The 144,179-nt window shown below is 35.8% G+C and overlaps 1 non-coding gene across 1 annotated transcript; it reads left to right on the top strand.

Moving 5' to 3' along the window:
* The first annotated feature begins 47,886 nt into the window (after positions 1-47,886).
* Positions 47,887-47,993, top strand: LOC120871675. The gene has a single exon (XR_005723098.1). It is a non-coding gene; the product is annotated as a U6 spliceosomal RNA (small nuclear RNA).
* The last annotated feature ends 96,186 nt before the right edge of the window (positions 47,994-144,179 follow it).

Below are 144,179 nucleotides of genomic sequence, written 5' to 3'. Positions count from 1 at the left end.
TTTCCTTGAGGTTGGAAACAGATTTTTAAATTTATGTAAATAAGTACAGTCAAAATACTCTTGAAGAAGAAAAGAAAGTGAAAGTCACTCAGTCGTGTCCAACTCTTTGAGACCCCCATGGACTATACAGTCCATGGAATTCTCCAGGCCAGAATACTGGAGTAGGTAGCCTTCCCCTTTCCAGGGGATCTTCCCAATTCAGGGATGAACCCAGGTCCATTTGCACTGCAGGTGGATTCTTTACCAGCTGAGCCACAAGGGGAGCCAGGTATAAACACATGCTGTACCAGATATTAATACAAACTAGAAAACTATTATAAATAAGAAAGCGCATTGATGTTGCAGAGATAGACAAGTAGAATAATGAACATGACTAGCACAGAGCTATGAAAAATTAATACGTGACAGTCAACTTTAGTGGAAAAAGAACTTAAAATTGTATATATGGTACTGAGACCAGTATTTATCCATATTCAGAAGCAATGGGAATCAGTTCCTGCTTCACAAAAATCATCCATATCCAGATATATGAATTCCTAACTGTGAAATAAATTTTAAGAAATTTTATTTACAAATATTTTTAAGACTTAAGATAATCTTTTGGCTGCAAAACACATGTGCCAACCACTAGAGAAAATATAAATACATCTTATCAAGGTAAAATAAATATTAGTTTTCTCTGTTAATTAAATACTTCAGACTAAAAGTCAAACCACAAAAATAAAGAATATAATAATATCTGAAAAAAGAAAAAAAGGATTGTAACCTAGAATATTTAGAAGCACATAAAAATCAGTAAGAATAAGACCAGAAAGGGGGAAGAGGAGCATTAAACTGTGTATAGAGGCATTTCTCAGGAATACTTTTAACTTGAGTAGTAACCAAAAAAATGAAATTAATATCATAGCAAGATAGTACTACATAATATCAGAGTCACACACAAAAAAAATGAAGCAGAGACACTGTTTGTTGTAGATGTGAAGAAATAAGCAAGCTTATTTTAACTATGAGAGTATAAACTTTTACATCATTTTTAAAAACTATTAGGAAATATAAAGTTTAACAGAAGCAAAATCTGCAATCAATAATCCCCTTCCTCTACATATCCTAGAGAAACATACATACATACATATATATATATATGTATATACACACACGTGTATATACATATATATGAATAAACATACAAATACTTTTAGATGCATTATTCCTTGTAAAAATTAATGAAAGGAATGCACACTCATGGCAAAATAGATAATAAATTACAGGATTGTCCAAATGAAACATTATTCATCAGTGAAATGAAATACACACAGAAATACAAATTAGCATGAATTAGTCTGCATTAATTTTCTATTTTTACATAAAAATCATCACAACTTTGTGGTTTAAACAACACCCATTTATTATTTCATGGTTTCTCTTGGTCAGAAGCCTAGGAGATGTAATGGGGTACTCAGGTCCAACTGATTCAAACTCAAGTTGAGGCTAGGGCTGCAGTTCTTATCTAGGGTTTGGGATCCTCTTCCAAGATGACTGGTTTTTGACAGAATTCTCTTCCTTCTCATGCTTTCCACAAAACTCCTTATAACTTCAAAATTGCTGTGGTGCATTCACTCCTTCTCATGCTTGGCATTTCTCAATTCTCTGTCCCCATCTCTCTTATTTCAGCCAGAGAAAGTTCTCAGCATTTAAGGGCTCACAGAATTCATTTGGGCCCACTAATAATCCTGATGATCTCTCTACTTTAAGGTCCATAAACTCTGTTACATCTGTAGAGTCCCTTTTACCATGAAACATAACATACTCACCAGTTCCAGAGATCTAGGCTATAGACCTCTTTGGGGTGCCATTCTTCTTGTCACACAATCAAAGCTAATCTTGTGCATTATAATTGGCTTCACAAAAACTGCAATTCCATTTATGTGCTTGTGTGCTTAGTCGCTCAGTTGTGTCCAACTGTTCATGACCCCTTGGATTGTAGCCTACCAGGTTCCTCTGTCCAAGGGATTTCTATGCCCCAAAACGGGGAAAGCTAAACAACTGTTATTTTAAATGATGACATATATATGTGCTAATACTGCAAAACAAAATAAGGCTATATATCTGTCTAAATTTATAAAAAAATTTACTTTTTTAAGAACATGTGATTAAGAAGGACAGAAAGGTACCTCCAAAGATTTTGGAAATGATAGTCCATTTCTTTAACTGGGTAATGGGATCATGCTGCTTATTTTCTTCTTCTTTTTTTTTTTTTTTAAAAAAAAAGATGTATTTATTTATTTTTGACTGTGCTGTATCCTTGTTGATACAAGGGCTTTTCTCTCATTGCAGAGAGAAAGGGCTACTCTCTAGTTGCCATGTTTGTACTTCTCATTGCAGTAGCTTCTCTTGTTGTGGAGCACAGGTTCTAGGATACTCAGGCTTCAGTGCTTGCTGCACCTGGGCTCAGTAGTGGAGGCTCCCACGCTAAAGAGCACAGGCTCAACAGTTGTGGCACATGAGCTTAGCTGTTCCATGGCATGTGGGATTCTCCCCCATCAGGGATTGAACCTATATCTCCTTCATTGGCAGGCAAATTCTGTACCACCGAGTCACCAGGAAAACACTATTATTTTTCTTTAGATGATTATTTGTTGATTTCTTTCATGCATTTATGATGGCTCAGAGGTTAAAGCGTCTGCCTGGAATGTAGGAGACCCGGTTCGATCCCTGCGTCGGGAAGATCCCCTGGAGAAGGAAATGGCAAACTCCAGTACTCTTGCCTGGAGAATCCCATGGAGGGAGGAGCCTGGTAGGCTACAGTCCACGGGGTCGCAAAGAGTCGGACACGACTGAGCGACTTTACTTACTTACTTACTTACTTATAATTGTTTGAAGTATTTTAATTCAATACTTATGAAAAACTATATATATATATATATATAATGGATAATTTCCTTTAAAAAGTCCTTTTGAGATGGAAAATAGACTAATAAAATTAATAATAATCTAAATTCTAAAATAATCATTAGAAACAAATCAATAAGTAAAATCCACAAGTAAAACAGGACTAAAGAGCAATTCCATTAGTCTATTACATATATAAGAGTATATGAATAATTCCAATATCTGTCAAGCATTTGAAGAGAATATAAAAGGAGGAAACACTTCCAATCCTTTTATGAGGCATATGTAAACTTGCTACCAAACCTGACTAGGACAATCTCAGTCAGAGGCATGGATAAAAAGTTCTAAACAAAATTATTCAATCTTGAAATCATTTTTATTTAAATTTTAAAAAGAAATAGCATATTTCTCAAGTTGTATTTGTTCAAGGAGTGTGATGAACAATGAAAATCTTATTACAGTAAATATTTTTATTAAAGTAATCCTGTGAGTGTGAATGTTTTACCACAAAAATAAAGATCCTAGTACTTAAAATTTTCAATGTTATTGCATGGTGGATCTCTGATTTATTCTAGGATCCAAGATCAATGCATTCTATATATTTTTTATGTAATTTCTTTTATTTTTCAAAGATTCTTTGATATGGACCATTTTAAAGACCTTTATTGAATGTGTTATAATATTGTTTCTGTTTCATGTTTTGATTTTTTGGGCACCAGGCATGTGACATCTTACCTCCCTGACCAGGGACTGAACCTAGACTCCCTGCATTGGAACATGAAGGTTGAACCACTGAACCACCAGGGAAGTCCCCTTAATGCACTCTTAATTCTTTCTGGTACCATTTTTCCTCACACACAATTTATTGATGAAGAAACACACTGGACTCAGCCAAAGTTTTGTTTCACCTGACAAAAATTAAAATTATATTAAATATAAAGTGATGTTTGCCTGAAACAATAACAATCCAAAGAGATTCTAACACCCATAGGTGAAAATATTGAAGAATACAGAAAATGAAACCTAATACCATGGGAGATGATAGTTTGAAAAGCATATCTTGAGAGAAAAGTTTAAGGAAGCCACTCCAGTAATGTTCTATCTGTCCTCAACATAGTCTCAGTGGCCAAAAATATTTTTGGACTTAGTAGTTGAAAAAGTAAGTTTTTGCTATTCCAGACTTAATTCCAAATTCGCTCACATTTGTTTATGAAAAAAATTAAATCTTTGTCCCTGAAACTTGAGCCATCTGTGTCTCAGAGAGATGGAGAATAGAAGTAAAGATAACAAAGAAAGAGGTTTGGCTGCAAGTAGAAGCTGAGCATATAAATAATGTCACTTTTTAAGCTTATTCTTTAGGAGAAAAATCACATAAATGTGCTGTGAAATTTTCTATTAATATAACTGCTGCATATAATATATATATATATATAAAACAAAACTGATAAAATACATGCATAGTTTGAATACAAAAAAATAAAGGTAAAATAAGTTTTAAGACAATCTTAGTGGAATCTTAGACTGTTTGGGTTGTGGTTATTAAAGCATTTTTGCTGTGAGTATCTGACTACAATGATGTAGCCAAGACTGCCATAAGGCCTTTCTTTTCTTAAACATGTACATCATTTCTCCGTCAAGAAACAGCATCTATTCCTCTCTTTCTCTTTAGTCAGAGCTTAGGTAGGGATTTGCTTGGCCAGCTGAATGAGGTAGGTAAGATAATAGTGCTTCAGAACTTAGGGCATCAGAATCTTGCAGTTTCTCTCTGCCCTTCTTGGAAAGCTCACTCTTATATTCCTGACAGGCTGTTTCAGAGGCATGAGTACCATGGAGAGAATGCACCTAGAAGCCCCAAGATCACACTAAGAGGGACAGAGTTCCTACTGAGCCTAACTGTCCAGTCATTCCCATCAAGACACTGGGCAGACTATGTTGAGGACAGATAGAACATTACTGGAGTGGCTTCCTTAAACTCTTCTCTCAAGATATGCTTTTCAAACTATCATCTCCCATGGTATCACATTTCATTTTCTGTATTCTTCAATATTTTCACCTATGGGTGTTAGAATCTCTTTGACCTTTTAGACCACACCAGGCACTGGCTTAATACTACAAAGTGAAGTCAGCTTTTATTGTTGGGAGCAGAATTGTCCAGCTGAGCTCTGCTCAATTTCCTGACCCATAAAATTATGAAATATAGTAAAGTGACTGTTATTTTAATTCAAAGTTTGTGGATAGTCTGCCATGTAGCAATTAATAACCAAAACAATTACAAAGCAAAACTCATTTGATTTCATAGATATTACAATACCACATCCAAATGATAAAATTAATGGAACAATATAATGAATTGCATTAGACTCTCAAACCTGCAACTCCAGCTAATTTGTGGAAGTACTGGGCTGGCCAAAAAGTTGGTTCAGGTTTTTCCATAGCATCTTACAGAAAAACTCAACTTTTTAGCCAACTCAATAGTTTAACACAATGCTGCTGCTAAGTCGCCTCAGTCATGTCTGACTCTATGCGACCCTACGGACAGCAGCCCACCAAGCTCCTCTGTCCACAGGATTCTCCAGGAAAGAATACTGGAGTGGGGTGCCATTTCCTTCTCCAGTTTAACACAATATCTGAGTGATGTCTTTATTTTTAATTTTAATGTGCAACCATAGTCTGATATAAAATAGTTTCTAGTTCATCAATATTAATTATATATATAAATACCTGACATGCCAGAGATAAAAGCATTAATGTGTCACAATAATTTTATGTTACAATTTAATTAGAAAAAAATGGGTTTCCAGTTAATGCACAAAATTTTTCATTTCTATATTCATTTATTTATTCATAACACAGTCATTTATTCTCTGTTGGGACCCTGACTCTTCAGAATTTCATAAAATTTGAGACATTCAGTATATAGAACTGTCAATTGCTTCAAGTAGTGTTATAAATGAGAGTGTATATTTCAGATGAAACTATTTTTGACCTTTGTTTGCTGGCTGAAGTCATGAAGCCCTGAAACCTTCCTGGGGAAGGACCAGATCAATGTGATCATCATTAACAAGAGTAAGTCATCTTTGTTTGTTGCTCAGTCCCTGAGTCATGTCTAACTCTTTTCCAACCCCATGGACTACAGCCCACCAGGCTGCTCTGTCCATGTGACTTATCAGGCAAGAATACTGGAGTGGGGAACTATTTCCTTTTCCAGGATCTTCCCGACTCACGGATCAAAACTGTGTCTCCTGCATTGGCAGGCGGATTCCTTACCACTGAGCCACTAGGGAAATCCATAGTCACCTTACAGGTTCAAAATAAAGTCACATCAGAATTAAGGGGAAAATAACAATGAAATAAGGTAGATTATGAATTTGCCCTGTAAGAAATGTGTCAGAAGTGGGATTTCACATATCCATTTTACTATGGGGAGGTCCACTAAGCTTACTACTTCTGAATCTTTCACCTAAAGAGCTTTTGCTCTCACTAACTGAGGTTATTATGTGACTAAAATATCAAAAGTACAGTAACTCTGGTTTCCCATCTCAGCCCTGCCTCTTACTATCCAAGAGAAAATGGGCAGGTTATCCAATCACTTAGGGTCAAGTTTGCTCATCTGTGAAAGGGAGATGATAAAAGCCTCATAAGTAGTGTTGTGGATGACTCAAGACTATCCATTTAAAGCAATTAGAACAGTGCTGCAGCCATAAGATACACTCAATAAATTTTAGGTAGGATAACAGACATTGCTTTTACTCTGTTGTCAGTTTTTTGGTTTTGCTTTTTTTTTTTTTAATTTTGCTTTTGTATGATTAAAGGCAGAAGTAAGACATGATCTAAAACAATCAGCAGACCTATAAATAAAGGGGACAGATAGGGAAGATGTTAAGGAAATAGAAACAATAAATCAACAAGGATTAGTAAGTGATTGGAGTGTAGCTATTAAAGAAGTGATTTTATAATTAATTTTTATAGTGAGTGTCTTACTCGAGTAACCAATCCAATGGTGTTTTTATCAACCCAAATGGATAATATAAAATGAGGAAAACGTTTGGGTAAATTTGAGGATATTATATATATATATATTCCATATAACCTTAATTAAGTATGTGTTCAGTATCAAAGCAAGATTCTACCTGTATTCATTTATGAGTTGTGTGATAGGGCTTCGTAGAAACTTTGCTTTTTTAAGTGAACTCACATGGATGAAATAAAAACAATTAAAATGAGTAAAAACAAAAAATGGGAGACAAAAATATTAAAATATACCATATAAAGTTTGAGTAAAGGAAGAAATATAAAACCCTAAAAAGGAGGATTTGAGGAGGAGGGTGAAGTAGGAAACAATGCTGTCAGAGAAGATCAAGCAATAGGGGATTCAGAGCATTGCTTGTTATGTTTTTGGAAAGTAATCAATATCAATAGTAAGACAACTTAGGTTATTTAGTTTCACTATTTTCAGAAAACAGAATGTTAAAACCAAAAAGAAACCAATGTTAATCTGCCAGCTCACTTCAGTTTACATTACTCTCTTATTAGGAAGTGGAAACCTCATAGTTTACTCATATATTTAAATAATTTTAAATTGACATCCAAAAAAAGTAGGCATCCAAATTTTCAAAATGCAAGTCTGCTTAATGTAAGAAATTACAAACAAAGGTATTTTCCAAATATTACATCATGATAAATGTAGCAGTTATAAGTATATATTATACATTTATTTTAAAAATGTGATTTTTTAATTTACAGATGTTCTCTCTGTTGTTATTTTTAAGACATAAAAAAGGATAATCTAAAGCTGGAAATAACTGCTACCTTTATCCTATTTAAAGTTAATTTAAAGTTAAAGTTAAGTTCACTTTCTTTTGCAAAGAAAATGATCACCTTCTCCAAGTATAGATATTAGATAATTACATACTGTTATTTTGGGATCTGTGGGATATTAAAAAGCAAGACACAGTTTTGAAACCAACTATTTAAACCTAACTGGAGGAGACATTCCATTTTTGATGCAAAAATTTGGTTTATCGATATATACCTCTAAATACAAAAAGAATTCTTTTCTCAATACACATAATAGTCATGGCTATATTTTAATATGACTATATATAGTTCTTTCCCTTCTAAAATCACCTAAATTAATATCTGTAGTTTTATTTCCATTGGTATAACTGAATTATATTTTACTTTAGCTATAAAAAGATATTAAGCTAGATTTTAATAATACAATTGTAGATATTATACAAAATTTATGCAAAGCAATTTTGGTACTACATTAATCAGGAGCTAAAATCTGCATATAAACTATGATTTATTGAGGAAAATGCTACTTTACATCTGGTGTGTGGTGTAAGATTTAATCCTATATGCAACACATTAAGAAACTCATACTGCTGCTAAGTCACTTCAGTCGTGTTCAACTCTGTGCGACCCCACAGACGGCAACCCACCAGGCTCCCCCATCCCTGGGATTCTCCAGGCAAGAACACTGGAGTGGGCTGACATTTCCTTCTCCAATGCATGGAAGTGAAAAGTGAAAGTGAAGTTGCTCAGTCGTGTCTGACTCTTAGCGACCTCATGGACTGCAGCCTACCAGGCTCCTCTTTCCATGGGATTTTCCAGGCAATAGTACTGGAGTGGGTTGCCATTTCCTTCTCCGAAACTCATACTAATCATGGATTAAAATTAAAATTAAACTAAATAATGAAGCATGTACTTAAAAATGATCTTATTTGTGATATCACTGGAAAATATCATATCTAAACTGTGGTATAAACAGCTTTCACAAATATAAATCACTATCAAACTTTATGAAAAAATCCTTAACTTTTTATGAGTCTGAAATAATTTAGTAATACATTTCATTTTAAGTATTATCCATATATCTTAAGAGCTGCTATCATGAAAAAATGGCAATAATTCTATATACAAGGTATTGAAACAAGAAATATTATAGGGCATCTGAAATTTCTGTTTTCCATTTAATTTCACTTTCTTTAAAAATAAATACTTCAAATGATGCCTGCTTGGAGCATATTAATGGATTCATTGGGGTTAATGGGTTTTTTATTTTTTCTTAGAAACAATGACATGTTCCTTTGTTTTACTGTCAACAAATTTTAATGAATACAAGATTGCAAAACACCATGATAAAATAAGATCATCCATTCCATAGTAAAATGTCTCTCTCTCTCTCTTTTTTTTTTTTTGTACTAATCTATTATGAAAGAAAGTAAACTAAAGTCCATTTTCCTTTAAGTTATGGCACAGACTATGTATTTGAAACAGTACACTTTGTATACTTCTAGCATTAATATCAAACAATTACTTAATAAATGTGGTATCTAATTTAGAATGAAGGCCATTACATTTCTGAAATTGCAAAAGAAATTTAAGTGAAGCATCTTTTATTTACTTGAATGAAAATGTACACAGTCTCATTCATTAATTTTCAAAAGTACTTCTATGTTGCATTTAAATTAACAGCAACCTTTTGAAAAGGATAAAAGGCAAAGAATCAGTTACCACTATTTATCTTAATTTTTTCTTTTCAAATATATGAGAGTATTTCTTATGTTTAAATATGCTCAGCCTTCAGAAGTTTTAGAATATAAATTACTTTCAGAACACATATCTATACTGTTTGTATATATTTCATAATATACTTGGAGAAGGAAATGGCACCTCACTCCAGTATTCTTGCCTGGAGAATCCCAGGGACAGGGGAGCCCTGAAGGCTGCCATTTTTGGGGTCGCGCAGAGTTGGACACGACTGAAGCGACTTAGCAGCAGCAGCATAAAACACCAATTGATTATTTACAGTTTAGAAACACAACTATTAATTAATTGTTTAATGAATTTTCCCTTAAAACCAATGTTAGCAATTTACATGTCTCATAAATAAGAAGAGTTCAACCTAAAGCACAAGGGGTACAATGGAAGAGGAGTGCATTATGAGTTATGAAAATATAAATATAAAGAAATTTCAGAAGGGAAAGAGATTTACTATCCAATATAAAGCTATGCTAAATTACTGAGTATGTTGAATATCTTAAAACAGATGATTAAACACTTTCATTTTGATAAGCTGAAACTTTTTTACATGTGCACTGCATAACACTTATATTTTGAAAATATCTTTCTATATTCTGTTACTGCATGAGACAAGTATATGCACAACAAAAACAGTCCTTTGGGCTAAGTAAGTTTCCTTAGGTGATTTTTATCATCTTAGTTATACACTGAGTCACACCATAAATAAGGTCCAGATAAAGAAAGTTACCTAAATAACATCCATTGACTCTCCATTTTAATGATCTAAAATTAATATATTTTTTTCCTTTGTATGACATCTTTACATAGTCTTAAAAATGTTATTTACTTTTTTATATTAATATTTTGAAAAAGTATGTACTTAAGAAACACAAGTCAATTACAAAGCTAAAAGGTGTCAAACAATAGTAGTAATGAAATATGCTCTTTCCTATTGCTCATTTTTTTCTATCCTCTGAATAGTAATTATACCAAAAAAAAAGTGTTTTTTATCACTGATTAAAGTAAAACAGATTGTAAGAGATTTATCTGGCTTGAAAATAATTTTAGTGAAAAATTAAAATTAATTTAAACTATAGATTAATAGAGTGGAACAATGTGGAAGAGGAGTAGGTGGACATAGAGTACATCTCTCTCCATGGATACATCAAGAATACACTTTCAGACACAGAAGCTCTTGCATAACACCAGCTGAGACTGGGCAAGAGTATCTGAACACCAGAAAAGAATACACAGAACCACACAAAACCCGTGCTGTTTACAATGGTCAAGACATGGAAGCAATATAAATGTCCATCGACAGATGAATGGATGAAGAAGATGTAGTACATACATACAACAGCATATTACTCAACTATTAAAGAGAATTAAACAATGCCATTTGCAGCAACATGGATGAACCTAGAGATGATCATACTAAGTCAGCTAGACAGAGAAAGACAAATATCGTATGATATTGCTTATATGTAGCATCTGAAAAAAAAAGATGGAAATGAATTTGTGTATAAAGTGGAAATAGACTCACAGACTTAGAGAAAAAAACTTGTGGTTATCAGTGTGAGAAGGGTGAGTTGGGGAGGGATAGATTGTGAGCTTGGGATCGACATAAAGACTGCTATATTTAAAAGGGATAACCAGCAAGGACCTACTGTATAGCACAGGGAATACTGCTCAATATTATGCAACAATCTAAATGTGAAAGAATTTGAAAAATAGATACCTATATCCGTAAAACTGAATCACTCTGTTTTACATCTAAAACTAATGCAACATTGTTAATCAACTATACTGAAATATAAAATTTAAATAATATCTACAAAAAATATATAGATTAATACAATGACAGCAGTATATCATATGAGTGTTTGTGTTAGCAGCAGCAGCAGCAGCATATCCAACTCTTTGTGACCCCATGCAGTGTAACCTCTGTTATACGCTACATGGACAGGCTCCTCTGTCCATGGGGTTTTCCAAGAACACTGGAGTGGGTTGCCATTTCCTTCTCTAGGGCATCTTCCCAACCCAGGGACTGAACCTGGGTCTTCTACATTGTAGGCAGATTCTTTACCATCTGAACCACCAGGGAAGCCCAGTGTATCATACATATGAACACAAAATACTTGACTTGTTTTTATTTACTATCACAGTTCATTAACTACATGTATTTGTTTTAATAATATATTTACTTTGAAATTCCATGATAAAGCTAATTTGAAATGCTCTGGAACTACAGTTAACATTTCAAATATACCTTATTGAATGACCAATAAATTACTTGATTAAACCATATAACCAAATAATAACTATAATGTCTTAATGAAAGACATTTTCTAATTTCATCATTTTTCCACATGAAATAAACTTTCAGTCATCACTTTCTATCTAAAGAGAGCACCTATGGTTTGAAATCTGAAATGATACATCAGCCTTCAATTGCTATTTTAATTTATTGTTTCTTCTTTTCAAAGCATGAAATACAAAGCATCAATACAGCATTCATACTGAGCTCAGATCCAATCATTCCAGGCTCAAGTAAGGGTCTCATCATGTTATCACAAGATTGCAAACAGCTTATTATGCACTAGAGCAGTATGGACGCTTTTTTTTTAAAAAAAAAAAAAGCTTTTAAATGGTAACCATGCTGAGCTCAAACGAGACACTTATGGATTTAAGCAGATCTTAGTAGGAATAAGAAAATTATGAATATGGCAAACAGTGAAACCAAAAAGCCTTTCCAAGGAGTGAATATGAAAAGTGTGTATTTTACTGCTAATACATTTATATACTTTAGTCTTTCTTTTATTAGATTTAGAAATTATTTGATAGGTCATTTCTCAAATATGGATAAACAAATGCATAATGATATTTTAAAGAGAATGTGAGAAAACATGTATTGTTGACTTACTGCTTGTTCTTCTTGGAATTTTAGTATTTTGCATTTAATGATAAAGTTTATATATCTGTGATCTTACATGTATGAATGGATTTTTCATTACTTACTTTACTAGCATGGTGAAAATATTCAAGCCTCTCAATAGAAAGCTAGAGTTTGGGTTTCTCAACAGAGGAAAAAGAGTTCCTTTGATTCTCATGAATTTTCCAGTTTTCCACTGTTTGGTCATGTTGCATAGAATTTTATTGCTGTTTTCTGAAACATGAACTTCACAATGCTACACATTTTTAAAGTATGTTTTCTAATAAAGTTGACCCATTAGATATTCATTTCTTTTTAACTTAAAATGACTGGACAAGAATGGACTTATTCTGATTTTTCTTACTAGAGTAACTTACATAAAAATTAGTTACTCTATCAGAGGAAATATAATTCAACTTCGGGCTCTTCTTCCTAACTTTTATTTATTTCCTGTCTCTATTAAGTGTGTATCACAAGAAACTGTGGAAAATACTTAAAGAGAGTGAAATACCAGAACACCTGACCTGCCTCCTGAGAAATCTGTATGTAGGTCAGGAAGCAACAGTTAGAACTGGACATAGAACAACAGACTGGTTCCAAATAGGAAAAGGAGTACATCAAGACTGTATATTGTCACCCTGCTTATTTAACTTGTATGTGGAGTACATCATGAGAAATGCTGGGCTGGATGAAGCACAAGCTGGAATCAAGATTGCTGGGAGAAATATCGATTACCTCAGAAATGCAGATGACACCACCCTTATGGCAGAAAGTGAAGAGGAGCTAAAAAGCCTCTTGATGAAAGTGAAAGAGGAGAGTGAAAAGTTGGCTTAAAACTCAACATTCAGAAAATGAAGATCATGACATCTTAGTTTTCATCTTAGTGATCGTCCCATCACTTCATGGCAGATAGATGGGGAAACAATGGAAACAGTAAGAGACTTTCTTCTGGGCTCCAAAATCACTGCAGATGGTGACTGCAGCCATAAAATTAAAAGATGCTTGCTCCTTAGAAGAAAAGCTATGACGAACCTAGACAGCATATTAAAAAGTAGAGACATTACTTTGCCAGCAAAGGTCCATCTAGTCAAAGCTGTGGTTTTTCTAGTAGTTATGAATGGATGTGAGAGTTGGACTGTAAAGAAAGCTGAACGTTGAAGAATTGATGCTTGTGAACTGTGGTGTTGGAGAAGAGTCTTGAGAGTCCCTTGGACTGCAAGGAGATCCAACCAGTCCATTCTAAAGGAAATCCTGAATATTCATTTGAAGGACTGATGCTGAAGCTGAAACTCCAATACTCTGGCCATCTGATGCAAAGAACTGACTCATTGGAAAAGATCCTGATGCTGGGAAAGATTGAAGGTGGGAGGAGAAGGGGATGGCAGAGGATGAGATGGTTGGATATCATCACTGACTCAATGGACATGAGTTGGTGATGGACAGGGAGGTCTGGCATGCTGCAGTCCATGGGGTCACAAAGAGTTGGACACCATTGAGTGCCTGAACTGAACTGAATTAAGTGCTTCCCTGGTGGCTCAGACAGTAAAGAATCTGTCTACCATTCGGAGAAGTGAGTTCAATCCCTGGGTCAAGAAAATCCCCTAGGGAAGGGAATGGAGATTTTCATGGACTGAGGCACCTGGTGAGTGACAGTCCATGGGCCACAAAGTCTTGGACATGACTGACTGACTAACACTAAATGCATGTGAAATGTCAGCGTTTCATAAAAGTCGCTGGGGAAATTCATTACTTACAAGCATATAAAATGCACTGGGGGAGATTTGGGAAAGGGGAAAAAAAATATGACTCTGAGGTGTTTCTTAGTAAAAGAGAAGAGGAGATTCTGGAAAGGCTGAGGAGTTGTTGGCCCACTCCTGTCTTGGATCACTAGTAGATTTATGGGCAGATGGGTTTCAGGAAGCTATAGTATAGTTAACATGACCAGACAGAAAAGCAGTCTAATTTGTTTGTTTTGTTCTGCTTCAGGTCCTGTGTACACCAGATTGTACATGGTGAGCCAATAGACCCCCTCTCCAGTGAACAAAACAAGCAGAGCAAGAGCCTAAGCTAAATGTAAAAGGAGAAGGATATGCTATCTATAAGTGTTGCAAGCACCACTGGCTCTCTGAGCATCAAATGAAATGCTAACTTCTGAAACAGAGGTTGTAGTGTGTATGAAATTGTAATGATGCCTCTTAATTTCTTAACTAAAACTTATAGTCATAGAGAATGACCCTGGAAGCCCCAATGTGCTGAATAGTCATTGCATTAATTAGTTAAGCAAGGAAAAATGTTGATTATGCTAGGAGTAGAACTGCCTAAGAATGACCCCGGGTGGTCTAGACAACACAACATTTCCCAGCTATGGCTTATTTATACAGGGATGCTAAAATGGATGGGCTGAGACATTCCCTGGCCAACTCAGATCTAGTTTTTCAGATGTACTATAGCTGGTGTTCCCAGGCAACTCCTGTAAATAGCGAGAAATCCACACTAAATGGCACCAAGAGGCCACATAGGCCATTTTTATTTTTTATTTTTTTCCAAACTCTAAAAATTAGACTCACAGAGTGACATGGGGTTTTTCCATGGCCAGCTGTAGCTGGGAATGTGGCCTTGGCACACGGCTTCCTTCTTTGTCTTGCTGATTCTGTACTTGTGATTTTCTCCTATTTCAAAAAGTTCTACTCCTTAACCTATGTTTTCTGACTTTGAAGAAGTCTTTCTGACACCTGGTCCTAGCAGCAGCTCTTAAGGGACATGCTGAGAACAACACATTTTAAATCCCAACTAATAAAAAAGTTTCTCTAAGTAGATGAATTACTGTTTCAGTCACTGAATTTTACAAAAAATCTATTTGAAGAACATTTTTTTGCAACTTTGCATCTGTTAGGGCTTATTAAAAGGCAGAAGGCTTTTAGAAAAGAGAAGAACTAGAAGAGAAGAATGTTTTAAAATTAGTTAATTCTACAGTTCATTCTATTCATTGTGTAGCAGTGTTTTCTAAGGAAAATATCCGAAGAGGTAACTACTGACTAGTGGAAAGGCATATGTCAAAATGAACTTCACATTTATAAACAATGTCCACCCAACTTTTCCCCTCTTTTTGAGTATAACTTTTCTCCATATGCATTTGTTTGAATTTACAGGTCTGGACTTAACAGCAACATATCTTTTAGCAGCTGTTTTTATAAGAAATAAGACATATTTTAGCTAGGGGGAAAAAAAAAACACATTATGTCCACATATTAAACTCAGTTTTGAACTACATACCTCTAACCATTATTATATCAGTTAGAAAGTTTAGGTCTGTAAATTACAAGGAGTAATGGAAAAAGCCTGAGGAATTAAAGTTTTATTCAGGATATTTTAAGTCTTTTAAGTTAGGCACATTTCTCTATTCCAGAAATGGCCTGAGCTTTTAGTCAAAGATGTGGTGTATTTAGATTTTTCTGATGGGAGTCAAAATAGAATAACATTATTTATGGTGTTCTCATGAGAACTACTCATCAGTATCTTATTTCAGTCCTTCTGGTATCTAATAATATTTTTTTAGGATCACATAAAACATCTACAGAGCTCATATCATAAACATAAAGATAATATCTATGTAAGTAACCATTACTAAAATATATAATCTGACTTGTTTAGGGAAAAACTGATGGTGAAAATATGTGATGGAGAACTCTTTCTTTATAGATTATTTTTGAAACATCAAAAATAAAACAAGGTAAAATAGGGTGAGTCTTAAAAATAATGTTAAATTGCTTTATTTCAATAACCCAATTTAAATTGCATTTCATGACTAATTTTTAAAATTTAATTATTTTCAAGTCATACTATTAGATTTCCCACTTTAATGTGTGTAAGATTAAAAACCATGATTATGAAAAGGAAAATAACTTTTTGACTATGACATTTAGAAAATAGGTAGTATTGTACAGTGACACAGAAAAAGTATTTTTCAATAAACAACACAATGTTTTTAGAAACAAAATAAAGCATAGAGTTGGTGCAAAAGTAATTGCAGTTCTTGCATTGTTGGAATTTGCCATTTGGTATTGAATACAGTCTAAATAAATGCTATGTTATACATCATTCTAATGCATATTTCTTGCTCTATGTTGTTTTGACAATGACATTATTTGCTGTATATTTTTTAGACTTATGGAAATGGTGTTAGACAAAAAGCAAATCTGAGCTATTTTTTTGAGTTCAAAATAGGTTGTAAAGTAGAGGAGACAACTTGCAACATCAACAATCCATTTGGACCAGGAACTGCTAATAAACAGTACAGTACAGTGATGGTTCAAGAAGTTTTGCGAAGATGAGAGCCCTGAAGATGAGGAGCGCATCTGGAAGTTGACAACAATTAAGAGCCATCATCAAAGCTGATCCTCTTACAACTACCCTGAGAAGCTGACAAAAAAACACCATCAACTATTCTATGATCATTTGGCATTTGAAGCAAATTGGGAAGGCTCAGTAACTGGGTGCTTCATGAGTTGACTGGAAATCAAAAATCCTGTCATTTTGAAGTAACATCTTCTCTTATTCTATGCAACAACAATGAACCATTTCTCTATATGACTGTGATGTGCAATGGAAAGTAGGTTTTATACAACTGGTGACAACCAACTCAATGGTTGGACCCAGAAGAAGCTCCAAAGCACTTCCCAAAGCCAAACTTGCACCAAAAAATGGTCACTGTCTGGTGGTATGCTGCCCATCTATCCACTAAGCTTTCTGAATCCCAGTGAAACCATCACATCTGAGAAGTATGCTTAGGAAATCAATGAGATACACTGAAGACTGCAATGCCGACAGCCAGCATTGGTCAACAGAAGGGGCCCAAATATTTTCCAGGACAATGACCACACATTGCATACCAACACTTCAAAAGTTGAACAAATTGAGCTATGAAGTTTTGCCTCAGCCATCATATTCACCTGACCTCTCGCCAAATGACAACCACTTCTTCAAGCATCTCAGCAACTTTTTGCAAGGAAAATGCTTCCATAACCAGCGGGAGGCAGAAAATGCTTTCCAAGTGTTCATTGAATCCTGAAGCACTGATTTTCATGCTACAGAAATAAACATACTTATTTTGGTTGGCCAAAATGTGTTGATTGTAATGGTTCCTATTTTGATTAATAAAAATGTGTTTAAACCTAGTTACAATGATTTAAAATTCACAGTCTGATACCGTAATTACATTTGTACCAACCAATTCAAGTTTTAATTATTTATATAATTATTGCTTACTTCAAGCTTATTACAGGATTAAACAAACAGTAATGAAGCAAATCTCATCGAACTGTATCTGTTTATCTGCTTAATAAATAATATACTAATCAATACAGACAAGAGCATGTTTAGAAATAGTTATAGCATCAAAATTCAAAGAAAATTAAGTCTCAGAAAGAAAATGAAACTTTCTTGTTATACAAAGCATACATAATAAATTTGATTTAATTACTATAGATAACTCACTGGAATATCCAAATCATGTAATAAATAAATTATACATTTTTCACAAAATTTTTGAATATTTATTTTCTGATGCATTCATACAAACAAGGCTTGGTGATGCCAAAATTATTTACTGATATTCTGCTGTGCAGAGCTTTCACTCCTTTAAAGTGAGCTTCATTCAGTTGGAAAATGCCTGTCAGCAATGTGTTTTGTGACACACAGTAATTACAAAGTTAATTTTGCCAATCTCATAAGCCTAGCACTTTAAAGATTCATTTGAGATCTTTAAATGATATGCCTAATAATATTTTGAGCATTTTAAACAACTTTATGAAACTCAAGTAAAATATCATATTAAATAAAAATGACATTGAGGTTCTCTCAAATCAATTTCTCCTTCTATCATGATTCAAATAACAAATTTCTAATTTTAAAGGGAAGGTTTTAAAGGGAGGGTAAAATCTTAAAATATCAGTAAAAAGAAAAAAAATTGCAACAGTCTAATTTAAAAAATGTATTCTTAAGTTTAGTGCAGGCATCTTTCTTTAAAGATTGGATAATTTCCAGAGAGTTACAATAGATAATGTACAAAAGATTAATTTTTAAAAACCTTTATCAGTATCACTAGTAGTCTTTTAAAACCCAGTTCAGTATGTTAGTAATATACTCTCTAATATTATAATGTAATATCAATATTTGAGGAAATAAAATTACTTAAATGACTTTACAGGTAAGCAATTACATTCATCATTGTTGTCACAATATTCTTGAGAGAAATAAAAACATATTAAGGAACTATTAATGAGTTGGAAAGTGTTTCTAAAGACAGATTTGTTGACAAAAGTAGTAAGGATAACTTTTGAAATAAAAAAAAATACATAGTATAGATATTATGTATAATATACAACTATGCATTATGTCTATATAGCCAAAAGTGGAACAAGCTATTGTTTTACAAGATAAGGTTAATAAGATAAAATAACCTTCAGTTCAGTTCAGTCACTCAGTCGGGTCCGTGAACCACAGCACGCCAGGCCCCCCTGTCCATCACCAACTCCCGGAGTTCACCTAAACCCATGTCCGTCGAGTCAGTGATGCCATCTAACTATCTCATCCTCTGTCGTCCCCTTCTCCTCCTACCCTCAATCTTTCCCAGGATCAGGGTCTTTTCAAACGAGTCAGTTCTTCTCATCAGGTGGCCAAAGTATTGGAGTTTCAGCTTCAACATCAGTGCTTCCAATGAACAACCAGGACTGATCTCCTTTAGGATGGACTGGTTCGATCTCCTTGCAGTCCAAGGGACTCTCGGGAGTCTTCTCCAGCACCACAGTTCAAAAGCATCAGTTCTTCGGCACTCAGCTTTCTTCACAGTTCAACTCTCACATCCATACATGACTACTGGAAAAACCATAGCCTTGACTAGACAGACCTTAGTTGGCAAAGTAATGTCTCTGCTTTTTAATATGCTGTCTAGGTTGGTCATAACTTTCCTTCCAAAGAGTAAGCGTCTTTTAATTTCATGGCTGCAGTCATCATCTACAGCGAATTTTGGAGCCGGGGAAAATAAAGTCAGCCACTGTTTCCCCATCTATTTCCCATGAAGTGATGGGACCAGATGCCGTGATCTTCGTTTTCTGAATGTTGAGCTTTAAGCCAACTTTCTCACCCTCCTCTTTCACTTTCATCAAGAGGCTCATTAGTTCTTCTTCACTTTCTGCCTTAAGGGTGGTGTCATCTGCATATTTGAGGTTATTGATATTTCTCCCAGCAATCTTGATTCCAGCTTGTGCTTCCTCCAGCCCAGTGTTTCTCATGATGTACTCTTCATATAAGTTAAATAAGCAGGGTGGCCATATACAGCCTTGACGTACTCCTTTCCCAATTTGGAACCAGTCTCTTGTTCCATGTCCAGTTCTAACTGTTTCTTCCTGATCTGCATACAGATTTCTCAGGTGGTGGGTCAGGTGGTCTGGTATTCTCATCTCTTTCAGAATTTTCCAGTTTGTTGTGATCCACACTGTCAAAGGATTTGACATAGTCAAGAAAGCAAAAGTAGATGTTTTTCTGGAACTCTCTTGCTTTTTCAGTGATTCAACGGATGTTGGCAATTAGATCTTTGGTTCCTCTGCCTTTTCTAAATACAGCTTGAACATCTGGAATTTCATGGTTCACATACTGTTGAAGCCTGGGTTGGAGAATTTTGAGCATTACTTTACTAGCATGTGAAATGAGTAAAATTGTGCAGTAGTTTGAACATTCTTGGCATCACCTTTCTTGTGATGGGGATGAAAACTGACCTTTCCAGTCCTGTGGCCACTGCTGAGTTTTCCAAATATGCTGGCATAGCATATTGAGTGCAGCCCTTTCACAGCATCATCTTTCAGGATTTGAAATAGCTCAATGGGTATTCCATCCTCTCCACTAGCTTTGTTCATAGTGATGCTTTCTAAGGCCCACTTGACTTGCCATTCCAGGATCTGGCTCTAGATGAGTGATCACACCATGGTAGTTATCTGAGTCATGAAGATCTTTTTTGTATAGTTCTTCTGTGTATTCTTGCCACATTAAGATTCTTCTTAATATCTTTTGCTTCTGTTACATCCATAGCATTTCTGTCCTTTATTGTGCCCATCCTTGCATGAAATGTTCCCTTGGTATCTCTAATTTTCCTGCAGAGATCTCTAGTCTTTCCCATTCTATTGTTTTCCACTATTTTTCTGCATTGGTCACTGAGGATGGCTTTCTTATCTCTCCTCGCTATTCTTTGGAACTCTGCATTCAAATATGTATCTTTCCTTTTTCTCCTTTGCCTTTGCTTCTCTTCTTTTCTCAGATATTTGTAAGGCCTCCTTAGACAACCATTTTTGCCTTTTTGCATTTCTTTTTCTTGGGGACGGTCTTGATCACTGCCTCATGTACAATGTCACAAACCTCTGTCCATAGTTCTTTAGGCACTCTGTCTACCAGATCTAATCCTTCAAATCTATTTGCCACTTCCACTGTATAATCATAAGGCATTTGATTTAGGTCCTACCTGAATGATCTAGTGGTTTTCCCTACTTCCTTCAATTTAAGTCTGAATTTGGCAATAAGGAGTTCATGATTTGAACCACAGTCAGCTCCTGGTCTTGTTTTTGCTTATTGTAAAGAACTTTTCCATCTTTGGCTGCAAAGAACATAATCCATCTGATTTCGGTATTGACCATCTGGTGATGTTCATGTGTATAGCTGTCTCTTGTGCTGAATTTAAATAATCATAGTAAAGTAGTTACTCATCACATTTTATTAATTTTTCACATTTTATATATTACTACTGACTCCAAAATTGAAAATGTTATTCATCCATTATTATTACTAGTGTTTACCAAAGGACCTTGGTCTGACATTGAATATCTGGAACATCAGTAACATCATTACCACCAGCATTTCCAATGATGATGTTTGTGAGCTGCTGCTGCTGCTGCTGCTACTGCTAAGTCACTTCAGTCATGTCCGACTCTGTGCAACCCCATAGATGGCAACCCACCAGGCTCCCCTGTCCCTGGGATTATCCAGGCAAGAACACTGGAGTGGGTTGCCATTTCCTTCTCCAATGCATGAAAGTGAAAAGTGAAAGTGAAGTCGCTCAGTCGTGTCCGATCCTCAGCGACCCCATGGACTGCTTGCTGCCTACCAGGCTCCTCCATCCATGGGATTTTCCAAGCAAGAGTACTGGAGTGGGGTGCCATTGCCTTCTCCGATGTTTGTGAGCTAAAGGTCTCTAAAACTGTAAGTTTTAGCACCTTCTAAAAAAGTTATTTTTCTTAGCATAACACACTTTGCAATCATTTTGTTCTTGTGGTTACTTTTATTTTACAAAGACTTTACTCTTTCAAGAAAAGCATTAAGTTCACAATAAAATTGAGTGGAAGTAGTGATTTTCCACATATTTCCTATCCTGAACACATGTACAACCTCTCCCATTATCAACATGGCTCACCAGAATGGTAACTTTTTAACACAAATGAGCCAACATTGACAGATTAGAAACATTCAAAGTCCATAGTTTACAAGAGCCAACTCAATGTTTTATGGGTTTGGGCAAATGTATAATGATATATATCCATCACTGTAATATCATACACAGTATTTTCAACTGCCCTTAAAGTCGACTGCTATACGTATTCTAACCACCCTCTTCAACCTCTGGAACAACTGATCTTTTTACTGCCTTTTAGTTTTGCCTTTTCCATAATATCATATAGTTGAAATCATACACTATGCAGTTTTTTCAGATGCTTCTTTCACACAGAACTATGTATTTACAGTTCCTCTATGTCTTTTCATTTACAAGATAGCTGATTTTTCTTTGTATTGAATAATATTCCATTGTCTGGTTATACCACAGTTTATACACTGACTAAATGACATCTTAATTACTTCCAGACTTTGTCAATTATGAATATAACTGCTATCAATATCTGTGTGCAGTATTTTGTGTGGACAGAAGTATTCAATTTCTGTGTGTAAATGCAATGGAGTGTGGTTGCTGGATCTTTCAGTAAGAGTATGACTAGTTTTTAAGAAAAGACCAAACTGTCTTCCAAAGTGTATACACCATTTTGTCTTCCCAACAGCAGTTCTTATTGCTCTATATCCTTGCCAGTACTTGAGTGTTGACAGCATTCTGGATTTTAGCCATTCTAATGTTTGTTTAGTGGTATCTTAGTGTTAGTCACTTAGTCATGTCCAACTCTTTGTGACCCCATGGACTGTAACCCACCAGACTCTTCTGTCCATGAGATTCCACAGGCAAGAATACTGGAGTGAGCTCACATGCCCTTCACCAAGTCGTATCTTATTATTGTTTCAATTTGCATTTTAATGACACATGATGTAGAACTTCTTTACATATGATTATTTGCCTTTATATATTCTTTTGTGAGGTATTTCTTAGTCTTTGTCCATTTTTAAGTGAGCTCTTTCTTATTTTGCAATTGAAGTATCCACTCTTTTGAATAATGGTCTTTTATTAATTGTGTCTTTTGCAAATACTTTCTCCCCAACTTGTGGCTTATCAGTTTAATTCAGTTCAGTCACTCAGTCGTGTCCGACTCTTTGCGACCCCATGAATCGCAGCACACCAGGTCTCCCTGTCCATCACCAACTCCCGGAGTTCACTCAAACTCACGTCCATCGAGTCGCTGATGCCATCCAGCCATCTCATCCTCTGTTGTCCCGTTTTCCTCCTGCCCTCAATCCCTCCCAGCATCAGAGTCTTTTCCAATGAGTCAACTCTTCGGATGAGATGGCCAAAGTACTGGAGTTTCAGCATCAGCATCATTCCTTTCAAAGAACACCCAGGGCTGATCTCCTTTAGAATGGACTGGTTGGATCTCCTTGCAGTCCATGGGACTCTCAAGAGTCTTCTCCAACACCACAGTTCAAAAGCATCAATTCTTCAGTGCTCAGCCTTCTTCTCAGTCCAACTCTCACATCCATACATGACCACTGGAAAAACCATAGCCTTGACTAGATGGACCTTTGTTGGCAAAGTAATGTCTCTGCTTTTCAATATGCTTTCTAGGTTGGTCATAACTTTTCTTCCAAGGAGTAAGCGTCTTTTAATTTCACAGCTGCAGTAACCATCTGCAATAATTTTGGATTATATTCTCTTGTTAATTTTTATGGAAGAGTGGAAGTTATCAATTTCAGTTAAATACAACTTATCAATTATTTATTTCATGGAGCATCCTTTTGGTATTATATGCATTAACCCCTTTTGAAATAGTTTGGGTTTTAAAAAATCTTATTTTCCCAACAGCTAACAATACTAAATATGTTTTTGTGTGTTTATTTACCATCCTTGGATGGTCTTTGTTGAAATGTCTGTTCAAACCTTTTCCCCATTCTTTTATTTAGTTATCTGTATTTGAGTTAGAAGGGTTCTTTATATATTATGGAAACAATTATTCTCCCAGATACACATTCTGTAAATAATCTCAGTCTGTGGCTTGTATTTACTTTTTCTTACCAGTGTCATTTGAAGAGCAGCTTTGAATTTTGATTATGTCCAATATGTGTCATTTTTATGACTCATGCATTTGGTGTAATATCTAAGAAATTATAACGTAAAGCAACAAAAATTTTGACAGACATTTTGAAATATGTAAGTTCTATATTTAACATTTGGGTCTATTATCAGTTTGGGGGTATGTATCAAGGTTTTTAACATATTAATGTCAAATAATTATAGCATCAATTGTAGAAAAGATTATCCTTTCTGTGTTGAATTGCCCTTATGATTTTGTCGAGAATCAATTTACCATTTATGTGTGGGTTCTATTTTTAAACGATGTAGCCACATTTTATTGGTCACAAAAACCTTTTAAAAACTCTGTAAATTAGGTGGTTAGAATCCTCTAACTTTGTTACTTTCCAAAAACTATGGATGTATTTTGTTCTTTTAAATCTCTAATTTGTTTACTCTTTAAAAATTATTTTTGATGTAATTTTAGAACTTACTTGTCTACTTCTAAAAACAAAACCTGGGATGGATATTGTAACTGCCTGCATCTACAGATCAATTTGAGAAGAATTAGCATCTTAACTATATTATATCTTCCAATTACATCTGTGAATTTTTTATATTATGCTGCATTTGTTTTATCACTATTTATAAGTTGATTTTTTTTCTTTTCACACATCTTTCACTTATTTTGTTAGATGTATACCTATGGATAAGTGTAAGTAGACTTCCTCTGAGTTCTGTGAGCCATTCTAGCAAATTATTGAACTCAAGGAAGGAGTTGTGGGAACACAGATTTAGCTAGTCAGTGAAAATTACAAGCTATAACCTAAGATTGTGACTGGCTTCTGAAGTGGGGTTAGTGTTGTAGACCTGAGCCCTTTTGACTTGTGAGATCTGATGCTAACTACAGGTTGATAATTACAAAGCTAACATAAACTGTAGGAAACCCAGTTGATATTAGAGAATTGGTCAGTGTGGGGGAAAAAAAAAATACACCTGTTGATTTAGCTACTTAAGGAGAAGAATTGACCCACTTCTGGTCAGAGACTCAAAACTATATACCAGAATGTATAATACATTATATATATATATAAATATATATATATATGTGATCTTTCTAAAAAAATTCTTACATTGGAGGATTAGACTATTGACTTGACACTGTTATTCTCTTCTAATATGAATACAGAGTGCTGTGTATTAAGTGTTCAATTTTTGTAATTCAAACTATATTCTAATATCCCTTGTGATTTTCTTTTATTCATAAAATATTTAAAAGTATGTTATTAGGTTTCCAAATATTTAAAGAATTTTCAGAATCTGATTATTATTAACATATATATTAATTCTGTTATAACTAGAGAACATTGTGTTATTTTTAAATAAATGTTATTTTGGAATAATTTTAGATTTATATAAAATGTGACTATAATAAAGTTTTCCTGTTTTGCACACTAGTTTCTCCTATTATTAACATCTTACATGAGGAAAGATAATTTTTTACAATTGCTGAAATTATGTAGATACATTATTACTATTAACTGAAAGTGAAAGTTGCTCAGTCGTGTCCAACTATTTGTGACCCAAGAACATGATAAAACCTAATATCTTTCAGGTAAATTGGGTACTTAAAGGATGTGTTCTAAGATCCCATCTGCGATGACATATTACATTTAGTCATGAATTTTTAGGCAAGCAACTGTTGACTGCAATATTTTCTCAGACTTTTCTTGCTTTTGATGATATTGACAGTTTTGAAGAATACTGGTCAAGCATTTTTCAGGATGACCCTCCATTGGAATTTGTCTAAAGCTTTTCTCGTGTTCAGACCTAGGTTATAGACTTTGGAGAGAAGGACTTCAGAAATAAATTGTTGTCTTTATCATGTAAAATCAAGGGTATGTACTATTCAACATCATATTATTGTTAATGTTGACCTTAGTTATCTGGATGAAGTAGTGTTTTTCAGGTTTTCCACTGTAAAATTATTACTTTTATTCCCTTTTTCATAGTGAATCTTTTGAAGAGGATCAGTAGACACAGTCCACACTTAAGAACTGGGGAGTTAATGTTCCATTTCCTTGAAGGTAAATATCTCTATAAATTGTTTGGAATTCTTCAGACCAGGAAGATTGTCTCTTTTCCCCTACTTGTTAACATATTCAATAATTTCTTTGTATCAGTATGAACTCATGATTATTCTACATTTAGAGGTTATGTTAAAGGATCATAGAGCAGACAGCTGAGCAGAACTGCTAATGTCTAGAGCCAGAAAAATATATGAACAAAGAAATATTCATTCATAGGCCAATGATAAAATGAATATCCATGAGTCCACATTGACATAAATAAATGATTGAATAAATAAGTACATCACAGAAGAAGAGACAAAATCTCCCATGCAGAAGAATTCTAAATAATTTATTTAATAAACTACCTTCAAGGAGTTGGAGCATGACTTCTCATTCCACAAATGCAAGCTACACATAGTAACTTTCTTTTAAAAAGTACACTATGGTAATGAGACTTTTAACGTTCCAATGGAAGATGAAGAGTTATTTGACTCCACCATAACTTCACAGTGGAAAAATCTGTCAATCCTCAGCCAGGTGTCCAAGTCAACATAAATAGTAAAAATCATGTTGATAGTATTTATTTGTGATATGTTACAAAACTAAGGCTTTATCTTTGTGTTCTTTCTTCTAAAGACCAGTAACCCTAGTCTAAATAGAGAAAAATATCAGACAAATTCTAATATAGGGCTAAACTACAAAATATCTGACCAGTATTCCTCAATACTGTCAACATTATCAAAAGCAAGGGAAGTCTGAGAAATTATCACTGCCAAAAATACTTAGCATAAGGAGACATAATGACTACATGCAATGTGTATCCTTGATGGGATCTTGAAACAGAAAAAGGATATTATGCAAAAATAAAGGAAATATGAAAAAAATTATGGGCTTTAATTAATAAAAATCTTTCAACATTGGTTTAGTAATTGAAACAAATATGCTATACTAATATGCTAATAATAGGGAAAACTGAGTGTGAGGTAGATGGAAACCCTCTGTACTACCTTTTTACATTTTTCTGTAAATCTAAAATGATGCTAAACAATAAAGTTTATTTTAAATAAAATGACTTTCAAAATACACAGTAGAAATATTTCCTTAATAATAGTAAGTTACTTACATGCTTATATGTATATGTATTGATCTACCTCTGAGAACAAAACCAATATTTAACAACTAATTAAAACAAGATGAGGGGGGAGAATAGAGTGAGGCAGAAGATATGCATGTGTCTCAAAGGTAGAGTGATATATATGCTGCCTGACTGTAGCCTGAAATTACAAATTCCTCAAGTTTCTGTAGATATGCTTAGTCTGGAACATATGGAAGCCCCAGGGTTTGGTGCCCTGCAGTCTGTCAGATTACAGCTTTAAAATTGCAAGGGACTTCTACCTGCAATAAATGTTTCCCCATCTTTATCTAATTACCTTTCCTTGGTAAATGTGCTTAATGATATTTGCCCTTAATAGTGGAACCTGCATTTCCATTGTGTTATACACATATGTCTTCTTCCTCACAGAAAATGATTATGGGGCCAAACCTTTGTTAAAGATTCATATGTCATTCAATTACACCAAGAGTGAATCTGTCTTTGAAAATTTCTTTTGGGGTAGCAATTTGCCATAATTATGCTGGTTGGGCAGCAACAGTAACATTAATTTTACATGAAATGAGAAATAAATACACAATGTATGCACAATTACAGAATTGTTATGCATAAAACATAGCACACTCTACAAAACAACTCAGGTTAACTACTTTTAAATTAATCCCATTTTTGGTGGCTCTGGCAAACTACTAGTATCATTTGAACTACTATTCTTATATATTACATAGATTCTGGTGTCTACAAAATAATCAATTGTCAAAAAAGTATTGTTTTTGTTTTTTTATTTTTCTTAAGCTTGCCTGTTTATGTTTATCTTTAATGGTATTAAAAATAAAGATTTTAGAATTTAACATGAAAAACATTTTTTCTAATGATGAACTTAAAATATGTTATTTCCAAGACAAATAGCCACTTAAAAAAAAATACTCTTTTCTATTTCAAATGAAAACACATTGAAAGAGTATATTTGAACTAATATACAAAGACACATGAAGATAGTAAAGAATTTTTTAAAATTTATTTCTGTCTATAAATATATATCCCTTTCAAATTTTTATAAGTAAATCTCTCTGAAACTACCCGAAAATAATATATTAGTGCAATCCTTGTTACGAAACTTGCGTTTGACAAACCATGAATCACTATAGATGAATGTAACTGAGATTCATGCAGAGGTAGAGTACTGATTGGTTCCCACAAATATGTTCTAAGGAAGACTAGTGAGTAAATTGCAACTAACTGTAGTACACACAGATATCCAATTAAATGATATTCTATGATGGTTTCATAACTTTACTGCTATCATTTCCCCATTTATTAATTTCACCAATAAATAGCCTAAATGGAAAATTAATCAAATCAGTTATTTGAAAACACATAGATGTAAAAATGGGCTTCCCTGTGGGTCCAGTGGTGAAGAATTTGCCTATAAGAAATGCAGGTTCAATCCCTGGGTCAGGAGGATCCCCTGGAGAAGGAAATGGCAACCACTCCAGTATTCTGGCCTGGGAAATCCCATTGACAGAGGAGACTGGCAGGCTACAATCTACAAGATTGCAAAGAGTCAGACATGACTTAGTGACTAAACAACAAGATGCAAAAATATCTCAAAGTTATTTCAGTGTTTAAAATACTTATTTAATTCAATTGAATAGTATTGACTATGTAAAATAGACAAAACCAAAATCTAGATTATTTTACATGAAAAAATTATCAGTACAAAAATTGAGAGTTGGTCTAAAAAACTAATTGTGCATTTATATATTTATGCAATGGAATATTATGCCACCATAAAAAAGAATGAACTAACACCATTTGCAGCAACATGGATGGACCTAGAGATTATTAAGTGAAATAAGCCAAAAATAAACAAATATCATGATACTGCTTATACAAGGAATCTAAAAAAATGTTTAAATGCTACAAATGAACTTATATACAAAACAGCAACAGACCCACAGATAAAGAAAACAAACTTATAGCTGCCTAAAGTGGAAAAGAGGGGCTAAAGTAGTAGTTTGGGATTAACATATACACACTACTATATATAAAAATAGATATCCAAGAAGGACATATTGTATAGCACAGGGAACTATACTTAATATTTTATAATAACCTATAAGGGAAAAGAATCTGAAAAAATAAATATGCATATATAAATGAATTATTTTGCTATACACCTGAAAAACAACTGTGTAAATCAACTATACTTCAATTCAAAAACAAAAGAAAGCCAAAAAAAAAAAAAATCTTGGCAATTCAAGGTATACTCTTGTTTTGTCTTAGAATTTCTTATCTAATTTCTAAAGTGAAAAAAATTTCCATGTAGATGCATTATCTTATATTGAAATTAGTCAGTATGAATCACTAAGGCACATTTTCCCTCAAGTTTCCAAATGATTCTAGGAGCCTATTTTATTCATACAAAATATTTGGATGAAATATTTTGTAAAACTGAACCAATTTGTATGTTATGAAATTAACACCCACTTCCATATGTTCATGTTAATTAATTTCCAAAGTGTTAGCTTGCTGTCATGTAGACAAATTCATAAAAGAGCATAGACCACTCCACCCCCGAGACAATGAATGACAAGGCTCTGGCAGCACATGGTGACTAGGTGATTTCTTTTTGCATCTAAAATTATACTTGACTAGATTAGAAAACACCAAAATACCACAAAAAACGATCTATATTCTTTGTGCTTAAGGCTGACCAACTCAAAGCAATATGCAGAAATGTCTACAGAAAGGCACATATATGGCTAAAGAAGGTGAGGGAAATCAATAGAATTACTATTCAACATTTTAAATTACTTCTATTAAAGCTACTATTGACTTCTGTACCACATTTTAGTTGGGCCAACTGCTAAAAATCAGATTTACTTCCTAATATTGAGGAGAAAAATCACTTGAAATCTTACAGCAACTTAGGTTAAACAGTTTTCCCACTTTTTTAAAGAGAACTAATATAATGAATGAATAGGAAAGGCAGACTCCCAGAAATTATTAACAGGTATATTAGCAACTTTATTCACAGAATAAATATGAGAGTTTCATACACATCTTGATGATCTAGATCAACAGTCAAAAATATTTATCTAAACATATAAAGTTAGTACAGCAGTGTTTGTTTATACCCAGTTCCACTAAAATAAAGGAACAAGTGAAAGGAGACATGGATATCATTCATATTGCATATAACTGAAGACAAAATAATTTTATACATCAATCTCCTTAAAATGAAAAGGGAGACATTACAACTGATATCACAGAAATACAAAAGAACACTGATTGTTATGAACAACTATGTACCGACAAATTATACAACCTATAAAAAATGAATAAATATCTAGAAACAGATGATTTACAAAGAATTAATCATTAAGAATAGGAAGATCTGAACACCAATTACCTATAAGGAGACTGAATCAGCAATCAGAAATTTCCCCCAAATGAAAAGTGCAGGATTATATGGCTTTGCTGATGAGTTCTGCCAAATATTTAAAGAAAAATCAACACCAAACATTCTCAAACACTTCTAAAAACAAAAGAGACGGAAAGACTCCCAAGTTCATTTTATGAGGCTAGCATTACTCTGATACCAAAATGACTCAAGGAAACCACAGGAAAAGAAAATTACAGGCTATTGTATCTGATAAATATAGATACAAAAATCCTCAACAAAATACTAGCATATCAAACTCAACAATACATTAAAAGAATCAAATACCATAATCAAGTGGGATTTATACCAGCACTACAAGGATGGTTCAACATCTGCAATTAATCAAAATGATATACCACACTAACAAAATAGAAGGATAAAAAGCCTATGAGTATCTCAACAGATGCAGAAAAAGCATCTGACAAAATTCATCAGTCTTTCATGATAAAAACTTAACAAATTGGGAATTGATGGAACATAACTCAATATATGACCCAGGCACAGCTAAGATCATACTCAACAGTGAAAAACTGAAAAGTTTTTTCTCTAAGATTAGGAACCTGACAAGTATGTTTACTCTCTCCTTTTTTACTGAATATAGTATTTGTTAGTCAAGGCAATTAGATAAGAAAAAGAACCCCCCCAAAAAAAATCAATCTTCAAATTGAGAAGAAAAATTAAAACTGTCTTTATTTGCTGATGGTATAATATTATATATAGAAATCCTAAAATCTCCACCAAAAGAGGGCTAGAACTAATAAATTTAGTAAATTTTCAGGTTATAATATTAATATACAAAACCAGTTGAAGTCAATACACAAGCAATAACATATCAGAAAAAGAGATTAATTTATAATTGCATCAAATAGAATAAAGTATCTAGGAATAAATGTAACCAGGAGATGAAGGATCTGTGCACTGAAAACTATTAATATGACATTAATAAAAGAAATTGAAAAAGACACAAATGAAAATACAATTGACCTTTGAACAACATGAGTTTGAAATGCAAAGATCCACTTAATGTGGATTTTTTTTTCAATAAATACATACGCTAGTACTAACCCAATTGGTAGAATTTCCATAAGACTCCTAGAAGAAAAATAAGGGCTAAACACCTTGACAATGGTCTTAACAATCGTATTTTGGATTTGAAACCAAAAGAAAAGTTAAGAAAAGCAAGGATGTCTACTCTCACCCCTTTTTAAAAATTTTACTATACTTAGAAAAGTTTTTTATCTACCAGCTAATAAAATGACATATATTAGTTTTGATAATTTGAGCTGTAAAATAACCTGTTGCAGACCTTTCCCCATTAACACAGATAAGGTTTTTTGAATGTCATGTAACGCAAGAATATGTGACTCAGCTTTTGTTAGATATAGTGGGTCTACATCAAACTAAAAAGATTCTGCACAATAAAGGAAACCATCAAAAGTGAAAAGACAACTTATGGAATAAGAGAAAATATTTACAAATCACATTTATGATAAAGGGTTAACTTCCAAAATAACTAAGGTACTCATACTATCAAAAGGAAGACAAGCTGATTGAAAAATAGGCAGAGGAACTGAATAGACATTTATTGATGAAGACATACAAATGGCCAATAGGTACCTAAAAAGATGCTCAGTACCATCAGTACGACTAATTATCAGAGAAATGGAAATCAGAACCACAGTGAGTTATTCCCTTATATTGTTTCAATGACTATCATCGAAAAGAAGAGGGATAACAAGTATTGTCGGGGGTGTGAAGGAAAAGAAGTTAACATGCACTCTTGTTTGGTATGTAAATTAGTGCAACCACTATGGAAAACAATATGGATATCCCCCCAAAATTTAAAAATAGAACATGTGATCCAGCAATTCTACTTCTGAGTATATAGCCCAAAAAATGAAAACAAGGATATCAAGAAGCACCTATACACCCAAGTTCATATCACATGATATGGAAACAACCTAAGTATTCACCAACAAATGAATGAATAAAGAAAAAGTAAAATAATAATTCGTATTTCTTGATAGTAACAAAAATTCACAACCTAATTTGGCTATATTCTTTATCTTGGATATTCTTAAAAATTTGAAACAAAAGTGATCTAACTTCATAATTTTCAGTATCATTTTAAATGGACTACATTTGCTGGTGTCTAAGATTTAGACAGGTCATCAAACTTAGTGAAATCATAAGAAATTTGTTCCATTTTCATGAAAAATTCCACCATTATAAACACACATTGATTGTATTTAGAAAAGTCTTAGCTACCAGCTAATAAAATAGCATGTATTAGTCTTGTTACTTTGAAATGTAAAATAACTTATTACAGACCTTTCCCCATTAACACAGATAAGGATTTTTGAATTTTATGTAACCTAAGAATATGTGGTCAACTTTTGTTTTTAAATGGTTTCATTCCACATTCCTGAATTCAAGAGAAGATCATTTTGTCTCTGAAAATCTCCTACCTCTCCTGTAATTATCTAAGAAGACTGCAATGATATTTTAATCATTGTTTCTATATACAATAAAGTGTAAAATTATGGTGGAGTTTAATTTTTCTATATCACTTAATCAGGGCCATTCAGGTATAACATTACTCTTTAAATTATTACAGGTTATTTTATGGTTTAATTCATATACCTACCTGACCTTCAAAACATACTGCTAAGTCACTTCAGTCGTGTCCGACTCTGTGCGACCCCATAGATGGCAGCCCACCAGGCTCCCCCGAACCTGGGATTCTCCAGGCAAGAACACTGGAGTGGGTTGCCATTTCCTTTTCCAATGCATGAAACTGAAAAGTGAAAGTGAAGTCACTCAGTCGTGTCCGACCCTTAGCGACCCCGTGGACTGCAGCCTACATATATATTATTTTAATAATGTTTTCCCATTACTATTTTTGGAGAAAGAATAAACTTCATAATAAAAATAAATAACGTGTTACAACAATAATTTATTTACATAAATTTCTCTTAGATTAACTCTAGAAGATCACCTAACGATAAAAGCACAATAGCAGTAAACTTGCTGATTTGGTGTTCTAACCTCAGAAAAGCAGCTTGAGAGATTATTATGCAAATCATAAACTCTGAATTCACTAAAATGAAAAACAAGATGGAAATTTTATGCTAACTTTTGGAATTACTTCAGTACTTTCATACTTTTTCCCCTTCACATATGCATGATATTATTATGTATTTCTTTAAAAATATCTCACACAGTTTTTCCTAAAGAGAAATAAATACCATAACTTTGTTGTTTATCATCACTTCACATTAAAAAGTAATACACTTCAAGAATTCTAAAGTTTTTCATTCACTTGATGGAATCTTATTCTTCAAAGTTACATTTCAAAGAATGTAACTAAAAATAATTTACATGACAAATCTTTGGTGAATTCTGAAATATTCTCATGCAGTTTTTATTTTTAAAAAATTTTCTTTGAATTTTCCATAATACAAGTTAGTCTTTCCACCAGAAAATCAAGTTTCCTTCAGTTATAGCTACCAATCAAATCAAGTATGTAGAGCAGTGAAGTAGAGAAGAGCTTTCCACCCTGAAACCGCATGGTGTCTATTCTGTTATACAACATATGAAGTCCTCTAGATTATTTATAAATGCCTCTCAAATTAAGGTTTCGATTTGCATATGTACTTATTTGTTTAAGAAAAGATACAATGGCCTCTAGTGGTACAGAAAAATGCCAATGTTTAATTCTTCAAACAGTAACTAAAAATATTTTTAATGAAAATAAAATTTATGATACATGCTACATTGCAATTTTTGAATTGCCTTCATTTAAATTATGCAAATAAACAGTAAAATACACTCAGTTGTTACATACATAAAGTGCCTACTTAAGTATAGGTTATAAAGTTACTGAACATGTTTCACTGTAGAGGATATGAATTATTGAAATAATGATAATTTAATAATTTGAATATTTATTCATATTTTAAAGTATATATTGACTATAGATGTATTTGTGAACAGTCAAAATAATAACTGGTAATTTATTATGTACAAGAACAGTGCTGTTTTATTGGGTTGGCCAACAAAGTTCCTTTGGGTTATTCTGTAAGATGTTCTAGAAATACTCAAATGAACTTTGTTGACCAACCATACATATATACTGGAGAAAGGAATGGCAACCTATTCTAGCATTCTTGCCTGGGAAATCCCATGGACAGAGGATCCTGGTGGACTACAGTCCATGGTGTCCCAAGAGTTGGACATGACTTAGCGACTAAACCACCATACATATATACAGTAGCATCTTAACTCTGTGGCAACCAGATCAAATCACATTATTGTAACTCATAATGACCTCTACTACTAGAGCTTTTCCTTTCCTAAAATATGTAACTCATATTTCATAACAAAGAAATCTAACTTCACACCAAGTTTTCTGTCTCCTGAGCATAAAATCTCATTACCTATTTCATAATATATTAACACTCAATATAATGGCATGACATATAAATGTAGAATATAAAGAACTAGCTCATCAATCAAAATGGTGAAGATGCTTTATGAGAATAAATAATATTGTGTATTATAATGGCATGAAATTTTAAAATAAAAGCTCATGTAATTTTTAAGGTTATACATAATATTAAAAATACATTTGTTACTATATTTATAATTTAAGTATGTACATCAGTCAATTTCAAACTATATTGATAAAATTCAAGACTTATTTGTTAATTTTTATATTGGACTTAATTGCTAACATATCTTAGGTTTCATCAAATACATAGAGTAAAAATGGAGATTTTGTTGCTATCTTCTTCAGAAGACTGAACTATTTTAACCACTGGATATTGCAAATGAAGCAAGCTGGTGCTCATTTTCTTAGAAATTTTCTAAGGAATAGCTAAAGATTTCCACAACTTTGTCAAATTAGCATGATACTGTTCCTTCCCATTTTCCCCTTTCTCCTTCATCTCTTTCCTTCTCTCCTCTGTTTATGTCCATTCCTTCCTTCCTTTTGTGTTATGTCTAATATTAAATTATAAGCATCAAAAATTCACTGACTTTTTGTACAAGTCTATGAGTTTTAGTACATGTATAAGTTTGTCTAAAGACCACTATAAAAGAGATACGGAAGAGGTCCGTCATCCCCAAAACTCATTTGTGCTCCCTCTGTAGTCAACAGTCCTTCCAAACCTAACCTCTGACATCCACTGATTTCTGTTCATATAGTGCCTCCCTTCTCTAAAACATCATATAAAATAGTATCCTATAGTATATAAGTTTTGGGAAATAACTTCTTCACTCAGCAAAATGTCTTTGAGAATCACCTCTAATACTGGATTTACCAATAGTTTGTTCCTTTTTCTTGCTTGGTATTATTCCATTGAATAGATGTAGTACAGTTCATCCATTCACCTGTTAAAAGACTTGTGTGAGTAGTTTACAGTGATTTAAAGATATATTCCTGCCCAGTTTCATGTGAACAGAAGTTTTCATTTCTCTAAGTTAGATAGCCAGCTGGTTATAAAGTAATTCTGTTTCACTGGCTGTGTCACACTGATCTGTTTCTAACTTTCAGATTCCCCTCTGAAAATAAATTCTTCAATCTATATTATTTTTCATTTTCAGTTCATTTTCCCTATGCATCTCCACCAAAATTTTCAGCTTATATTTAGGAGATTGCTTACTTTAATGAAATTTCTAAATCTTCATCTTTTTCTCATCATGGCTTTGAGACAGTCTCTTTCTATGCTCTTAGTTTCCTCTTGTATCAAGCACTGCTGTTTTCTGAGCATAGGAAAAGACTGTCTCAAAGCCATGATGAGAAAAAGATGGAGGTTTAGAAATTTCATTAAAGTTAAAAATCTCCTAAATATAAGCTGAAAAGTTTGGTAGAGATGCATAGGGGAAAATGAATATATACATGCTTTTTTGGAGAAGGAAATGGCAACCCACTCCAGTACTCTTGCCTGGAAAATTCCATGGATGGAGGAGCCTATTAGACTACAATCCATGCGGTCGCAGAGTCGGATACAACTGAACAACTTCACTTTTCATATGTGCTTTGTATATATATATATATCTCATACATATATAATGTAGCTTTTTTCTAAATTGAATTTGGTTTTCATTAGTTTGTTGGGTAGGGACAGACATGGGACAATGCAGAGAAGGAACATATAGATTATTTTGACATATTTACTGAATGGTTCTTTTGATTATTCTCACAGGTTATAAAAGGGGCCACTGGGAGGGGGAAGGGGGGGACACATACTGTTAAACTGACTAGAATGACAGCATTCATTGGAGAAACTGTCATATAAACAGCCTTCAGTATAGCAGTGATGATACCAACAATGTGATGCCCTAATAACCATCTCATTGGCTATTAAAATGTAGCATCACATACTTAAATTACTGTACTACTCATTACTCATTCAGATATACTCAAGAAATATGCAGTTCCTCAACAGTTTTCTGATGGTTAGTGGCAACCTATGATTTTCATGAGTTCTAATTTTTCAAAAATCCTGCCAAAAGAATTCTTCCCCATCTGCTGCTGCTGCTGCTGCTAAGTCACCTCAGTCTTGTCCGACTCTGTGCGACCCCACAGATGGCAGCCCACCAGGCTCCCCTGTCCCTGGGATTATCCAGGCAAGAACACTGGAGTGGGTTGCCATTTCCTTCTCCAATGCATGAAAGTGAAAAGTGAAAATGAAGTTGCTCAGTCATGTCCAACTCTTAGCGACCCTATGGACTGCAGCCCACCAGGCTCTTCCATCCATGGGATTTTCCAGGCAAGAGTACTGGAGTGGGGTGCCATTGCCTTCTCCGCTTCCCCATCTATCATTTATCTACTTAATTTGTCAATAATTATCAATCGACTATTTCTTATGGATCCTGTTTGATGACTTGAAATATAATGAAACCAACAGCATAGTAAAACAGTAATCTGTGCTCATTATGCTGGAATTCAGAATATTAAATTACATTGAGAAAATTGTTTTGCCCCTATAATGTGGTAAGTCATAGCCTATAGCTCTGAGCTTAAATATCCTACACAAACTACCATAAATTGGTGGATGCTATTAGTCTATGATCAGCTCCTTAGCTTCGCCCTCATTCAAGTCTCTGATTCTCAAGGGCAACAACATTTTGGAACTGGAATAATGCTTATTTTCACTAATGACTATTCAAATCTTTAAAATAACAAATATGAATATTATAGAGTCAGACATGACTGACTGACTGACTGAACTGAATTGATTATATTGACCTAAAATAACATATGGGCTTCCCAGGTAGTGTTAGTGGTAAAGAATCCACCTACCAATGCAGGAGACACAAGAGACCCAAAAGACACAGGTTTGATCCCTGAGTTGGGAAGATTTCTTAGAGTAGGAAGTGGCACCCCACTCCACTATCCTTGCCCGAGGAATCCCATGGACAGAGGAACCTGGCAGACTATATACCATGGAGGCACAAAGAGTTGGACACAACTGAGCACAAAATACTATATAAGGTCAAGTAAATCCTCAGAGTCTCCAAAATTTACATACAAAATTAAGTCACTGCTGAGAAAGCAAAATGAGTCACATATGAAAATCTTTAAAGTTCAAGGTTAAACTATGGATCAGTTCAGTTCAGTCGCTCAATCGTGTCTGACTTTTTGTGACTCTGTGAACTGCAACATGCCAGGCCTCCCTGTCCATCACCAACTCCCGGAGTTCACTCAAACTCACGTCCATTGAGTCAGTGATGCCATCCAACCATCTCATCCTCTGTCATCCCCTTCTCTTCCTGCCTTCAATCTTTCCCAGCATTGGGGTCTTTTCAGTTGAGTCAGTTTTTCAAATCAGGTGGCCAAAGTATTGGAGTTTCAGCTTCAGCATCAGTACTTCCAATGAACATTCAGGACTGATTTCCTTTAGGATGGACTGGTTGGATCTCCTTGAAGTCCAAGGGATTCTCAAGAGTCTTCTCCAACCCCACAGTTCAAAAGCATCACTTCTTTGGTGCTCAGTTTTCTTTATGGTTCAACTCTCACATCCACACATGACCACTGGAAAAACCATAGCCTTGACTAGATTGACCTTTGTTGGCAAAGTAATGTCTCTGCTTTTTAACATGCTGTCTAGGTTAGTCATAACTTTTCTTCCAAGGAGTAAGAGTCTTTTAATTTCATGGCTGCAGTCACCATCTGCAGTGATTTTGGAGCCCAAAAAAATAAAGTCTGACACTGTTTCCACTTTTCTCCATCAATTTGCCATGAAGTGGTGGGATCAGATGCCATGATCTTTGCTTTCTGAATGTTGAGCTTTAAGCCAACTTTTTCATTCTCCTCTTTCACTTTCATCAAGAGGCTCTTTAGTTCTTCTTCACTTTTTGCATAAAGGTGGCGTTATCTGCATATCTGAGGTTATTGATATTTCTTGCAGCAATCTTGATTCCAGCTTGTGCTTCTCCAGCCCAGCGTTTCTCATGATGCACGCTGCATATAAATTAAATTAGTACAGTGACAATATACAGACTTGACATACTCCTTTTCCTATTTGGAACAAGTCTGTTGTTCTATGGATAGACAGATTAAACTATGGATAGACAGATTAAAATCTTGATATAATGTCTGAATTGTAGTTATGAAAGGAAATTTGCATTAAAACTTTTAAGAGGTCTACTTTCACATAGAATTGATGTTCCACATCAAAGAGTTAACAATGTTGATCATATATACAATCACACAAAATAGAACTAGGAAGTATTATGAATTGTGTTCTCCCCAAATTCATACACTGAAGTCCTAACTCCCAGTGCCACTGTATTTAGAGATATAGATTTTAAGGATATAATTTAGTTTAAATGAGGCCCTATGAGTGGAACTTATGAGGAAGACATACCTACCGTGTGCATGTAGAGAAAAGGTCACATGAGGACACTTACAAGCCAAGAAGAGAGGCTTCAGAAGAAACCAAACCTTCTCTCACTTTGATCTTTGACTTCCAGCCTCCAGAACTATAAAAAAAAATAATAATTTCTTTTGATCAAGCCACTCAATCTTCTGGTATTTTATTATAACAATGCTAGACTAATATAGAACAAATATCAGTACAGTGGATTTTAAATCATCATGAACAGACCACAGTGTTAGGGCATTTACGTTTGGGGCTCTGGAAGGATTAAAGCTTTTTGTAGGGGTTTGGGTAAACGGGCTTCTGTCATTAATGAAGGAACTAGTGTTGATGTTCTAAGCAGATTATTTGTTCCTAATTTTTCTGCTGAAAGCTGTTTCTCAGACTTCTCTTTAATTTGTTCCTTTTGAATACTTTATTTTTCAACTTAAGAAAAATTTTGTTGAAAAAGAAATTCTGACTAGTGTAAAGAAAATTATTATATATAATCTGTATATTGGAAAGTAAAGGTTGTTATCTTTGGAATGAGTTTTGGTTACTGCATCTCACACTTTAATCTGTATGTTTAAACATACAATATATGTTTAACATAGAGTATATGTTTAATAATTTATACTATTTCCTAATTTTACTTGTTTCTATTATTTCATGTCAGAGAAGGCAATGGCACCCCACATGTGCCTTAACTGGTCATTAACAGTTTTTAAATTTACTCCATAATTATTTAATAATTGCTTATAACAATAAGTGCTTATAACACTGTGTCAGATTGTGTAGTTCTCTTATGAATAAACATAGAAAACCCTCATATACCCTGCAGCTCAGTATGAAATTTACACTTGACAACTCATTGCAAATAATACAAATGTATTTTCCTGAGATATCTTTAAAAATATTTTTATTATAATTATTACTGCATACCTGAATCTATAAACTATGATAATTAAAATCTCTAAAGATTTTCAACAACAAAAAAAACCACTTGGGATAAAGGGTATGAATAATTTTTAGTTCTTTACAAATGCAAGAAAATTATTATCAAGAATGTACAATCTGATAAATATTATGAGAATGCCCATCTCACTGCATGATAGCCAGAAATAAAAGTCAATAAATGAACTGTTTGTCAACAAATTGTCTCTTGACCTTTTCAGTATTTCTCTAATTATCTCTAATGCATTGAATTGGTTCCCCCATAATTAAAAGTCTATTTCCTTTATTGTCTACTTAGAAATTTTTTCCCTTTGTTTCCTTTGTTGTCTACTTAGAAATTTTACACACTTTAATTGTAGTTTTCATAATATTTACATAGATTATTTAATAACAATGTTTTTAGTTGGATGTTACCCTTGTGGTAAACATAGTTCTCATTAATTTGTCATTTTCACAATTGTAGTGACATTGCTTAACTCACTTGTAACAAATTTTAATCAGCATATGAAATAGGAAATTGCGTTTATTAGCATAATTAATCCCATATTGCCTAGTCTAATCATTTCACCAGTAAAAATCATATAATATAGTTTTTGATTAACATATATGTAAGTCAGTGTCTTCTAAGAAGCAGATGTCAAGACAGGATTACAATGCACAGATTTTATGTTAGGAGAAAAGACTGTGTGAGACAAATTATGTAAATAACCAGGTAAGACTGAGAGAGCCTCAGACAGTGACATAAGTGTGATTCCAGGTGAAGGAGAGAGGGATAGATGGTTGCGAAGAATCTTCCCAGATGTCACACAATTTTAAGTTCTAGCAAAGCACTTTGTGAGTCCTAGAATCCAAAGAAAGGCCTATCAGGCACTGTGTGTCTTTCTTTGTGATAGGGAATGCAAGATTTAGCCCTTTTCTTTCCATTTAGAGGGGATATCTTAGCATACTCCTGATCACTAGAACCTTAAAAGTTCATGGAAATGGCTTGCTATTTTTTTTTTTTAATGTGAAAGGATTTTACTAGGGAAAATACCTGTGTGAGAGCCACTAGTAAGATTGCAATGTAAGTCACACCCTGAGAAAAGGAGAGGAAGAGAAGATAAAGGGGATGTGTGTGTCCTAGGCTGCTGTGCAGTCTAAAAAAGGTCAAACGAAGAAGGCAGTGGGGAATCAGCCTTCAGAAAAGACCTGTGTCTCCTAGGAATGGATTTATCTTTGAATCCTTGCTGTACTCATTCTTAGACTGGCCTTAGTGTAAATGGTTTTCAGAGTGCAGTGACTGGGACCCTTGGTCAATGATGCTCCTTGTAATTAAGGTCTGCCAGGCTCATTCTCTGGTGGCTCAGATGGTAAAGCATCTGTCTACAATGCGGGAGACCTGGGTTCAATCCCTGGGTCGGGAAGATTCCCTGGAGAAGGAAATGGCTACCCATACCAGTATTCTTGCCTAGAAAATCCCATGGATTGAGGAGCCTGGTGCAGGCTACTGTCCATGGGGTCGCAAAGAGTTGGACACGACTGAGCAACTTCACTTCAGGCTCATTCTCATGGACACCACAATCTACTTTACAGTAGTAGTAATGTGTTTAATATCAAAATATATACAACAGGGACTATGATGTCAGACAGAAATAAGATTAAATCCTACTTCTACTAATTTTAGTGGCAGGATCATAAGTTAGATAATTACACTCTGAGACTGCCTCCTCAGCTGAAAAAAAGGATATAACAACAATGTAGTACATAAGGAATAAAATAAATAACAAGTAAAGTGCTGGCCCTGAGTAGGTAAGCATAATAAATTTATGCAATGTTAGGTCTAAGATTTTCTCACTGCAGATGGTGATTGCAGCCATGAAATTAAAAGATGCTTACTCCTTGGAAGGAAAGTTATGACCAACCTAGACAGCATATTCAAAAGCAGAGACATTACTTTGCCAACAAAGGTCCGTCTAGTCAAGGCTATGGTTTTTCCAGTGGTCATGTATGGATGTGAGAGTTGGACTGTGAAGTAAGATGAGCACCAAAGAACTGATGCTTTTGAACTGTGGTGTTGGAGAAGACTCTTGAGAGTCCTATGGACTATGAGGAGATCCAACCAGTCCATTCTAAAGGAGATCAGTACTGGGTGTTCTTTGGAAGGAATGATGCTAAAGCTGAAACTCCAGTACTTTGGCCACCTCATGCGAAGAGTTGACTCATTGGAAAAGACTCTGATGCTGGGAGGGATTGAGGGCAGGAGGAAAAGGGGACGACAGAGTATGATATGGCTGGATGGCATCAGCGACTCGATGGACGTGAATTTGAGTGAACTCCGGGAATTGGTGATGGACAGGGAGGCCTGGCGTGCTGCAATTCATGAGGTCTCAGAGTCGGACATGACTGAGTGACTGAACTGAACTGATAGAATAAGGCTAAGATAACGATCAACCATTAATTTCAATGCAGCTCAAGTATTTAAGAAAATCGCCAGGACATGGAAGCAACCTAGACGTCCACTGACAGATGAATGAATAAAGAAGATGTGGTACATATAAACAGTGGAATATTACTCACGCATAAAAATAAATGCATTTTACTCAGATCTAATGAAGTGGATGAATCTAGAGCCTATTTTACAGAGTGAACAGACTTTTGAATACAGGAGGGGAAGGAAAGGGTGGGATGATTTGAGGCAGTAGCATTGAAACATATACACTACCATATGTAAAATAGATAGCCAGTAGGAATTTGCTGTACGATGCAAGGAATCCAAATCCAGTGCTCTGTGACAATCTAGAGGTGTACGATGGGGTGCAAGGAGAGAGGGAGGTTCAAGAGGGAGGGAACCTATGGCTGATTCCTGTTGATGTATGGCAGAAACCAATACAATATTATAAAAGAATTATCCTCCAATTAAAAATAAAACTAAATTTAAAAAAAAGAAAATGGCCCCTTAGAAATCACATGCATAAATATTAAAAATAAGGGCTCTGATGTCTATAATTAGGAGTCCAGGCCTCAGATACAGGTGCATATTATTGTCTTTGTCTACAGATGTGAAAAATTCACTGATGACAGAGAATTTTGGCTTTGGGCAGAGCTATGAGATGATGAGTTAAATCACTCAGGGAATTAAGAGAAATGTCAAGGCATTCTGAGCCTATTCAGATATTAAAACATTCTTAGAACAAAATGAAAAAGAAAAGCATTTCATATAAGCATTTTATCAATGGTGTCTGAATTAAGCTCATAGAGATTTGCTTCCACTTCAGGTGGCATGGCTTCCATTCCTGGTCAGGGAACTAAGATCCCATAAGCTCTGCAGAAAGGCCAAAAAAGAAAAAAAGACAAGCTCATAAATTATGTAGATATCTGTGATTTTAATTCTAAACTTTATTTTACAGATAACTATGGACTTGTGAAACTTCTTCTACATACATTCTATTTCAGTATATGAAATAACATAGAGAAATATCTATTGCATATTCACTCATGCATCTACTTACATCTAGATCCACTCGGACTAAAAAGCAAAGAAAACAACTAACCTCATCCGTTACACATAACAATTACAATAAAGAAAAGATTAGATAAAATAAAAATTACAGTGCCAAAGTACCTGAAATATAGGGGGAATTTATCAAGAGGATTAATTCTCTCTGATGAAAAAAACACTTTTCTTGAATAGCAGACTCTTAATGGTAACAAGTATGAATGGTTTAAAATGAAACATGTAGATATTCTGAGTAGAATATTTAGTAGCCTGCAGTGATTTGGTCAGTATAATTTTCCAATCATTTACCATTTAAAATTGATACTCCTACTAAAACAGTTTGTGTGGGGAAAATGCCTGTGCTTTAGCTACAATTGGATTTTCACAGCTATTATTAACTAATTTATATAGAATGGAATCAGAATTAATTATATTCATCTAGTTGTTTACTAAATGTTCTTTAGTGTCTCTTGATTCTAGTAAGCCATTATTACATGCAATAAATTGAGTATTATGAAAGCTGTTGGAACAGAGATTTTATAAAGAATGATAGAGTACTTCTCTGGTGTCTCAGTGGATAAGAATCTGTCTGCCAATGAAGGGGACATAGGTTCAATCCCTCGTCCAGAAAATTCCACATGCCACGGAGCAAACAAGCCCATGTGCCACAACCACTGAGCCCACAGTCAAGGGCCCACCAGCTCATGTGCTGCAACTGCTGAAGCCCTTGCACCTACAGCCTGTCTCTACAACAGAAAAGGCCACCACAATGAGCAGTCTACGCACTGCTGTTAAGACCAGCCACCACTTGTCACAACTAAGGAAAGCCTGCACGAAGCAATGAAGACCCAGTCCAGCCAAAAGTAAATAAATAAAAATGGTTTTTGAAAAAGAATGATAGAATTGTTGTTTCGAAGTTAAAAAGAGAAGGTAAAAATATACTACATTTCAACAGTTACTGAAGTAACGGGGAGAGGTACAGTCTTCTTTAGGCATGTATCCCTTTCCCTGTTTGGGGATACAGAACCGTTGTATGCTCATTGACAAACCCATTCCTATTATGAATTGTAATGTTTATTATCTGTGGTTATATTTTAGTTTTTCAATGTTTTGTTTTTATTTTTCCTCACAACTGAAAAAAATTACTTCTGATTATAAGCTTTTATAACTGTCTGAATTTTGTTCTTAAATATTTAACTTTTTATACTTTTATTGATTGTGATATTTATTTGCTGGTAAAGAATTTTTAGTATTTTTCAAAGTACACATGTGGGGTCCTCTTTTAATGGAGAAAACACAATAAGTGATCTTTTATCTTCCATAGAAAAGACAGTAAGTCTGAGGAGTAGGTTGTGATATCCCTACATCCATTGTCTGCTGCTGCTGCTGCTAAGTCGCTGCAGTCCTGTCCAACTCTGTGCGACCCTATAGATGGCAGCCCACCAGACTCCGCCATCCCGGGGATTCTCCAGGCAAGAACACTGGAGTGGGTTGCCATTTCCTTCTCCAATGCATGAAAGTGAAAAGTGAAAATGAAGTCGCTCAGTCGTGTCCAACTCTTAGCGACCCCATGGACTGCAGCCTACCAAGTTCCTCCTCCATCCATGAGATTTTCCAGGCAAGAGTACTGGAGTGGGGTGCCATTGCCTTCTCCGCGTCCACTGTCAGATTCCCCTAATTCATTTTTTAAAAAATTATATGACATATAACATTGATTCAATATAAGATTGTGCTGTGTACATTGTGCTTTGTCACTCAGTCATGTCTGATTCTTTGCAAACGCATGGACTGTAGCCATCAGGCTCCTCTGTCCATGGGGATTCTCCAGGTAAGAATACTGGAGTGGATTGCTATGCCCTCCCTTCTGGGGGATCTTCCCAATCCAGGGATCAAACCCAGGTCTCTTGCATTGCAGTCAGATTCTTTACCATCTGAGCCACCAAGGAAGACTCCCCCCAGCTGTATAAGATTACAGCATGTTAAATTTATACATTAACACATTGTAATGTGATTACACACTGGAATGATAATTAGAATCAATACTGAATTACACAAGTATCATATCTTTTTAGTGGTTGAAATCATTAACTTCCAGTTTCTCAGCAAGTTTGGTGATTATAATACTGTTCTCTATGTTCATGATACTACACATCAGACCTCTAGGATATATTTACCACTCACTGCCAAGTTTGTACACTTGAACAACATCTGTCCTATACATCTACCCTCAATCCCTGGAAATACCATTTTACTCTCTGCTTTTACAAGTCTGGCATTTTTAGATTCCACACATAAGTGATATTGTGTATGTGTGATTCTTTGTCTGATGGATCTCACTTTCCATAATGTGTTCAAGGTCCATCCAGAATACTAGAATACTAGGAAAGGCAGGATATCTTTCCTTCTCATGGCTGAATACGATTCCAGTGTATAGAATATACAGTAAACACTTGAAAAACATGGATTTGAAATGCCTGGGTCCACTTGTAAGCATATTCCTTTCACTAAATATGTTCAAGTTTGGTTCAAGTTTGGTTGAACCTGAGGACATAGAAGCAGGGAAATCTGTAAAGTTACACTCCATTTTTCCATTGTAGGGAGGGTTAGCACCTCTAACCCTTATTTTTTTTCAAGCATCAAATACACACATACACAAACATCTTTGATCCATTCATCTGTTGATGGGCATTTAGGTTGCTTGCTTATCTTGGGCATTGTAAAAATGCTACAATAAACACAGATATGATTATATCTCTTAGATACCCTGCTTCCATTTTCTTTGAGTATATACCCAGAAGTGAACTTGCTAGGCCACATGGCAGTTCTAATTTTAATTCTTGAGGAACCTCCATATTATTTTCCGTAGTAACTGTACCAATTTACATTCCCACCAACAGTATATAAAGAGTTCTCTTTTTTCCCACATCCTCACCAACACTTGCTGTCTCATCTTTTTGGTGATAGTCATTCTAAGAGGTATGAGGTGCTATCTTACTGATGATATGAATTTCCCAATAATTAGTGATGTTGAGCATATTTTCATGTACCCATTGGCCATCTGAATGCAATCTTTGGAAATACATCTATTTAGTTTCCCTGCTTGGTTTTTAATTGGATTTTTTGTTGCCATTGAGTTGTGTAAGTGCTTTATATATTTTGATCATCAATCCCTTAACTGAAATATGATTTGCCAAAGCTTTCTCCCATTCTTCAGGTTGCTTTTCATTTTGTTGTTTCTTTTCCTGTGCAGAAGTTTTTAAGTCTGACATAGTCACATTTGTTGATTTTTGCATCTGTTGTGTTTGCTTTCAGAGTCATATCCAAAAAATCATTGCCAAGATAATGTCAAGGAGCTTCTTCCCATTCCCCTTCTTGAAAACAAGTCAGCTCTATGACTTTTGCCAAGATTGACTACTCTTATGGGGACAGGAGAGATGAAAAAAAAAATGGAGGAAAAGAGGGTCCAAAAAACAATGTAAGGCCCAAATAAACATGACAAAAAACAGTAAGACTCCCAACAACATTTCATACTCTTTCAGTAAGGACAGACAAATGGTCCTTCACTTTCTTATTGAGAAAAGGTAAACTTGGTGAGAAGTTGAAAAGACAGAGTTTCTGTATAGTGAGTATTCACCCAATCAATTTGATGAAATAAGCAAAACATGATAAATTGGACAGCTTTGTGCTTCAAAGTTCAGCCTAGTGAAAACAATTGTAAACATCATGTGGAGCAAAGCTGTCATTCTCTAGGATAGAACAGATAATTTTGTCAAACCTGAACAGTCAATGTTCTGTTGTGATTGGGTCATAGAATGATCAGAGGGCAGCTATCCTTAATCAGAAATTTAGCTTACCTGTGGTGGATTCATGTTGATGTATGGCAAAACCAATACAATGTTGTAAAGTAAATAATAATAATAATAAAGAAATTTAACTTATTTAACAAGTAAACAGAAAGAGTATCACTTAACAGTAACTATATATGAGCAGCTCCTTTGTACTTTTTCAAGGTGTGATTTATTCCAAAGTAGAATCTACAAAGTGGAAACCACATGTGAACTCTCATGGCAGATCCACAGAATATCAAGCAAAGTAATAACTAAGATATATATAAGAATGGCCTTATGTTGGATTCTATAGCACACAAACTAAAAATTAGAATGATACAGAAAAGATGAGCATGGCCTCTGAGCAAGGATGATGTGCAAATTTGTGAACTGTTTCATATTTTTGGAGTTTGGGATTAACTTATACACACTAATATACATAAGTAGATAACAAACAAGGACCACTGTATAGCACACAGAACTATATTCAATATTTTGTAATAACCTATAAGGAAAAAGAATCTGAAAAAGAATACATACATATATATATGTGTGTATATACATATATACATACACACAGAAATAACTGAATCACTTTGCTGTACCCCTGAAACTAACACAACATTGTAAACCAGCTATACTTCAACTACAAAAATGGCCTCAATATTTATCTTTTAAGAACTGACTCATAATAAGCACTGAAAATTAAATGGATAATCTGTTCATAAATAGCAGCATATTTTATTTTAATTATTTAAGTTTACATCCAAGACAGTTGCAAGATAACCATTTAATTCAAAAAATACCCCCTTTGGGGCTTAAATATATTCACTTTTCATTTGTTAGTTCTGGAACTGAATAGAAATAACAAAAGTGTTTACTTCTCTTGATTTCATTCATATGGTCAGTTGCATTTGTAAAAGTGAAATTTACCAGATCAAAAAATCCTGCACTGACAAGCTGTGAGCAATGACAATAATTCCACTAATGTAGTTGCCAAGTACACTAATTATCCTAATGATGATTCAGTCTTCTGATAATCACATCCCCCAAGGACCTTATACAGTCAGTCTACACAGCTGCAGAGTCCTCTCCAGGCTCATTTTGCTTATTTCTGTCTCAATTTAAAACTATATAATATTACTTTATTAGCATAAAATAATCATCATAGCTGAACATGAACTGAACACACAGACAGCTAGACTGCTGAAGGGTAATCGAGGAGACTCCTACATGAGGTGCTTAGTCCTGTCATTCATTTCTCCAATGCCTGATAGAGGCATAATTTATACCAGAAATCTGCTTCCATCTAAAGCAATGGTGTGGATTTTGAAGGAATAAAAATACCTAAGTGATCTATCCACCTAAATCAATGGGCACACTGTTTGATAAAAATATTTTGAAATCCTAACTAAGTGATTTCTTTATAGGGTTTTGGGAACTTTTTTTCCTTCCTGCATTTTCAAGTAGCAAATCAAAATGATTTTCATGAGTCAACAGAATGTTAAGGTCTAATTTTCAATAAAACAGTATTTACCTTTCACAGAATTAAGATAGGAAAACCTGTGTTTGGGCAAAAAGACAACAGTTATTTACTCTGCATTCAATAATTTTGTAAAATATTGTTTTATATTTTAAATTTAAAATAGATATCTTAAGTAGATTTTTACATTAGTTACCTTTGGACCCTGTGTTTCATGGGCCAATGTGGAGCCACCAGGGTGGATGCTGTCCACACAGGTCATTTGCATCACAAGTGAGAAATACAAACTTAGAAGACTCCAATCTTTTAAAGAATCTACTAAAAACCTGTCAAATATTTGCCCTGGAGGGACAGATTATTACCCTGGACAGCAATCAAACCTGTTATCTGCCACCACAGGAAGAAACAATCCCTGTTTCAGCCTTGAAAAATGTAGTTCAGGAAACTGTAACAGAGTCAATTCCCTGCTTATAAGATATGGAGAAACACAAGAGGCTAATGGAAATTACCTCTCAATAGGTCTTCCAAGTTATAATCTGACAAATAATTTCCAGAAACTGCCACTCTCCAGATATGCATTATTTTGATATTACTTTCTTTCTTTTTTGATATTACTTTTTTAATATATAACTTTCTTTTTGTTTTCATTTGTTCATTTGAGTGGAATGATAACATACAACAAATGGAAAGAACAGAACAAGTAGGTTTGGTTCTCCAAAAATAGATGCCAAGACAGAATTACATATTCAAGATATTTGTTGGGAGTAAAGGTTTTTTAGATAAAAGGCAAAGAAAGCAGGGTTGGGTAGAAAAACCTTTCAGAAAAAGGGCCGAGGGAGGTATAAAGGGCTGGGTAGAAAGTGACTCAGACTGCAGTGAAATTCTGGCAAACACACGTCCAATCCCAAGAGGAGTCCCAGAGGACTCAGGTGAGTTCAGCCACTGATGAAGGAAACATAGCCTTGGCTTGTATCCTGTGTCAGGTCTCAGATATCAGCAGGAATAATGTGTCAGCTAAATATGCTCCTCTTAGAAACAAGTTATCTCTTGAGAGATCTCATCAGAGTGTTCACAGAACTGCTGTAACAAGAACAGTAAAACTTGCAAGTGTCAATAAAAGTCACAGTTTATTTCTGTCTGGAATGTCCTCTGTCTCCTACATGTTTTAAAGGTTTCAATCCTGGAAATTATTATTAAAGATAAGTGATCTTATGTTTTGCAACTGGAGAATAAGATACAAATCCACAGCTTCTGTTGAGACAACATAAAAAACTTACAGGTAGACACAAAATGAAGAACAAAAGAGATTTCAGAATTCTAGTGTAAAACAGAGATCAGCAAACTTTTTCTTTAAAAAACTAGATGTTTGGCTTTCATGCCACATAGTCTCTGTTACAACTACCCCATTCTGCTCTTGTAGTGTGAAAACAGCCATAGACAACATATCAATATAATCAAATGGTACTGACTATACACTAATAAAAGTTTTCCCAAAAACAGTGGTAGGCCATATTTGGTCCATAGACCATAGTTCACCAACTACTGATGTAGAATAATATATTTATGTAATCTGCATGTTTGTCACCTGTGTACATGACCAATGGCAGAAACTGACCAACAGATGACAATTCCCATCTAAGAATTACAGAAGCCAAAATTGGAAAACATGTTTTCTTTGAAAAATTATAATGTCCATTGAAGAAAGCATCTTTAGGACACCACAAACATGTCCACTGTGGTATGAAATTGTTCTATGCTTTAAGGACACACAAGAAGGTTCAGTCAGATGAAGGCCATATAGTCATTTACACTTAAGTAGAACAAGTAAGCATATGAAGAGGTGGCAAAGAGGTGGAGAAATAAAAAGGTTATATATAAACATATCCTGGTATTTTCTATTTTTAGCACATCATCTATTGAAATGAGGAGAAGGGAATGGCAACCCACTCCAGTATTTTTGCCTGGAGAATCCCATGGACAGAGGAGCCTGGCTGGCTAAGGTCCATAGGCACACATAGGATCGGACATGATTGAAGAGACTTAGCACTATTAAAATGAATATATTTAATAGAAAAAAAAATTGCAATGTACTTTTTGGTGTTCAGTTGTTAAGTCACTACTGACTCTTTGCAACCCCAAGGACTGAAGCACAGCAGGCTTCCCTGTCCTTCACTATCTCCCTGAGTTTGCTCAAACTCATGTCTATTGAATCAATGATACAAATCAAGCATCTCATTCTCTGTCAATGCACTTAATGATACACAAATTTTAGACAGAAATTAGAAAATAAAATCAGTGATAATAAGGTATAAAAGTTTTCTTTATGTTAAGTGAAAAATAAATTTATAAAAGAGTCGTTGGTTACTCAAGTAAATATACAATACTTTGATTTAATTTGTGTTCTCCTTAAACAGCGCCTTATTTGGGAAATGATCCCAAGAAGCAGGAATAAACTGAGCCAAAAAGAAAATCTGCATATAAGGTTGTAGTTGTCAAACTGCATTGGTAGATAACACAGATTCAATTCCTCTGTGACTATGGCAGGTCATTGCTTGACTCCAAAATTGTCTGTCTGAAAAAAAAAAAAAAAGGCTTATTTTCTAGGCATAGATACTGTAGATTGGCTCTTTTTTACCCTTCTAGTTCTTTTAACTAGGACTAGTAAACATTCCATAAACACTCTACCCTTTTCTAAAAAAAAAAAAAAAAAAAAAAAAATTTTATTTTTTTTTTTTTTTCCTACCAGTTCAGTTCAGTACAGTTCAGTCGCTCAGTCATGTCCAACTCTTTGCGACCCCATGAATTGCAGCACACCAGGCCTCCTTGTCCATCACCAATTCCTGGAGTTCACTCAAACTCACGTCCATCGAGTTGGTGATGCCATCCAGACATCTCATCCTCTGTCATCTCCTTCTCCTCCTGCCCCCAATCCCTCCCAGCATCAGAGTCTTTTCCAATGAGTCAACTCTTTGCATGAGGTGGCCAAAGTACTGGAGTTTCAGCTTTAGCATCATTCCTTCCAAAGAACACCCAGGACTGATCTCCTTTAGAATGGACTGGATGGATCTCCTTGCAGTCCAAGGGACTCCCAAGAGTCTTCTCCAACACCACAGTTCAAAAGCATCAATTCAGTGCTCAGCTTTCTTCACAGTCCAACTCTCACATCCATACATGACCACAGGAAAAACCATAGCCTTGACTAGATGGACTCTTGTTGGCAAAGTAATGTCTCTGCTTTTGAATATGCTGTCTAGATTGGTCATACATTTTATTGTAATACTCGTTTTTATGTCTCCCTGAAGGTTGAAATTTCAGGAAAAACTCTCATATGATTAGCTTATTTACTCCCAAGACCTGTTCAGGAAGATTTGTTGTTGTTTAGTCACTAAGTCATATCTGAGTCTTTAGCAACCCCATGGGATGGAGCCCACAAGGGTCCTCTGTCCATGGAATTTCCCAGGCAAGAATATTGAAGGGTTTACCTTTCTCTCCTCCAGAGCTTTCTGTCCAAGAGATTGAACCTACATCTTCTGCATTGGCAGGTGAATTCTTTTCTGCTGAGTCACCAGGGAAGCCCTTAGGAAGATTAGTTATTTATTTATCAGCTTTTTGGGAGAAAAAATTGTACTTAATTATTGTATCACAATTTGTATTGTTGCCCAATAATAACAATAACAATATTTCTGACTAGTTACAAATTTTAATGTGAGCATACTTAATATCTATCTCTCTGAATGGTCAACATGGCTTTGTTTCCTTTTTTTCCTAAATTTCCTATAAATTTTTCTCCTAAGAAAAATTCAAGTCATATGATAATACCTATATTCCTTTTTGGATAATTACAAATAGAGCTTTCAGAAATATCTTATTCAAACAAAATATATTAATTTTATTTATACTAATACAAGTTATTATTACAAGTAAAAATATGTGCATGCTTAGGATAATAGAGGTTGCCACAGTCAATAAATCACAAATCTGGATTATTTCAGCTTCCCCTCAAGTTCTCAACAGTTAATTGTCTTCATTTATGTAACAGCAGTAACTTATTTATTTTATTGTTGCAAGGAAAGAAAAGATATAAAATTCTTAGCATAATGTCTGACACAGGTGAATGAGCCTGATGGCTTGCATGGTTGTGGTTGTTAAAAATACAACAATTAGCATTTATTGATTCCTTAATTTTTGTTATATACTCTGCTAAGCAATTTTGCTATATACTCTTATTGGAGAAGGCAATGGCACCCCACTCCAGTACTCCTGCCTGGAAACTCCCATGGACGGAGGAGCCTGGTAGGCTGCAGTCCATGGGGTTGCGACTGAGCAACTTCACTTTCACTTTCCACTTTGATGTATTGGAGAAGGAAATGGCAACCCAATCCAGTGTTCTTGCCTGGAAAATCCCAGGGACAGGGGAGCCTGATGGGCTGCTGTCTACGGGGTCACACAGAGTCGGACACGACTGACGTGACTTAGCAGCAGCAGCAGCAGCAGCAAGCAACTTATTAAGTTAGTTTCATTTATGTACCATCCCTTCCCTGAATAAACATAAAGCAAACACAAATCCTTAGGTAGGTACTAATATTTAACCCCATACTCTGTATAAATAAGCAGTCACACCTGTGTTAAGTGGCCAAGTTTACATAGCTACTTAATAGTGTAAATGGGTTCCATGATAGCCCTCATTAAAATTTCTCCAGGGCACAATGTGTGAATATCTAGCTCAGGAACAGCCATTACTCTACTTAGTGATCTTGCATATATCAATGATTAGCCAAGGAGTGTTTATTCATTTAGCCTTCAAGTGTAAATCTTCTCAACCCAGACCTCCAGGCAGCCACTACCAATTAATTGGAGTTTGTATTTAATTTGAAATATGTCTATCATCTGGCTCTAAAAGGATATAATTATGTTAATTATCATTTTTGTCTAACTAGTAACTAACCCACTCACTCCAGTCAATCCCATTTGTCCTCTGCATTTGGACTTGTTCCAGGTGGGATTTTATTATCAAACTGCATGTGGAGTGGCAAATGACAGAGTCAATTTGGTTATGCATAATCCTGGAATGTGAAGTCAAGTGGGCCTTAGAAAGCACCACTATGAACAAAGCTAGTGGAGGTGATGGAATTCCAGTTGAGCTATTTCAAATCCTGAAAGATGATGCTATGAAAGTGCTGCACTCAATATGCCCACAAATTTGGAAAACTCAGCAGTGGCCACAGGAATGGAAAAGGTCAGTTTTCATGCCAAACGCAAAGAAAGGCAATGCAGAAGAATGCTCAAACTACCACATAATTGCACTCATCTCACATGCTAGTAGAGTAATGCTCAAAATTCTCCAAGCCAGGCTTTAGCAATACATGAACCGTGAACTTCCTGATGTTCAAGCTGGTTTTAGAAAAGGCAGAGGAACCAGAGATCAAACTGCCAACATCTGCTGTATCATAGAAAAAGCAAGAGAGTTCCAGATAAACATCTATTTCTGCTTTATTGACTATGCCAAAGCCTTTGACTGTGTGGGTCACAATAAACTGTGGAAAATTCTGAGAGAGATGGGAATACCAGACCACCTAACCTGCCTCTTGAGGAATCTCTATGCAGGTCAGGAAGGAACAGTTAGAACTGGACATGGAACAACAGACTGGTTCCAAATAGGAAAAGGAGTATGTCAAGGCTGTATATTATCACGCTGCTTATTTAACTTCTATGCAGAGTACATCATGAGAAACGCTGGGCTGGAAGAAACACAAGCTGGAATCAAGATTGCCGGGAGAAATATCAATAACCTCAGATATGCCGATGATACCACCCTTATGGCAGAAAGTGAAGAAGAAATAAAAAGCCTCTTGATGAAAGTGAAAGAGGAAAGTGAAAAAGTTGGCCTAAAGCTCAACATTCAGAAAACGAAGATCATGGCATCCAGTCCCATCACTTCATGGGAAATAGATGGGGAAACAGTGGAAAGAGTGTCAGACTTTATTTTGGGGGGCTCCAAAATCACTGCAGATGGTGATTGCAGCCATGAAATTAAAAGATGCTTACTCCTTGGAAGAAAAGTTATGATAGATAACATAGATAGCATATTCAAAAGCAGAGACATTACTTTGGCGACTAAGGTCTGTCTAGTCAAGGCTATGGTTTTTCCTGTGGTCATGTATGGAGGAGAGAGTTGAACTGTGAAGAAGGCTGAGTGCCAAATAATTGAAGCTTTTGAACTGTGGTGTTGGAGAAGACTCTTGAGAGTCCCTTGGACTGCAAGGAAATCCAACCAGTCCATTCTGAAGGAGATCAACCCTGGGATTTCTTTGGAAGGAATGATGCTAAAGCTGAAGCTCCAGTACTTTGGCCACCTCATGTGAAGAGTTGACTCATTGGAAAAGACTCTGATGCTGGGAGGGATTGGGGGCAGGAGAAGGGGACGACAGGGGATGAGATGGCTGGATGGCATCACCGACTCAATGGACGTGAGTTTGTGTGAACTCTGGGAGTTGGTGGTGGACAGGGAGGCCCGGCATGCTGCCATTCATGAGGTCGCAAAGAGTCGGACACAACTGAGTGACTGAACTGAACTCAACTGATACACTGTTAAAAGGAAACCCTTCAAATCCATATTCTATTTGAAGGTAGACTAAATAGTGTTTCACCACCATGGAAGGAGTATTCTTTTCCACAGTGTTATCTGAGTTCACCTTGTGATTGTCTTTCATCAACAACATGCAGCCAGTAGTACAGTGTGCATATTCTTGTGATTTAAGAAAGAAACAAATTAGCTTTGGCAAAAGTAGGGTCATAGTGGGGACAGTGGCCAGAGATGAGGTCACAGAGTTAGGTCTCACAGACAATTCTTTACTATTTGAAATCACTACTAGTTACAATTCTCTTTAACTATAAATATTCTCTAGAATTGAAATTTCTTTTACATCTGTTCTACAACCTCATTCCAGAATGTCCTAACTGAAAGATTAAGAATATATAATGGGCAAACACCAGTACCCACTGTTTTGAAAGTGTCTGAGCAGCTTCTTAATGAATACTTACTCAAAATTATTCAGAACAGAAACGAAAATGTTTATTTGTACTCAGGGAAGATTTAAAACTATAAGACAATATCACTTTTCTCATCTCCATGAGACACTTGCTTTATTTTTTAATGGAAGCCCTTTTCTTTCTTTCTTTTTTTTTGTGTGTGGGGGGGTAGTCGGGGGAGCTTCCCTGGTAGCTCAGTTTGTAAAGAATCTGGCTGCAATGCAGGAGACCCCAGTTTGATTCCTGGGTCTGGAAGATACACTGGTGAAGGGATAGGCTACCCACTCCAGTATCTTGGACTTCCCTTGTGGTTGAGCTGGTAAAGAATCCACCTGCAATGCAGGAGACCTGGGTTTGATCACTAGGTCCCAACCCAGGGGATCATCTTCTGGAGAAGAGAAAAGCTACCTACTCCCTCGAGTCAGGTACAACTGAGTGACTTTCACTTCACTTCATATTTTTCAGTATTTTAAAGGATATTCAAAGTATTTATTTTTCTTAGTCTCCTCAACTTTAATTTTCTATCCAGTAAATATTGCACAGTTACTGTAGCTTACTTCCAGACGTGCTAACTCTTTTGTCACTTCTTTTTGCCAATGGAAACCACTCTGGATTCAGTCCTTAAAACAAAACATCTAAAGCTTATTCTCTGTGGAAAATTTTGCTCAAGACTCAGGGCTGAATTCAAGGGTTATATTATCAAAACAGCTGTTATAAAAAGTATAACACTGAATAATATATATCCTTGTTCTTAAAAGTCTCATGGCCTTCCCACCTACACGGTGTGTCTGATGTGGAATGTCTTTTTGTTGTTCTTTCAGTCTGTTTTGCTCTGATTGTGTCCACAGTTGAAAGTTCCTCCCAGTTTTAGTAATTTATTTTGGTCTCTCTTTGCTGTTAGTCACACACAGGTCCAGATCTTCCTATACATATCTCAAACGCTACTAAAGAGCTCTTTACTTGTGATCATAGGCAGTTTATCTATTAGTAATACCAAAAATCTGGCAGAAACTTTGAAATAAATGTCTTTCTTTTAGTGAGAAGAGTGTGGCTTCTTTCCCATACATGTTTATAAGCATAAGAGAACATGTCATAGATTTATTTTGCCTGGTACAAAGCTATCCTCTTGTTTCTTTTCTGACAGCAGACACATACACAGAAAGGTTTTGTTTACATATTAATACTGAAATTTGCATTTCCTTTATTTTGAATTTCAGGTTTGCAAGGGACCTTAGAGAGGTAATATAAAATAATGTCTTTCTCTTCCAAAAGAACATTGCCGAGTCTTGAAGAGGATGATAAATTTCACAGCTCTAAGTTTTTCAGTTGCCTTTCATGCTGGCTTAATGTTCAAGTACTTCCCATTTTAATAGATGTTTTAATTCTATTTTTTATTTTAGTAATATGCATAAGTGGCCTCTACTTATGTTTCCAAAGCAAAAATCAGGTGTGAACTAATTATTTCAGAAGTTCTAAAATCTGATTCAAATCCTGTTTAATTTCTCAGTAGAATAACAGTGGCTCTTCTACTTTCTCGGTGGCTCAGACAGTAAAGCATCTGCCTACAACGTGGGAGACCCATGTTCAATCTCTGGATTGGGAAGATCTCCTGGAGAAGGAAATGGCAACCCACTCCAGTATTCTTGCCTGGAAAAAATCCCATGAACAGAGGAGCCTGGTAGGCTACAGTCCATGGGGTTGCAAAGAGTCGGATACAACTGACTTATTTCACTTTCACTTTTTCTATGTAGGGTAGGTGAAAAATAATTACAAAGGAGAAAAATGTGTGCATATAGTGTAAAATTACACTGAAAACTGACAGATATAAATAAGCCATATTCAGAAATGATATGTGTTGATTGGCAAAGATGTATTACAGTAGGATTAGTCACAGATGCAAACAATTTAGAAGATAATTAGAATTACTCTTTGGCATATTGACTGACCATCAGAGACTAAATTCATTTTAATAAATCTATAATTACAGTACTGTGCTATGATGGATTTGTTTATGAGCCTCCCTCTTTTTCATCTCCCCATCCATCCACACATGTCCTTCACAGATAGAAAAACACAAAGGTGCTTTTAATTTTAGGGACGTCTTGTTTTTGATAATGCTGTTGCTTGTTACTGTCAATGTTCTAAATCATTATGAGAAAAACTGGATCATGATATGTATTCACAAGAGCATTAACTAATATTTGAAGGGAATAAAACTGTCTAAAATAGTATAAGCCATTTAAAATTCATATCCATTTAAACATTTTCAGATAAGATCTATTTAAATGATACAAAATATGCAAAATTAGTCAAAATAGCCAAATATGCATAGATTTTTAACATCTTAACCTTATAATTTATTTGTTGGTCTTTTTTATAGTTCACAATAACATTTTTGCTTTAAAATTTAGAGCTAAGTTTAGAATGTTCACCAGAAGACAGATTCTTCCATCTTTTGGTTACTACTATACTTTCTGAAATTTAAAATAATTAGTTGGTCACTTGACTATATGATGAATCTAATATGCTCAGCATAATATCCAATTACATTCAATTTCTATCTCTTCATGCCAACATGTGAATTTGTAGAATTGGTATATCAGAAACATTTTGAAATTTCATTCATTTAAAAATATTTTGACACTGACTTTAGAGAGCAATATTAGTACATTTTTGAGGAATATTCAGATATGGAAACACATGTCAGAAAACATTATGATAATTTAACATTTTTGTTTATTTAGAAATTCTAATTATTTTGCATGAATCTGTAGACTCTGTATCATCTGAATATAAAATATACCCTAATTTTTATCATACTATTACTGGTATTCAGAAGTGTTTGTGTCCATTTAAGGACTTATTTGACATATTTGAAGGTAGAATTATCTTTGAAGAAATACTGGGAAAATTATTGATTATTGAGGTTGATATAAAAATTCATTATATTTTCCAGGAAAGAGTTTCTTCCAGAAGAATCACAAATGATAATTTTAAAGTGCATAATAAGTAACTTTATTTTTAATAGCAAATTTTTATTTTGGAATACTGATAAGGATGCGAGTAGATGATGAAAACATGAACATTCATAATACAAGGGGTTATGATTCAGAAATACACACTGCTTTGTGTGTGTACACTGTTCTTATTTCTAAGTGATTTTATATCAGACAAGTTTTCAGATATTAAAACTCTTATTGATGCCAAATGCTGCCAAGATTTAGTATTCAAAAACTTAGAGGACTCACTGTTATATTAAAGAAAAACACAAAAGAAATGGAAAAGATGACAATTTTGCTCAAAGCAATTGCACTAAATTATAAAACAGCAACCGTGCAAAAGAGCCTTTGAACTGGTTCAGAAATGTTTCAGGAAGATACATTAATAAAACATTTTTTCTGCTAGTAAATTAAAGAAACCAGTATTCCATTGGAGGGACTCATATCCACTGAAACCGTTTTATTACAGTGATCTTAATTGTAAACATCATATATTGGGTATTAAAATGTTTAATTATAAGCACTTGGTAGTTAAATGCAAAATATTAGAACTTTATAGCTAGAAGAAATCTTAGCAGTCTTTTAAAAAACATGTACATTCACATCAGTATTACTAAACAGAAGCTTCAAGTAGGGCACATCTATTCCAGAGCTTCCTTTCCCTCCCCCTCTCTTCGTAGCAATCCAACTGTGTTAAATCATGCAAAGAGAAAACGAACAAATAATTCACTCCAAGGCTGGAAATCAATGTTGCAGAATACCTGAGAGATAGAGGCCACTCATCAGCAAGCCCAACCAGGCATTAAGAAATTAATGCTGAATAACCGAGAGGATAGGAACCTGCTGTGGTTGTTTGGTTCAGCGCTTCATGGGGCTTGGCTCACACAGAGCACATACACTTCAGAAATGTGAGGTAGATGATACTTTCTTACTTAGTCTTCGTTGGGTCTTTGAAGCAGTAATTGGTTGTTGAAATGAGTTGCTCACAATACACTTAGAATTTAATATCCCAAAGTGTAGGCTAGAGAAGCCTGGTTGTTATTTTTGCTTTAAAATTGGTGGTTTAGTTTATATTGTTAACATTTAAAGCTCTTGGAAAAACAGAAAATTCTAGGACTGGAACAAAGAATTACAATTTCCCTAACATTTTGGGGCTGAGGGAGGAGAGATCTAAAACTTGCAACTTGAAAAGGGTTAAAACAGACAGTGTATCTGAAAAAGCTCAGATGACTTCTTTTATTCTCTGTCCAAAACATCCCTTTCGTTTTGATTGAGCTATGAGTCCCAGATGGGTAGAAGCTCGGCATCAATTCAAAAGAAACCACTGCTCTATTTATTTTTCAATCACTACGCAGTTGCTTTTGGATTTCTTCTGAGTATGGGCATTCTTCCAAAGAATTTAGAAATATTTTTAATAAGATTCTTCACAATGTAATTATCTAGAAAGAAATCCAAAGCCACTAATATTTGCAAATTGTGTGTTCTTACTTATTTCAGCATGCCTAAACTAAATTCACCACTGGAATGCAACTTCCTTGCACAGACCACAAGATGAATATTATTAAACTGCAGAAATTTTTTTCTCAAATAATATGTATATCAGGAATAATAATATATATGCCAGTCAATACATGGTATTTATTCATCATCAGTATTTATTTTATCTAACTAAATTTGGTTTCAAAAATGAAAATCTTTATGATGATAAGTGTTCAACTATGACAAGGTTTGAGTTATATAATACAAAAAAAGTAAACTAAATTCCTCTTTAGTGTTTTCAAACATTAGAAATGTCAATTTAATCAATACATAATCAACATAATTGATTGGGGATGATATTAAATCACATTCAGATATTCATTGAGCATCTTTCAGACACACTGACTGCTTTGATAATTCATAAACATCTAAAAAACCCTTCTGTCTTAAACAAGACACCTTTGCCCTCTGCCTAGAATTCTCTTCTTGAGAAATCTGCATACATTTCTCCCCTTACTCCTTCCAGTCCTTACCAGAGTACTATTGAGGGCCACATAGCTTGTGGCCAGCACAACTCAGGAGGCACCATTCATGCAGATTACAGTGAAGGAGGCTCTGGAGTTGTGTGGTACTGCAACCCTTGTGTTTATATTACATATAGCACCTTGTGAAACAGGCCTTCCCTAAGCAATGCTTAAACCAGTATTCCCCTCCTCAATATTCCTACCCCCTTCCCTTCCTTGAATTTATCTTTGTAGTATGTGCAAACTATAGGCACATGCAACATAATGCTTTTGCTTATTTCCCTTTTAGAACATAACGTGGTGGGCTATAATCCACAGGGTTGCAAAGAGTTGGACACGATTAAAGTGACTGAGCACAGCACTTTAAGAATATATACTCCATGAAGATATGGTTATTTTCTATTTTCCTATGGATGCATTTCTAGCATCTAGAACAGTGGTAAGCAATCAATAAATAGCATTTGTTGGATAAACAATCTGTGCCATATCTTCTACTGATTAACTGAGAGAGAAGGAGCTGGGAGGCAGACAGAAGCTGAACAGAAAGAGACAGCAAGAGAGTTTGAGGGCAAATTTAACATAAAAGATCTTATGGTTCAGGGGAGAAGAGATTAAAAGAAAAACAACAACTCTTCAAACTAGGAGGACAAAGACAACAATGGAATGAAATACATGATATAAATATAGAAATTGTTACTGATGTACAAAAAAACCCAGCAATATATGGGCTAATTCAGAGTTCACAAATAGAGACGCAATGAAGAAAAAAATGAGTATAAAAATTTAGGTCATTCACATCCTTCTTAACAGAGTCACTGCTAAAAAATTTTGTTAAAATTATAGTAAAAGAGGAGGCTTGTATTTGGACAAGAATGGCAAGTTCCTTCCTTGGTCAGCTCAAGTATGTTCTAAATATCCATCCAAGCATAAGTATGTTTACCATAGTGGATTCTACAGTCATGCAATTATATAAGGGATCAGTGGATAAGGACAAGTTTTAAAAAATTATTCAATTTTTTTTCATTGATAAAAATTATTTTAGATAAAATTCTTTGCCATGGACACCTTAATGTTTAAATAATAACACAAATTTCTATTGACTTTCCTGCTTTCTACTTACAGGGCACAATGGGGTAATAATATCTACATTATTTATACCTCAAATAAAAATTACTCATATGTGGTAATTATTGCAGCTTTCGTAACTTGGGGATAGTAGAAAATAATAATAATTTTAAAAATTTTGATCTCTAACATGATTCCTAAATGCTGAATTAGACAAAAGATAACAGAACTCTTAAAGTAGCAAATTGTCTTTTAAAGCAATGAAAACAAAATATACTCAAAATATAGTCTAATACTTCAGCAAAAATGCTTATTAACTGTAAAAATGATCATTTTAGCATTTTAATTCTTGATCTCTTTCATGCACTGTTATAATAAAAATGGTTTTAGATGATTTCAATATGCCATTTTAACTATTATAATAGTTTTTAATATACCAAAACCAGTAAACTGCTTTCATAAAACAAAGGATCAAAATACAATCTTATGAAAACTTGCTTATATAAAATGATTAGCAAGATTTGCTAATAGTTATGTGTAGTAACTTCTCTATAATAAAAAGCTAACATGATCATAATCATTTGCTTACATTTTAATGGTCATTATGGGAATTAAATAGGGCACGTAATCATGGTTGCTACAAATTGCCCACAGTAATTCTCTAAGGGGCTCTAAAATATAGAAGGAAGTGTTGATATCACTCACATGAGATTTTATGTTTAAAAAATTTCTGTCTTTTCCTATATGGTTTCTGCTTTAATTTTCTATTTTCTTTTTGATATCAAAAGAAATCTGTAACTCTCAACCACAACACATAATTTTGCCTGGAAAAAAACTATCATTGTACCAAGATAATTCTAAGTAAATAATCTCCTTATGCGTAATATAGATACAGCTATTAGATATATCTTAATATAGATACAGCTTATGTATGCTTATTGATTGCACAATTAATATTTCTTTAATCACATCATTTCCCATTGTTTAATTTTTTGAGTTGCATTTCCATCAAAAGCCTCTTTCAACATATGCATCCAACCATATCATATATTTGATTGTGGTTTAATATACTTAATCTATTTTAATTACTACAAGTCCTCCCTACCTATTGCCATTAGTTATTTACTTAATGGTGCATGTCAGACATCACACAAATGTATCCACTATTAAAATGGCTTTTAAAAGTTAAGATACATCCAATTCTTGGAGAGATTTTATAAAATCAAAATATATGTGTGCTGTGCTTGAAGATGCTTGATTCGCCAAGTCTAGGATGAGTTCATTGCTTTTGGGTTTGGTTATAGATAGGTATTCTTATGGGATTTGCTTTTGGGTTTGGTTATAGATAGGTATTCTTATGGGATTCAAAAGAAGTTATTAGAGTGTTGTTTTGCACTTAATAAATATCTGTTGAACTATGGCACTTTGTAGGCCTTCAACTTTTAAAAGTGTTTAAATATAAAAGCACAGTGAGATAAAGAAACAGAACAGAAATAAACTTGTCTAATAAAATACAAAAGAAATTTAAGTATGCAGGAAGCATTAACTGAAATTTATATTTTTCTAAAAAAATTGAGATATATATAATAACTATTTGGTAAAGATTTAAGGAAATATACACTTTATAAACTTTTGGTGGGATTTAAATTTATATTTCCTGTTGGGCATCCAATATGAATTAAAAATCTTACAAATTCCAAATGCTTTATCAAAGTTATTATATAACTTTCTGATAAAACCCAACATTTATTTATGATAAAAATTCTCAACAAAGAGGGTATAGATGGAACATAGCTCAATGTAGTAAAAGTCCACAAGTCCACAGCTAATCATACTCAAAGGTGAAAAGCTGAAAGCACTTTACTCTAAGATCAGGAATAAGACAAGAACAGGAATAAGTGTCCATTTGTGACACTTTTATTCAATACAGTATTAGAAGTCCTAGCCACTGCAATCACACAAGAAAAAGAGGTAAAAGTAATCTAAATTGCAAAAGAAAGAAAGCTGTCACTGCTTGCAGATGTTGTGATACTATACATAGAAAATCCTAAAGATACTCCTAGGAAATCACTAGAGTTCATCAATGGATTTGGTAAGGCTGCAGAATACAGAATTAATGTACAGTAATCTGTTGTGTTTCTATTCATTAACAATGAACTATCAGAAAGAGAATTTAAGAAGACAAATCCATTTACCGTCACATCAAAAGGAATAAAATACCCAGGAATAAATCTAACTGAGGAGGTAAAATACCTCTGTTCAGAAAACTCTATGACATTGATGAAAGAAATTAAAGATGAGATCAATACCGAAGATGGCAGAGGAATAGGACAGGGAGACCACTTTCTCCCCCACAAATTCATCAAAAGAACATTTCAACGCTGAGTAAATTCCACAAAACAACTTCTGAATGCCAGCAGAGGACATCAGGCACCCAGAAAAGCAGTTCATTGTCTTCAAAAACAGATGTTTTATCAATGGTGCAGTATAGAAGGAGAAGTCTTGAGACTACTGTAAAAATAAAACTGAAACCAGAAGCAGGAGGCTTAAGTCCAAATCCTGAGAACATCAGAGAACTCCTGACTCCAGGGAATATTAATCGATAGGAGCTCCTCAAATGCCTCCATACCTACACTGAAACCAAGCACCACCCAAGGGCCAACAAGTTCCAGAGCAAGACATACCATGAAAATTCTCCAGCAACACAGGAACACACCCCTGAGCTTCAATATACAGGCTGCCCAAAGTTACTCCAAACCCATTGATATCTCATAACTCATTATTGGACACTTCATTGCACTACAGGGAGAAGAAATCCAGCTCCACCCATCAGAACACCAACACAAGCTTCCCTAACCAAGAAACCTTGACAAGCCACTGACACAATGCTGCCCACAGTGAGGAAACTCCATAATAAAGAGAACTCCACAAACTGCCAGAATACAGAAAGGCCACCCCAAACGCAGCAATATAAAGATGAAGAGACAGAGGAATACCCAGCAGGTAAAGGAACAGGAGAAATGTCCACCAAACCAAACAAAAGAGGAAGAAATAGGGAATCTACCTGATAAAGAATTCTAAATAATGATAGTGAAAATGATCCAAAATCTTGAAATAAAAATGGAATCACAGATAAATAGCCTGGAGACAAGGATTGAGAAGATGCAAGAAAGGTTTAACAAGGACCTAGAAGAAATAAAAAAGAGTCAACATATAATGAATAATGCAATAAATGAGATGAGAAACCTCTGGAGGTAACAAATAATAGAATAACGGAAGCAGAAAATAGGATAAGTGAAATAGAAAATAGAATGGTAGAAATAAATGAATCAGAGAGAAAAAAACAAAAACGAATTAAAAGAAATGAGGACAATCTCAGAGACCTCCAGGACAATATGAAATGCTCCAACATTCGAATCATAGGAGTCCCAGAATAAGAAGACAAAAAGAAAGGTCATGAGAAAATACTTAAGGACATAATAGTTGAAAACTTCCCTAAAATGGGGAAGGAAATAATCACTCAAGTCCAAGAAACCCAGAGAGTCCCAAACAGGATAAACCCAAGGTGAAAAACCCCAAGACACATGTTAATCAAATTAATAAAGATCAAACACAAAGAACAAATATTAAAAGCAACCAGGGAAAAACAACAAATAACACATAAGGAGATTCCCATAAGGATAACAGCTGATCTTTCAACAGAAACTCTTCAGGCCAGGAAGGAAGGGCAAGATATACTTAAAGTGATGAAAGAAAATAACCTACAGCCCAGATTACTGTACCCAGCAAGAATCTTATTCAAATATGAAGGAGAAATCAAAAGCTTTATAGTCAAGCAAAAGCTGAGAGAATTCAGCACCACCAAAGCAGCTCTCCAACAAATGCCAAAGGATATTCTCTAGACAGGAAACACAAAAAGGGTGTATAAACCAGAACTCAAAACAATAAAGTAAATGGCAATGAGATCATACTTATCAATAATTACCTTAAACGTAAATGGGTTAAATGCCCCAACCAAAAGACAAAGACTGGCTGAATGGACACAAAAACAAGACCCTTATATATGTTGTCTACAAGAGACCACCTCAAAACAAGGGACACATACAGACTGAAAGTGAAGGGCTGGAAAAAGATATTCCATGCAATAGAGACCAAAAGAAAGCAGGAGTAGCAATACTCATATCAGATAAAATATACTTTAAAACAAAGGCTGTGAAAAGAGACAAAGAAGGACACTACATAATGATCAAAGGATCAGTCCAAGATGAAGATATAACAATTATAAATATATATGCACCCAACATAGGAGCACTGCAATATGTAAGACAAATGCTAACAAGTATGAAAGGGGAAATTAACAATAACACAATAATAGTGGGAGACTTTAATACCCAACTCACACCTATGGATAGATCAACTAAACAGAAAATTAACAAAGAAACACAAACTTTAAATGATACAATAGATCAGTTAGACCTAATTGATATCTATAGGAGATTTCCCCTCAAAACAATGAATTTCACCTTTTTCTCAAGTGCTCACGGAACCTTCTCCAGGATAGATCACATCCTGGGCCATAAATCTAGCCTTGGTAAATTCAAAAAAAAAAAAAAAATGAAATCATTCCAAGCATCTTTTCTGACCATAATGCAGTAAGATTAGATCTCAATTACAGGAGAAAAACTATTAAAAATTCCAACATATGGAGGCTGAACAACACGCTTCTGAATAACCAACAAATCACAGAAGAAATCAAAAAAGAAATCAAATTATGCATAGAAACAAATGAAAATGAAAAGACAACAACCCAAAACCTGTGGGACACTATAAAAGCAGTGTTAAGGGGACAGTTCATAGCAATACAGGCATACCTCAAGAAACAAGAAAAAAGTCAAATAAATAACCTAACTCTACACCTAAAGCAACTAGAAAAGGAAGAAATGGAGAACCCCAGAGTTAGTAGAAGGAAAGAAATCTTAAAAATTAGGGTTGAAATAAATGTAAAAGAAACAAAAGAGACCATAGCAAAAACCAACAAAGCCAAAAGCTGGTTCTTTGAAAGGATAGATTAAACTGACAAAGCATTAGCCAGACTCATCAAGAAACAAAGGGAGAAAAATCAAATCAATAAAATTAGAAATGAAAATTGAGAGATCACAACAGACAACACAGAAATACAAAGGATCATAAGAGACCGCTATCAGCAATTATATGCCAATAAAATGGACAACGTAGAAAAAATGGACAAATTCTTAGAGAAGTATAACTTTCCAAAACTGAACCAGGAAGAAACAGAAAATCTTAACAGACCCATCACAAGCATGGAAATTGAAATTATAATCAGAAATCTTCCAGCAAACAAAAGCCCAGGTCCAGATGGCTTCACAGCTGAATTCTACCAAAAATTTCGAGAAGAGCTAACACCTATCCTACTCAAACTCTTCCAGAAAATTGCAGAGGAAGGTAAACTTCCAAACTCATTCTATGAGGCCACCATCACCCTAATACCAAAACCTGACAAAGATGCCACAAGGAAAGAAAACTACAGGCCCACGTCACTGATGAACATAGATTTAAAAATCCTTAACAAAATTCTAGCAATCAGAATCCAACAACACATTAAAAAGATCATATACCATGACCAAGTGGGCTTTATCCCAGGGATGCAAGGATTCTTCAATATCCGCAAATCAATCAATGTAATTCACCACATTAACAAATTGAAAAATAAAAGCCATATGATTATCTCAATAGATGCAGAGAAGGCCTTTGACAAAATTCAACATCCGTTTATGATTAAAACGCTCCAGAAAGCAGGAATAGAAGGAACATACCTCAACATAATAAAAGCTATATATGACAAACCCACAGCAAACATTATCCTCAATGGTGAAAAATTGAAAGCATTTCCCCTAAAGTCAGGAACAAGACAAGGGTGCCCACTTTCACTGCTACTATTCAACATAGTTCTGGAAGTTTTGGCCACAGCAATCAGAGCAGAAAAAGAAATAAAAGGAATTCAAATTGGAAAAGAAGAAGTAAAACCCTCACTGTTTGCAGATGACATGATCCTCTACATAGAAAACGCTAAAGACTCCACCAGAAAATTACTAGAGCTAATCAATGAATATAGTGAAGTTGCAGGATATAAAATCAACACACAGATATCCCTGGCATTCCTATACACTAAAAATGAGAAAGTAGAAAAAGAAATTAAGGAAACAATTCCATTCACCATTGCAACGAAAAGAATAAAATACTTCGGAATATATCTACCTAAAGAAACTAAAGACCTAATATATAGAAAACTATAAAACACTGATGAAAGAAATCAAAGAAGACACTAATAGATGGAGAAATATACCATGTTCTTGGATCAGCAGAATTAATATAGTGAAAATGAGTGTACTACAAAAAGCAATCTACAGATTCAATGCAATCCCTATCAAGTTACCAGCGGTATTTTTCACAGAGCTATAACAAATAATTTCACAATATGTATGGCAATACAAAAAAAAACTCGAATAGCCAAAGCAATCCTGAGAAAGAAGAATGGAACTGAAGGAATCAACCTGCCTGACTTCAGCCTCTACTACAAAGCTACAGTCATCCAGACAGTATAGTACTGGCACAAAGACAGAAATATAGATCAGTGGAACAAAGTAGAAAGCCCAGAGATAAATCCACACACCTATGGACACCTTATCTTTGACAAAGGAGGCAAGAATATTCAATGGAGTAAAGACAATCTCTTTAATAAGTGGTGCTGGGAAAACTGGTCAACCACTTGTAAAAGAATGAAACTAGAACACTTTCTACACCATATACAAAAATAAACTCAAAATGGATAAAAGATCTAAACATAAGACCAGAAACTATAAAACTCTTAGAGGAGAACATAGGCAAAACACTCTCTGACATAAATCACAGCAGGATCTTCTATGACCCACCTCCCAGAATACTGGAAATAAAAGCAAAAATAAACAAATGGGATCTAATTAAAATTAAAAGCTTGTGCACAACCAAGGAAACTATAAGCAAGGTGAAAAGACAGCCTTCAGAATGGGAGAATATAATAGCAAATGAAGCAACTGACAAACAACTAATCTTAAAAATATACACACAACTCATGCAGCTCAAGTCCAGAAAAATAAACGACCCAATCAAAAAATGGGCCAAAGAACTAAAGAGACATTTCTCCAAAGAAGATAGACAGATGCTAAGAAACACATGAAAAGATGCTCAACATCACTCATTATCAGAGAAATGCAAATCAAGACCACAATGAGGTACCATTTCACACCAGTCAGAATGGCTGCAATCCAAAAGTCTACAAGCAATAAACGCTGGAGAGGGTGTGGAGAAAAGGGAACCCTCTTACACTGTTGGTGGGAATGCAAACTAGTACAGCCACTATGGAGAACAGTGTGGAGATTCCTTAAAAAACTGGAAATTGAACTGCCTTATGACCCAGCAATCCCACTGCTGGGCATACACACTGAGGAAACCAGAATTGAAAGAGACACGTGTACCGCAATGTTCATCACAGCACTGTTTATAATAGCCAGGAAATGGAAGCAACCTAGATGTCCATCAGCAGATGAATGCATAAGAAAGCAGTGGTACATATACACAATGGAGTATTACTCAGCCATTAAAAAGAATACATTTGAATCAGTTCTAATGAGGTGAATGAAACTGGAGCCTACTATACAGAGTGAAGTAAATCAGAAAGAAAAACACCAATACAGTATACTAATACATATATATGGAATTTAGAAAGATGGTAATGATAACCCTGTATGTGAGACAGCAAAAGAGACACAGATGTATAGAACAGACTTTTCGACTCTGGGAGATGGAGAGGATGGGATGATTTGGGAGAATGGCATTGAAACATGTATAATATCATGTAGGAAATGAACTGCCAGTCTAGGTTCAATGTAGGATACAGGATGCTTGGGGCTGGTGCACTGGGATGACCCAGAGAGATGATATGGGGAGGGAGGTGGGAAGGGGGGTTCAGGATTGGGAACTCATGTACATCCATGGTGGATTCATGTTAATATATTGCAAAACCAATACAGTATTGTGAACTAAAATAAAGTAAAATTTTTAAAAAAAGAATAAAGAAAAAGAAATTAAAGATGATACAAGCTGAAGATGGAAAGATACACTATGCTCATGGATTTGAAGAATTAATATTTTCAAAATGAGCATACTATCCAGGGCCATCTACAGATTTAATGCAATCCTTTTCAAAACAGTAATGGCATTTTCTTATGTAATTAGAATAAATAATTCTAAAATTTATTTTAGAACACAAATAACTTAAGGGAATATAAAAGATCCTAAGTTTTCCAAACAATTTTAAGAAAAAAGTAAAACAGAAGATACTAAACTCCTTGATTTCAAAATATACTACAAACTTACAGTAATCAAAATAGCATGGAATTGGCAAGAAAACAGACAGATAAATGAAACTAGACAGCCCAGAAATGAAACCATATCCATATGGGCAATTCATCTATGACAACATATACAAGAATATACAATGGGGAAAAGATAGTCTTTTTAATAAATGGTGCTGGGAACGCTGGGCATCTGCATAAACAAGAATTAAGGTGGATGACTTTCTTACACAGATACAAAATCAAACTCACAACTGATTAAAGACTTAAGTGTAAGACATGAAACTATAAAAATCCTAGAGCAAAACATTGGCACTATGATCTTTGACATTAGTTTTAGCAATATTTTGGGGGGATATGTATTCTAAGGCAAGGGAAATGAAAGTGAAAATAAACGAATGGATTACATGAATCAAACTAAAACTTTTGCATAGCAAAGAACACTCAACATAAGTAAAATGTTCCTACTGAATGGGAAGAGATATTTGCAAATCGTATATCTGATAAAGGGTTATTATCCAAGATATACGAAGAACTCATACAACTCAAGGGCAAAAAACAAAGAACCTGATTAAAACATGGGCAGAGGACCTGTGTATAAATTTGCTAAAGAAGACACATAGAAGACCAACAGGCATGAAAAGATTTTCAGTGTCACCACTCATGATGGAAATGAAAATCAAAACCACACAATGAAATGAGATCACTTCACATCTGCCCGAATGGCTGTTATAAAAAATGTAAGAAATACATGTTGATTAAAATGTAGAAAAAAAGGAGCCCTTGTACACTGGGGATGTAAATTGTTATAAGCACTATGGAAAATAATATAGAGATTTCACAAAATATTAAAAATAGAACTACCATACAATCCAACAATTCTACTCCTGGGTATTTAAAGGAAATAAAAGCACTAATTTGAGAAGATATATGCACCCTCTATGTTAATTACAGCATTATGTACAATAGTGAAAATATGGGGGCAACTTAACTGCCCATCAATAGATGAATGGGTAAAGAAGATATGAAATATATACAAACAGAGACACACACACAAATATATACCATTTATATACACACAATGGGCTTCTCTAGCGTTTTAATCATAAAGAATACATCTGTCAATGCAAGAGACATGAGTTTCATCCATGGGTTGGGAAGATTCCCTGGAGAAGGAATGGCAGGCAACCTACTCCAGTTTTCCTGCTTGGGAATTCCACAGAAAGAAGAGCCTACAGGCTATAGTCCATGGGGCTGCAAAAGAGTTGGACATGACTTAGCAACTAAAGAACAACAAATGTCAATTATACCTCTATAAAACTAGAGAAAAAAAATGAAGTTTGAATAGTAAAGTTAGTACATAATCCTTTAGTATCATTGACATCAGCGGAATTTCCTCAAAATCATACTTACACTGCACAAAAAAAGGTATTTCCAATCAATGTATCTCTAAAAAATGAATAGTTAAAATGATCTTAAAGACTTACCATACTCTATGAGACTAAATCTCAAGAAGGCAATGGCACCCCACTCCAGTACTCTTGCCTGGAAAATCCCATGGATGGAGGAACCTGGTGGGCTACAGTCCATGGGGCCGCTAAGAATTGGACACAACTGAGCGACTTCACATTCACTTTTCACTTTCATGCATTGGAGAAGGAAATGGCAACCCACTCCAGTGTTCTTGCCTGGAGAATCCCAGGGACAGGGGAGCCTGATGGCCTGCCGTCTATGGGGCCGCACAGAATCGGACATGACTGAAGTGACTTAGCAGCAGCAGCAGCAGCAGCAGCAGCATGAAACTAAATTAACTTTGAGGACATGAGATGTTTTCAAATAAAATACAAAAGTCACTGTTAGGTGACTTTATTAAATTCTTTACATTAGTATTGTGAGAAAGAAGTGTTCAGAATGCTGTAAAGTTGGCAATGATCGTAAAATAAGAAATAACACAGAAATTCGTATGTCCTGTTTGGACAATACCACAAGAAAAAAATAGCATATTAGACGTGCATCAATATACTCAACCTTTAAAATATAGTGATAGATCTAGGATAAAATGACATAATACCAGAAGTGGCCATGTAGAAGTCAAAACATTATTAACTTAGAATGCAACAAATTACTTGTAAGACTGTAAATGTAGAATTTGGTTGAAAAAATTTTCTAGAGTGAGAAGTACAATTGTTTTTTTTTTTTTTTTTTTTTTTTTTTTTTAAAATTTTATAATTAAAATTTTTTTTTTTTTTTTTTTTTTTTTTTTTTTGCACATATTAAATAGTAAATGTCTGATTCAGTTGTGAGTTGGTCCTTCTCTTTGATTATTCCTCAGTGTAAATGGTAAATATCAGTAACTTTTTGTTAGGAATTTGCAGGAATATTTTTTAAGTTGAAGATATTGCAGTCATTGTATAAGAAATTGCTTTATCTTAACCTTAAAGGACCATGTTGTGACTTTTGGCTTCTACTACTCAACCTAAACAGCATATTAAAAAACAGAGTCATTACTTTGCCAACAAAGGTCCATCTAGTCAAAGCTATGGTTTTTCCAGTATTCATGTATGGATGTGAGAGTTGGACTGTAAAGAAAGCTGAGCACCAAAGAATTGATGCTTTTGAACTGTGGTGTTGGAGAAGACTCTTGAGAGTCCTTTGGACTGCAAGGAGATCCATCCAGTCCATCCTAAAGCAAATCAATCTTGAATATTCATTGGAAGGACTGATGTTGAAGCTGAAACTCCAATACTTTGGCCACCTGATGCAAAGGACCATCTCATTGGAAAAGCCCCTGATGCTGGGAAGTATGGAACACAGTAGGAGAAAGGGATGATAGAGGATGAGATGGTTGGATGGCATCACCGACGCAATAGACATGAGTTTGTGTAGGCTCCGGGAGTTGGTGATGGACGGGGAAGCCTGGTGTGCTGCAATTGATGGTGTCGCAAAGAGTCGGACACAACTGAGCAACTGAAAAGAACTGAACGATTTACTTAAATTTAGAAGCAAGATTATAATTTTACTTCAAACATTGTGTTTTCTCTTTTACCTTTTAAATGTATTTAAAAAATACATTTGTAGAGCAATACACATTATTTCTTCTATTTTAGATACATATTTTCCTAGTATGTTAAATGAGTATGTAAGTTTTTAAAACTCTCACTCTCACTTGAAGAAACACTTGTACTTCTTTAAACCTCTCAAAAGACTTTAATCATGATATTTGGTTAAATTACTCCAGTATTTACATAGCACCATTCTGCAGATACTGATATTTGTACATACACACACAAGTTTTCCGCTAAGAAATACTCTGACCTTGTTACATTCTAAATTTCCTTATTGGAATCACGTTATTTTTTCTTATTTCTTTCAATAAAATTTATTTCTTATTTCTTTTTTCTTATTTCTTTTACTAAAACCCTTCAATAATTTTCAATGAACAGAAGTATGAAGCATTTTCTATGGCTGAGAATATCTTCAATCTTATCCTCCTATTTGCAAGTAGCTTTCAGTTATTATTGTGATTTTTCAAAAGTATTAATATCACAAGTAGTTTTCAAGTGGCTAGATGGTGCAATCTTGTTTTTCAAAAAAGTAGTGACTATTTCATTGGAATTGACTACAGAAAGGCTTAACGGGCCAGTTTGAACTGGCTGCCCATTTCTGGGGCAAGAAAGGGAATAAGTATGCAGATTTTAATTTACTAAATAATATCCTACAGGTGTTTAAAATGTTACTTAGATCTAGCTTCTCCTTTTTCTTAGTATTCTTAAATCTAAAATATTGTTTTAACTTTTTATAGGTTAGTATCTCCAGAAACGTCTTACCTTAAACTAGAATTGACACAAAAGAATATCCAAAGATCTAAGTGTTCCTTGTAATTTCAACTCTGCTGCTAACTCCATAGATCATTCACTTTTAAAGCTGCACTTTACCTTCATATTTTAAGCCTTCTTGACATTTTTTACTCCAGTTTAAGTCTTCTTGGTTTCTTTCTGTAGTACATAAAGTCACTTTTTTTCATTCTGCAAAATTACTATTTGTTCCTCCAAATTGTTTCTAACAATTATTGATGTTATTCATCTCATATAATTTTCTCTTCAATTTTCTTAATATTTGTGGGTTTCATGTATTTTCATTCTTGGTGTATTATCAGGTATTATATTGTTGTATAATCAGTTGATTATACAAATGTATTATCAGTTGATTAATCAGGTAACTGGAGATAATCAATTCTATTCCACATGCTAAATGACTTTTCCATATTTCATTGAATTGTACAGAGGAAGTAGAGATAAGCAAATGTGTTCAACATACCACGTAAGTTTTTAAACATTTCTTTGGATTCTTTTTTGCAATATGATCTTTTCTTTAACTTTATGCATTTGTGTATTTGTGTACTATGTGTTCCTGAGTATGTTTCTCTTTTGAAACTTACAATGGTTTTCAAGATAATCTAGTGCTTGATTTTTTGCCTTTAGATTGATATCTTAAATCTCATGTTTTATTTATAAGTTTCATAAAGTATCTATTGATTCCCTATAGTGAAAACCTGAGGCAATTAGCTTGTCTCCATTTCTTTCGCCTCTTTCCCCAAACATGCATTTTTTAAATTTTATTTTTTTAATTAAAAGTTCAAACAATCTTTATCTTTACTCCTCTTGCTCTTTCTATATTGGCTGATTATTATCTATCTTTTAAGTGAAAGTGAAAGTTGCTCAATCATGTCCAACTCTTTGGGACCCCATTAACTATACAGTCCATGGAATTCTCCAGGCCAGAATACTGGAATGGCTAACCTTCCATTCTCCAGGGGATCTTCCCAACCCAGGGATTGAAACCAGGGTCTCCTGCATTGCAGGGGGACTGTTTACCAACTGAGATATCAGGGAAGCCCTTTTTTTAAAAAAAAAAAAATATGGATTATTTGTCTGCTTCTTCAGACATTTCATTGTGATACATGCAAAACAGTCTCATATCTCCAAATGGATAAATAAGAAATTGTGGGAAATTGCTGAATTCTTGTCATTGATATGATTTAATAGTCATTCATACAGCTTTGTAACTGGCTTGATCTAGGTTACTTTCACATTTATTTGACAAGAACAAGTTAGAGAAGGTTGTGATTGATAAACCTGTATGTATCATAAGGAGAAGGAGGTCTCAACTCTCAAAAAAAATGTGATGTAGTCTCACAAATATTATTTATGTTCACTGTTTTTAATAATGCACTTTTCTTTTACAGTTTCAAGATTTATTGCATTAGCAATCTATTAAATAAACTATAGTGTGCCTGGGGTCCTGAAAATCAACTGTAGGTTTGATGATTCACTAGAAGGATTCAGAGGGTTCAGCATATAGTTATCCTCATGGCTAAGATTCATTACAGTGAAATGATATTATTATAAAGCCAAATCAGCAAAGACATGTGGGACAACGTCCACAGGAAATTAGTGTCAGCTTCCTCCAGCTGAGTCACAAAGGAAATGCTTAATTCTGCCAGCTAGAAGTAGTGACAACACAACAAGTGTCTGAAAGTCCAAGGTTTTTCTTGAGATCTGATCACATAGGCAATCTGCCTAGCAAGAACCAAAAATCAAGACTCCCAGAAGGAAAGCAGGTGTTCACTGTAAAACCGTATTGCTTATGAACAGGTTAGACAAAGTTCAAGTATATTCCTCTGTTTGGAGAATAGTCAGAATCCTTCTGAAATGCAAGTTTTCATTTGCCAACCAAGGGTCAAACTGGCAAGCAGGCTTTTCTAAGACTAGTAGTTTTAAGCCTGCTATAGTAACTTCTTTCTACACAATCATTTTCAGATATTAGTCTTAGCTCTATATGTAAACATATTTAATACTATTGGTCATTACAAACCTCTCCAATCTTGAGCTGTTTTAATTCACTTTTTTATTGGATGCATTTTATCAAGTTGTTTCATCAGAAAAAAAAAAATGGATGAATCTCTCCAGAACAGTGCTTCAGAGCACTTGCTATGGATTTTCAACTTCATAAGATAAAATCCATCCTTTTTGTGCAATATTGGTTCGGTTCAGTTCAGTTCAGTCGCTCAGTCATGTCCGACTCTTTGCGACCCCATGAATTGCAGCACGCCAGGCCTCCCTGTCCATCACCAGCTCCCGGAGTTCGCTTAGACTCATGTCCATCGAGTCCGTGATGCCATCCAGCCATCTCATCCTCAGTTGTCCCTTTCTCCTCCTGCTCCCAATCCCTCCTAGCATCAGAGTCTTTTCCAATGAGTCAACTCTTCTCATGAAGTGGCCAAAGTACTGGAGTTTCAGCTTTAGCATCATTCCTTCCAAAGAAATCCCAGGGTTGATCTCCTTCAGAATGGACTGGTTGGATCTCCTTGCAGTCCAAGGGACTCTCAAGAGTCTTCTCCAACACCACAGTTCAAAAGCATCAATTCTTCGGCACTCAGCCTTCTTCACAGTCCAACTCTCACATCCATACATGACCACAGGAAAAACCATAGCATTGACTAGATGGACCTTAGTTGGCAAAGTAATGTCTCTGCTTTTGAATATGTTATCTAGGTTGGTCATAACTTTTCTTCCAAGAAGTAAGCGTCTTTTAATTTCATGGCTACAATCACCATTGCAGTGATTTTGGAGCCCAAAAAAATAAAGTCCGCCACTGTTTCCACTGTTTCCCCATGTATTTCCCATGAAGTGATGGGACTGGATGCCATGATCTTCGTTTTCTGAATGTTGAGCTTTAAGCCAACTTTTTTGCTCTCCTCTTTCACTTTTGTCAAGAGGCTTTTTAGTTCCTCTTCACTTTCTGCCATAAGGGTGGTGTCATCTGCATATCTGAGTTTATTGATATTTCTCCCAGCAATCTTGGTTCCAGCTTGTGTTTCTTCCAGTCCAGCGTTTTTCATGATGTACTCCGCATATAAGTTAAATAAGCAGGGTGACAATATACAGCCTTAACGTACTCCTTTTCCTATTTGGAACCAGTCTGTTGTTCCATGTCCAGTTCTAACTGTTGCTTCCTGACCTGCATAGAGATTCCTCAAGACGCAGGTTAGGTGGTCTGGTATTCCCATCTCTTTACCTATCCTAAATTGTTTCCTTACTTATGAAATGAGGTTAACTAGTGATTTTTCTTTCATTTCTTTTTTGACTGCACCATGTCCATGAGCTAACAAATCACAATATTTCGTTGAGAATACCAAGGATTTTTGTCTAAAAAATTTCCTGCATTCTTAAGATCTCCGTGTGTATGTATATGTGTGTGTGTGTGTTAACCAGTATTGTTTGCTATATTCTTTTATAACTTTTGTTTCCTTTTTATGGATCTATGCATGTGGCCCTTGCTGTTTCTTCTCTATCCTTCACCTTGCCTGAGGTCAAGTCTTCCTGGGCCTCTGGTTTGCTCATCATGAAGTGAAGTGCAGGACAGGGGGTTGGCAGGGTGGAGGCGGGGGAAGCAGTCTCCACAGACACTTTTAGATATTTTCTAAATTTCCCTACCACAGCTACTGAGACCTTTCTTTCAAGGGCATTATTTCTGCTCTTTTCAGTGTTTCTCCTGTTAATAATTATTAAAACCTGCATCCCCCCTCTCCACCACTGACCAAGCCAGCCTTAAGGTTTTCCTCAGCTTGACCAAATTTTACACAATTTTGTTCCAGACTAGAGGCTCTAACCTCCCTTTTCTTTTGAGCATAAAAAAAACTTCATTTGTAAATTATTTCTCTGCTCATTTGAAATATGTTTTCACCCAGACTCTCCCTAGTTTCACAGCCCAGAAATATCTTTCTCGAGGACCTGGGAGCCATCGCTTTGAGAAGTGATGATCAAGAAACATAGTGCCTCTATGTACCAGTGCCTGTGGGAGAGCAGGAGCCTGACTTCAATCAGTGCCAATTAGCAAACACAGATGGCTTAATCACTGTGACCAACCTCCCCGTTAATATCCTCCAGCACTTTTCCAATAGCTCATCTCAGCTCTTAAAAACTCATGCTTTTTGATGCAAACTATTACACACAGAATGGATAAACAACAAGGTCCTACTGCATAGCACAAAGAACCATATTCAGTATCCTGTGATAAACCATAATGGAAATAAATACGAGGAAGAACGTATATATGTAACTGAATCACTTTTATGTACAGCAGAAATTAACAACACTAATTAACTATACTTCAACTAAAAAAAAAACCCTCTACCACTTTTTATTTCAGCACAATTCAGTTTGATCTCCCATCACTATGAGGGATGTAATGCACAGAAATAGTTTTGAATAAAGTCTTCCTTGACCATTTTACTCCATCAGGTACAATTTCTCTTTGACACAGTCAGGAATCCCCCATCCAGTTTTACCCATCTCTATTTTCTCTCTGTTTCACATCATTAATCATTTTATATTTTATATAATTTACTTATGTATATGTTTACTTGCATTGTTTGTCTAGCTTCAGTTGAAATGCAAACTTTGCAAGCATAGGAGTCAACCTACTTTTCTCCCCCACCCCCACCACGTTAGAAAAGTATCTCAAAGTACTGCATTATTAAATAGAAAGTATTATATTTAAAGTGTTCTAATTTGGAATCTGAGATGCTTTCTAGTTTCACTGAAGCTAGCCTTAGCCTTTACTTTTCTATGATATTCTTGTCTTCAATTGGTTTCAGAGAAGAGATTGAATAACAAATATTTTTAATATTATATTCTCAACACAAAGGCTGTTATTGCATTTTAAAATAATTTTATTAAACATGTTTAAGGGAAATGTGTCTAATTTACTTTTGATTCATTTATTACTTACTCCTACATAATAGTACTCACTCTAAATGAACACATTTTTTTTCATTGTTCCTTTAAAGTTTGCATAAAATGTGTATGAGGTAATAATCTTATTTATTATTCTTCATAGTCTGACTCCAAGCAACTGAATATTCAAAATAATCAACAGAATTTTTCACATTTACTTAAGGTGATGCTCTTTCATCCCTACTGTACAATGCCCACCAACGAATCAATGTCCAGGTTTAAAAGTGCCCAAGAAATCCAACCAGCTGAGATCAGCTAAAACTACCACTCCAGACCAGTATCACCACAGGAATGCATTCAACTCCAGAGGTGGTTATGCTTTACCTCTACATGAAAAGCATTACTCTTAGTGATACAGATGGAGTATATTCCAGTCTTTACAGCATTAAAGTTTGTTTATCAGCTGGAGAAATATATATCTCATCATAAAACTTTATTAAGAGCTACTAAAGTGATACAACTAGGAAGACTCTTGTATGTCTTATGTTCTGAGAATCATATAATTCCAGAAGGAAAGCATGAGGTACCATGATAAGTTTGACATTTTCCCTTCAAAGCACAAATATAAGAATGACATATAATCACTTATGGAACTATAGTGCCTCCCATCACCTCTAGAAAAAAATTGTTTAAATGTATATATATATCCACCTATCCATCCATCCCTTTACTAACAAGGTATTGCTTCTTTTTTTCTTTTTTCTTAATTTTATCTCTCCATAGAAATGGTTAGGCCAATGGATCCTTGCAGAAAAGATGACAAAGTTAGGTTTGGAAGAGTGTTGCATCCCCTCTTCTTTATTGGCCTAGAGCTAAGTATAAGTCCACAGCCCCTTACCCAACATCCCTAGGCCCAAATGTGCTTTGGAATTCAGAACTTTCCAGATTTTAGAAAGGTAATACAGTACATGGCACATACACTGAATATTATTACAGCAGAGATTGGGGGAGCACACTTTAATCAAACAAATAAATATTTCTGCAGTAAAGCATGTATATACACACTGAATGAATCTGTTCTAAATTTGAAGAGAAAATGTGTCTTTTTTTTTTTTTTTTTTTTTTTTTTGAGGTTTGGGAATTAAAAAAAATTGGTTATATATTTTTATATGCCAAAACATAGTCACTACTTTTATTAAGGATATTATATGTATTTTTTTATTCTTAAATGAAGTCTAAATTAAAAATAAGTACCTTCCCTTTTTATTCCTTTTGTGGAAGGGAGATGGTGCAGGATTCATCTTTTGATTATAATTAAAATGATCTGTATCATTCTTTATACTGATATTTTGAAAGACCATTAACCTGTTCCAAAAGAACCAAAGAAGGATACAAAAACTCAATTTGGCTTTATTTTTCTTTAGCCAATTAAAAGGATAACAATTAAACTTACACGAAAGGAGATACTAAAAAGGAAGAATAGGAGAATCCATAAATCTAAATTCATAAATCAAGTGGTTCAAGGGCTCCTAGATTATAACAGTACCAGTGCTCTGGCTCAGTGTTAGATGTCACAGACATAACCCATGGTTCATTATTTTCTTTTCCAAAATAATACAGACCATCATTAAGAAAAATATTTAACAATCCAAGGCCAATACAACAAAAGCAGGTTTTTGCAACATACCTTTTTGTTATCTATGCAAAATACCCATATATATTACCTAAGTGGAATCATACAATATTTGCCCTTTTGTGTCTGGCTTGAGTAGATACAAAATATTGTATGTTTTCAATGTTTATCTATATTGTCACATATATCAAAACTTCACTTTTCATGGCTGAGTAGTATTCCATTCATTCTATGTATATACCACACTCTGTTTATACATTCATCTGTTAATGGATACTTCGGGTGTTTCCACCTTTCTGCTATTATAAATAATGCTGCTGAGAACATGGCTGTGTAAGTATTCATTTTCCCTGTCTTCATTTTGGGTATATGCTTAGGAGTTGAGCTGTTAAGACATATGGTACTTATATGTTTGCCTTTTTCAAGAAATGCAAAACTATTAGAATCAAGGAGTGGGGGGGCTTCATAAAGAACAATTTAAAATAATTTTTGTTCCAGATGCACAATTTTAAACAATAAAAATTTTTATATCATCAGCTCCACGGAAGCTGAGGAATCATCACACCTGAGGCCCATTTTCTCATGCAGAGATTCAAACATAGCTACAAGTCATTGGGCCTGCTCACATTCTTCAGTGAGATTCTGGCTTTTTCAGGACACTTATGGCTTTAGTATTCTTGCCTTGAGAACCCCATGAACAGTATGAAAAGGCAAAAAGAACTCCCCAGGATGGTAGGTAACCAATATCATACTGGAAATCAGTGGAGAAAGAACTCCAGAAAGAATGAAGAGATGGAGCCAAAGCAAAAACATCACCCAGTTGTGGATGCGACTGGTGATGGACGTAAAGTCCAATGCTGTAAAGAGCAATACTGCATAGGAGCCTGGAATGTTAGGTCCATGAATCAAGGCAAATAGGAAGTGGTCAAACACAGATGGCAAGAGTGAACACTGACATTTTAGGAATCAGTGAACTAAAATGGACTGGAATGGGTGAATTTAACTCAGATGACCATTATATCTACTACTGTGGGTAAGATTCCTTAGAAGAAATGGAATAGCCATCATAGTCAACAAGAGTCTGAAATGCAGTATTAGGATGAAATCTCAAAAACAACAGAGTGATCTCTGTTCATTTCTAAGGCAAATCATTCAATATCACAGTAATTCAAGTCTATGCCCTGACCAGTTATGCTGAAGAAGCTGAACAGTTTTATGAAGAAGACCTTCTAGAACAAACACCCAGAAAAGATGTCCTTTTCATTATAGGGGACTGGAATGCAAAAGTAAAATGTCAAGAGATACCTGGAGTAACAGGCAAATTTGCCCTTGAATACAAAACAAAGCAGGTCTAAAGCTAACAGAGTTTTGCCAAGAGAATGCACTGGTCATAGAAAACACCCTAATCCAACAATACAAGAGAAGATTGTACACACGGACATCACCAGATGGTCAATACCAAAATCAGATTGATTATATTCTTTGCAGCCAAAGATGGAGAAGCTCTACACAGTCAGCAAAAACAAGACCAGGAGATGACTGTATGAGGACGTGAACTCCTTCTAGCCAAATTCAGACTTAAATTGAAGAAAGTAGGGAAAACCATGAGACCATTCAGGAGAGCTAAATCAAATCCCTTACGATTATACAATGGAAGTGACAAATAGATTCAACGGATTATATCTGATAGACAGAGTGCCTGAAGAACTATGGACTGAAGTTTGTGACACTGTACAGGAGGCAGTGATCAAGACTATTCCCAAGAAAAAGATGCAAAAAGGCAAAATGGTTGTCTGAGGACAGACCTTAAAATAGCTGAGAAAAGAAGAGAAGTGAAAGGCTAAGGAAAAAAGGAAAGATATATCCATCTGAATGCAGAGTTCTAAAGAATAGCATGGAGAGATAAGAAAGCCTTCCGCAGTAATCAATGCAAAGAAATAGAAGAAAACAATAGAAAGGGAAAGACTAGAGATCTCTTCAAGGGAACATTTCATGCAAAGATGGGCTCCGTAAAGGACAGAAATGGTAGGGACCTAACAGAAGCAGAAGATATTAAGAAGAGGTGGCAAGAATACACAGAACTATATGAAAAAGATCTTCACGACCCAGTAACCACAATGGTGTGAACACTCACCTAGAGCCAGACATTCTGGACTGCAAAGTCAAGTGGGCCTTCGGAAGCATCACTACAAAGTTAGTGGTGGTGATGGAATTCCAGTTGAGCTATTTCAAATCCTAAGAGATGATGCTATGAAAGTGCTGCACTCAATATGCCAGCAAATCTGGAGAACTCAGCAGTGGCCACAGGACTGGGAAAGGTCAGTTTTCATTTTAATCCCAAAGAAAGGCAGTGCCAAAGAATGTTCAAACTACCGCACAATTGTACTTATCTCACACAGTAGCAAAGTAATGCTCAAAATTCTCCAAGTGTGGCTGCAATAGTACGTAAACCATGAACTTCCAGATGTTCAAGCTCGATTTAGAAAAGCCAGAGAAACCAGAGATCAAATTGCCAACAAGTTCCAAATTGCCAGACTGGTTCCATTCAGGAAAGGTGTAAATCAAGGCTGTATATTGTCACCCTGATTATTTAACTTATATGCAGAGTACATCATGAAAAATGCCAGGTGGATGAAGCCCAAGCTGGAATCAAGACTGCTGGGAGAAATATCAATAACCTCAGATATGCAGATGATGCCATCCTTATAGCAGGAAGCAAAGAAGAACGAAAGAGCCTCCTCATGAAAGTGAAAGAGGAGAGTGGAAAAGTTGGCTTAAAACTCAACATTCAGAACTAAGATCATGGCTTCCAGTCCTATCACTTCATGGCAAACAGATGGGGATACTTTAGAAACAGTCACAGACTTTATTTGGGGGGGCTCCAAAATCACTGCAGATGGTGACTGCAGCCATGAATTTAAAAGAGACTTACTCCTTGGAAGAAAAGCTAGATAGCATATTAAAAAGCAGAGTCATTACTTTGCCAACAAAGGTCCGTATAGTCAAAGCTATGGTTTTTCCAGTAGTCATGTATGGATGTGAGAGTTGTGCTATAAAGAAAGCTGAGCACCAAAGAATTGATGCTTTTGAAATGTGCTGTTGGAGAAGACTCTTGAGAGTCCCATGGACTGCAAGGAGATCCACCAGTCCATCCTAAAGGAAATCAGTCCTGGGTGTTCATTGGAAGGACTGATGTTGAAGTTGAAACTCCAATACTTTGGCCACCTGATGTGAAGAACTTACTTATTGGAAAAGATCCTGATGTTTGAGAAAGACTGAAGGCAAGAGGAGAAGGTGACAACAGAGGATAGATGGTTGGATGGCATCACCAACTGACTGGACAAGAGTTTGAGTAAGCCTTGGGAGTTGGTGATGGACAGGGAATCCTGGCATGCTGCAGTCCACGGAGTCGCAGAGTCTGATACAACTGAGCTACTGAACTGAACTGCATCTCACAGTCTTAAGCCCTCAGGAACTGCCACACTGGCTTGTATTCCAGAAAGGACATGGGTTTTTTCAGGTTTACCTTGTAATAGCTAAAGTACTGACTTTCCAGAAATTTCAGAATTCTCGGGGAAACCGTCTAATCATTCAATCTATCAATGGTTTCAACAACACGGATACAATTGTCCATGTAACCACTTACCTGGCAGAGGCACCTCTGTGCCACTGTCTCTCAGTGCTGCTGCCTGCCTTGACGCAAGCCCAACAGACCTTTGGCGCCCAGGATGCGGGTCAGGAAGCCCCCAAAACCCATCTCCACTCTGGCCCCATTCCAGCGCTTCAGAGGCTCCAGAACCAAGACGGACGACTGCGCAGGCGTGGCCAAATATGAAGAGGGAGGAGCTGCCCCCGGCCACGGCCTGCCTTCCGGCGCCTCTCTGACCTGCTCTCCCGCTCTTCGGCCTCTCTGCTGATTCCTCCATCTCACGCAGCTTGTTGACATGCAGGGCAGCTGCCAGCTGCCTGGGGCTTGTGTCTTTCTTTGCCACATATGAGCTGCTTCCCTTTCTTATTCTTCATGGTTTATAAAGTGAAACTGAAGTGAAAATTATTTGCTCAGTCGTCAGACTCTTTGAAACCCCATGGACTGTAGCCTGCCAGGCTCCTCTGTCCATGAAATTCTCCAAGTAAGAATACTGGAGTGGTAACCATTCCTTTCTCCAGGGGAATCTTCCCAACCCAGGGATGGAACCTGAGTCTCCCGTCTGGCAGGCAGATTCTTTACCGCCTGAGCCAATAGAGAACCTAATTTCTAAAGACCGAATTCAAATGAAACTTCCTTTACTGCAGCTACATCCAGCTCTTTTACATCCCCCAAACATGGTGGGCTTTCCTGGTGGCTCAGCGGATAAAGAATCTGTCGGCAATGCAGGAAACACGGGATCCATCCCGGGGTCTAGAAGATCCCCTGGAGAAGGGACTGGCAACCCACTCTTTTCTTGCCTGGAGATTTCCATGGACAGAGTAGCCTGGCAGGCTACAGTACATGGGGTTGCAAAGGATACAACTAAGCAACTAATACATACAAACGTGATGAATTCTAGCAGTACCCTGTGGGACCCTCCACAGGGCCCCTATTTCTTTCTTGTAACGTAAAAGTTCCAGCTTCTCAGACCGTCCCTGAGGACCAAAGCAAGGATGCAAACAGTTAGTAGTCAGGGACTTAAAAGAATGCAGAAACAAAGGCAGGGGCAGTCAAGGAACAGCAGGGCAGCATTTAAAGCAGGATTCTAGTTCTTGTTCAAAGGATATAAATAACATTATCTTTTAATTCTTTTGCAGGCACTAAGCCCCCCTCTACCTTCCCTATGCCAAGTGGAGGATGGTAACTTCAGGCTGAGCACAAAATTCCTGGAACACAGCCCTATTAACCTCACTACCAACCAACTGGAAGAAAGTCATACTTCCTGCAGCCCTCACTCCAAATTTTGCCTTAAAAACCTCTCTGAAAACCATGTGGAAGTTCTTTTTTTTTTTTTTCCGAGCATAAGCCACACATTCTCCTTGCTTGACCCGACACTAAAACCTTTCTCTGCTCCAGACTCTGGTGTTTCAGTTTGTTGGCCTTACTGTGAGTTGGGGACATGAACTTCTGTTCCATAACTATTTCATGCTGAATAACTTCTTTATACCTCTGGAAACCAAGTTTGTCTGCCTGCTAACACCTACTACTCTGTAAAGATAAAAATTCAAATATCAACTTATCAGTAAATTGTTTTCTAATTCAAAAGACTGTAAGTTCTGCTTTATTTTCCAAATTTCTCTGAAAATACAGTTTATCACCTGATACATTTGAATATAATTAAATGTTCATGTATGCTCAGTCGTGTCCAACTCTTTGCAACCCCATGTAATGTAGCCTCCTAATATCTCTCTCCTTGGGATTTTCAAGGCAAGAATACTGGAGTGGGTTGCCATTTCTACTTACAGGAGATCCTCCTGACCCAAGAATCAAACCCAAGTCTCCAGGATTGGCAGGCAGATTCTTTACCACTGAGCCAGGTGGGAAGCCCATAGAAACAAGTAGAACTGAGTAAACTTGGCTTATGGCCAAGCTTCTTTTTTGAAAAGTTGAAGGACTGAGTTGAACTACAACTACTTGGTACTATTGTAGTCTGTCACAAGTTCTAAGTCTAAGACTTTGTGTAATCCTTGGCAAGGAGGGGATATAATAATTTTAAAATGAGAACACGGTGTTCTATCAGATTTCTGTAAGTGTCCATTCTATGCCCTGTTTCAAGCATGGTTTATTTGTAATTAATATTGGGCTATTTTATTCTGATAGCTAAAGTCAGAAGACAACTATAACTCAGAGAACTGAGAGAAGTAAAATATGGGATTGTTGATGTGCATCATGGAACTCAACTCTGATTTTGCTCAAAGTACCAGTTTTCTAAGTTATGTGCATGCCAACTATTTGAGGGTAGGTAATATGACTATAAACCTATATGCAGGTCAGGAAGCAACAGTTAGAACTGGACATGGAACAACAGACTGGTTCCAAATAGGAAAAGGAGTACGTCAAGGCTGTATATTGTCACCCTGCTTATTTAACTTATATGCAGAGTACATCATGAGAAACACTGGGCTGGAAGAAGCACAAGCTGGAATCAAGATTGCCAGGAGAAATATCAATAACCTCAGATAAGCAGATAAGACCACCCTTATGGCAGGAACTGAAGAGGAACTAAAAAGCCTCTTGATGAAAGTGAAAGAGGAGAGTGAAAAAGTTGGCTTAAAGATCAACATTCAGAAAACTAAGATCATGGCATCTGGTCCCATCACTTCATGGGAAATAGATGGGGAAACAGTGGAAACAGTGTTAGACTTTATTTTGGGGGGCTCCAAAATCACTGCACATGGTGATTGCAGCCATGAAATTAAAAGACACTTACTCCTTGGAAGAAAATTTATGACCAACCTAGACAGCATATTCAAAGGCAGAGACATTACTTTGACGACTAAGGTCCATCTAGTCAAGGCTATGGTTTTTCCAGTGGTCATGTATGGATGAGAGAGTTGAACTGTGAATGAAGAAAGCTGAATGCTGAAGAATTAATGTTTTTGAACTGTGGTGTTGGAGAAGACTCTTGAGAGTCCCTTGGACTGCAAGGAGAAAACTCTTGAGAGTCCCTTGGACTGCAAGGAGATCCAACCAGTCCATTCTGAAGGAGATCAGCTCTGGCATTTCTTTGGAGGGAATGATGCTAAAGCTGAAACTCTAGTACTTTGGCCACCTCATGCGAAGAGTTGACTCATTGGAAAAGACTCTGATGCTGGGAGGGATTGGGGGCAGGAGGAGAAGGGGACGCCACAGGATGAGATGGCTGAGTGGTATCACTGACTCGATGGACGTGAGTCTGAGTGAACTCCAGGAGTTGGTGATGGACAGGGAGGCCTGGCGTGCTGCAATTCATGGGGTCGCAAAGAGTTGGACACAACTGAGCAACTGAAATGAACTGAACTGAATATGACTGTTATTTTATAATTCTCTGAGAACAGAAAGATTTATTTTCAGCATATAAAATAGCACCTCGCTCACAGAAAACACTTTTCTGAAAGTATGTTTTTGATGAAAAAATATAGTGAATTGTATCTGTTCCTTGTTTGTTTTATAGTAGATAATCATAAATAATTATGTATTACTTATTGATATTGTCCTGGGTTCGATCAATGGGTTGGGAAGATACCCTGGGAAGGAAATGGCAACCCATTCCAGTATTCCTGCCTGGAAAATCTCATAGACAGAGGAGACTGATAGGCTACAGTCCATGGGGTCTCAAAGAGTTGGCCACAACTGAGCAACTTCACTTTCACTTTATTGAGATTTATTTCTGTAAATGTAGTACATAATTTGTACTTTGACCTAAGCTAGTGTAGCTACACATACAGTTACCCAAATTCAGAAAAATTCAGGAACAATATCAGTTTATCACAATCCCATTCTATGGCTCGTAAATAAGTGTGCATGCCATTTTTTCTTTTATACCTACTTTTGTATTTCTAAATAACTCGAATTAGTAAATGCAAAAAACACTTGAATAATTAATATTACTCCTTTCTATATAAGAAAGCATTAATTGGATATTCATTATGAGGTTTGGCAGTATTTTTTAAAGTGTGCTATAGACTGAATGTTTGTGCACCCCCAATATTCATATTTGAAAATTCACAAAGTGAGGATATAAAAGAGATCATTAGGTCATATGAATGTAGCCCATCTGAATGATTCAGTTCAGTTCAGTTGCTAAGTCGTGTCCGACTCTTTGCAACCCCCTGAATCGCAGCACGCCAGGCCTCCCTGTCCATCACCAACTCCTGGAGTTCACTCAGACTCACGTCCATCCAGTCAGTGATGCCACCCAGCCATCTAATCCTCTGTCGTCTCCTTCTCCTCCTGCCCCCAATCCCTCCCAGCATCAGAGTCTTTTCCAATGAGTCAACTCTTCACATGAGGTGGCCAAAGTACAGGAGTTTCAGCTTTAGCATCATTCCTTTCAAAGAAATCCCAGGGCTGATCTCTTTCAGAATGGACTGGTTGGATCTCCTTGCAGTCCAAGGGACTCTCAAGAGTCTTCTCCAACACCACAGTTCAAAAGCATCAATTCTTCGGCGCTCAGCCTTCTTCACAGTTCAACCCTCTCATCCATACATGACCACAGGAAAAACCACAGCCTTGACTAGACGGACCTTAGTCATCAAAGTAATGTCTCTGCTTTTGAATATGCTATCTAGGTTGGTCATAACTTTTCTTCCAAGGAGTAAGCGTCTTTTAATTTCATGGCTGCAATCACCATGTGCAGTGATTTTGGAGCCCCCAAAAATAAAGTCTGACACTGTTTCCACTGTTTCCCCATCTATTTCCCATGAAGTGACGATTAGTGCCCTTATAAAAGAGGCCCCACAAAATTCCCTTTTCCCGTTCACCATGTGAGAATAAAATGACTGTTTATGAACCAGGAAATGGAACTTCATCAAACACTGACTATACCACCACTGTGATATTGGACTTCCAGTCTACAGAACAGTGGAAAATGCATTTCTGTTATTTATAAGCTTTCCAGTTTGTAGTATTCTATTATAGCAACCTGGATGGACTAGTTAGAAAGTGTAAATATGTTTTAAAAAAGGACTCTGGATAAGATTATATATAAATAAAAGGCACTTTTACAATATTTGGAACAAACATATTCTTTAAAAAACTCTTTCATCGTTTATAGGAAATTCAAATTAATCAGCATTTTGTAATTTTTATTTGCTAAATCTGACAACCCTAATTCTGGAGCTAAAAAGCTTAATTCATATCTTTACAATTGGTAGTATATATGAACTTGAGTATGTTACTTAAGCTCTGTACCTCAGATTTCTCATTTGTAAAGCTTAGCTCATAATAGGAGCTACCTCACTAACAGGTTGAAAATCTGTGCATATATTTACACACACACACATATATATACATGAGTGTTATATATGTATATGAGTTATGTATATGTGTGTGTGTAGATATATAATATACATATATATGTTAAATATGTGATGGACTATAAACAGTACCTGCTTTATAGGAAGCATTATATATATGAATTATGGTATTTTTCAGCCTTTGACATAGTAATGTGATGGAATAACCAACCCCAAAACTTACTGACTTAAAACAATAAATATTTACTTCTTGTTCATTGTCCTATGAATCAGTTAAAACCTCTTTCAGAATGGGCTAGCCAACCATCTATTCACATCCTTTTGGCCAAAGCAAATCATGTAACTAAATCCTGTTCCAGGAAGTAAGGAAGTATAATTTTCCTACAAAGGATGTGCTGTGGGAAAAGTGAATGATCTACCACAGTTATTATTTTTATTGTTGAGCATACACTATTTTTAGGCATTAAAAACTCAGCAGGAAACAAAACAAAGCCCTTGATTTACAGAGTTTATAGTTCAGTGTAGAGGAGATGGACAATAAGCTAGAACACCATCAAGTAGTGTTCTTTACTATGGGGAGTATTAATGGACATGAAGAAAGAGGGAGTACTTAGACACATAGAAAAGGACACCATTCACAAGGAAAATTCCACTATGGGCCATATCACATTTATCTACACAAGGAACATATTCATAATTCCATCTAATGTAACTACTGTCTACTCAGCTCTCTTTATTGTGACTTTGAAATTTCCATTCTATAATGATTTTTTAAAGCATACAGATGCTCTAAATTTAGCCAATTTTGATGAAACAAAGCTAGTGGAGGTGATGGAATTCCAGTGGAGCTATTTCAAATCCTGAACAATGACACTGTGAAAATGCTGCACCCAATATGCCAGCAAATTTGGAAAACTCAGCTGTGGCCACAGGACTGAAAAAGGTCAGTTTTCATTCCAATCCCAAAGAAAGGCAATGCCAAAGAATGCTCAAACTACCCCAAAACTGCACTCATCTCACACGCTAGTAATGCTCAAGATTCTCCAAGCCAGATTTCAGGAATAGATGAACGGTGAACTTCCTGATATTCAAGCTGGTTTTAGAAAAGGCAGAGGAACCAGAGATCAAATTGCCAACATCTGCTGGGTTGTTGAAAAAGCAAGAAAGTTCCAGAAAAAACATCTATTTCTGTTTTATTGACTATGTGAAAGCCTTTGACTGTGTGGATCACAATAAAATGTGGAAAATTCTGAAAGAGATGGGAACACCAGACCACCTGACCTGCCTCTCAAGAAACCTGTATGCAGGTCAGGAAGCAACAGTTAGAACTGGACATGGAACAACAGACTGGTTCCAAATAGGAAAAGGAGTACATCAAGGCTGTATATTGTCACCCTTCTTATTTAACTTATATGCAGAGTACATCATGAGAACAGCTGGGCTGGAGGAAGCACAAGCTGGAATCAAGATTGACGGGAGAAATATCAAACTTCAATATGCAGATGATACCACCCTTATGGCAGTAAGTGAAGAAGAACTAAAGAGCCTCTGATAAAAGTGAAAGAGGAGAGTGGAAAAGCTGGCTTAAAGCTCAACATTCAGAAAACTAAGATGATGGAATCTGGTCCCATCTCTTCATGGAAAATAGATGAGGAAACAGTGGCTGACTTTATTTTTTATGGCTCCAAATTAACTGAAGATGGTGATCACAGCCATGGAATTAAAAAATGCTTACTCCTTGGAAGGAAAGTTATGACCAAACCAGACAGCATATTAAAAAGCAGAGACATTACTTTGTCAACAAAGGTCCATGTAGTCAAGGCTATGGTTTTGCCAGTAGTCATGTATGGATGTGAGAGTTGGACTGTAAAGAAAGCTGAGCGCTGAAGAATTGATGCTTTTGAACTATGGTGGTGGAGAAGACTCTTGAGAGTCCCTTGGACTGCAAGGAGATCCAACCAGTCCATCCTAAAGGAGATAAGTCCTGGGTGTTCATTGGAAGGACTGTTGTTGAAGCTGAAACTCCAATACTTTGGCTACCTGATGCAAAGAGCTGACTCATTTGCAAAGATCCTGATGTTGGGAAAGATTGAGCACAGGAGGAGAAGGGGACGACAGAGGATGAGATGGTTGGATGGTATCACTGACTCAATGGACATGGGTTTGAGTGAACTCCGGGAGTTGGTGATGTACAGGGAGGCCTGGCATGCTGTGGTTCATGGGGTCGCAAAAAGTTAGACATGACTGAGTGACTGAACTGAACTGAACTGAAAGTATCAAATATACAGCCAGAAAAAGCATATGATACTTACATATTTTGTAAATAAGTACATTTTCCCCATGAAATGCTATAAATTTTCATGTATATAGAATGAAAAAAAGCTTTATTTAGCGAGAGTGTTACTAAACAAAATGTACATTTACTGATTAATACCTTTCAATGAGTTGACTTGCAGGAAATTGTATTTTGGCAAGTTGGCTATAAGCCAGATGATTGATAGACAACCTACCATTCTTCTCCCAATGGCACAGGTATATAGGCACACACTCACACACACAGTATACAGTTAAAACTGCCCAGAACATACTAAGGCAGGAAATGGGGAGAGATGTTGATAACGAAGCATGCAGTTTTGAAGGTGTAATGCAAACATATAGAGTTAAATTGCATGTGTGCGTGCTAAGTCGCTTCAGTTGTGTACTACTGTTTGCAACCCTATGGATTATGGCCTGCCAGTCTCCTCTGTCCATGGGATTCTCCAGGCAAGAACACTGGAGTGGGTTGTTATGTCCACTTCCAGGGGATCTTCCGAACCCAGGGATAGAACCTGCATCTCTAATGTCTCCTGCATTGGCAGGTGGGATCTTTACTGCTAGCACCACCTGGGAAGCCCATTTATTTTGTTCATTTTGTTCAGTTAGGAAGATTGTGAGAAAAAGTCTCTGATAGGATGCATGTCAAGAGTATAGAGCATATCAAATCATCTATCTATTCTAAATCTTCACCGAAATAGGGAGCTAGGGCAGGACCCACAATCAATACAACAGAACCAGACCAGATAGATGCTCCATACCTCCAAATTATAGCAGAACTTACAGTACAACCCTGGAAAGAAAACTCAACTAGTATACACTGGTCAATGAATACAGCCAGAAAAAAAAAAAAAAAAACCCTTCATACATTCTTGACACATTTATATCAAGGCAAATATTACTGAATAAAAATAAGGTATGAATTAACAATTGAAAAATGACTAGTGGGCCAGTGGAAGTAGAGATTCCATTCCAAAGACTTATAGGAAGACAAACAAATATCTTTAACCTGATTTGCTATAAGAAACAAAACAAAAAGGTAACGGTTGCGATTCTAAAAAAAAATAAACAAAAATCTTGAAGTAAATTAACAATTCCAGGTTGTAGAGAAAGAAGGGAAACGAGGAAGAAACAGCAAGAAATACAAAGACAAAACTAACAAATTAAATGGAGCAGAAGTTGAAAAGGAAGCTTCAAAATGTATCTAAATTAACTAAATTAATATTAGAGATGCTCAATATATATTTGTTATTTGAGGAAAAACTAAAGAACAAAAGGAGGCAAATTTTGAAAAATTGCTCAAAGTACAAGGGTAAGGATAAAGAGATTAAAATGAATAAGATAATGCTAAAAACTGATAGAGAAAAGGAAAACCCGTTTAAACACATATACACACATGACCCAGACTCGACTTCAGAAGACCTGTCCCTGGCTTCTGTGCTTGTAGGGATATACTGGGCCAGAGATAGGATTTTGGAGAGGAAGACACACAGTTCTCTTAAGGTCCAGCCCTCTGTCAGTCAGAATTTTGTTCCCTGCAGCCAGACCCCAAGGGAACTCCTTAGCCCTGCCGACCAAGGCAATGCCAACAAATCCATTGATTAGAGATACTTGGGAAACAGACTCCCAAGGAGACCTTGTGTGTCTTTCCCGCAGAAGGCCTTAAAGGATCTGGCTCAAAGGACCTACAAAGCTCTGCATCTGGAATGCAGAGGGCAGAATCCACATTTTCAAAAAATGACCTTAGGGCTGGAGTGATTTCCTGTGCACAAAGGCTGCAAGGGCCTGAATGCCAGAGGGCATATGCACTGCTAGTGAGCTGTGCTTGCACATGCCTCACCCCCACCTCAACCTGACAGCCAGGATCCCTGGGGTCTCTGGGTCTGGGCAAGCATGGCCTGACCACACATAGGCACTTCCAGGAAGCATAAAACTTTAAAGACAATAAAAGATTTATAGATAACTTTAAGGAAAGAAGACAATTGAAGTGGAAATGGCCTTCAAGCTGGAAGGTTACTTCCTCACAATAAAATAATAACGTGCTATTCATATCAGAGTAAAATCTTTCTTATCCTAGGTGTCAGTGCTCTTTAGCTAGAGATCTCCAGGAACATACACTGCAAAATTTTAAAAAGTTGACTATTGACTCATTGCAAAGAAAGAAATCAAACATTGTGAAGCATTGTAAGTCTCCTCGATAAAAGGTATTGTTAGATTTATAGGTTTAGAGAAAGTGATGCTTTGCTCTGGAATAGGTATTGTCTGGAAATGGTTTTAATTCTACGATTGGGTATCTTAAAAATTGTTATTTAGAAAATGATAGGAATGACTGTAGATAACTGTGTACAGGGAGCTATAGACAGATGGATCTTTAATTGGTAAAGAAACAGTGGTCATTCACATTAGGATAGGTGAATGGTTGGTCATTGTTGTAGTTTATTTTTATATGATTCCAATTGTTTTATATAAGTTCACTTCATGACTGTGGAGCAGTCTTATGTTTGTCTTAATATATCAAGATCAAAGAGTGGTCTTAACTACTGTTTGTATTCTGAAAATTTTTATATTCAGTAGAACACAAAGACTAGCTATAATTACATAGCTGTGACTGATAGGTTAGCTCCTGGCAACAACAGGCCAGTTCCTGACTGTCAGAACTGTATTTTTGTATATCCTCCCCCTCCTTTTTCTACCCAGACAAATAAAGTTGGGCTGCAGGACATTAATCTATGATATAAAGAGCTCCATCATCGCTAAAATTTTGCTGATCAGGAGACTGTTCAGAAAATATTGCCTGTGGTTGTATTGATATTTGTCTCTCCTGCTTCTTTTGTGACAGGATGAGTTGATGAATGCTCCGACTTGACAATGAATGTGTGGTAGCATTTAATATTCTGAGCAGAATGTATCAGCCAACTTCAATACAGGCAATTATCAGAAACAGCAGTGCTGGCTTCAGGTAAGCAGATCCTGATTGGTCTATCTCTCTGGGTATGCTTCATCTCTCCAAATATTGGGATGGCAGCTGGCCAGGCAACCTCAATCCTTGGATGAATCCAAGAAAAATCATTGAGTCTGAGTTTGTCCAACATTTGCTAATGTCAGCTTCCAGACTTCTTACATCTTGGAGCTGAAATTGAAAGCCCATTTAACTAATTTTTAACCTTAGGTATCTACAGTGTTTCCTAGCTTACAAGGAAATCTTAGAACTATAGAAGGAACCCAACAATTAATTTAATTTAATCGAATTTTACAGCAAGACAATTACCAACAAATGACAGTAATTTTACAAATACATAAAGTACACCCCAATTTGTCCCTGGTACAAATAGTCATAATATCATGATTTGAGTACATCTTTGTCTACTGTGTCAATTTCTGTAACTTATTCACTTCCTTCTCCATTACTTTTTTTTTTCATTTTGATTCTCTGTAGCTCTATCCTTACTTTTTTGCTTTGATTTTTCTAGTTTTGATGTGAGTATCTCTCTTTTTTTAATTTCTGTTAAATGTATTTGAATTCTAATAAAACATTGACATATATAAATATTAAAAACTTATTTTATATTTTTGGCTCTGAAGGTTTGATTAAGGTAAATGATTTAATGATGCTCCTAAATTCAGGATTTCATGTTATGTGATCTCATATACAGCCCACAAGAAATAAAATTAGCAAATGTTAATTTATTATTTTAAAGAATAACTCATATATCATTTTGTTTCCAAATATTTTATTAATTCTTGAAGGGTCAGTAATGATATTTTCTTTTGGCTTCTTGCAAGGATAGAGATTTAAAAAAAAAAAATCACACATTGTTTAAGTAAACCGATATGTCCTTTCACAAACTGATCTCTCACACAGAGGATATGGAGAGGCTTACAAAAGAGGTAACACTCCAGATTGGTATGCAGCTGTGTTAATAAGCAGGGAAATTTACCTACTAGGTTTGTCTTGAGAGGCCACAACATGAGTATTTCCACGCTTGTCTGCCAGAATCTTAAAAGTTTTTATAGAGACTTCAATTAGGTTCAATCACCTATTCCATTCAGATGTTATAAATATCACCTTCTTATGTCCTTGGAATAGCTCCTGATGTGGGAACAGTAGACAGAATATATATTCCAAGGACAGAGGAGGCAGCTTTCGATTGCCTGGGTCCAGCTGGAGGGCCAAGCGGAGGTCACATCCTCTTGATCACCTCTTCTAACACCATGTAACACACAGCAGAAGAAAAATAAGATCATGACTAAAGTTCACAAAACAAAACATCAATAAGAAATATTAAGAGGCCATTTATTAAGATGGTCTTTTGAGATCTGCCAGAGAATATATATATATATTTGTATTTTTTTCCAAACAGTGACAGAGGTCACAAAATATAATTTGGATATGTAATAAGGATGGTTTAACATCTTAATTTTATTCCCTTCTCCAGGGAAATAATATTCAAACTATATTTAATGAAATATTTTTGTGTGAATTATAATTTAAATATCTTTTGGACTTTTTAAAATCAATAAAAGTTAATGAAACAAAAAATATGTAAGTCATTTAAAAGACCATATTTTACCACAACAGACTAAAATATAATTAATGCATTTTAAAATGTCTTGGCTAGAATTATAAATTAATGAACGTATTTACATTATTATGTTCCACAAATATTATGCAGATGGACATAACCTTTCTAAGTCATCCAGAGTCATTTTAATGTTTATCTTTAATCAACAGTGGAGTAGACTGTTTTAACATCTGAAGTTTGAAACATAAGACATATTATTTAATTTTATCAGAAAATCTTGCAACCTTTAGTTTATAACTGATAGTTGGTTTGCACAGATGAAAGTGCCAGAAACCGACATGACTAGATAATTAGCTAAGTTACATTATCAAGTGAAAATTTTGCAGTTAGCTAGTTTGATGATTCCCTTGCTTCTTAGTTCACACTTAAATACCAATTTATGATACATTGATAAAAATTATTATTCAACGATTTTTTAATTCAAAACTTTCTATAAATAGGTGTGACATATATTACACAAGTGCACACATGTGTGTGGCATTGAAGCGGCAAGAACTAAAGAGCCTCTCAATGAAAGTGAAAGAGGACAGTGAAAAAGCTGGCTTAAAACTCAACATTCAGAAAACTAAGATCATGGCCTCTGGTCCCATCACTTCATGGCAAATAAATGGGGAAACAATGACAGACTTTATCTTTGGGGGCTCCAAAATCACTGCAGATGGTGGCTGCAGCCATGACATTAAAAGATGCCTGCCCCTTGAAGAAAAGTTATGATCAACCCAGACAGCATATTAAAAAGCAGAGACATTACTTTGCCAACAAAGGTCCATCTAGTCAAAGCTATGGTTTTTCCAGTAGTCATGTATGGATGTGAGAGTTGGACTATAAAGAAAGCTGTGTCAGATAATTGATGCTTTTGAACTGTGGAGGTAGCACAGTGGTAAAGAATCCACCTGCCATTGCAGGAGACGCAGGAGATTCAGGCTCAGTCCCTGGGTCGGGAAGATCCCCTGGAATAGAAACGTCAACACACTCCAGTATTCTTGCCTGGAGAGTCCCACGGACAAAGCAGCCTGGAGGAATATAGTCCATGGGATTGCGAAGAGTTGTGCAGGACAGTATGCACACATGTATCATATATCAGAATTCACAAGTAGAGAGCAATACCTTAGTGTTTAATACAGATACTACAGGAAGAGGGAAGATTTGGAAAATGTAGGTGATGATGTTTGACAAACAGTACACAGGGTATCTGAAGGGAGACTAAAAATATACAAGATAGAATGTTAGAAGGAAATTTGTTCAGCCATAGGAGAACGCAAGTTATTTTTGTCCCACCCAAAGCCACAAAAATCAACACAACCCTTACACCATTAATCTAGAATGCTTTGGGGGAGGTGAGCATGTATCAGTAGTTTTTCTTTCTTAGTTTTGGCAAATCTTTTATATTTTAGTACTAAAACACATTAAAGCAGAATAAAAAATCTTACATAAATAACCAGCTAATAAAACTCCATTGAGGATACCTATATATAAGGATCTTTTAATTATTGATCTTTAAGTTACTTATAATACTTGAGGTAAGAATAAATGAAAAACATGATTTTGGGTACAGATATGCCAAAGAGTAACACAATATTAGAAAACTAAAAAAGGAGAGGAGAATTTGGATTTGAATCAGGATGCAACTTAAATTATTTGCTAAATATCATTTCATCTGAATATTGGAGAAATAGTAACTAAGAATTAAGTAAAGAGCCCATTTATAGTTATATTTTTATATTGATTTGCACAATTGTACTACTGGTGGTTTACTGAACTGTTTAGAGTTCAGTCTCTAAGATGTGCTCATTAATCATTTATTCAACAAATATTTGCCAGGTGCCTATTATGTGCCAGATATTATTTTGTGTGGTAAGCTGCAGTTAAAGTTAAGTCAGTTGACCTCAGGATGCATATATCCTAGGAGGCAGAAACAGGCAGGCAAGATTGGAAATAAGTAAATTGTGTATTGAGAGGATAAAATTATATAGTACAGCAAGCGCATATATATATATATATATATATATATATATATATATATATAATGAAAAAGGCCATAGGGTAAAGCAAACTGGGATCCCTGGCATGGGTGATGAACAGGTTGCAGTATTCTACAGGGAATCAATGTGAAGATGGGATATGAGCAAACACTTGGAGGCACAGTAAAATTAAATCAACAGATATATAGGGGGAAGAGTATTCCAGGCATGGAAATAGACAATGTAAAGTCATAGAGTATGCATGGCATGTTGGAGAAATAGGATGGAGTTGAGTGTGGCTGGCATGGAGTAAGCAAGGTAGGTAATTAAGGCACTAATGCATGGTCTGGCCTTGATTCATGATTCCAGTATTCTTAATCCCTTCTCAGCTGAGTTACCTTCAGGGGTCAAAGAAGGGCCCTGGAACTGCCACTTCTCCCTGTTAAAACTGGTGTGCAGAAGCTTTGTTATGATCCATCCAGTGCAGTTTCTGTGGTGCTATCCAGATTCAGGAGCCCCTTCTCCCTCCATAGGAATATCTTCACAATTTTTTAAATGGTTGCTTCCTCTATACCAAAATTTATGGTATGAAAATTGGACTTACTACTGTAAAGAGGTATTTACACATTGAGCATGCCTCTCTGTTCAAATGAACATAGTGTTTCCAACTACAGGGGCTTCCCAGGTGGTGCAGTGGTAAAGAATCCACCTGCCAATGAAAGAGACACAAGATATGCAGTTTCGATCCCTAGTTGGGAAAGATCCCTTGGAGTAGGAAATGGCAACATAATCCATTATTCTTTCTTCGGAGATCCCATAGACAGAGAAGCCTTGCAGGGTACAGTCCATGGGGTCATAAAGAGTTGAACATGACTGAGCCTGCATTTTTTTTTTCCCCCAATGATGTCTTTATTATATGTTACTTGAATTAGTCTTATCAATTCATGTATATTTTAAAATAAGGTTTTCATTCTAAATTTTCTATATTTTGAAAACATATTTTTAAAGATACAGGTAATAGGGTATATATTTATTTTTCTTTCTAGGGTCCTAGCGGTCTCTCTGTGAGAACCTGCTAAATACAATGAATTTTTCAAGGTTTCAAAAATTAAATCCTATATAAAAAAACATAACTTTTGCTTGTCCTTCACTATTGTGTTTTTGTTGTTGTTGTGTAAAATATCAGCATACAAACAGCATATAGGAAGAACATATTCTGAATTATCTTTCAAACATTACCTTATGGTTTCCTGTGTGCTTCTGACAGTGGGGAATATTTTGGCAATAGAGACACATGGTTTCCTACTTGCTCTTACACATGAGCCAAATGGGTAAACAGCTGGGAGCTCCTAGCCATGGAGAAGTCTATTCAGAATCACTGACATAGAGCATAATCTTACTAGCTCCTTAACTTTTGCTATGTAACACAGATTAAGAGAAAAATAAATAAAACATTTTAAAATTAAGAAAATAAAAATGAATGTTTTTCACAATTGCATAAAATAATTTATATGTCTCTTTGTAAACTCTAAATATACAATGAATAGACAAAACAAAATAACTGAAAATGAAGGTATCTTACATAGGCCAAATATCTGACTATCTTTGTGTTTTACTAAGGCTTATATTAATTTTTTGGGGGTGAAAACAAATAAAAATCCTAAATACATTTTGTTGTCTTAAGTAGTAGTGAAATTATTAAAAAATCTTCCACTATGCATGACATTTCTGCCTACTACATATATCAAAACAACTTATGGAACTCTCCCATATGGATTATGGTTCTAATTCATTTCTAAATAGTTTTTATTTTCACATTTAAATATTCCATTGTGGACACAAAATCTTTATAAAAGGCCTTTTTATAACTATAATTTTATTCACATAAATACTTTATATTTCTTAGTGCTTGTTGCTTTAAACTTTTAAAATATTGCTTCCAAGTCAATCAATGTGATACACCACATAAACAAATTGAAAGATAAAAACCATATAGTTATCTCAATAAAGGCAGAGAAAGCCTTTGACAAAATTCAACATCCATTTATGTTAAAAAAGAAAAAAAAACTCCAGAAAGCAGGCATAGAAGGAACATACCTCAAAATAATCAAAGCCATATACAATAACCCCACAGCAAACATTATCTTTAATGGTAAAAAAATCAAAAGCATTTCTCCTAAAGTCAAGAATAAGACAAGGGTTCCCACTTTCACCACAACCATAGCAATCAGAGAAGAAAAATAAATGAAAGGAATCCAGATTGGAAAAGAAGTAAAACTCTCACTGCTTGCAGATGACATGATCCTCTACATAGAAAACCTTAAAGACATCACCAGAAAAGTAATAGAGCTAATCAATGAATACAGTAAAGTTGCAGGATATAAAATTAACACACAGAAATCCCTTGCATTCCTCTACACTAACAATGAGAAAACAGAAAGAGAAATTAAGGAAACAATCCATTCACCATTGTAATGAAAGGAATAAAATACTTAGGAATAAATCTACCTAAAGAAACAAAAGACCTATATATAGAAAACTATAAAACACTGATGACAGAAATCAAAGATGACATAAATAGATGGAGAAATATACCATGTTCATGGATCAGAAGAATCAATATAGTCAAAATGAGTATACTACTCAAAGCAAACTATAGATTCAATGCAATCCCTATCAAGCTAGCAATGGTATTTTTCAGAGAACTAGAACAAATAATTTCACAATTTCTATGGAAATACAAAAAAAAAAAAACTCAATTAGCCAAAGAAATCTTGAGAAAGAATGGAACTGGAGGAGTCAACCTGCTTGACTTCAAACTATACTACAAAGCTACAGTCATCAAGACAGTATGGTACTGGCACAAAGACAGAAATATAGATCAATGGAACAAAATAGAAAGCCCAGAGATAAATCCATATGCCTATGGACATCTTATCTTAGACAAAGGAGGTAAGAATATACAATGGAGAAAAGACAATCTCTTTAACAAGTGGTGCTGGGAAAACTTGTCAACAACCTTTAAAAGAATGAAACTAGAACACATTCTAACACCATACACAAGAATAAACTCAAAATAATTTAAAGCTGTAAATGTAAGACCAGAAACTATAAAACTCCTAGAGAAGAACATAGGCAAAACACTCTCTGACATAAATCATAGCAGGATCCTCTGTGACCTATCTCCCAGAGTAATGGAAATAAAAGCAAAAATAAACAAATGGGACCTAATTAAACTTAAAATTTTTTGCACAATGAAGCAAACTATAAGCAAGGTGAAAAGACAGCCTTCAGAATGCAAGAAAATAATAACAAACAAAGCAACTGACAAAGAATTAATCTCAAAAATATACAAGCAGCTCCTGCAGCTCAGTTCAGGAAAAATAAATGACCCAATCAAAAAAATGGGCCAAAGAACTAAACAGAAATTTCTCCAAAGAAGACACACAGATGGCTAACAAACACATGAAAAGTTGCTCAACATCACTCATTATCAGAGAAATGCAAATCAAAACCACAATGAGGTACCAGTCAGAATGGCTGCTATCCAAAAGTCTACAAACAATAAATGCTGAAGAGAGTGTGAAGAAAAGGGAACCTTCTTACACTGTTGGTGGGAATGCAAACTAGTACAGCCACTATGGAGAACAATGTGGAGAAAATAATAGCAGTCCAGGTTTGATGCATGAGACAGGGTGCTCAAGCCTGATGCATTGGAATGACCCTGAGGGATGTGATTGGGAGGGAGGTGGGAGGGGGGTTCAGGATGGGGAACACATGTACACCCATGGCTGATTCATGTCAATGTATGGCAAAAAACATTGCAATATCATAAAATAATTAACCTCCAATTAAAATAAATTAATTAATTGAAATAAATACATATGGCTTCCATTGGTCATTTCTGTTTTTGTTATACATTCCTGGCTTTGCATTTCTCATGTATTTCTTATTTTGTGCAATTACTTGTATCAAAGACAGTTAATTATATTACTTTCTTTCATTATATTTTCACTTCTCTACTGTGCTTTAATGAAACCTATTTCACTATTATCTCCCAAATTTCCAATAAAATTATACCCTACTTGATAGGCGTGTGTAGGCAATGTTTGGTACATAAATCAAAGAAATTGGATATATCCTACATTTAATTCATTATAGAAAGATAATAGAATGTGTGAGTAACACCAAGCATTTAGGGACAACATATATGCAAGCAAAATGGGAAAAAAAATTTAGAGAAAAATATCAAATATTTCACAGAATAGGATTTGTAATGCTGATATATAAATCCCTAAGACAAGCAGTAATCTGTATTACTTTTGTGTCTTATTTATCTAGCCATTCTCAAATGGATAGTCTAGAAATTAATATTGTAATTCATCTCTTGTTACAGCTTGTCTTTACAAATTATTTTATGAGATGCTCTAAGTCCTTGTATGCTGTAAAATATCTATGTGTTCTCTTTAATCTTTAATAATGAACTGAAGAATATGAGACTCTTTCATTAAACATAGGGCCTTCCCTGGTGGCTCAGAGAAGCTAAAATAATTTTACGTTTACTCTGTTTTCTTCTACCAGTTTAGTTTCAAATAAGTGTTTTGTAGATAGCCTATTTGTTCTGCATTGGTGCTTATAAAGATATTTTCCTAAAATACCACTTTTACAGTTAAAAAGTAATGTATAGGTGACCTTCTGAAATATTTGTGTAAGGAGGTTGAGAAATTCTTTCTAGTGTAAAGCAACAATAAAAGTGAATAAAATAATCAAAAAGCCATTTAAAATCTCTGGAAATTGATTAGAGAGAATACAAGTTGAAAAAAAATTGTTTTTTCAATAAAATGCACTGATTCTCAGTAAAAGCATTTGGAGTCTTTGACATGTAAACCAGGGGCTGCTTCTTTCTAGCCTCTAGTAACTAGTTGGGAGTTTATGTTCTGGGTGGTATTGCCAGTTTCCATCATTGCCCTATAACTCTGACTCTATGATGCAGCAAATCCACTCTAAGCAAGAAAAAAAGGACATGAAAAATAGCTATGCCTTCCTGCACCCAGTTGTAACGCCAGTGCAATGAGATCCTATTCTGTGACTGTGAAGGTCGGAATTTCACATTATACTCAACACCAGGACTATGTCCAAGAAACTGTATTTATGGATCCACTTGACATATTTGACATTATATAGAGCAGAGCATGGAAAAATCCATTTCAAAGACAGGTTGTAGAAATCACTGTGGTAAATAATTTGGGAGGGCTAATATCACTATAATGCAAGGGTGGGGGCAAGAGAAATTGCAGACTGTCTAGAAATCTGATGAGGAGAGCTGGGAATAGATTCAGTCATCCAAGGTTTTTCTAATGTCAAACTTCAACCCTCTTGTCCAGAAGTCTGTGCACATGTGCAGCGCTATGCCTGTTCAGGAGACACCAGAGAAATTTGTAAGCAAATGGCTCTTGCTGTATATGGGACTGACTTTTAATATCCTCTACAATGAAAGTATTCCAAAGCTACAGACAGATCTAATCCAAAGGCTTAGAGTCTTATGGCTTAAGTTTTAAGCACAGCCTCTGACCAATCACAGACTGACCACCAAGTTAAGCACACCTCCGACAATCCTGGTGAAAGACTAAGTGCTTTTCTCTTAACATCTTCAGCAATATTCTTTCTGCCCACTTAGCACAGCACTTCTAGTCAACATCTTACTGGAGATTTAGCTGGGGTTTAGGCAAGAGAGAGAAAGAAAATCTGGATAGATTGAAAAGGAAGCATTAAACTTGACTTTTCTCACAGACAATATGAAAAGAATAGGGAATATATACTTAGGTACATGGACACACATGCATACAACTATGAGTTCCACCAGTTTCAAGTTAAAGGATTAAATATACACTTTTAATAGAAAGAAAACCCCTCAAAATTTACACTAGTGTTTAAAATAAAATATTTAGGAATAAATTTAAGTAATGCGCAATTCTGTGCTGAAAAACAGCAAAACAATTTTAAGGAAAATATAGTCAGAACTGATAAAAATAAATGTGAAAACTCCTATGAACAAGGTTGGGAAGACATAAAGGAAAACATATGGATTTCTGAAACAGAACTGAGAATTCTGAACTTAATTATTTCATATATGATCTATTGCTTTTCAATAAAAATGCAAAAATGCTAAAAATACAATGAGAAGCAGATAGTCTTTTAAACAAATCACTGGAAGACAATGGGATATCCAATTCGAAACAATAAATCTAGATTCTTACTTCACACTGTACAAAAAGGTTTAACTCAGAATAAAGCATATACCTAAATATAAGTGATAAAACTATAAAACTCTTCCTTAGAGTCTTCAAGATTAGGATTAAGTCTTCCTGAATTAGACTTAGTGCGTCAGCTTCCCTGCTGGCTCAGAGTGTAAAGAATCTGGCTGCCATGCAGGAGGCCCAGATATGATCTCTGGATCAGGAAGATCCATGGAGAAGGGAATGGCTATCCACTCCAGTATTTTTGCCTCGATAATTCCACGGACAGAGGAGCCTGGTAGGCTACAGTCCATGGGTCACAAGGAATTGGACATGCCTGAGCAGCTAACACTTTCAAATATTTCTTAGGTATTGCATAAACATGATAAGAAATAAAATTTAAAAATGGAAATATGGACTTCATCAAAATTAAAAGCTTTGTTTTTCAAAAAACTCCTTAAATAAATTGAAAGGGTAAGCTATATACTAGAAGAAAATATTTGCAATCATATATTCTATAAAGAACTTATATGCAGAATATATAAGGGAATTTTAGAACTCAAAAATATAAATAGCACAAAAAATTATCAGCATAAAAATCTGAAAAAGCCTTTCACTAAAGTTGACATTCAGTTGGCCAAAAAACACATGAAAAAGTTCAGGAATCAATAATCTTTAAGAAAAAAGCAAATTCAAACCAAAGGAGATACTACTTCATATCTATTTGAATATTTGTAGTTAAAAAGTCAGGCAAGTCATTAGGGACATGGAAATTAAAACCACAGGATATGCCCCTATACACCATTTGAGTGTCCAAATCCAAAACACTGACAACACCAAATGTGGGCAAGAGAACTATCATTCATTAATGATATTGCAAAAGGGTACAGCAACTTTAGAAGAGAGTTTGGTGGATTCTTATACCATAAAACATGCTATTACTACACAATCAGCAACCCTTCTCCTATGTATTTACCCAAACAAATTAAAAATTTATGTCCACATAAAAACTTGCACATGTATATTTATTAGAGCTATATTACTAATTACCCAAACTTGGAAGCAATTAAAATGTCCTTCAGTAGGTGAAAAAACTGCGGTGTAGCCAGACAATTGAATATTATTCAGTGATAAGAAATGAGCTATCGAGTCATGAAAAGACGTAAAGGAAACTTAAAGCCAATTACAAAGTGAAAAAAGTCTATCTCAAAAGGCTACAAAGTAGGATTTCAATATCCTGGAAGTGGCAAACCAGTGGAGACAGTAAAAAGGGTCTTTGGTTGCCAGGGGTGCAGGTTGCAGAGTGGGAAAGGATAAATAGGCAGAGAACAGGGAATACTTAAAAGGCAGTGACAATAGTTTGTATGATACTATAACGATGGATACACATCATCATACATTGTCTAAACATATAGAATGCACAACACCAAGAGTTAAACATATGTAGTCTATGGAGTCTAGGTGATAATGATCTGTCAGTATAAGTTTGACTATTGTATAGATATTTCACTCTGCTGTGGAATGTTGATAATGAGAGAGCATGTGCATGCCTAGGGCAAAGGGTATATGAGAAAGCTCTGTTATCTTCTCAATTTGCTGTGAACTTAAATCTGTATTTAAAAAATAAAAAAAATTGTAAAAGTAAAACAATGACAATGTAGGTAAGTATATGGAGAAACTAGAATATTCATATATCATTAGTGAGTATATAAAATGGTGTAGCTTATTTGGAAAAACCGTTTCTTAAAATCTTAAACATAGATTTACCGTATCAGCAAGCAATTGTACTTCTAAGTTTATATTCAAGGTAAATAAAAATATTTGTAAACCCAAAGACTTGTATATGAATGTTCATTGCCACATTATTTGTAATAACTCAAAGAAAAACCCAAAGAAAAACAATGAATAGAATCATGTCTTTGGGTACTTTTGCTTAAAATAATTATACGCTTTGTAAAGTTATTTAGTGAGAAATAAAATGAGAGGAATATGGGGTTTCCTTAATATACTAGTTCTAGAACTGAACTGTCTCTTAATTTATTAGGCAATAGAGTGTGACTTAAGGGAAAAATCGGAGAGGGAGAGATAATAAACAGCTGCTCTTCAGAAAAATTAATTCATAACTACATCCTTAGTTCCTTTTAGAAATACAGCAATGTGTCCAAAATAGCCAGACAATGCAAAGACCCAACTTTTCATTTCTTTGTAATTCTCTTTTCCTGAACACAATAGGGCAAGGACTTGAACTGAGCAATGGAGGAAAATCTCTATTGTTTTAGTTCGCAAAACTAAGGAGAGCATCTGACTTACTTTGAATGTCAGTGGTCACAGTGGTAAGGACTTTCACCACCTATTTTTACAACAAAACCACTGTTTACAGACTCCAAATATATATTAGAATATTGACATATTTATGTATCTAGTTGGCTGTAGCTTTTATTCTGGATCTATTAAAAAGGACAGACTGCAAAACAAATCTGATATCAAGTTTTTATACTTTATGCATATAATAATAATAGAGGCTATTTGGAGAAGAGGACATTACTAGAATTTATCAGGACTTCATTTACTGGAAAAAAATTACAGTAACCTGTGTTTACTGTAGCTTGTGAACACCATAAGATTATGTACAGGAATTGGCCTGTGGCATATTTTCAAATCATTACAAAGCCCAGGGTCTTCATAAATCACCAGTTAGGAAGCACTCATCCAACACTATTCTTCAGTAGCAAATATATATAAGAAAAGTTTTATTTTAAATTACTTCTGCTGCTGCTGCTAAGTCGCTTCAGTCGTGTCCGACTCTGCACAACCCCATAGACGGCAGCCCACCAGGCTCCCCTTCCCTGGGATTCTCCAGGCAAGAACACTGGAGTGGATTGCCATTTCCTTCTCCAATGCTTGAAAGTGAAAGTGAAGTCGCTCAGTCATGTCCGACTCTTCCAGACCCCATGGACTGCGGCCCACCAGGCTCCTCCCTCCATGGGATTTTCCAGGCAAGAGTACTGGAGTGGGGTGCCAAATTACTTCTAAGAGTAAAGTTTTCCAATTTTTTTTAATACCCAATTTACTTAGCTAAATCCGAGGTTAGCTTTAAAATACTTCCCAAAGAGAAGACTTGAACAATATCCATATTCACCTTAACAGGACAATAAGAAGAACAGTAAAAAAGAAAGGAAAGGAAAAAAATGTGCATGTAGTTTGATGAATGCCTAATTATAACTCTAGTTTATTGATATGCAACTACTGATAGAATATGCAAAGTTAAAGCAAAACCAAGGTTAGAACTTATGAGATTCTTAAGCAAAAGAAGCAATTAGAGAAGTCATAAAATAATACTTGCAATATTTTATTAGATTCAAAAATTACTGTTGGACAAAAAGCAACATAAAGTTAAAAGCTAAAAAAAGAGACAAGGAAAATACTTCAGCTGTTATGAGTCAGATGTTATAGCTCTGATGGTAATTTTATGTGTCAAATTCTCTGGGTCACTGAGTGCCCAGATATTTGATTAAAACTTATGCCTGGGTGTGTCTGTCATCGTGTTTCTGGAGGAAATTAATATTTGAATAGTCCTTTTGCATTAACATTTATACAGTTATTATTTTAATCAATAATTACCACCTAAATAAGTAATTTCTAAAAGGTCTTGTAGATCTTCATAGAACTGTTCAACTTCAGCTTCTTCAACATTACTGGCTGGAGCATAGGCTTGGATTACTGTGATATTGAATGGTTTGCCTTGGAAATGAACAGAGATCATTCTGTCGTTTTTGAGATTGCATCCAAGTACTGCATTTTGGACTCTTTTGTTGACCATGATGGCTACTCCATTTCTTCTGAGGGATTCCTGCCCACAGTAGTAGACATAATGGTCATCTGAGTTAAATTCACCCATTCCAGTCCACTTTAGTTCACTGATTCCTAGAATGTTGATGCTCACTCTTGCCATCTCCTGTTTGACCACTTCCAATCTGCCTTGATTCATGGACCTAAGATTTCAGGTTCCGATGCAATATTGCTCTTTACAGCATCGGACCTTGCTTCTATCACCAATCACATCCACAACTGGGTATTGTTTTTGCTTTGGCTCCATCCCTTCATTCTTTCTGGAGTCATTTCTCCACTGATCTCCAGTAGCATATTAGGCACTTACTGACCTGGGGAGTTCCTCTTTCAGTATCCTATCAGTTTGCCTTTTCGTACTGTTCATGGGGTTCTCAAGGCAAGAATACTGAAGTGGTTTGCCATTCCCTTCTCCAGTGGACCACATTCTGTCAGACCTTTCCACCATGACCCTCCCATCTGGGTTGCTTCACAAGGCATGGCTTAGTTTCATTGAGTTAGACAAGGCTGTGGTCCATGTGATCAGATTGGCTAGTTTTCTGTGATTATGGTTTCAGTGTGGTCATATAAGGATATAAGAGTTGGACTGTGAAGAAGGCTGAGCAAGGAAGAATTGATGCTTTTGAACTGTGGTGTTGGAGAAGACTCTTGAGAGTCCCTTGGACTGCAAGGAGATCCAACCAGTCCATCCTAAAGGAGGTCAGTCCTGGGTGTTCATTGGAAGGACTGATGCTGAGGCTGAAACTCCAATACTTTGGCCACCTCATGTGAAAATTTGACTCATTGGAAAAGACCCTGATGCAGAAAGGGATTGGGGAAAGGAGGAGTAGGGGACGACAGAGGATGAGATGGCTGGATGGCATCACAGACTCAATGACATGAGTTTGGGTAAACTCCGGGAGTTAGTGATGGACAGGGAGGCCTGGCATGCTGTGGTTCATGGGGTCGCAAAGAGTCAGACACGACTGAGCGACTAAACTGAACTGGACTGAAATAAGTAACTTAAATATGTAAAGCAAATTGTTCTCCCCAGTGTAGGTGAGCCTCAGTCAATCTGTTGAGGGCCTGAAAAGAATAAAAGTTTGAATAAGAAACAATTATTCCTCTCTGGCTGATTGTCTTCTAACTGGAGTGTGTGTGTGTGTGTGTGTGTGTGTGTGTGTGTGTATGTGTGCGTGTGTTAGTCACTCAGTTGTGCCCAACTCTTTGTGACCCCATGGACTGTAGCCCTCCAGGCTCCTTTGTCCACAAGATTTTCCAGGCAAGAATACTGGAATGGGTTGCCATACCCTTCTCCAGGGGACCTTCCTGACCCTGGAATCAGACACAGGTCTCCTGAACTGCATGCAAAATCTTTGCCAGCTGAGCCACCAGAGAAGTCCCTAATTATATATAAATGTATACATATATATCAGAGAAATATTATATATATACATATATATAATACACATATATCATTTATATCAAATATAAATGTATATCATATATACCAATGGCACCCCTCTCCAGTACTCTTTCCTGGAAAATCCCATGGATGGAGGAGCCTGGTAGGCTGCAGTTCATGGGGTCGATAAGAGTCAGACACGACTGAGTGACCTCACTTTCACTTTTCACTTTCACGTGTTGGAGAAGGAAATGGCAACCCACTCCAGTGTTCTTGCCTGGAGAATCCCAGGGATGAGGGAGCCTGGTGGGCTGCCATCTATGGGGTCACACAGAGTCAGACACGACAGAAGCAACTTAGCAGCAGCAGCAGCAGCAGCATACATATATATATATGCATATGTATATGTAATTATATATATATATATGGCTTCCTTGGTGGCTCAGCTGGTAAAGAATCTGCCTGCAATGTGGGAGACCTGGGTTCGATCCCTGGGTTGGGAAGATTCCCTGGTGAAAGGAACAGCTACCCACTCCAGTATTCTGGTCTGGAGAATTCCATGGACTGTATAGTTCATGGGGTCGCAAAGAGTCAGACAGATTAAGCCACTTTCACTTTGATATATATATATATATATAAATTTACAAGTAATTATGTAAACACATATACATATATTTCTATTTCTTTGGAGAACCTAAAGCAAAACAATAACAAACATATGAAAGAACGAACCCCCAAAATGTAAGAAAACAATAAATCTAATTTAATAGAAAAACTGGTATAGTTATAGGTGAATGGTAAAACGATAAAGCGTCTGCCTACAATGCAGGAGACCTGGGTTCGATCCTTGAGTCAGGAAGATCTCGTGGAGAAGGCAACGGCAACCCACTCCAGTACTCTTGCCTGGAAAATCTCATGGACAGAGGAGCCTGGTGGCTACAGTCCATGGGGTCGCAAAGAGTCAGACACTAAGAGCTACTTCACTTTCACTTTCACATAGGAAATAAAGAAGGAAGGAAGGAAAGAATATAGGGAAAGAATAGACAGAGGAAGTCATACTCACTCAAAGCTAATAAATATTGAAAAAAAATAACCAGTGATTGAAAAAATACTGAGAAATGTATTGCTGTTTATCAGAAACATAATACCCAGTGCAGATATGAGGAAAATTTCTCTTATGTGTAACAAATATATTAGAAACAGAGGAGTAGTATTCCAGAGAATCTTCCCTCCCTCCACAGAAGGCCTGCAGGAATAAGATTAAGAATGTGGACTGTCACCTTAGTGTGACTGTGTGTGTCAGAGGACAAAATGCACAGATGATAAATGGAAATTATATAATCAAAGTTGGATTTACTTACTTTTATAGAGGAAATATATCATTCAGTTATTTTTACATTTGTGATAGACTTTACTGAGTAGGTTATATATCTAATTTGCAATAGATAAGTCTGAAGGAAGATTAGAGATAGAAACATAAATCAGTGAGAGATCTTTGAGTCTGTTTCCTTGTAGAGGAGATCCCTTCAGACACATTAACTCAGCTGGAAAGAGTCTAGAAAAAAAAAAAATTGCTTTTACCAGTATGCACTCAGAGGCTGTGCCATTTCACTTTAACCTCTGGACAGTCATGGAAGAAGGTTGTGGTGGGCCTAATGGAAAAGGTTAAAATTAAGGTTTAGGAATGGCCAGAAGGCAAACATCTTTATGAAAACTTTTCTTTTAGTGAGTTAATAAGATTTCAAATAACCCTAATGTTGCAATATAATCCATTGTAAATACATATGTAATACATAGCTCAAATATATTCAACATGGAAGCACATAGTTTTTTAAAGATAAAAATTGTTATCATTTAAAACTTTAAAATATAGGGTGCATAGTTATTGTTTTATTGTTGTTTAGTTGCTCAGTAATGTCTGACTCTTTGGGCTCAATGGACTGTAGCCTGCCAGGATCCTCTGTCCATGGGATTTCCCAGGCAAGAATACTGGAGTGGGTCACCATTTCCTTCTCCATGGATCCTCCCCACCCAGGGATTGAACCCGCATCTCCTGCACTGGCGGACGGACTTTTTTACCACGGGCAGGTTTACCACCGCCATCAGAGAAGTTCCCCTATATTGCCTTACTTACCTCCTAATGAAGGACATTGCTACAGCTAGAATTATAGGTGGCCAATTACCTTTATTTTTACTGGAGGAATTTCAGTAAACCTGCTTTTTAGACAAAGCTGGAAGAGAAAAGGAAAGGAAATTAAAATGTCTGTTGTTGTTAATGTATTAAAAATGTACTATGTATGTGAAAATTATCTGACCAGTTTAAAAGAAAATCAAACTGTAGCCACAGCACAATTTAAGAAAAAAAACTGTAGCCACAGCACGATTAAAAAAAAAAAAAATGTAGCCACAGCACAATTTAAAACATTAAGAAAAGTTTATATTTAGAAGTCCCTGTGCGTACACTCAAGAGTTTCTTTAAGTTCTCTTCCTAAGGAGATAAGAACAACTATTATATCATTTATAAATAAACACATATATTTTTTAGATCATACTTAACTGCACTGGTTAATACTGTTAAGAACCAAACTCTGCACACTGAATAAAACAAAGCAGAAAGATAAGTTTATGGCAACGGTTTTGATCAGCACACTAGGAAATGCAAGGCTAAAAGAGCAGTGAGTTTCAAGGTGCTCACAGAGTAAGGGATTTTTATGGAGTAAACACAGAAGTCATTTGGTTTTTTCAGCTGGTTGGTTGCCTAGTGGAAGGGTAGCTGAGTCAGTGGAACAAGGAAGTCCAGAGACATCATGAGCAGCCTTGGACTTTGGAGAGTAGCTGATATCTTCTGATTTCTGAGAAGAGCTGTAAATTCCTGTAAAGTTATGTTGTTTCCTTTATGCACCTCCTTAATCTGTTCCTTTTTGTCCCTGACCTAAGTGACTCCATTTTAGTTTGGTTTTACAATTTGAGAATGAATTTTAAAATGGTTTCTCCCTATAACAGTGGTTGAGAAACTCCAGTGTTTCATATCAGTCACAATACATCATTTTAACTTAATTTTTAACCTTTCCAGTCTTATATATAAAATGCACTCATACTGTGATTTCAATTTTCATTTCCCTGATAATTGATCAAGTTAAACAAATGGAAACAAAGTGATTCTTAGTTAAAAGTTTTAAAATATAGCTTCAAATAAATGGTTAAAATTTAAGACATTAAATTCTATTTATCCTGTACAGAAAGGTTTTTTATTCCAAATTAAAATAAAAAATTTTAAATTTTCTTTAGAAATTTAAAACTTCTTCATTAACTGAAACCTATGCTTTTCATTGTTTTTTAAGGAAAATCTGTAGAACTTTTCAGAAGAAAATTTACTTAAGAATAGCAATCAAGACACTTTGTAGGACAATAAAAACATTAATAATACTTTGTTATTACTCATGATATTATTCTCTCTCAAGTTTAATAGCTTACAATTTTTTTTTTTTTTTGGCAGTGTAAGGAAATTAGCTCTGCTTCCTGGCACAATTAGTTATAAGTCCTTCATTTTCATTTTGTTGTAGACTGAAGGACAAATCAGTGATAACAGAATCAAGCACTTGGGTAGTCAGCTAAGATTCTTGTCTCGCAGTAATTTATCATGTAAATGTGCCTGCTTTTTTTTTTTATGGAAATTTGAAAACAGCTTTCTGCATGATTGAAGATTTTGTTTTAGCACATCCCAACATATAAGAAATATAATTTTTTCTGCAAGATAGTAGGATGATCAGTGTGATAACTTTTGAAATGTCATAATTAGTTAAATATATGCATATTTTTCCAAACCATCTATTGCTCTTTCAGACTTTTATGTGTATGTAGTATTTGCCCTCTAAATAAAGCTTAAAATATTATAAAAATCTGTGAAAAATAATATCTTGGAAAGTCAAGTTTATAAAGTATATATGTGTATATTTCTCTTTCTTTAACCTGTCTTACTTCAAGATTTTACTGCTGCTATTTATTTGCTAAGTCGTGTCCGACTCTGGATCCTGTGCACTGTAGCAGGTCTGGCTCATCTGTCCATGGGATTTCCCAGGCAAGAATACTGGAGTGGGTCACCACTTCCTATTCCATGGGATATTCTGGACCTGGGAATGGAACCTGTGTCTCCTGCTTGGCAGGCAGGTTCTTTACCACTGAGCCACCTGGGAAGTCCTCTTAAGGTATTAAAGCAATATTAATATATTAAGACAGCATCTACATTAACAAATGTGTCTATTGAATATATAATAACATTAAAAAAATCTAGGTGATTATTGGTTTGAATCAGATAAATAAATGTTTACAAATGTATAGAACACAGAATTTATTTTTCTTGGGGCTTTCAGCACCAAAAAGAGAAACTAAAGTTGTTTTCATCTAAATATATAATACATGAAGTTGATATTGCAGCTAACAGCTAAAAATATGGGTATGCTCAAATATTTGAGGCTTATCCTTAAGGAAAAAATATGCCAATGGATTCATGTCTATGAAAGTAAAATGATAACTTTCAAAGTAGTTTTTAACCCATCTTGAGGGAAACTGATTTTTTTTTAATTAAAGTAGTCATTCTTTACTAAAAATCATTCCACTGCTATGTTGAACCGACTATATGGGAGATTTAACTGTGGGATTATAATTTTATAGATTGCTTCATATTTTGTTGTCAAATTATTTCAGTTGACCTAAATATAGGTTCAATTATATTATCTAAATATAAGGTCAATTTTACTATCCAATTTTTTATTTCTTGTTTGAATATGCTTATATTTTCAATTGGGACTTCCCTGGTGGCTCAGACAGTAAAGTATCTGCCTAGAATTTAGGAGACCAGGGTTCAGTCCCTGGGTTGGGAAAATCTCCTGGAGAAGGAAATAGCAACCCATTCTAGTATTCTTGCCTGGAAAATCTCATTGGTGGAGGAGCCTGGTAGGCTACAGTCCAGGGGGTTGCAAAGAGTCGGACACAACTGAGGGAATTCACTTTCATACTTTCAATTCTAAGATAATTTGTCAATAATTTTAAAAATACTAAAATATTATTTTAATTACATTTAAAAAATATACACACACATATATATTAACATATATATATGTGAACAATGTTGTCTTCAGATTTAGTATACACAACCCATGGGATCACAAGAGTCGGACAAGATTTAGTGACTAAACCACCAGAACCTCATAATTCTCCATGGCCATTACAATTGACCACAGTAAGTCTTTTTTTAGTATATCTCTCTCTCTCTTTTTTTTTTTTTTGATGTCCCCTCTGTATTTAGGATTTCTGCTGAACCATTTCATAGTTAATAACTTCAGGATGCCATTGTTTACAACCATGTTTCTCTGAAGTTATTGTTTCCATGTCACTGCAATGGCAACCTTTTGGAGCTGATTGACCAACTAAGAAGCCCCGTAACTGTCACAAACATTTCCTTTGAGAGAATTAAATGCACAATGGCAGTAGTGAGTACTGTTGTGGGATCTAACAAATCCCTAGTTGTAAGATTTAATGAGACATCTGTACATTGCTGTAAAGTGTTGGAAATTATACACAGAGTGCAAAATGCTTTTTGTTATGTGTCTATCCAAAAATTTAAGGCATTTTATAATTATAATATATTAAGTTATTCCCCATTAACATATAGGTAGAGCTAAGTTTCTCTATTAATTTACTGGGCAGAAAAAGTGTGCATTGTTTTACAGAAAACTTATTGTATAATCCATCTACTTTCTCTTGAAATTTTTAATCATGTTATTGCTCCCATGATTATTATGTCTCTTCTGTCCAAGGTAGTCTGCTTCCCATTGCTGACATGGATATTACATATCCTTCAGTACAGAGTAATGTATGTGACTTTATGAAAGTATGGTTTGACCCAGTACAGCCAAAAATAAATAAATCTTTAAACAAAGAGTGGTTCATACATTTGCTATACAGTCATGGATGGGATATCCCAACATGCAGAATTGGACATGTAAATTTTCCACACTGAGCATTATGATTTCATTGATACTATGGATATGTTTAAAGACTATGGGAGGTCTATAATTGTAACTTAAGATAAACCTAGTCATTCCTGAAAAAAATCATCAGTGTAGGTAAGTTTGTCTATCTTCTGTAAACAGAGGTGTACAAGATGGACAGGATATTGAAAAAGTCCCTTTGGTCTGGAGTCAATAATAAATGCAATATTTTGCATTTTGAATGTAAGTTGAAAATGAAAACCCTTGGGGCAGGAAAGACTTTTTGTAGATCTTTCCTAATTAAGACAGTCATTAATTAGTTTATCTATGGAAATCTCAGAATGTATTTTACTTCATAATATGACTGATTCCACAGTTTAACTGCTGAGCTTCAGCAACTGTTGTTTTCCGCCTCCCCCACCCCACCCCCACCAGGAGAGACTGATAAGCAGCGAAACTGACTGCTGTGGACATTTTAATATTCAGTTCACCTCTTTCACCCTTTGCCTTGGGGCAGCAGGCACATTTTGCACAACCTGAATGTTAGCAGGATTTGGAAAAATTCACCTCAGGGAAATTAAAACTGCAGATACAGTCAAGGGACCTCTGATTACGAATAATCCATAAACAGCATTATTTGGCAATACTGAGTACAAACTCAGAGGTTTGATTCTTCGGTGTTTCTTGTGTACCCACATGCATTGTAAATTATTTTTATGTTTGTCATCTCTTCAGCTTAAATCAAATTGCATATGACAACAAAAACAGTATATTTTTGTTTAACGGACAGATTCCTATAGCTATTATTAGAAATATTTGTACAATTCCTTCTCAAACACAACACACATACACATATACATACACACACACACACACACACACACATCTGCTAGTTCTTCATTGTTGTGGGTATTTAGGTGGGGGCCACGAAGATCCCTCTCAGAAATCATTTTCTTGGGTGCTGGAGTGTTGTCCGCTGGTAGCTCACAGCTGAGACTCTCTCTAAGGCTATCCTCTGTAAGAGGAAGCTGCCTTGTTCAAGATGACCTTTCCCTCTTCTCTCCTTTGTGGCCTTCATCCAGTGATTGATCCTTTCAAGTCAAAGGCCCATGGGCCAAGTTTCTGTTTTAGACATCTCTGAAGGGGCATCCCAGCTTACTTTCAACTTTTCCGTCAGTAAATCCTTCTTTCCTTGTACCCTCACAAGTGTTTTTTTCCCAAATTCTTCTCCAAGAAAAATACCTAGTGCAAATACTAGTCTATGTCCGAGGAAATGCAATCTTTGTTTGGTGATCAAATAAATAAGACTAGTCCTTCACAGAGGGAGGGGCAAAATATAAATCCAAGTTTTACACCTCTGCTCAGCTTGTTTTATTGATGCTGAGTCATTTCAATGTAATCACTGCTCCATTTCCTAGAAGAGGAAAATTTTAAAAAATTTCTTCAAGATTGGTCTTAGAAAGCTTGGAATGGATTTCAGATTTTTAGCTCCTATTTTATCTTAGTTGGGAAAGGATTTCAGGACTCCAGATTTTACCTGACAATAACATAGTAATAAAACTATAAATAACATACTTGATTTTTTTTTCAGAACATTAGCTTTTGCTTTTTTTTTTTTTTTCTATTAAGAAATTTAACACTTTTCAGAATGTGTCATAGAAAAGCATTAACTCTGGTAATGACTTGGATTTCCTCTCTAGGAAACAGTCCCTGTCTCTTCAAATACATGTGTGCGTGTGCGATCAAATCGTGTCTGACTCTTTGCAACTCCATGGACTATGCCGACCAGGCTCCTCTGTCCATGGGATTTCCCAGGTAGGAATACTGAAGTGGGTGCTATTTCCTCCTCCAGGGGATACTCCCAACCCAGGTATTGAACCCACATCTCCTGCATCTTCTGCATTACAAGTGGGTTCTTTACCGTTGAGCCACCTGGGAAGCCCTTCAAACATATACGTAGAACACCAGAATCTAAGAGCTTCATTCCCAGGAGTCCAGTGCAGGATTGTGCACATTTGGCTTCTAGAAGTCTAAAAGCCAATGTGTGGTTTGAGACTTACTAAAGGATCAGTATGCTGATGACACTTTATGTTGCTGAGAAGGATATTTAGTGACCCTCATCTTTTCACTTTTGTTACTCAATAAAGGTCATGTGGCTTCCCAAGTGGCCACTAGTGGTGAAGAACCTACCAATGCAGGAACCCTCCTAATGCAGCAAATGCATGAGACGGGGTTCAATCCCTGGATCAGGAAGATCCCCTGGAGTAGGAAATGGCTACCTACCCACCCCAGTATTCTTGCCTGGAAACTTCCATGGGCAAAGGAGCCTGGTGGGCTACAGTCCATCGGGCCAGAAAGAATTGAACACAACTGAGCAAAAAGAACAGCACAAAGTCCATATAAAGATTTTATATTGTCCCTTTTTTATAACGTTTTCTAAATTTTCTTTGTAAATGTCTTATATAAAAACTTCTCTTAAAAAGTACTATTTATATAGTAAAGACCATAAACTTTGAAATCAATCATATCTATTTTGCATTGCGGCTATGCCATTTAAAATAATAATCTAACATACTTTTTCTGAGGACTTAAAGGGCCAGTATGTTTACCTATATAGTAAAAATAGTAATAAGACCTATTGTTAGGAATGACATAAAGATTTAATTACATAATTTATTCAAAACACAAAGCATAATCCTGGCATGTAATCAGTATTAAAAACTACAACAATAGTAATAAAGAATGATTATTAGCTTTATCAATTCACTGAAAGATTTTAAATCATATTTATTATTTCTCTAAATCTTAATTACATTATTTCTTCTACCAAAGATAACACTTTAAAATTGGTGTGATGTATCTTAATGAATTCAGCTCCTTTAAAATTGTGCTCTTGTTTTCAGGGGTCTCCTTTATTCTGTCCTTCAGGCATCCCAGCCTCTCATACTCTTTCTTTCTCTCCCTTCTCCACTCCGTCTACTCTGAAGATGTGTTCTTACACCCATTTGATACACTATTTACACCTAGTTATGCGTTTTCAATGTATTATCTGTTACAAAGATATTTAGATTAGAAAACATCTTTATAGAGATTTAAGGCAGTTTTATTTTGCTAAAATAATTTTAGGCACCCAAAAGCAGATAGAGTGTAGTGTAAGTGCCTGACATTAAGTTTTTGATTGCTAAGGTATCCATTTCAAAGTCATCCGTCTTATGTAAATACATTACAAGGTACACAACTATTAATAGGTACAGAGCCTGGGCACCCCACTCATGAAGTTCCTTTTATAGAAATCCCTAGGTGACCTCTCTAGTGACCCTTCATTTCTCTCCACATGCTTTCATACTTACTTATATTTTTAATTCACCAATAGATAATAAATCCTCAAAACCTAGATATCTCACCCTCTACCCCATAAAAAGCCAGTCTACACTTTCTTTCTCTCTCCCTGTGTGGCCCCAGGTGTGTTGTGTACCCTCCAGGACTTATAAATAAATCTTATTTTTCCAAGTTGCGTAAATGGTTGTTGCTAAGGTGTATCTCGTAGTCACAATAAGAACCACAAGGGCTGGTCCAGCCACAGCACTAACTCCAGGGAAGGAAATGTCTGTGGGAGACTGGAAACTTGTCACAAGCACTAAAGGACCCTGTTAAGTGCCCAGTCACTCTTTAATCAATAACATTCTATTAATAGGCTGTGACCAACATAAAACATATAAGGTATAACTTTATTTAAGACCTTCAAATCACAGTGGGAAACAACAATTCAGCCTTCACATATATCACAGATACCATGGAAAGTGAAATGCTTATGAAAGCACATCTACCCTTTAGGAGAGTACACTCATTAAGTGTTATTATTATACTGCACTAAATAGTACTCTAGTGACCTCAGAGATGCCTCCCCAAGCACTTATTTCCAAAAAATAATACTCCTTCTCAGAAGCATCTGGTTCATTATGTATGGTTAAGACTATTATTCATAAACCTCCTGGGAAACAAGAACCACTTCATTTGCACTGGTCTAAATTTACATTGGTTCAGAGTGAGCAATAGTAAAACAAAGAAAGTTAATAATTTACTTCTTAACAGACCCAGCCTGAATGGCATATTTTAATACATGAAGTCATTTGGGAGAAAAAAAGCAAAAGGCAAAAGGAGTAGTTCAAAAGAACTAATTCCAATGGCTATTCCTTGTATCACTTACTTATATTGGCTTTATTGTAAATATATTCTATTGCTATATTATCTAATTTGAGGTACATAAATCAAGATTTCAGCAAACTGTTTAGCTTTTGAATGCTGTTCATCATATAAATGAATATAAACCAATTTTAGGAATGTCATAGGCAAGATAAAGGTAAACAGAAAAATTGACAGTTATAAAAGTAGAAAAAGAATGAAAAAAATCACTTAGAATTTTAGAGCATGAAAAAGGCAGTAGATTTATTGCAACCAATAGTTATTTTTCAGATGCTCCCCATAAAAACGTTTTTCAAATTTTTTCCAACCATCATCATGCTAGGTGTCTGTCACTTATTTAGTTATATTAGGTAACTTTAGGATGGGAGAAGAATCAGAGATATGTTTGCTGTCATTAAAATGCCTCCTCAATATTTGGAGACAGAATAAGAACATGAAAGAAAAGGAGAGTTTTAAAAGCTGAATGTATTTCATATGCAATATGAGCTACAGTGTTGTAGGAATTAACAGAACAGTGAGTCCAACAGGGCTGAAACAGACCAAGACCTTGAAGAGATAAAAATGAGCTGCCTCCAAAAGGTTTTGATAAAGGGATGAGAAGAAATGACTTTGATCAAGAATGTGAAATGAAGTTGAGAACCAACTTAAAATTGAAGTGTAACAGAAACATTTAGATCATAAATAAGTAGCTGAAATAAGACCATTAAAAAAGGGTCTTAGAGTTTCTACATCCTTTGCATGATGAATACGTTTCAAATTTTGCCTAACTTTGTAACTGACATTTTATTTCACTACTAAGATTATTAAAAATTTTAATAACCATTATAAATGAAGAGAAGATTGGATGATAGGGTTGTGAGTCAGTGATGGCTGGTTTTCTTTCTTGAATTGAAAATAATGGTGAATAAAAACTTTGGAGATAATTTAATGTTTGTGCCTGAAGACTTGCTCTGATCTTCCTTTAATTTTAAAGCATCTCTAGCTACAGATTCTTAGTAAAACATTTTCATAATCTTTGATCTTGTAGACTCTGAAGCGACATTTGAACGAATGAAATCTTTTCCCTTAGCCTCATTGCTCTTTAACAGAGAAGGCAATGGCAACCCACTCGAGTACTCTTGCCTGGAAAATCCCATGGATTGAGGAGCCTGGTAGGCTGCAGTCCATGGGGTCGATAAGAATCAGACACGACTGAGTGACTTCACTTTCACTTTTCACTTTCATGCATTAGAGAAGGAAATGGTAACCCATTCCAGTGTTTTTGCCTGGAGAATCCCAGGGATGGAGGAGCCTGGTGGGCTGCCGTCTGTGGGGTCGCACAGAGTTGGACATGACTGAAGTGACTTAGCAGCAGCAGCAGCAGCATTGTTCTTTAAAAAGTATCTAAGATATCAGACACTACACAAGTTTCAGAAGATGTTAATGTTAACATATTTCTTAAAAGATATATGCAAATATGCTTTATAAAACAACTTTTCTCTAGAAACACATGGAAGAAAGTAATCACTAGCTTCATGGCTTCTCAGCCTTAATTGGATTTGAAAGCTGAAAAATATTTATTTTATATGATGTATATATAAATAAAATTTCCAAGTGCAAACAAAAAAAACTCAAAGTTTATTGTTTCATTTAATCTTTTTTTCTGGTTTTATATCAGATATTATTTATATAATAGGTACTCTAGGGGAAAATAAAGATATATGTGGTTGAAACCTTGAGTATACACTGTGGCAACATTTCTTATTCAAATTCACTTTTCAGCATGAGCAGATAAACCAATAGAGGATGCCTGGAGGAAAATATAAAATCACATTAAAATATTCCCAGTTTTAAGACATAAAAACTGAACACCAAAGCCTGATTATTCAAACATCACATGAGTTTGCAACATTGTTATCAATCAATGCACATTCAAATATGCCAATTTTTTTAAAGTTTTTACATACAAATTATTCCATTTTTGGCTTTGTTGATTTATCTCTAAAGTCCATATGCTGATATACAGTTGATATACATTTTTTGGTGTATCATATAAAAATACATAGATTTAATTCATTATTATTACTTGTTAAGAGTAAAAACTTTAGTCTTTTAGATGAAAAAAGAACATTTCAGTAGAAAAACTAAAAGAAATTCCCTAACTGAAGCCCTGAAATTGATGAGGGATGGAACAAAAGAGGAAGTTTGGGATGGATTTACTCACCAGGCTGTAGAAGAACCATGCTAAGCAGTTTAGTGCTCAAACACAGCAAATATGAATCATGTCTGCATTTTAGAAATAATATGCTAAAGTGGCATGAAAGAAAAAAATTCAATATTGCATAAAGAAAAATATAATATTCCTTTATATATATAAGAGACACATTGGGCTTCAACAGTACATGAACCATGAACTACCAGATGTTCAAGCTGGATTTAGAACAGGCAGAGGAACTAGAGATCAAATTGCCAGCATCAGTTGGATCATTGAAAAAGCACAAGAGTTCCAGAAAAACATCTATTTCTGCTTTATTGACTATGCCAAAGCATTTGACTGTGTGGATCCCAACAAATTGTGGAAAATTATTAAAGAGATGGGATACCAAACCACCTGACCTGCCTCTTGAGAAATCTGTATGCAGGTCAGAAAGCAACAGTTAGAACTGGACATGGAAAAACAGACTGGTTCCAAATAGGGAAAGGGGTAAGTCAAGGCTGTATATTATCACCCTGCTTATTTAACTTATATGCAGAATACATCATGAGAAATGCTGGGCTGGATGAAACACAAGCTGAAATCAAGATTGCTGCGAGAAATATCAACAACCTCAGATATGCAGATGACAACACCCTTATGGCAGAAAGGGAAGAACAAAAGAGCCTCTTGATGAAAGTGAAAGAGGAGAGTGAAAAAGTTGGCTTAAATCTCAACATTCAGAAAAATAAGATCATGGCATCTGGTCCCATCACTTCATGGCAAATAGATTGGGAGGCAGTTGAAATAGTGAGAGACTTTATTTCTCTGGGCTCCAAAATCACTGCAGATGGTGACTGCAGCCATGAGATTAAAGGACACTTGCTCCTTGGAAGAAAAGTTATGAACAACCTAGACAGCATATTAAAAAGCAGAGACATTAGTTTGCCAAGCAAGTTCCATCTAGTCAAAGCTATGGTTTTTCCAGTAGTCACGTATGGATGTGAGAGTTGGACTGTGAAGAAAGGTGAGCCCTGAAGAACTGATGCTTTTGAACTGTGGTGTTGGAGAAGACTCTTGAGAGTCCCTTGGACTGCAAGGAGATCCAACCAGTCCATCCTAAAGTAAATCAGTCCTGAATATTCATTGGAAGGACTGATGCTGAAGCTGAAACTCCAATACTTGGGCCACCTGATGTGAAGAACTGACTCATTTGAAAAGACCCTGATGCTGGGAAATATTAAGAGCAGGAGGAGAAGTGGACGGCAGAGGATGAGATGGTTGGATGGCATCACCGACTGGATGGACATGAATTTGAGTACCCTCCAGGAGTTAGTGATGGACAGGGAGGACTGGCATGCTGCAGTCCATGGCATCGCAAAGAGTTGGACATGACTGAGTGACTAAACTGAACTTACTGATTAACAGAGGTATCAGATTTGTAAATATGAGATTATCCATTTAGAATTTTATGTTGAAAAGAATCACTATAATTCATATTAATATTTTTGTGAATTAAATAGTCATGTATATGGACTATCAGTTAAAATACATTTTGAATTAAAATGGAGAAAATTATTTATTGCCAATATCATTCCTTTGGACATTTTAATCACTATTACCTGTGGAGCCTAAAAAAATATTACTGGGCTTAAACTCAGATATTATAATTTAGTAGTTGTCAGAGTACCTAATTTTTATGCAATTTTTATTGAATCAATGAACAGACATCTTCAATTCTGACAACAGACTTTTATCTGGAAGTCTTAGTAATATAAGACATTATTTCCTAATTCATACTTCTTTCATTCTGAGAAACTTCCTAAGGGTAATAGGATATGACTTCAAGGCAACTCTCCCAAATAGTACACAGAGCTGTTGAGTGGTGGAGGCAGACAGGGGAAAGAGATTGTATATATAAATGTGAAAAATAGTTGTTCAAGCAAAGTTAAAGCATTTCTATTCAAAAGATTTATTTCATATAGCATTTATTGCACTATTTACCATTATATATCTCAGAGAAATCATAATGCGCAACATTTCTCAAACTAATTTCCCAGAAATATATTTTATATAGAACATTTCCATAAGGTTAGGGTTGAGCTGAACATACTTTGGGAAATGCCACTCTAAAACAGTGTGAATTACAATTAAAAAAAAAACATGGCATGCGCAACAGCTTTTAGATTCTGATGTTAGAAAATGTAATTAAATTGTCAGATGGTTAGAAAGTGGTGACAAGGATAATTATGCTGAGAAAGAAGAGAGGAAGAGAATGGAAATGCAATGAGATATACTAGAATGAGTATGAGAATGAGGCAGTAGACCAAACTTTCAGTCCTCATCTAGAATAAATAAGCTAAGTGATATTGTGCAAACTATTTAACAACTTTGTCCAACATTTAAAATGAAGAAGCTTAGCTGAAAGATCCCCAAGATCTCTCCTATTATATAAAATTAACTTGAATACTTTCAATTACTGGAACAAGGTCCTATAGAGTGAAAGGAATGTCTAGAGGAATATTCTTCTAGTCATAGGATACAGACTTATGCAAAGTTAATTCTTTTTATTAATTATGAAGTTATATTCAAGAGGATTCCATCTATTTAAGCATAATCAGGCCAAAGATAATGAAAGGGAAAGAAGCAGGAGTCAGAATGTGATACACTCAATTTTCTTGGGTGGCAGAGTAGTTTGATGAGTACTGGTGAGAGCTTCTCTTCTCCCATTTTCTTCTCTTTCCACACTATTGATTAAAATCACTGGTTGACTGAATGGCATCCCTAATCTTGGGACTCATGGAATTCTATAGCAGGACAATAATTTCATAATACTAACTTGTTTGTCCTTTGTCTCTTCTGCCTTTTTCTTCTCACTACTATCCCTCTCATTCAAAAACGTAAGTCATGGATTTAGACTAAAAGAGGTCATAGGGACATCATAAGGACATAAAGTATATAAAACAAGAGTCTGATTTTGGGTCTTCAATACTCTCCTCATGATGGGAAATACCAAGGATGGGTTCCATAGAAAAGTATTTGTGATAATTATCATCTGAAGAGAATATAGTTTCCTCAGAGATTAGGAAACATTCATTTTGAGCCTGAGAAAAAGAGAAGAAAGAGAGAAGATGATGATGAAATTAGAAAAAACACTAGTGAATTTGCCAGTGGAGCTACTAGCTTTGCACCCAAATCAGTTCTTTCTTTCATCACCATTATGGTCAGACACAGTTCTGCCAAATCAGGCAGTTCGTATCAGCTTCCTTTGTATAATATTAATTTGAGTAATTAGCTATCTACCAACAAAATTTGTGCAGAAGTGATATTTGCTATTTCTCATCTGGAAATGAAGACCTCAGGAGTAAGTTCTCCACCCACACTTCTTTCATCTCTGATGAGACAGAGGCAATGAAGAATCAATTGAACAGAAGATGGCAATTCTCTCAAATGTGGCAAAGCAATGCCTTAGAAGGATGCTGAATTTTTGAAAGACTGTGAAGGTCAGAAATATTCCTGAGATGGGGAACACTCATACTGTGACTGTTACAGAAGAGAAAAAAAAAACTAATTTTATTTGTACAACTATAATTTGAGGTCTCTGTTAGAGTAACTTAGATTTTCCCAAAGGTGTACAGAGAGATTCTAATTGGAATAGACAACAGGTCAAGAAATTTTTAATTTTTATTTCCAAAGATAGATATCAGGGACCTGCAGCAAAGACAAAACACAGGTGGCAGTGTTCTGGAGCTAAGTGTGGAGTCATTAACAGACCACTTGGCTTTCACTCCAGTGAGGATGATTCCTTTATCAACTAGAAATTGAGAAATGTTTCCTGGACAATTTCGGACACCATCTTGAAAGATGATGATTACATAACCTGCTCTCAGGGAACGACATAAACTTTATTTCCCATAATGAGATGATGAAACATTTTTCTTTGATCGAATCCAGCACTTTTTATCAGAAATCCTCAGAAATAGTGACATCTCTCTGTGCCCCAAGACATTACATGAATTTCATTGGATTTACAGATGTGATTAAAAAAAAAAAAAAAAAAAAAACTTTGCCATTCAATAGGTCACAAAAAATCCATGTGTATCTTGTTATGCATATAGACTTCATTTTCTAAGTTACTCTCTTGGGTTGTCCTCAGCCTAAGAGAGTCAGCTGTCTCTCCAAAGGTCATGTTCCTCTCTTTGGGGGTAACCATAAAAAATGAATAGTAGATGACAAAATCCCACAGAATCCATTTCCCAATTGAGATCACTCTGTAGAACTCTCCCAACTGATCTAAAGCTCCTTTTTGTTGTTATTCAATAGCTTAGTTGTGTCCAATTCTTTGCAACACCGTGGAGTGTAGCACCCCAGGCTTCCCTGTCCTTCACCATCTCCCAGAGCTTACTCAAACTCATGTCCATTGTGTCAGTGATGCAATCCAACCATCTCATCTTCTTTCTTCCTTTTATCCTCTTGCCTTCAATCTTTCCCAGCATCAGGGTCTTTTCTAATGAGTTGGCTCTTCGCATCAGGTGGCAAAACTATTGGAGCTTCAACTTCAGCATTAGTCCTTCTAATGATTATTCAGGATTAATTTCCTTTAGGATCAACTGGTTTGATTTCTTTTCAGTCCAAGGGACTCTCAAAAGTCTTCTCCAATGCCACAGCTCAACAACATTAATACTTCAGCTTTCAGCCTTCTTCACAGTCCAACTCTCACATCCATACATGACTACTGGAAAAACCATAGCCTTGACTAGATGGACCTTAGTCGGCAAAGTAATGTCTCTGCTTTTGAATATGCTATCTAGGTTGGTCATACTTTTCTTCCAAGGAGTAAGCATCTTTTAATTTCATGGCTGCAATCACCATCTGCAGTGATTTTGGATCCCAATAAAATAAAGTCTGTCACTGTTTCCACTGTTTCCCGATCTATTTGTCATGAAGTGATGGAACTGGATGCCATGGACTTAATTTTTTTAATGCTGAGTTTTAAGCCAGTTTTTTCACTTTCTTCTTTCACCTTATTCAAGAAGCTGTTTAGTTCCTCTTCACTTTCTGCCATATGGGTGGTGTCATCTGCATATTTGAGGTTATTGATATTTCTTCTGGCATTCTTCATTCCAGCTTGGGCTTCATCTAGCCCAATATTTTGTATAATGTACTCTGCATATAAGTTAAATAAGCAGAGTGACAATATATAGCCTTGATATTCTTCTTTCCCAAGTTGGAACCAGTCTGTTGTTCCATGTTTGCTTCTAACTATTGTTTCTTGATCGGCATACAGATTTCACAGGAGACAGATGTTCTGGTATTTTCATCTCTTTAAGAATTTTCCACAGTTTGTTGTGACCCATAAAGTTAAAGGCTTTAATGTAGTCAATGAAGCAAAAGTAGATGTTTTTATGAAATTCTCTTGCTTTATTTATGATCCAGTGGATGTTGGCAATTTCTTCTCTGGTTCCTCTGCCTTTTCTAAATCCAGCTTGAACATCTGAAAGTTCTTGGTTCATATATTGTTAATGCCTGGCTTGGAGAATTTTGAGCGTTACTTTGTCAGTGTGAGATGAGTGCAATTGGGTGGCATTTTGAATATTCTTTTGGCATTGCCCTTCTTTGAGACTGGAATGAAACTGATCATTTTTTTTTTGTGCTCTGGCCACTGGTGCATTTTCCAAATTGGCTGGTATATTGAGTGCAACACTTTAACAGCATCATATTTTAGGATTTGAACTAGCTCAACTGGAATTTCATCACCTCCACTAGCTTCCTAGTAGTGAAGTTTTCTAGTAGTGAAGCTTTCTAAGGCCCACTTGACTTTGCACTCTGGGATGTCTGGCTGTAGATAAGTGATCACATTTTGTGGTTATCTGGGTCATTAAGATATTTTTTTGTTTAGTTTTTCTGTGTATTCTTGCCACCTCTTCTTAATAACTTCTACATCTGTTATGCCCATACAGTTTCTGTCCTCTGCTGTGGCCATCTTTGCATGAAATATTCCCTTGGTATCTATAATTTTCTTGAAGAGTTGTCTAGTTTTTCCCATTCAGTTGCTCTCCTCTATTTATTCTATTTCCTCTATTACTGGGCAGGCTCAGTAAATCTTTAATACAGTTTTTCTGATGGGTGGGGCTGTGTTTCCTCCCTGTAGTTTGGCCTAAGGCCAAACTATGGTTGGGGTAATAGTGGTAATGGCAACCTCCTTCAAAAGAACATATGCCAGCATGCTGTAGCTCCTAGGACTGTTGTAGTCAGTTCCCCTGATCCCATAGCCGGCCACTGTCGACCCACACCTCCGCTGGAGACTCCCAAATATTCATAGGCTAATCTGGCTGAATCTCTTGTGGGGTCACTGCTCCTTTCTCCTGGGCTGTGTGCACACAAGATTTTATTCTGCCCTCCAAGAGTCTGTTTCCCTGGAGGTTCTCAATCCTTTTGAAAGATATCCAGCTTGGGAAATCAGTTGTGGACTTTTGCAACTGTGCAAGAACTTCTTTGTTTTAATTGTTCTCCAGTTTGTGGATCGTCTGCTCGGCAGCTCTACAATGGAACTAATGGCAACCTCTTCCAAAAGGACTTATGCCACAAACCACACCTCCCAAGTCTGCTGCAGCCAGAGCCCCTGTACCCACAGCAAGTCACTGCTGACCCATGTCTCTGCAGGAGACACTCAAACACTCAAAGTCACGTCTGGCTCAGTCTCTCATGGGGGTCACTGTTCCTCTCCCTGGATCCTGATGCACACAAAGTTTTGTTTGTGCCCTCTGAGCATCTCTGATGGGTCTGAGGTTTGATTCTAAACATGATTTCACTCCTCCTACGATCTTGCTGGGGCTTCTCCTTTGACCTAGGATGTGGGATATGTCTTTTTGGTGGGATCCAACATTCTCCTGTCAATGGTTGTTCAGCAGCTAGTTGCAATCTTGGTGTTTTCACAGGAGAAGATGAGTGCACATCCTTCTACTTCACCATTTTTTTAAAATGTTCCTTTTAGGTGCAACTGTATTACAGTTTAACTTCCACCTCTTTCTTCAACCATCACAGATATTTTTCCTTAGAGAACATTCCAACTAACCTTCAGAACAAAAATCTCAGAATCCCAAAATTTGTTCCTTGGAAAGCTAACTTACAACACCAAGAAAAAGGGAATGATGGCATGTAGACTTTGGAGACAGAGGTATTAAGTTAAGCTGGCAACTGTAATCTTATAAGGGAGTGGAGATGAACAGTATCACCTTTTTGTTTCACTGATCAAAATAATGAAAAATATCCACTCCCATTACATGCATAACAGTTTGATTTCATCTCATGTACATACAATTTTGACTTCCAGTAATTATCAGAATGAGCATAAACCTGGGTTTATATTTTCATTCATTCAATCCATTCATCCTATATATAAATATTTTTAGATATCCTGCATGTGGAAAACACTATGAAAGTTTCTAGCAAAATATACAAACAGACCTTATGCTCTTTTTCATAGTTTAAAGCCTTAGATGAAACTTAATTTTCAATAATCACTTTTTTAGAAGTATTCTGCAAATCAGCTGCTGGATTAATGATGGCTCACTGGGAAATAAAGCAACAAATATAAATTATTGCAATGCTAACTGAACAAAACTTCTGAAATTCTTAGTGAGTAAATATCTGGATTTTCCATTAGGTGGAAAAGATCTGAAATTTCTATGAACTAGGTTCATAGAAGATAATCAGTTGAATAAATATATGCAATTCTATTAAACTACTTCTTGGATGGTGTATAAATTTTTAACAAGAATCTGATGATAAGGCATCACAACTAGGGCTAGGCTTTTATATCTACCAACACAATTTTAAGTATCTGTTGTAGTGTCTTAGAAATATATCTACTTCTACAAATGCACCTTTTAAAACTATAGATGGAGTAGGTATAATGACATACCTAACAAAAGAATGGCTTGTGTGAGAGATGTTTGTCTTGTTATATTATCAATTTCAAAAGATTCTATTGCTATTTATTAAAAGGAGTTGTCAGAAGCCTAGACACAAATGGATAGTTGGTTTATTTCCCCCAAACTCTCAGGCTATTTGAATTAATTTTGTTACTCCTGTAAATATCATTGAATCGATTGAAATATTTATAGGATTTTATGTTGCACAAAAAAGCACTAAAATTGACAAAATATGTGGGTAAGATATTTGTGCTTGATAGTATGTTCAGAATTTTATGGATGGTAACTGTTATTTATCATGCGAAGCAATGCCTTATACACTCCCTAATTTTAAGAACTGCCTGTCTTATCATGAGTATATCTAGGAGGTGATGCTCTTTTTCTCTGGCTAATAAATCTTTATTTTCAACTATCAAAATGCAAACTAATTAGTGTATCGGCTCAGATTGACTTTTCCTGTTTAATTCAATGCAAGGGCATATGCCAATGAAATGTCACTAAACTAGACTACCTACAATGTTAAAATCACTCCATGTTTATAAAGTCAGTACAAAGGGAGAGATATTAACTTGGTTTCCTGGTAGCTAGCATCTGAGGCTATCATCATCCCCATGCCTGTCTAAGGCTGACTTTTGGTATTTGGAATCTGTCTTTATCAATATAGCAAATATGTGCTTATTGTTTTTACCACCACTACTACTGCTGTTATCTATGGTCATTGAGTGCTAGGATTTCCTAGGTAAGCAGATAATTGTACATGTGCATTGACTCATTTATCTCTAAACAAAGGCTCTGTTCTTTATCTTAGCCTTACTGAATTCAGAGTAGCATTGAAACTCTGTTTATCCTAAGAGAGGATATATATGAGTTTACATCTGACTTAATACTAACTCAAAGAAACAAAAACAATGGACTATGCATCTCTGTGTGTTGATAAACAGAATTTAATTTTAAAGTTAACTCAGGAAAATCATAGGTCTTAAACTACATCAAGCTTTACTACTAATTCTAAAGTTGCAGGCAGGTACTAGGAACAAATAGACATGTTTTTTCTGGAGAAATCCCAAGAGTATGCTGAAGCTCCTTTAAAGAGCTGTCGTCTTATACATTATTTTTTATTTGAGAAAAAAGCAAAGAAACTTTAAAATTATGTACATAGATCCACTGCAACAGAAAGGAGATGCTTTGGCCTTGCAATATCCTCATTTTAATCTCCATTAATTCCTATGTGACAACCCCCATTTTACATACTCCATAAATAAGTTTCATGTTTGTTTTATGTAAATGATCTAAATAGATACTTGCATAAGCTGTTAAAAACATTTTATACACATGGCCATCCATTTTGTAACAACCATTACTGTGTTCAAGGATGGATGGCATTCATTTCCCAAACACTCCTGGCTATGGAGGGAATGTATATAGACGTGCTTGGGACCTTTTCCTTTCTACTCTGTACCCAAGAGAGTAGACATTGAAGGGAACAAAAATAAGTTGACCCTCCATTATTATCTGAGTACCAAAAAACATCAAGCATTGTTTAACTTGAACTTCTTTAGATGTTAAGCTATACATATTGAACAACTGAGACTCAAAGTTCTGGTGTGCAGGCTCAGTCGTGTCTGACTCTTGGGATCCCATGGACTATAGCTTGCCAGGTTCCTCTGTGCATAGGAATTTCCAGGCAAGCATACTGGAATGGGTTGCCATTTCCTCCTCAGGAGATCTTCCCACCCAGAGACTGAACCCATGTCTCCTGTATCTGATGCTTTGGCAGGCAAATTCTTTACCACTCCGCCACCTGGGAGACTGTAAGATAGGAGGATGATCATGAGATGAGCTCAGTTTTTATCAAAGGGTTAAATGTCATGATTAATAGCAGTGAAATTTAAATCAAGATTCACCCAGAGAGGATATACAACTCAGCTTAAGAGAGCTAAATTATGAAATGTTGAGTCTTATAAAAGATTTAACTTCTTAGGTACTTTGTCCTTGGATTGTGTAGATAATTTGGCATAGACTTTGTTAAAAATACATTATCATTTTTTTCTATATAGTATAACATGCATCATCGATTAATCCTTTAGTAAAGTATTATACACTGAAACATTATCGTGCACTAATTTTGTGGGACTAAAGAGTCTGAGGGCTTCCCTTGTAGCTCAGCTGGTAAAAAGCTACCTGTAATATAAGAGATGCTGGTTCACTTCCTGGGTTAGAAAGATGCTCAGGAGAAGGGATAGGCTACCCACTCCAGTATTCACTGGCTTCCCTGGTGGCTCAGATGGTAACAAATTTGCCTGCAATGCAGGAGACCTGGGTTCAATCCCTGGGTTTGGAAGATCCCCTGGAGGAGGGCATGACAACTCACTCCAGTATTCTTGTTGGAGAATCCCCATGGACAGAGGAGCCTTGCTGACTACATTCCATGGGGTTGCAAATAGTGGGACAGGACTGAGTGACTAAGCACAGTGCATCAAAGAGTCTGAACAATACTTCAACTAGCAACTCAGGGCACTCACATATTCAGTTATCTGCACCTTTACTGTGAATGGAGTTATGATATTATGTGCAGAAGATTTTGTTCCAGAACTCAAGATGGTATCACAACCGATGTAATGAGCACAGCAGGCAGAGACAAGGGGAGCCATTTCCATTGGGAAATCAGGAGAACAACTTACCCTGGTTTGTTCAAAAAATAAATCTGTGAAGTGTGACCTGTGAAGGGGAGAGAACTGACTAAACATGGGTTATGTATATTGTCAATATCCTCGATCTATCTGTAATAAATTAAAAATGAATTTACTATTTTTATGTCATCTACTTTATAGGACCATTTGATTAGAGAAAGTAGTTGATGCTAATTAAAGAGGGGAGCTTGTATGTATTATTAAGATATTTAAGACCTATTCTCAGGTTGTCAATTAATTCATGGTTCCTTTCTTCTATATCTTCATTCACACTTCCATTTTCAACATTAATTTTCATGTGCAGATATATCTGTCCCCATTATATGAGATAAATCAAAAAGAGCTAACTTATTGAAAACACTCAAAAAGAAAAAAGAATTTCTACTAATAACACATGCAATGAATTAGATAGAAGCTCTGGATGTGATGTCCAGATCCAGATTTGTAGAACTGTATGTTTCAAGGCTGAAAAAGGATCTTGTAGGGTAAGCAGTGAATATACAAAAAAAAAAAAAATTTATATATAAAAATCTAAATTAAGAAAACAATTCTAACAGCAACCAAAACACAATATTTAGGAATATGTTTAACAAAAGAATTCTAAAATTTACACTGAAAATTGGAAGCCATTATTGAAAGAAATTAAAGACCTAAATAAATAGAAAGACATTCTATTATGCTTATGGTTTGTAAGACAATGTTGGTGATGGCAATACACCCCAAATTATTTACAGATTCAATCTGCCAATTTTTCATAAATTATCTAACTGGTCCTAAAATTAATATGGAAATGCAAGGTAACCAGAATAGTAAAAACAATCTTACAAAAGTAAAACAAAAACAATAGGGCCTCACACTTCTGAATTCAAAGCTGCTACACAGCTGCAGTATTTAAAGTTGTGTGGCCTGAGAACAGACCTACAGATTCATGGCCAATTGATTTCTGATAAGATGTCAAAACTTCAACGGAGGGAAATAGCCTTTCTCCACAAATGATTCTGGTACAACTGGATATCTACATGTGAAAGAATAGATTTGCACCTTTAGCTTATACTCTACACACACAAAAAAGAAAACAACTTACAATGGATCAGAGTCTAAAAGTGCTAAGTTTATAAAAGCCTTAGAACAAAACATAGGAGTAAACATTTTTTACTTAGGCAAAGTTTTCTTGAAAAAAACACTAGAAGCAAAAGAATTATAGTAAAAATGTATATATACAGTAAACTTTATCAAAAGTAAAAGCAAATGTTGCAAATGGAAATTCTATGAACAGAGGAGCCTGGTGGACTACAGTCCATGTGGTCACAAACAGGTGGACATGACTGAGTGACTAACACTCCTTTCATTTTCATGCTGTAAATGGTACCATCAAAATATGAATGACAACTCACAGAATGGAAGAAAATATTTGCAAATCATACTATCTGCTAAGGAACTGTTGTATGGTATCTATAAAGAACACTTACAAATCAATAATAAAAAGATAAAATCCTTAATAAAATATGGAAAATGAAATGAATAAATGTTTCAACAAAGAGATGTATAATATGAACATACAAAGTTGCTCATCATCATTAGTCATTAGGACAATGCAAATTGAAATCACAATGAAATATCACTTCTCTCTAGCAGGAAAGCAGTAGTTAAAATGTCAGTGTTGACAAGGATGTGTAGATTAGAACCTTATAGATTGTTAGTGAGGATGCAAAATCATGCACTTACTTTTGAAAACATAAGATTAGCCCAAGAAAAATGAAATTATATGCCCTCAAAACATTTGTGCATAGATGTTCATAATAGCATTATTCATAATAGCCAAAAATTATATACTGCTCAAATTATCATCAACTGATGAACTGGTAAACTGTGGCATAGCCATACAATGAATATCATTTGGCAATAAAAAGGAATGAAATACTGATATATTCTTCAATATGGATGAACCGAGAAGATATTATGCTAAATAAAAGAAGCCAATCAAAGAAGATCACATATTTTATTATTCCTTTTACATAAAATGTCCAGAAAAGGCAAATCTGTAGAGTCAGAAAATAGATATGTGTTACCTAGGACTACTGGAATGGGTAATGAGAAAGGTCTATTATTTGATAAAAGGTGTCTTGTCTTGAGATGTAAGTATTCAAAAATTAGATTGGTACAATGGTTCAGGACTCTGTGAATATACTACAAGATTGTATTGTGCACTTTAAATATGTGAACTGGATGTTATATAAATTATACCTTAGTAAATCTATTTCTTTTCCTTTTCAAAGACCATTAGAGTGTAAAAATACAAACTACATTTTGGAGAAGATATTTTAAATATAAATAACAATAAAAGAATTTGGGCACAAAATATAACCTGGCCTCTCTGAAGATATCTATAAATCAACGAAAGAAAATTCAACAGAAAAAAATGAACAAAAGATGGGAGCAAATGGTTTATAAAAGAGGATATACAAATGGTCACTAAAGATATTATAATAGTGCTTAACCTCATTGTTCATCAGGGGAATGCAAAATAATTACAGTGGGATACAACTTCATGTCCACTAGAATATCCCCTGCAAAAAGCTTGGAAAATACCAAAAGTAAACAAGCAAAGATAACTTTCATATAAAGGTAGTAAGGGTATAGATTGATATAAGTATTTTGTGGAACATTCTGGTATTATTTACTATACTAATTTTTACATATGTATACTTGAGGACTGGAGAAGGGCATGGCAACCCACTCCAGTATCCTTCCTGTAAAATCCCATGGACAGAGGAGCCTCGTGGGCTACAGTCCATGGGGTCACAGAGTTGGACACAACTGAAGTGAACTCTGGGAGATGGTGATGGACAGGGAGGCCTAGCATGCTGTGATTCATGGGGTCACAAAGAGTCGGACATGACTGAGTGACTGAACTGAACTGAACTGAACTTAATCTAGACTTTTATACTTTTCCTGACCCCAACTTTACAATGTTAACAATGTGCAAAATCATTTTATTCATTTATGACAAATTTTTCTGTTTTTACTTGAATATTTCACAAAATTAAATTTCTCTTAGCATATATAAGAAATCATTTCTAGGAAGATTAAGATGGTGGAGGAGTAGATGGATGTGGAGTACATCTCTATCCACAGTTACAGCAGGAATACACCTTCAGACACAGACGTGCATGCAGAACATCAGCGGAGAGCAGACAGGAGTACCTGACCAGTGGAAAAGAATGTATCGGTTCAGTTCAGTAGCTCAGTCGTGTCCAACTCTTTGCGACCCCATGAATCACAGCACACCAGGGCTCCCTATCCATCACTAACTCCCGGACTTCACTCAGATTCACGTCCATCGAGTCAGTGATGTCATCCAGCCATCTCATCCTCTGTCGTCCCCTTCTCCTCCTGCCCCCAATCCCTCCCAGCATCAAAGTCGTTTCCAATGAGTCAACTCTTTGCATGAGGTGGCCAAAGAACTGGAGTTTCAGATTTGGCATCATTCCTTCCAAACAAATCCCAGGGCTGATCTCCTTCAGAATGGACTGGTTGGATCTCCTTGCAGTCCAAGGGACTCTCAAGAGTTTTCTCCAACACCACAGTGCAAAAGCATCAATTCTTCAGCACTCAGCCTTCTACACAGTCCAATTCCCACATTCATACATGACCACTGGAAAAACCATAGCCTTGACTAGACGGACCTTAGTCGGCAAAGTAATGTTTCTGCTTTTGAATATGCTATCTAGGTTGGTCATACTTTTCTTCCAAGGAGTAAGCGTCTTTTAATTTCATGGCTGCAGTTACCATCGGCAGTGATTTTGGAGCCACAAAAAAATAAAGTCTGACACTGTTTCCACTGTTTCCCCATCTATTTCCCATGAAGTGATGGGACTGGATGTCATGATCTTCGTTTTCTGAATGTTGAGCTTTAAGCCAACTTTTTCACTCTCCTCTTTCACTTTCATCAAGATGCTTTTTAGTTCCTCTTCACTTTCTGCCATAAGGGTGGTGTCATCTGCATATCTGAGGTTATTGATATTTCTCCCGGCAATCTTGATTCCAGCTTGTGCTTCTTCCAGCCCAGCGTTTCTCATGATGTACTCTGCATAGAAGTTAAATAAGCAGGGTGACAATATACAGCCTTGACGTATTCCTTTTCCTATTTGGAACCAGTCTGTTGTTCCATGTCCAGTTCTAACTGTTGCTTCCTGACCTGCATACAGATTTCTCAAGAGGCAGGTCAGGTGGCCTGGAATTCCCATCTCTTGAAGAATTTTCCACAGTTTATTGTGATCTACACAGTCAAAGGCTTTGGCATAGTCAATAAAACAGAAATAAATGTTTTTCTGGAACTCTCTTGCTTTTTCCATGATCCAGCAGATGTTAGCAATTTGATCTCTGGTTCCTCTGCCTTTTCTAAAACCAGCTTGAACATCAGGGAGTTCACGGTTCACGTATTGATGAAGTCTGGCTTGGAGAATTTTGAGCATTACTTTACTAGTATGTGAGATGAGTGCAACTGTGCAGTAGTTTGAGCATTCTTTGGCATTGCCTTTCTTTGGAGTTGGAATGAAAACGGACCTTTTCCAGTCCTGTGGCCACTGCTGAGTTTTCCAAATTTGCTGGCATACTGAGTGCAACACTTTCACAGCATCGTCTTTCAGGATTTGAAATAGCTCCATTGGAATGCCATCACCTCCACTAGCTTTGTTTGTAGTGATACTTTCTAAGGCCCACTTGACTTCACATTCCAGGATGTCTGGCTCTAGATGAGTGATCACACCATCATGATTATCCTAGTCATGAACATCTTTTTTGTATAGTTCTGTGTATTCTTGCCATCTCTTCTTAATATCTTCTGCTTCTGTTAGGTCCATCCCATTTCTGTCATTGATCGAGCCCATCTTTGCATGAAATATTCCCTTGGTATCTCTAATTTTCTTGAAGAGATCTCTAGTCTTTCCCAAAAGAATATATAAAACCACCCAAAACTCAGTAGGATGAGGGAACTATGGGGAAAAACAAAAGTGTTAATAGGACTGGACCTGCCTTCAGTGCGTGGGGAACTGAAGTAGGGATCCAATCCCCACAGCAATGCAAGTGTCTGAGTCAGAGGAGAAACATTTAAGGCTGAAAGTGAAACAGCTGATCTGTGGCAGCCTAAATAGTTTGAGAATCAGACAAGGCCTTGCCACAGCCATACATACCCTGATAGGAATGCTCGTCTACTGGAAGGTACAGCAGCTGGCAGCTGGAGTTTAGGGATTATGGAGCAATCCCAGGGTGAGGGTTGCTGTTGATGGCAGAGAGATGGATTGAGGGGATGTGAGGGAGGAGACTGTGGTGGGAAATGCCTGTGGAGGAAAGCCAGGCAACCATGGAAGCAAGGCGATACTACTGAGTCATCCATAGCAGGTGGAGCCATCACCACAGCCTCTCTCTCCCCACATGCCAGCATCAGCAGCTGAACAATGAAAAAGGCTGTCCTGTCAAATGCCTGATGTACTGAACTACAGAATAGGACCCCATCCAAGGTGCCCCTCTAAGTGCTTGACACACAGATCTATAGATTAGGACCGCAGCCAGGGGAACCCTTCTATGTGCCTGACACACCTAACAACAGAGAAGGACCTCAGGCAAGGGAGCCCTCTAATTGCCTGAACAGGAGGAGATATTGAGAAAAAATGGCCAAAGAGGCCTTCTGATTGCAGGCTACAGGAGACTCCTGCAGGCTACAAGAGGCTCCTGCAAGCAACAAGAGGCTCGAAAATAGATGCATTCAAGGCCATAATTCCTGCCTCAGAGGCAGTCTGTGCCCCTGAACACTTCCCAGGGTCCCCACAAGCCAGGCAGCTACACCACCCTCATTCTCAACTCTCACTAGGGCAGAGCTGCCACAGGCAAAAAAAGTCTTGCATCTGTGCATGCAGAGCTAATTTGGTCGTGTCTGACTCTTTGCGATTCTGTAGACTGTGGCCTGCCAGGCTTCTCTGTCAGAGAGAGGATTCTCCAGGCAAGAATACTGGAGCATACTGGCAAATACTGGTTGCCATACCCTTCTAGAGCACTATATTTCCTGCTATCCTAGCCACCAACCCCACTGAGTACCAGGTGCTGCCAGAACCCCTGCAACACAAGCAGCTGCACCACCTCCACATCTGGCCTTCATAGAGGCAAACCCAAGCCCTCTAGGGCAGCCTCAGGAGCAAACCCCAGTGGATGACCCACATGTGGAGGTGGAAATAAAACCACAATTGAAAACCCAGAGGCAGTGTGGCTAAGGAAGAAGACCCAAAGCCTTCCCACCAGCTGTACATGCTGCAGATTAAATCAACATGATCAACTAAGCAGACTCTGCATCTATGGAATATATAAAAGGCCATTGTGAGCTCCCACGAAATAAAACACACTAGTTTTGATAGCTGTGGACATTGGAAGAAGGAACACATGGGACTAGGACCAGATTAGAATCTGAGCTGTCCCCACAGCAGGTCCAAAGTTCAGCATAGTGTTGGAGGGCATCCTAGGCAGGCACGGTGGACTGTGACTCCATGGAGGGAAAGGACTCTGACAGCAGTGACTCAAGAAAAACATTTATTATTCTTATTTTTTTTTTACTTGTTCTGTAGATCCTTTTGGATTTTTTCTTTTTTCATTTTTTTTTCCTTTTCACCCCCACTCTGTTGTAGTTGTCAATTTTATTGGCACTAAGAAATCCAATTAAGATTTTGAGTTTTTTTCCCCCCTCAGATACATTTTTTATTGTTGTCATAAACCTCTGCATCCATATTTGGCTTTTGCAGTTTTGTGGAGTTTTCCTTTTTTCCTCTCTCTCTCTTTTTAATTTTAATTTTTTAGACCTATTATAATTTTTTCTACATTTATTCGTTTGCTTTTCCTACTGTTTTTTTCCCTTTGCAATTAATCTTTAATGTATATAAATCCTCTTACTTTGCATATATATTCTTTCTTTTCTTTTTCTCTTTTCCTTTCAACGTATTTGTTAGTTTTATTTTCATTGCTTTATTCCACAATTGGCACCTTGCTTTAATTAGTTTTTTTTTTAATTAGTTTTGTCTAGTAGATATAATTTTTGTTTCCTTTTGTTTGTTTTTGGTTTCCTTTGTTTGCCAGGTCAATCTATTGTACTTTATTTTTGTTGGGTTGTTTTGATTTTGCTTATGGGTATATATGAATATGTGTATATTTAGTCACACTTCCTATTGTTATAAACCTCTGCCTCTATGTTGGGCTTTTGCAGTTCTGTGGGGTTTTCCTCCCTCCCCCACCCCACCTTTTTCTCTTTTTTCTCTTTTTTATAATTTTAATTTTTAATTTTTTAAAACCTATTATATTTTTTCTACTTTTTTTTGTTTGCCTTTCCTACGTTCTTTTCCCCTACAGTTAGTCTTTGATGTATATAAATCTTCTTCATCTACCTCTATTTAACTTTGAATACCTATTCATTCTTTCTTTTCTTTCTTTCCTTTCCTGTCAACATATTTGTTAGTTTTGCTTTCATTGCTTTATTCACCACTTGGGACCTTGCTTTAGTTTTGTTTTCCAGTTTGTGCTTAAGTTAGTTTTGTTTCTAAATGGTGAATATAATTTTTTATTTCCTTTGTTCACCAGGTCAATCTACTGAACTTTATTTTTGTTGGACTGTTTTCACTTTGTTCATGGGTATATATGTATATTCCATTATTTTAATTATTATTTGCCTGATTTTGTAACTGCCATTTGTCTGGAGTTCATCTTTTGTTTCTTGTTTTTGGATATTTGTTTTAATCTCACTTAATGCCGTAAGAAAAACACTTGTGGAATCTTCGTTCCTGACAATAGATCAAGCCCTCAGCCTTTTGAGTGGGAGCACTGACTCTCACTAGACTACCAGAGAACTAACACTGCTGCTGTCATGTCAGTCGTGTCTGACTCTGTGCGACCCCACAGACTGCAGCCCACCAGGCTCCCGTCCCTGGGATTCTCCAGGCAACAATACTGGAGTGGATTGCCATTTTCTTCTCCAGTGCATGAAAGTGAAAAGTGAAAGTGAAGTTGCTCAGTCATGTCTGACTCTTTGCGACTGCATGGACTGTAGCCTACCAGGCTTCTCCATCCATGGGATTTCCCAGGCAAGAGTACTGGAGTGGGGTGCCATTGCCTTCTCTGAACTGACACTAGGGAGTATCAAATAGTGAGAACTCAAAAAAAAAGGAAACCACTTGAATACAAGACCTGGCATCACACAACCACCAGTAAGACCCTGTGCAGGACACCTCAGCTAAACAAGAAACAAAACAAAAATACAAACCAAGTCATCAGCATACAGGATTACCACCTCATTCAATCTTGCCTATCAGAGGAAAAACAAACAAACAACAACAAAAACTCAGCACAAATATCACCTTATAGGAAGCTCAGATAACCCATTGGACCAACCTTAGGAGCACAAAAACCAAAAGGAAGAAAGAATTCAACCTTCTTCAAGGAAAGAATTCAACTTTCCTTGAAGCCAGGGAAAAGGAGACCTCAAACACAATGTTAAAAAAAATAATGGAAAAGCAGAGAAATACTGTATGCAAGAACAAACTAGAAAACACAGAAGTCCAAATGAAGAGGAAATGGGGCAAACTGTGTGAAAAAGAGGTCAAAATAATGATGGTAAAGATGATCAAAAACCTTGAAAACAAAATAGAGAAAATGCAAGAATCAATTAACAAAGACCTAGAAGAATTAAAGAATAAACATACAGAGACAAACAACACAATTATTGAAATTAAAAATACTCTAGAAGGAATCAATTGCAGAATATCTGAAGCAGAAGAACGAATCAGTGAGCGTGAAGATAAATGGTAGAAATAACTTCTGAGGAGAAGAATAAATAAAAAGAATGAAAAAAGCTGAGGACAGGCTCAAAACCTCTGGGAACATATCAAACGCGCCAACATTTGAATTATAGGGGTCCCAGAATTGGACTGTGAAGAAGGCTGAGCGCTGAAGAATTGATGCTTTTGAACTGTGATGTTGGAGAAGACTCTTGAGAGTCCCTTGGACTGCAAGGAGGTCCAACCAGTCCATTCGGAAGGAGATCAGCCCTGGCATTTCTTTGGAAGGACTGATGCTAAAGCTGAAACTCCAGTGCTTTGGCCACCTCATGCGAAGAGTTGACTCATTGGAAAAGACTCTGATGCTGGGAGGGATTGGGGGCAGGAGGAGAAAAGGATGACAGAGGATGAGATAGCTGGATGGCATCACTGACTTGATGGACGTGAGTCTGAGTGAACTCTGGAGCTGGTGATGGACAGGGAGGGCTGGCGTGCTGCAATTCATGGGGTCGCAAAGAGTCAGGCATGACTGAGAGACTGAACTGAACTGAACTGAGAAGAAGAGAAAAAGAAAGGGTAAAAGAAAATTTCTGATGAGATTATAGTTGAAAATTTCCCCAACAAAGAAAAGGAAATAGTCACTCAAGTCTAAAAGCACAAAGAGTCTCTTTATACAGCACAAACCCAAGATGAAACATACAAAGATACATACTAATTAAACTATCAAAGACTAAACACAAAGAAAGAATATTAAAAGCAATAAGGAAGAAGCAACAAGTAACATACTAGGGAAACCCTGTGTGCTTAACAGCTGATCTTTCAGTAGAAACTCTGCAGGCCAGAAGGAAATGGTAGGATAAATTTAAAGTACTGAAAGGGAACAAATCTACAACCAAGATTACTGTACCTGGCAAGGATCTCATTCAAAATTGATGGAGAAATCAAAAGCTTTTCAGACAAGCAAAAGTTAAAGAGAATTCAGTACCACAAGACCAGCTTTACAACAAATGTTAAAGGGACTTATATAGTCAAGAAATACAAGAAGATAAAAGAGCTACAAAATCAACCCCAAACAATTAGGAAAATGCCAATAGGAACATATATATTAATAGTTACTTTAAATGTAAATGGATTAAATGCTAAAAACAAAAGACATAGACTGGTTGAATGGATACAAAAACAAGACCCATATATATGCTGTCTACAAGAAACCCACTTCAGACCTCAAGACACACATAGACTGAAAGTGAAAGGATGGAAAAATATGTTCCATGCAGATGGGAAGCAAAAGAAACTTCGAGTAGCAATCCTTATATTAGACAAAATAGACCTTACAATAAAGAAGGTTACAAGAGATAAGGAAGGACATTACATAATGATCAAGGGATCAATCAAAGAGGAAGACATAACATTTGCTTGCAATGCAGGAGACCCTGGTTCGATTGCTGGGTCAGGAAGATCTACTAGAGAAGGGATAGGCTACCCACTCCAGTATTCTTGAGCTTCCCTCATGGCTTAGCTGGTAAAGAACCTGCTGCAATGTGGAAGAACTAGGTTTGCTAAGTGGGTTGGGAAGATCCCCTGGAAAAGAGAAAGGCTACCCAATCTATTATTCTGGCCTGGAGAATCCTCCAGACTGTGTAGTCCATGGGGTGCAAAGAGTCAGACATGACTGAACGACTTTCACTTTCATGCACCCAACATAGGATCATCGCAATACATAAGACAAATACTAACAGACATAAAAGGAGAAATTGACAGTAACACAATAATAGTAGGAGACTTTAACACCCCACTCACACCAATGGATGGATCATCAAAATGGAAAATTAGTAAGGAAACACAAGTCTTAAATGATACATTAGATGAGATGGATCTCACTGATATTTTCAGGACATTCCATCCAAATGCAGAAGAATACACCTTCTCAAGTGCACATCGAACATTCTCCAGGATAGACCACATCTTGAGTCACAAATCAAACCTCAGTAAATTTAAGAAAACTGAAATTGTATCAAGTATCTTCTTCGACCACAATGCTATGAGACTAGATATCATTTCCAAGAGAAAGGGTGTAAGAAATACAAACAAATGGAGATTATACACCACATTTCTAAATAATGAACAGGTTACTGAAGAAATCAAAAGAGAAATAAAAAAGTTTCTAGAAACAAATAAAAAT

Source organism: Oryx dammah, unplaced genomic scaffold, assembly GCF_014754425.2.
Source record: "Oryx dammah isolate SB20612 unplaced genomic scaffold, SCBI_Odam_1.1 HiC_scaffold_12, whole genome shotgun sequence".
Classification (NCBI taxonomy): domain Eukaryota; kingdom Metazoa; phylum Chordata; class Mammalia; order Artiodactyla; family Bovidae; genus Oryx; species Oryx dammah.
This window is presented reverse-complemented; position numbering and strand designations above follow the sequence as displayed.